The 121,394-nt window shown below is 47.5% G+C and overlaps 1 protein-coding gene across 2 annotated transcripts; it reads left to right on the top strand.

Moving 5' to 3' along the window:
• The first annotated feature begins 43,959 nt into the window (after positions 1-43,959).
• Cdhr3 (cadherin related family member 3) lies at positions 43,960-109,334 on the top strand. 2 transcript variants are annotated; one of them, XM_060366894.1, is made up of 20 exons: positions 43,960-44,096; positions 50,135-50,337; positions 53,877-54,042; positions 55,768-55,865; positions 69,234-69,328; positions 70,089-70,193; positions 73,242-73,390; positions 75,956-76,145; positions 81,098-81,269; positions 82,466-82,568; positions 83,313-83,411; positions 85,054-85,280; positions 87,703-87,874; positions 89,257-89,504; positions 91,697-91,878; positions 93,931-93,986; positions 95,324-95,355; positions 97,592-97,640; positions 99,050-99,201; positions 107,944-109,334. In XM_060366894.1, the coding sequence occupies exons 1-19, from the start codon at positions 44,015-44,017 to the stop codon at positions 99,196-99,198; spliced, it is 2,577 nt and encodes an 858-aa protein (XP_060222877.1). In that variant the 5' UTR covers positions 43,960-44,014; the 3' UTR covers positions 99,199-99,201; positions 107,944-109,334. The 2 variants fall into 2 exon arrangements, with proteins under 2 accessions (XP_060222877.1, XP_060222872.1); XM_060366889.1 differs by lacking the exon at positions 107,944-109,334 and adding an exon at positions 99,461-99,614.
• The last annotated feature ends 12,060 nt before the right edge of the window (positions 109,335-121,394 follow it).

Raw genomic sequence — 121,394 nt, 5'->3', positions numbered from 1 at the left:
CAGGGCCTTGGTGTTAGACGGATATAGGTTTTGCTGACAATTTAGGAATTTCTTTACAAGCTGACCCAGGGTGAATTGGGGTTAGGGAGACAGAAGCACTCCCTCTGGCAGCTTGAATGGCTAGAGAGCTTCCTGCCCACGTAGCAAATGAGAGGAAGTAGCTTTCAAGATCCTTAAAGAAGCCAATGTGTTTGGCAGAGCTTCTTCTGATAGGGGCTGGCTTTTAGCCTTTTTAAACTCAAGCCTCCAAAATTCTAGTGTGCGCTGCTATGCCTATGCCATGCAATTTCTCTTTTCACATCACCTGTGGGCACATCGCTAGAGCTCTTTTGCAGGACAGACTCTCCCTGTGGGGCTATCTGCACGCAGATGAGAAGTTGCACCGAGCCTCTGATTGGCAGTTTAAAATTGGCAGTTTGAAAAAGCTAAAATGCAAACAAACAACCCCCTGAGCCTCGAAGAGAGAGCGAATTCGCACAGGCTCTCCATCGCCCTTCTCTGACCTCACACCAGTGACACCGATCTTTTCGTGGCAACCCTCTTGCCGCACCTCCAGTGAACAGCTTGCATGCCGCATGCAGTGCATGGCGCACTGGCACTGGCAGTTGGCTGCATCTGGGCATTTTACAGTCTGTCCTCTGTGCTTTGTTTCCAGGGTCTTGGAAGCCGCTTTGATCTATCCAAGACTGTGGAGACACCCTGCTTCCTCGTTAAGACACTATGTGTCCGTTCCCTGGGGGTGACATGCCAGCTTGGAATAGGCTTTGGAGAAACCTTTGCTATGACTTGGCAAAACTGCCTTGGCTGTGGTTTGTTGTCTGACCCAGGGATGGAAACAGACCCTGGCATTTCTCTATGGGCAGAATAATACAGCCAGGTTATATGTTGTGGTTCTCTCTCTCTCTCTCTCTCTCTCTCTCTCTCTCTCTCTGCTTTTTGAGACAGGGTTTCTATGTGAAGCCTTGGCAGTCCTGGACTTGCTTTCTAGACCAGGCTGGGCTCAAACTTTCAGAGATCTGCCTGCCTCTGCCTCTTGAGTGCTGGGATTAAAGGTGTGTGCCTCCATGCCTGACCTCATACAGTCTCTTAATAGCATGTTAGCTAAATGTGTGGAGGCTTATACATTGTCCCATGTTCAGCTTAATTTAGCATCACATGTACAGGCAATGCATCACACATGTTAATTGGACTGCTTGTTTTACGGCATTTATTTATTTATTTATTTATGTATTGAGACAAGGCCTCCATGTAGCTCTGGCTACGTTGGAACTCATGCAGATCAGGCTGGCCTTGAACATATAGAGATTTGCCTGCCTCTATCTCCTAAGCACCGAGATTAAAGATGTGTGCCATCATACCTGGCCCACATCTGCTATTTTTGTTTGTATGTTTGTTGTCTTGTTTTGAGACAGGGTTTCTCTGGGTAGCCCTGGCTGTCCTGGACGCCTCTGTAGACCTGGCTGGTCTCAGACTCACAGAGACCTGCCTGCCTCTGCCTCCGTGAGGGTTGGGGTTACAGGTGTGCACCACCATGCCTGGCACATCTGCTGCTTTAGTAGGCTTTTTTTGGAGCAGTTTTTGATTCGCAGCAAAACTGAGCAGGAAGTACAGTTTCCATACACCCTCTGTTCCTCCAACACCTGTAACTTCCCAGGCTCTCAACATTTCCCACCAAAGCAGCACATGTGTCTGCCATTGATGTCACCATCACCCATGGATCTGCGCTGTAGTAGCTTCACCGCCCTCAGAAATCTGCGTAGCTGCCTTATCTCCACTCTCCTCTAACCCTGTAAAGCCACAGCCTTGTCTTAGCCATCCCAGTGGCTACCTTTTTTCTAGAATAGTATAGAACTGAAGTCATACAGTATGTGTTCTTTTCAGATCTGGTCTTTTTCTTAATTAATATGCACTTAAGTTTCTTACATGGCTGGGGCTAGAGAGATGGCAGAGTGGTTAGGAGCACCGGCTGTTCTTCCAAATGGACGTGAGTTCAATTCCCAGCACCCACATGGCAGCTCACAGCTGTCTGTAATTCCAGTTGCAGGAGAATTGACACCCTCAAGAACACCAATGTAATGAAATAAATAAATAAATGAAAAGATTCTTCCATGGCATTCTGTGGCTTGACTGCTTTTTTTTTTTCAGTGCTGAGTAATATTCCGTTCATCTGACGTACCGCAGTGTTTCTTTTCTTCTGTTCTGCCGAAGGACATCTTGGCTGCTTCCTCGCTTTAGCAAGTCTGAATGAAGCTGCAATAAACATCCACGCGCAGGGTTTGTGTGGACATAACTTTTCAATCTTTTGGGTAAATACCCATGGAACATGATTACCGGATCATATGGTAAGAATATATTTAGTTTTGTGAGTCTGCCAAGCTGTCTTCCTATGTGGCGGGACCATTTTGCAGTTCCACCAAGAGTATAGGGAAGTCCCTGCTCCCTCATCTTGGCAGCGTTTGGTGCTGCCGGTGCTGTTAGGTGTTAGCGACGCTAATGGTTGTATGATGGCATCTCCCTGTGGCTCTCATGTTCATTCCCAAATGCTGGATGCTTACATATCTGTATCTTCCTTGATAAGGCATCTGTTCATATATTTTTGCCCACTTTAAAACTATGTTGCTCATATTCCTATTGGGTTTTAAGAGGGCCTTGTGTAGCCTGGATAACAGTCCTTCACTGGGCGCATCTTTTGACAGTGTAGACTCCCAACCTTCTCCCTGTCCTGTCTTCCTGAACACACAACAGTGCTCTGTTATATGTGGCCAAGGTTATACATGTGTTTGAGAGAAGTTTTTCCTTTTAAGTTGGTTTTTATTCAGGAAAAGCCTACTTCCTGATGTGTGAAGCCCTTAGGGGGATCATGGGAAAGGAACCCTGCTGGGAGCTGTCTCACTCAGGAAGAGTTGCCTCGGAAGCCAAATTCTCCTGGCCTGGGCATGGAGGCTCCGCACCGGGAAGAGAGGACGCCACTCATGTTCTAAGACCACCAGTGATTGGTACTTACGTAATTTTTCAGAATCCATGTCCATTGGTGTCACCTCCATGGCTAAGTGCAGCAACAGATGACTTACCCAAATGAGGTGAACTGTGGCAAGAATCATCTTTAGTTTATGAGCCTGGCCTGAGCATTGCTAAGTCACGTGGGGTCCTAGGGCAGCATGGCCCACTCAACTGTCTATCAGAGACACAAATGAGGAAATGCACACGACACCCCACCTTCCAGTGATGTGGGCAGGGGGAAACAGCATGCTAGAACCCAGCACAAGCTCAGTCAGACACACCCCAATCCACTGAATCAGCAGGGGAGGAACCACTGCAGAACGGTCTGAGCTGAGCAGCAGAGAAGCAAACATTTCTTCAGACAGTATCAGCCTTGGCTGACAAGAGCCGGACCTGACATCCAGACTCTGTGCTCGCAACACCATGTTTGACCCACTATGTCATCAAGGTCCCCAGAGATGCTATTCCTCCGACAGCCAAGAAGTTCTGAGAGACAGGGAGAAGGAGGAGTGAGGCCTAGGGATACGGCCCTGTCTATTGTCAGGAAAAATTGCTGGATCACCTGACTGCACTCACTCTTCTTGGTGAGGTCGCCACAGATGGTCTCCAGAAATGCGTGTCCTTGTCTCGGTTTCTAACTCTGGTGATGCAGAAGTAACACTTTTGCCTTCTGCCACTCAGTACAGGGGGAGTCACAGACCACCACTGTCTGGCACATAGTAGGGACTCAGCAAATGCTCGGAAATCAAGACAGCTCACCCTTATTCGCTCTCGCCACCTCCGGGAGAACCCAGGCGTGCTCTAAAAACTGCTGCCTACACAGCTTCTGCTGGGAGTGGGGTTCCGCGTTTCATAAGCAAAACTGCCAGAGAAAGCTAACTAAAACAACAGCAACAACAGTGAATGAGTCGGTTCAAGTCACTGGAGAGTTTACAAATAGCCACCTTAGCTTGACTCAGCAGCTCCAGGGCGTCTTAAAAGACCTGGCTCCTTCTCCCCTGCTTCTGCTCCCCTCTCTGCCTTCCCCTCCTCTCCTCTCACCTACCAGGTCTTTCCCCTCCTCCTCAACCTCTTCCACCTCCTCCTTTTACTCTTTCTCCCCACCCCCTTTCCCTTTATGCTCCTCCTCCTCTTTCTCCAGCTTCTGGTTATCTTCCCCAAGCTGGTTCTAAACTCCTGCTTCAGCCTCTCTAGAGTTGAGGCCACAGACAGCCTACACCCGGCTCAGAACCTGTTCTCTTTCTTTAACTGTGCTTCTAAGGTGTGAATTTTTCCCAAGTCTGGCTCCCCTCATCAGTACAAGATGGTTGATAACAGAAGTCTGGGTCCATCTGTTCCGTTTTTTACCCTGTGATGGGAAACTCCTTGTGAAAACAGCCATCACAAGGCAGAAGTCTCTTTCTTCCTCATAAAATCAAAGCATCAAGAGAGAAATGATCTGGGGCTGATTCAGTGACATCACCATTCAGATGCCTAGCTTGATGTTCCACCTCTTGGAGCCTGGTTCTTTTTAAAGTTCACCTCAAGGTCCAGATGACTTCTGCAGTGCCAGTCACTGCATGTACATTATTGGCTGGAGGAAGGTTTAGGGGAGGGAGGGAAGCCTTGTTTCTTCATTGATAGTATCATATGATATGACTCACTGATAGTATCATAGAACATTTTTTTCCCTACATCTCATTGGCAGGTACTTGGTCACATAGGATCTTTACAAGAGAGGCTGGAGTAGAATGTGTTTTGTTGGAGGAAATGCAGAGATTGAAGCTGACAGGGCAGGAAGTCAACTCTAAGGCTCAGGGAAAGAAGCAAGAATGGAGAAGTTCTGTGTCACTCACTTACCCCTACTCAATGCTCACAGTGCCAGGCATATGGGCATCTTGTCTTAACCTTGGCACAAGAATAGGTAGCCACAATGAGCTCAAAACTAAACATTAGTGGGGTCTGGAGTCTGTGCTGGCTATCACTTAGCACCTAGAATTGACTTAATATGAAAAGTTTCTGTGTATACATTTAGGAATTCAGTTACTATTATTACCAAAACGACAAGGAGAACTTATAACTTGCTGCCATTCAGAACCACATGCTTCCATTTTCAGGACCAGGGGACAGTGGCAGTCTTTTGGGGAGCATCATAGAAAGGAAGAAATGTTGCTCAAAGACACCAGGAAAAAAAAAATATCCCCCAGCTCATTGGCTCAAACCAGGTTTTGTACTGCATCCCTGGACCAATCATTGTGTGTGTGGGGGGGGTGGTCCTGGACCAATCATCGTGGGGGGGTTCCTGGACCAATCATCATGGGGGGGGTCGGAGATGCTAATGTTAATTCAGTACTAACATTAGAGCCTGCACCTGTTTGGACAGAGAAGTTGACTCTGCTAGTTGGTTCCTAGAATAGCCAAAGAGCTGACAAGATGATAAGGAGGGACAGTGGATGTCAGCATAGTGTCGCCTTGACACCCTGGGACCCTTTTCAATAAGCAAAACAATCCAAGGTTGTTAAACTTTTCATATTAAGTCAATTCTAGGTGCTAAGTGATAGCCAGCACAGACTCCAGACCCCACTAATGTTTAGTTTTGAGCTCATTGTGGCTACCTATTCTTGTGCCAAGGTTAAGACAAGATGCCCATATGCCTGGCACTGTGAGCATTGAGTAGGGGTAAGTGAGTGACACAGAACTTCTCCATTCTTGCTTCTTTCCCTGAGCCTTAGAGTTGACTTCCTGCCCTGTCAGCTTCAATCTCTGCATTTCCCTCTCGTTTTCAGAAGTTCTGTTTAGCAAATGCCTCTGAGTCTGTTTCTGACTTGCCTCTCTCTTGTCTGCCAAGGTTATTTTCAGTGACCAAAGGCATGAAAGTTAAGAGAAAAAGATTGGGTGGGCAGGTAATGGAGGAGGAAATGCAAGGGCCAGGTGGAAGCAAGGCAAGGCATTCTCTCTCAAGGGTTCAAGCCTCCAGCCTCCCAGTGCACAAGTGAGATTCTCTGTTGCTCAAGTGAACAGACAACAGAAAAATCTACCTTGGCTCAGCCAGAACACAATAGAGCTAGTTCGTCTGTGTGAGGCTTAGGGTTGAGCTTGAACACAGTCGGCTGGGAAACTCGTGGCTGTGGCTCTCAGCCTTGAGGAGTGAGCTGCCTCCCTGGTTGCACACAGGAAGGCTGTGTTCACTGTCTGCCTCCTTTTGGCACACCCGGCATCAGCAGGGGCTGGCAGGGTCTGCGCTCAGCTTCTCCTGCGAAGAGCTACTCACGAAATCCCTTCTGGAAATCAGGGTTCCCCAGGGTGCCCACTTGTCCTGGTAATGGGGTGGGGATAATAGCTCACTTCAATTGCCAGTCACTTTAAAGTACCTTGCATGTACAATAACAATTAACAGATAGCACTCAATATGGTGATTACTCGGTTTCAGCCACAGTCAAAATTAGTTTAAACCTAGGGATTTATTTTACTCTCTTGCAGTCCACCGAGTATCAACTATCATCAACAGCTACCATTGATCGCTCTGATTCTGCAGAAGAAAGGCTGAGCTAGAGCTATTTAAATAACTCACAGCCGGCAGTGCCAGCCCGGTTTCAAGTCAGCCGTGTGCTCTCTTGTTTGAAAATGTGTGTGTGTGTGTGTGTGTTATGTATGCGTCAGATGTGTGTGGACGTTCCTGTGTGACTTAGCTTTGTGTTGTTGTAAGTAAAAGAAATGATGAGTGTTGGGCTATATATTATTTATTATTAGCCCTAAGATTATCACAGTGGTATTATCTAACCTGCTATCACAAATAACGAGACACAGATACCTATTAGACTTATAATTACCTTATTTACCTTGGGCTGGGCAGATGCTTCAGATGCTTACTCTGTCTCAATAACCTCTCCAACCATCTCCCAGCCCCTATCCAATGCCACCCACCCCATGGTACTTTCTTCTATTCTTCTATGCCTTTTCATGCATTATTGGAGTCCTTCCTCTGCCCACATGGTGTTTTCTCCAGGATAACCCATCCTCCTCCTTCCTCTCTTCTCATCCCTCTGTCCCATGATTCCTTCTCCAAAGCGTAAGAGCAGCCATGCCTACCCCATTCTGCCCTGTCCAGGTATAGGCCGTTTAATTAGCCAATCAAGTATAATGACATAGGCAGGTTTACGCAGAGGCCAGAAATTAGCATAAGACAGTTTTGTTTCCTGTTGCTTTGATAAAATTCTCTGATAAGGGGGCTTAGGAGAGGAAGGGTTTATTTTATCTCATGGTTCTAGATTTCAGTCTGTCTTAGTGGGGAGTCACATGAGCGGTCAGAGGGAACAAACAGCGGCCTCTGTTCCTTCCAGCCAGTGCAGGTCCTACCCCCCCCCACATGGTGCCACCCACATTCAGTGTGGACCTTCCCACCTCAAATAACCCATTAAGAAAAAAAAAAAATCTCTTACAGGTGTAGCACAGGTCAACCCAATCTAGACAAGTTTTCTTTGAGGCTCCCCTCCTAGGCGATTCCATGTTGTAGAGGATGGGCAGCTGTAGCTAACCATCACAGTAGGGGAGCGGAAGCACACACGCATTCCTTTGAAGGTCAGAGGACAACCTTGGGTCTGTCCTTTCCTTTCACCTTGTTTGGGACAAGTTCACTTGTTTTTTTTTTTTTTTAATTTTATTTTTTAAAGTTTAATTTATTATTATTTACAATGTATTCACTTTGTATCCCAGTTGTAGCCCCCTTCCTCATCTCCTCCGTCCCACCCTTCCTCCCTCTTCCTCCCTTACCCCTCTCCCCTGATAGGGGATTCACAGGTTGGCTGGCTAACAAGCTTCCCGGATTCTCCTGTCTCTGTCTCCCATCTCTTCAAGGCCTGCTGGATTATAGCTGTTGGCCAGCACATGTGGCTTTACATGGGTTGTGGGGTCCAAACACCAGTCCTCAAGCTTATGTGGTAAGGGCTTTATCTTCTGAGCCATCTCCTTTTGTGTTCTTCCCTAGCATCTGATGCTCTAGACCGGCGCTTCTCAGCCAGTGGGTTGTGACCCCTTTGGGAATCAAGTGACCCTTTCACAGGGGTTGCATAATCAGCTATTGCATAATCAACTATTCTGCATATCAGACATTTAACATTCCGATTCGTAACAGTAGCAAAATTACAGTTATGAAGTAGCAACAGACGTATTTTTGGGGTAGGGGGTTGCCATAACGTGAGGAACTGTATTAAAGGGTCACGGTGTCAGGAAGGTTGCTCTAGACTAAGGTTTAGTGCTGGCAGCATACTGCTTTACAGAGAAGGAGACAGGCCTGGAAAGGAGAGGGGTAATATCCTGAATTCAGGCGCCAACAAGAAACCCCAGATCTCTATGTCTCGTTAAGTCATGCTATGTAATCCTGCACTTCACCTAGGGACCACGTGGGTGACATAACTAGTCTGCAGGAGCTCACGGCTTGGCTCAAGGGGCTTCACCACCTCCTCAATCTTGGAGTTGCTTCTGGGACCTGGAGGGGAAAGGGAGGCTGGCACTCGGGAGGAGAGAGGGAGGCATCTGGTTCCTGCACCAGCAGCAGAAGTCTCTTGGGCTTCACTGTCCCCTGATTTCTTCTTGATTTTACCATAAGGTCATTGATCAAAGTCAACCAGCGCCCTTTAGGATTGCTTGATGGAGTGTACATGCTGGTGTGTGTGTGTGTGTGTGTGTATGTGTGCACAGACCCATGTCTTCAATTAGGGCCTTCAAGACTAGGTCTGGGTCCGAATCACCTAGAACTTGTTCAAATACAGGGTGCTGGACCCTCCCCCAAATATCTGATTCAGTACGTCTTGGGAGAGGCCCGAGAGGGTAACTAACAAATTCCCAGTTGTGTGGACCGGGATTTTCCATATCACACATAGAAGACAGCCTCTGTACCCCAGGGTCCCATTGTTAACTCAAAAACATCTCCTCCTTAAGTTTTTCTTTCTGAAAAGAATCTTCAGATTTGAGGGGAGAGTGAACAGAGATAAAAAACAAAACAACAAAAGCCCCATGCCAGCAACCAATGAATAATAGGCAAATTGTGATGCACCTGTGGAATGGAGAAGAAAGGAAGTATGAACACACACGCAGTGCGGATGAGCCGTGAAAACTGCAAGAGAAGGCAGTCACAAAAGGCACATGTTATATGAATCTAATTCCATGTCACAAACAGGCCAATTCACAGAGGCAGGAAGCAGATGAATGGCTGCTCAGGCCTGGGAGCAAGGAGGAGTGGGGAGCGACTGCTTACTGGGCTTCCCTTTGGGATGATAAAAATGGCCTAGAACTAGATATTTGTGGTGGTCGCACACCATTGTAAACGTATTTCATACTGCTGAATCAAATGCCTTCAAGTGGCTAGAAAGGTCAGTTTTACAATATGATTATGTTACCACAATAAAATATTAAAAGTCTGAATGAAGCGTTACTCTAACTCAATTTAGGTAGCCAGTTGAAAGGAAATGTTTACAGAATAACAGCTGAGAGTGCAAAAGACTTACAGGGCTGTGTGTGTGTGTACGTGTGTGTGTGTGTGTGTGTATGTGTGTGTGTTGAGACAGGGTTTCTCTGTGTAGCCTTGGCTGTCATGGACTCACTTTGCAGACAAGGCTGGCCTCGAACTCACAGAGATCTGCCTGCCTCTGCCTCCTGAGTGCTGGGATCAGGTGTGTGCCACCTGGCTTACAATACTTACTTAAAAGAATCACAGGGGTGAGGGTAGAGGCTGGGGGGAGGGGAGGGGGTGCACCACATCTCTGTCTTAGGCACACTCTGAACCATGTTCTCTGCAGGTGAAGCATCCACAGCTCCTCTAAAGATGCCCATGTGAAGCCAGGACAGGGGGCATTGGCCATAGGGGCTCATGGCCACTGGGTACCAGCCCTTGTCACAGACTTGTCATCTTCTCTCAGACTTGCTTGGGAACAGGGTGAGGAGTTGAAGGAGGAGGCTCTTGGCATCAGCTCAGTTCCGGCCTTGGAGATCAGCTTTGCTTCCTTAGACAGATTTTGAACATGCAAAGAAGAGCATTTCCTAGAGTTTTTGTAAGATACACAGGGCAGTGTCCAACTTGTGCCATTGCCCACATCTTCCAGACTGAAAGGAAAGCAAGCGCTTTGTGTATGTGGAAGTCCTACACCGCAGCATCTTCGCCTTCAGTCCAACCTGCTCCCTCCCACAGGGACAAAGTGTGTTGAGGTTGAGTTAGTAGCAAGAAGTTAAGGCCCATAGAAACTCATTCTGCCCCGACTCAAATTTTCTTTTGTCTGTCAAAACCAAAATAAAGACCAAAGGCCACTCATAATTTCTAACAAACATATCGTCTGAGTTTCCCCATGAGTTAGTTCAGTCCTTATTCACAGGTGATATTGGGAATATTTATGTATCCAATCACACTATGGCATAAGCACAGTTTCATACGCTGCATTTTTTTCTCTTGGCACTGTGCCTTCTGCACTTGTCAGGTTTAAGTAGTTCATTACTGACATTTTGTTCTTGTTCCTATTTTTGAGACAGGGCCTTGCAATTTAGCTCACTATTTAGTTCCTGGAACTCACTGTGTAGACCAGGTTAGCCTTGAACTCACCGAGACCCAACTGCCTCTGCCTCCTGAGTGCTGGGATTAAAGGTGTGTGCCACCATGCCTGTCCAGACAGACAGACACACACGCATGCATGCATATATGCACACTTTTAATTAAAAAAAATACTAGTGAAGCAAGGGTTATAGGACTTCCCTATTCTCCTTCACTGGCTAAGCATCTGCCAGTCATAAGATATTGTCTTATTTTAACACTGATATCATATTTCACGATGGCTCTACTACAGTCACTGTTGATAATCTGTTTTTGAGCCTCCGTCTCTTCCAAGTTTTCAGTACTAGAAACGGTACCCAGTAGAAACATTTCAACATGACTTTTAATTTTCTTTGACTTGTTTCCTTAAGACATATTTCCCCAAAGCTCCTGGATCAAGGATGTGAACTTTTCAGTCTCTTGACTGCCCTGTCCACAGGTTCACTTACACTTTCATGTATGTGTTGGGTTGCAGCCGCCCGACGGGCGTGGGCATCGTTTGCAACAACTTGCTGATGCTGAATTCCAGAGTTTGAGAAAGGCTCACAAACTGTACAAATTCTACTTTGACATAGACCAGTCAGTGACTCTGTCCAACTTTGGGAGGCAAGCACTACCCCTTCCTCATTCCTCTTCCAGTGCCAGCCCCTGATATTTTGTAAGCTGCTTGAGGGCACGTTACAGAAACCAGTAATTACTTTTTTGAAGCAATGAATAATCCAAGCAATCCAACTTCACAATAATTTTTCTGTTTTTCTAATAGCAGAATTTTTTTTGATTGGTTGTTTGAAGAATAAACTAAAGAATACTTTAGCTCACATGTGCTGGCTCCTTTGGGGACAAGGGAGATATACAAAAATTTTTACTGCTAAATCATCACTCTTCTCCTCCAGTGTCTCTCTGCCCGCCCCCATCTTATTTCCTGTCTATGCCAAGATCTCAGGAAAAGCTATTTGTAGAGAGCATGGGGAGAAAATAAATGCTAATAGTCCCTGCCTAAATGAATGTCGATTTGTGCTTACTCTTCCCAGCAGGGGAAGGTTGCATGTAGCCATGTGATAGACACGCACATTGGTACCATTGACTGGGCCAGTGTGTGACAGTCAAAAAGGTGCTGTGAATCGAGCAATGCTTTAAAACAGCTCTGCATCCCGTTAGCTTCAATAGTAGCCAGATAAGTTTCAAAAACATTAGTAAAAACTAAGCATGGATGAATGCATCTGGCCACCCCTACTTGGTGGATGCTTGCACTCTCAGACTTCCTGTATGGTTTTCTGCAAAGCTATGGAAATGCTTCTCTCAGAACAAGCCAATATCTTATGACTGGCAGGTGCTTAGACGATGAAGGAGACTAGGGAAGTCCTATAACCCCTGCTTCACTAGTATTCTTTTTTTTAATTAAAGGTGTGCAAATATGAGTGCATATGTGTCTATCTGTCTGTCTGTGTGCGTGGAAGTGTCTGTCTGTGGAGGCCGGAAGACTCCCCGAAGTCACAGGAGATTGTGGCCCATCCAGTGTGGGAACTGAACTTTGGTCCTCTGGAAGAACTGTGTTGTTAACTGCTGAGCCATCTCTCCAGCCCTCCTACAGTGTTTTGTTTTTAATTGATTTCTTATTTATTTCTTATCTCTTATGATTTCTTATTTCTTATTATGTGCATTGGTGCTTTGCCTGCATGTATATCTGTGTGAGGGTGTTGGATCCCCTGGAACTGAGGCAACAGACAATTGTGAGCTGTCTTGTGAGTGCTGGGAATTGAACCTGGGTCCTCTGGAAGAAGAGCCAGCGCTCTTAACCTCTGAGCCATCTCTCCAGCCCCTGGTATTTTTTTATTATTATTATTACAAAAATTTCAGTATTGGGGTGCAGGAAAGTGGCATAAAGTCCCATCCTTAGCTTCGGAACTGCTGGCCTTTGATAGCTGCTAGGTCTGTACATGTGTTTAGGGATACAATGAAGTCCTGCATGAATGCATACAGCTGATATGGGGTTGGCCATGGCAAGGACCCCGGTGCCTCAGCCCGATGACAGTGGCAAAGCCTTCTCCAGGCGATGCCCAGTGGAATGGCCAAGCTTTCCTGTGTCGGAATGGAAACGATGACAGTATATGCAGAAAATAGCCACCAAGGCTTTCTTCCCCAGGATATCACCACCTGCAGATCCCCTGCAGAGATGGCTCCTACTGAGATTAGGAAGCCCTGTCTTCCTAATCCCGCTGTGTACCATAAACCCTGCCTCCTTGTTTATCTACGTGCAAGAACCCTGCCTTCCTGCTCAATTGTACAGAATAAATACTCTGTGCTACTGGGTTGCCTCACTGTCTCCTTCAGAGAGCCCAGATCTCCCATCCCAGCTTTACTCTGCCCACGTGTCTGTCATTTCTCCATTCCCTCATTGTCCCCAACCAAAGTTTTGGATCCCCAGCCATGCAAGGACAAAGCAGTTATGACCTCTGGTAGATTGGCAGGCAGGGCTCACCCCCAAGAGTATTTGGACCACACAAATTGGGCTCAAAGTATTTTTTAAAATAGTGAGCGTATACAAAATTGGGTGTGTAAGAGAGGATGCATGGGGGGGGTTGGCTGAGGGTAAAGGGGTAAATATAATCATATGAAGTGTTCAAAGAATTAATAAAATGTTAAACTTTTAAATTATGTTTATTTATTTATATATGTATGTGTGTGTGTGGATGGCACAAGCCTGCCACAGTACATGTAGGGGGCACACTATAACTTGGTGTTGGTTCTCTGCTTCCAGCCAGGGGATGGAATTCAGGTCGTCAGGTTAGTGGCCACGGCCTTTTTCCACTAAGCCACCTCATAGAGCCACTTCACCAGAACCAGACACTGTAACCTGACCCTATTCCGGGCTCTTGGGACTCATCCTTAATTTTCAACATTGGCTGGCTTCAGGCAGGCTTCCTGCCTGTTCGCCTCTTATCTCTGACAGCAACAAACAATTAATGGCGTTCCTTAAATGTCTCACTGCCCGAAATAACATCTTCTCCCAATTAAAAAGTAACAAAAGCTGCGTCTCTCCTCTGTTCCCTTCACTGGCTGCAACATCCTGACATCTGCCTCTGTCTCTAGCTTTGCCTAAGACGGAGCTTATCTCAAATGCAGTAGGTTGTGCGTTTCTATTAGGCACATGCTGTTTGAGTCTTCAGGTTTCAAGGACACTTTAGACTGGTGCTTTGCAGACACTGACATTCTCAAAGGTTCCATTCTTCAAGGTCCTCATAGTCCATTGTTCATGTGTACATTGTTTAGGATGGGAGCGTCCATTTATGCACACTCTTACGACATTCCTAGTTCCTACCAAAATCACTCTAGCTCTATTACCCCATCTTTGCTTTTTGTTCTGTTTGTTTGTTTTTCTTTTTTAAAACTTGTATTAATTACACTTTATTCATTTTGTGTCCCCCCATAAGCCCCTTCCTCCTCCCCTCCTGATCCCACCTTCCTTTCCCCTTCTTCACGAATGCCCCTCCCCAAGTCCACTGATAGGGAAGGTCTTCTTCTCCTTCCTTCTGATCTTAGTCTATCAGATCTCATCAGGAGTGGCTGCATTGTCATCTTCTGTGGCCTGGTAAGGCTGCTCCCCGCTCAGGGGAAGGGGATCAAAGAGCAGGCCAATCAGATTATGTCAGAGGCAGTCCCTGTTCCCATTACTATGTAACCCACTTGGACACTAAACTGCCATGGGCTACATCTGTGTAGTTATCTCCATGCCTGGTACTTGGTTGGAGTATGAGTCTCTGGGAAGACCCCTGTGTTCAAATTTTCTGGTTCTGTTGCTCTCCTTGTGGAGTTCCTGTCCTCTCCAGATCTTACTATTTCCCACTTCTTACATAAGATTCCATGCACTCTGCACAACAGTTGGCCATCAGGCTCAGTGTCTGCTTTGATAGTCTGCAGGGCAGAGCCTTTCAGAGGCCCTCTGTGGCAGGTTCCCAGCCTGTTTCCTGTTTTCTTCTTCTTCTGATGTCCATCCTCTTTGCCTTTCAGGATGGGGATTGAGCATTTTAGTCAGGGTCCTCCCTCTTGATTAGTTTCTTTAGATGTACAGATTTTAGTAGGTTTATCCTATATTTTATGTCTATTTGAGTGAGTATATACTGTGTGTGTCTTTCTGCTTCTGGGACAGCTCACTCAAGATGATCCTTTCCAGGTCCCACCATTTACCTGCAAATTTCATGATTTCCTTATCTTTCATTTCTGAGTAATATTCCATTGTGTAAATGTACCACAATTTCTGTATCCATTCTTCAGTTGAGGGGCATCTGGGCTGTTCCCAGCTTCTGGCTATTACAAATAAAGCTGCTACAAACATGGTTGAGCAAATGTCTTTATTGTGTACTTGAGCCTCTTTTGGATATATGCCTAGGAGTGGTATGGCTGGATCTTGAGGAAGCGCTATTCCTAGTTGTCTGAGAAAGCGCCAGATTGATTTCCAGAGTGGTTGTACAAGTTTACATTCCCACCAGCAGTGGAGGAGGGTTCCCCTTTCTCCACAACATCTCCAGCATGTGTTGTCACTTGAATTTTCATCTTGGCCATTGTAATGGGTGTAAGGTGAAATCTCAGGGTCGTTTTGATTTGCATTTCCCTAATGGCTAATGAGGTTGAGCATTTCTTTAAGTGTTTCTCTGCCATTCCATATTCCTCTACAGAGAATTCTCTGTTTAGCTCTGCTCCCCATTTTTTAATTGGATTACTTGGTTTGCTGCTTAGCCCTGGCTGTCCTGAACTCACTCTGTAAACCAGGCTGGCCTTGAACTCAGAGATCTGCCTGCCTCTGCTGGGATTAAAGGTGTGCACCACCACCTAGCCCATCTTTGCTTTTTAAACTCAAATTAGCATATGCATATAGATGCTTAATTAGGGAGAAGAGAGGTCACGGGGGGGGGGGGGGGGGGGGGCGGGGCAGAGCTTCTGCTGGAAGCTTGGCCTTCCAGCAGAACTTTTTGGAGAATTTTATAAAGCAGATATTTTTGTTAAGGTTCATTAGGACTGTATGTGACCATGAAATCTGCAGTGTGTGTGTATGTGTTCACGTGCACATGTGTGTGGGTTTACATTCACGTTTGAAAAAAAACAAACAATAGCAACAAAAACCAACCAAGGCCTTTTAAATAGCCCAACACAGCCTCAAAACTGTTATCCAGCTGCCTCTGCCTCCAGAGAGCTGGATGACAGGTGTGAGCCACTGGACATGAAGCTTGCACGTCACACCGCTCTTTGGAGTTTTCTGTCATCAGCACAGTTTCTGAAGCACTAAGCAAGCCAGCCTCCTGGCATCCCTGTCGGGCGCCTGTGAGACCTCCCTCCTGTGGCCTTGACCACAGCCGTGTCCACGCACTGCTCTCAGCTACGTGTTTTACAGCAGAATTGTACTTTTCCCCAGGATTTCTGCAGCACTCAGAGACACTTATTGTTCCTTCCCCGGATTTCTCTTCAGTTTCGAGATCCCTTATCAGATCGTCTTTCTCCGAACATGTGTAGATTGGATTTTCATTTTGATAATGTCTTTTGATGTGCAAAAACTTTTAAACGATCATAAATGTTATTATTCACACTTTGCCTTTCCCAAAATGCCAGGTGCTGGGTTCGTAATCCCAGCAATCAACGGCAGAGATAGGGGAACTGTTGTTGAGGACCAGCTGGGCTATATACCTGGGCCCTGTCCAGGGGCTTGGGCTGTTCATACTTAGTACATGTAAGTATGAGTTCAATGCCCAGAATCATGCACACGCTCACTCGCACGCACACACACACGTGCTACAATAGCCAAGGCTATTTCAACACATTGTCACCCAGAGCCAAGTTCATGTTGGGATTCCGTCTTGATTTCTAAGTGCCATGGGCTTTGACAACATGCAGTGACTCATGCCCATTGTTTTGGTACCAGACATAAGGCTTCACTGCTATAGACATCTGTGTTCTGCCTACTCACCTCTTTCACCTTTTGGGTAACCACTGAGCTTTCATTGTTCCCCTTTGCCTCTTTCAGGACATCTACAGGAAGGCCACTGGCTGGAGCCTTCTAGTGTGGCTGCTTTCTGGTAGCAGCGCGCAAGCTTTCTCCATGGAAGCTCTCTCCTTGTTAGCCTCGAATAATACTCCGTTGTCAGGACGTATCACATGTACTCACCCATTTACAAGCTCTTATGAGACTTGGGTTTTGGATCTCTGAGCTGAGCATGTGCCCTTTGAATCCAATGGGCACAGGACAATCTTTCAGGCAGGACAATCTTGTCCACTGAGTCTGCCAGCCAAGCTGCCTTCAGCAGGTAGGACAGAGCCGTGCTTGCCAGGTGGCTGCCCAGGCTGGGCCCTGGGCCAGGTGCTGCCCACTGCCCTGACTTGACAATATCTGACATTCCTGCTCTGAGCTTGGACCGTCTTGTCCTCTCAGCTTTCTAGGACTACTCCCTTGCTCTGTAGTTTTCAGAGAGTCACGTGGTCCTCCAGTTGCCTCTGCGAGGTCCTCCTGGTTCCCTGGGCTGTGATTCAAACTCACGTACAGCTGCGCGGGGCTCCTTAGGTCCTGCTGCATCTGCCTCAGTTTCTTAGCGTCGGCTCCGCTTTGTCAGTGTTGGAGGCTTCTCTCCCAGATGGCCAGGGGCAGGGGGAAGTGTCAGCCAGGCAGCACCATTATCCACAGTAGACCATAGGCCACTGCCTTTATATGGTCATTGTTTCTTGTTCCAAGCAGGGCTCTCCAGATCTGTGTTGTGTTATGTGAGTTCCACTGAAGCTGGTCCTCACATGCCCTTCTCTTTGCCTATGAGTAAAAGTGTTCTCTGTGGACACAAGTATGTCTTAAGTAATTTTTTGTGTATTCATCAAGATTGTGCCTTTCTGTATTTTTTGGATATTCATATTCCTGAGCCCTCTAGTTTTGGGAGTCTACTTTCCCGAAACCCTTGTGTGTGGGTTTTCAAGCTTGGCTATACATTAGGGTGATTAAGGTTGCTGCCTATGTGGGGAAGGGTTTCATAGATAGACATAAAAGAAGAAAGTAGCAAGTGAGCATCATAAAAAGCAAAGACTTTTCCACCCCCTTCCTCTCTTCCTTTCCTCTCCCTCCTCCTCACTGCTCCCCTCTCTTCCTCCCCCTCCTCCTGCCTTTGCCCTTCTCCTCCTTCTTAGTGGGTGGATCAGACCTAGGTCATGTGCAGGCTTAAGTCTGCTCTATAGTTGAGCCACCTGCAGCTAAAGCTACAAATTTCTTTCCATCGAAAGCCGCTTACAGAAGTTTGTTTGCTTCATCTATATCTGTCAGAGGCCTCTCAGCCAGTGTATCTTAGAAATTCATAGGACTCAGTCATAAAATGACAATTGGCTTAACTAATAAATTGGCCATACAGCTTGGCTAAGCACTACACAAAGTAAATAAGGGCCAATAAATACATGAAAAGGTTTTGTTGTTGTTTTAAATAATGATACTCAAAAAAGAAAGTGAAGTTGAAACCAAAGTGAAGTACCTGAGAAAGTGGCCCAAATTAGGATGGACATCACTAACACTGGCAGGGCCTCAGCTTGCAGACAGGAGCAGGAAATGGCACTGACCTCTTTAGAAGCTGGCCTGAGAGGGTCTCATGGAGTAAACATATACCTACCAATGGCTGAAATATCAGTTTCTGTCTCTTGGGTTTTTAACCCAAGAGAAATGAAGATAGACACCAGCTAGAAGACTTAACAGTTTTAATAATAATCCAAACTTGAAGCAATTCAAATGTTCCTTATTTAGAAAACTGATACTCTGGCTGGAGAGATGACTCAGTGGTTAAGAGCACTTCCAGAGGCCCCGAGTTCAATTTCCCACAACCACATGATGGCTCAGAACCATCTATATTGGATCTGATGTTCTTTTCTATCATGCAGACATACAGGAAGACAAAATACTCATATACATAAATAAATCTTAAAAAAAAAAAAGAAAATAGGTACTCAAATCACACGATAGCCATACCATAAACACTATTTCACAACAGAAAAAGGAGCTGTTTCATATGACAACTTGAATGACCCTTGAAAATATGATGCCGTGTTAAAGAGACTGTGCACAGAAAGCACCTACTGTGTGCTTCATTCATCTAAAGTTATAGACAGGCAAAGTAAAAGGAGGGGAGGAGCATCAGACAAGTGCTTCTGAGGTAGCAACGGTGAGTAATTGGAGAGCTCAGGAGAGAACTTCCCAGAACAATGGCTCTGTCATCTCTTCATTGTGATGTGGATTATAAAGCATGCATGCTCACCATTGATCGTTTTTAAAGGGAGACAGTAGAGGCTGTACATTTAACCTCCATGCAGTCAACGTATATAAATTAGAAGGCAAAAAAAGGAAGACTGAGTTTGGAAAAGTTCTGCAGCTGATGTTGCTGAACAGGAAGGGCCACCTTTTCCTTGAACTTTGAAACACCGTCACCCTAACCCCTGCCGCCATGCAGGCCCTGTCTGTCAGCATTCTGCCATCTGATCACTTGTTATCAGAACTCCTATTACCTGAGATGAGATGTCTCTCATTCCCGACTCAGCCACTAAACCTCTGTGCTGCAAGACAAAGCTGAAAAACACCGGGTCTCCTTTCCCAGCCAGAAGAGCCACCTGCTGTTCTGGAGGGAGAGGGAGGCCAGCCCTAGTGGCAGCACTGCGTGGAGGGCCTGGGCCTTGTCTGCTTTTCATATGTCGGGCTGATGGTTTTGCAGCAAACATTTGCCACGCACTTCAGCATCTGCCTCTGGACTTGCCGGTTTTGACTTAGCTGGATGTGTTCTTTTTAAAAATGAAGTTCTGTGTTTCTTTTCATTAGACACACTTTAAAAAAAAAGACATGGTTTTTAAAAGTTACTGTTTAGGTGGGCATGTTGTTTGTGCCTGTGATCCCAGACTTTGGGAGGCTGAGGCAGGAGGATCACTGAGAGAGAGTTCAAGGGCAATCTGGGCTACACACTGAGTTCCAGCACAGTGTGGGCCACGAAGACAAAAACAAAACAAAACCCCAAAGAAGCAAATGGATAAATAAGAGAATAAGTAAGCAAATAAATGAATAAATAAACTCCTATTTCCATGCTAAGTTCTCTCTTGCTAAGACTCAGAGTTGTCTAGTAGAATGTTTAACCACGAGGTGTATGCATTTTCAGGCTTATTCCCCACCTCCTCTGCTTCGCTTTATTTTTACAGTCTATGGGAGATGCTAAGGTCCAATTTTGCTTCTGTTCTAAGGAGCCCAAGTCAAACACCCATGAGCAACACAGAGGTAATACATCCCTTACTCTGCAGCCTCGCCTGGTTAGACCCAGCTAATGACTAGAAAGTACGCCACAAGGGCACTCAGAAAACACACAACAAGATCAATCCCTGCCCCCTCACCCTGCCCTTTCCTGCCCTCCCTGCCCCACCAGGCAAGCCCCTCAACTCTCATTCATATCCAATACGCCCTCACAGCCTGGTTAGGAGCACCAAGACAGAATACAGATCTCAAGCGGGCCTTACACGGTTGGAAGACATGTTGAGGGCTATTAAAAGGTGTGCATGCAGTAGAGAAAAGAGGTTTCCCTCCACCTTAACATTGTTCTGTCAAACTGACAAAGAGATGGAAGAATCCAGGGGCCACCCACCTCCTAGGTATGCACGTCAATCATTCTCATCTCTCAGAGGGGTGTTCACTTTGGAGGCCAGCATCAAACTTTTGTTGCTGGCAATGCCTTCAAACTGTGTGTCCCTGTTCCCATGAAAGTGACGGGCTTAGAAGAGTTCCTCCCAAATGTGCAGAAAGAAAAGTTTGGCAGTCCAAGTAAGTGAGCTGCAGAGCTCAAACCCTGACTGTGAGGTGTTCTTGAGGACAGCAGTGGGGGGATGAGGAAGCACTTCCCAGGTGACAGTCATGGGAACTGGAGCCGACCCTCTCTGCTGTGCTGTAACTGCCCCCTCCGCCCTTTCCGTGAGTAGGGGTCTGCTTACATTATAATTGCAGGTATTGGTGTGTGTGTGGCTGCTCATCCCCTCTGAGCTCTGTTTACTCAGAACACCCCCCACACACACACACACACTGCTCAGGTCTTTCTCAAAGATTCTGCCCATGGCCACCCAACCCCCACCTTCTCCCTGTCTCTCTGATTCTATCTCTGCTTATTTCTTCATGGGCCCTTTGCTCTATAGAACGGTTTGCAAGATGGACTCTCAATCCCATGAATCTAAAAAACAATTTTTTTTGAAGGAATGCAAACAGGAACGTACATATAAAATGGCAGTGACATGTGGAATTTGTCTTGAAATAATCCAGCAGGGCTGGGGAAAGAAAGACAAAAGCAGAAGGTTGCCGACAATCTCAGGACTTGGGCAGTGGAAGTCACAGGAACTGTGGTGTTTATGTTTTCTCTGGGTATGCCAGAGTGCCTGCTAAACAAACTATGAAGAAAAACTGACGTCGGCTACTTTAAGGTTTCTTATTCTTATATTCACGGGATACTGGCGGCTGTACACTTACTTTGCTATTGCTTAATATCTCTTAAATTAGTATCCTCAAATACTTCACCAAGAAATAAAATATCTGGGATTATTTTTTCAGGTTACCCTGTAACCCTGGCTGTCCTAGAACTCTCTGTATAGAAAAGGCTGGTCTCCAGCTCCCAGAGGTGTGCCTGCCCTTTGCCTCCAGAGTACTGGGATTAAATGTGTATGCCACCACATTTAGCTTCCATGAATTGATCGGATGATTAATTAATTGATGGATGGATGGATGGATTGCTTTTGCAAAAGAATCTCACATACTATTTGCCTCCTGCTGCCCAGAAGGGTATGCTATGGTTTGGATTCATCAGAATGGGTTAGAAATTTCAACATTAAGGCTTCAAGGGCCACCCCATGGAATCAGGACAGAAATCAAGACAAAGAGGCCCTTTACCTGTAAAGAATCCAGGCCCCAGGCTCCAGGTCCTGTCTACAGTTCAGCTTTCCAGTCAGGATGTCAGAGAAGAGAGGGATAGAGTCTGGGCGCATAGGAACTCTGGACAACGCAGGCCTGCTGCTATAGGAACTTGGCTCTTTGATGAGAACCTACATCCCTTTGCTTCCATTGGCTCAACTCATCTCCGGTTACCTCCTCCCTCCCTCCCTGCTTCTCTTCTTCCTTCTCTTCTTTAACTTCTACTATTATATGATGAAAACCTATAATAAGATGAGACAAGAACCAGAGAATTACAATTAAGAGCCAAGGGTGGGAGAAATAAGAAATTAGAATACGTTTCAACATAATTAAAACAAAGTTTTATTGTGGAAAATTTTATACATGAGTTTATCTGACCAGCATAAAGGACGGCTAAGCAGGTCGTCACATGTGGCCAGCTCCTCTCTGTCCTTTCCCATTTCCACGGTAAAACAAGACAAGCAGTTGCATTCTTTCCTTTATAAACAACCCAGTAGCCTCTCTCTCTCTCTCTCTCTCTCTCTGTCTCTCCCTCTTTCCCTCCCTCCTTTCATCCCTCCCTATTTCCTTTTAAAATTATGACTTAAAAAAAAAAGTCAAACCTGTTCCTGAGTGACTGGTCCAGCTCAACTTAGTAACACCTTCAGGAGAGAAGATTGTTTGCCTGTTCCTTCCTTCCTTCCTTCCTTCCTTCCTTCCTTCCTTCCTTCCTTCCTTCCTTTCTCCCCCTCCCTTCCTTCTTTCTTTTAGAATAATTTCTAGCTAGTTCTGGTGGCAAACACATTGTAATCTCAGCATTTGACAGGTTGAAGCAAGAGGATCATGAATTCGAGTCCAATCGTGGCTACATATCAAGTTCAAGGATAAGCCTGGGCCATTAAAGATCTTATTTCAAAAAAAGAAAACAAACAACAAAAACCTGAAGAAGAAAAAAAAAAAGAAAAGAAAAGGAAGGAAGGAAGGAAGGAAGGAAGGAAGGAAGGAAGGAAGGAAAGAAGGAAAGGTAGGCGGTGGGAGAACCAACAAAATTACTCCCTCTCTTTCCTTCCTGCTTTCTCTAGTTTGTCTTCTGTGGTGAGGCAATACGTGGGACTCAGTCTCCACGTGTCACTCAGCATGGAGCTACAGCACTAGACCAAGGTCTGTCTTTGTCTTTTTAGACATGACCCATACATGATGTATTTCCATCACATATACACACACAATAATTTGTTTATAATATATAACTTTTCAGTCTGTGCTCAGATTTCCTAATTATCTCACAAGTTCTCTGTTTTATTGGTTTCTTCACACCAAGATCCAAGAAACATAGGTGCACTGTGGTTATTGGAAATGACTCTTGCTTGCTCTCTGTCATCTCTAGGCTTCCTTGCTTTTATTTTTTTTTGCCATTTATTTGCTGAAGAAACTGGGCTGTTTGTATCACAAACCTGTAAATACTGGAGTGCGCCCCTTTCCTGCCTGTGGTTCTGCTCAGCTGATGGCTTCTGCGTAGACTCAGCCTCACGAAGATGCTTCTTTCCTGACTTCTGATCACACTCAGGAAGACCCAGCCCTAAACGCTTCTGCAGCAACAGTAACAGGTTAGTGTCCAGTCCACACTGTTCGCATGAAACAACCCAAGCAGAAAACTACCTGCCACCCTCAGCCTCACAGTGACCATGCCACCCTCATCCTAACAGGGACCCCTTTGTGTTTCTGAACAAGTGAGCTAATGGGAAAGAACATGACTTAGGATCCAGATGTCTTCTGATTTGGATTCCAGTCTTGATTCTATTAAGTATACATGTTTTCTCAGAATCTGTGTCGGATTTCTTTTCATTTGGTTTGTCTGTTTTCTCTGTGTAGCCTTGGCTGTCCTAGACTCGCTTTTTAGACCAGGCTAGTCTTGAGCTCGCAGAGATCCATCTGCCTCTGTCTCCCCAAGTGCTGGGATTACAGGTGTGAGCACCGCACCTGGCTGTATATATCCTCTTTTATAGAAGAGAATAATGTCTTTTTCACCAGCCTGCTGAGATGCACCTGCCATGTAGCATGAGTTCAGTAATTGTTCCTTTCTTTTCTGACTTAGGTTGAAAATGGGAATTGTAAAAAAATCAAAACAAAACAAAAAAAACTTCTAAATCCACAGCTTGTTTAGATCCAAACACAAATATGGCATTCATCAGCTTCAAAAACAATGACAAGGGTTTTCAAACATGCTCAAGAAAGCATGCTGGGAAAGGGGAAGGAATCTGGGAGCAGAAGCTACCATGCTCTTTCCCGCCTTGCAGTTAGACAGTTAAAAAACTTCTCCCCAATCATCTATTCCAGCCTGAAAACAGGCTGTGCTCTGGACTCTGTGCTGACTTGAGAACGCACTTCTCCTAGCAGAGCATGGGTTCACTGTAAATGACTCGGAAACATATGGATGAAATTTCCCTGAAGCCACTCCAGGGACTAGGAATTAGGAATGGAGTGCTTGGCAAAATGCATTTGGGGTTTTGCCAGGCCAAAAGCAAGTGAGAAATAGTTAGGACACAGGACAGCTCTCCAGTGCTGCCAAGTCAACTCATCTCTGCAGCACGAGGATTTATAATTAGGGCTCCTTTGAAAGGCGCTGCCTCGCAAGTGGCAGAAGACAAAAAAGCCTTTGCTCTCGACATCTCAACAAGGTTGCTAGCCCCCAGATTGACCGTTACACCCTCTCAGCCGTCAGCGTCCTCAAAGCCATGACATTGCCCATCTTTAGCAAGCGCCTGGTGGCCTCTGCAGCCTCTTGTTTCTGTGGAGGAGTCGCTCTGAATTCCCAGGAGAGGGGAACAAATCTTGATGGGTGTTCTTGAATTACGGCGGAGAACAGCTGTGGGTGACGTGATTTGGCAACGTCCCTCTCCCATGTAAACTTCCTCTTCCCTATTCATCTTTGTCATCTCCACAGCACTCTGCCTTCTCTGTGTTTCTTTCTCTGTTAAAATCAGCCCAGGGGAAGGTGGTATGTGTGAGAGCATGGTGAGAGAGCTGCGCTTTCAAATGTTGGAGGCTGCCAACACACGATTTCAGGGGAACCGGGGCCTTCAGGGTTTGAGGCTGGAAAAAGGAGTCTTCCAGCACCTGAGATGGCTGCCAGCCTTCTGTCTTCTTGCCCACTCACTAAACAAGCTTCCCAAGAGCTGTGTACCAGTTTTCCTCTGACAATCACCAGAGGGTGCCTGCTGCCAGGCCCTCTGCTCATCTCCTAGCATAAAGCAGTGGACAGATTAGCTGTAGTGCTTCTGTGCCCTCATGAGCAGGGAAGGCGGGCATGAAACACATGGATATGTAAATCTAAACTGTGACCCAAACGCCATGAAAGGCGGGATTAGGCTCAAGGCTGGCCAGGTTGGCATGGAGACACTGCAGCAGTTTCTGGCCCAGACTGTCTCCCCTCCAGCCTGGCTATCCCCAGGGCCCTCTAAGGAACTAAGTTGCCAGAGGCCTCCCTCCTTTACCTGACTGGAACATCAGCTACCTGATGCATTTATCTTGCAGTTTCCTCAGAACTCATAGGATGGCTGGAGAGATGGGCTCTACTGAGCGTGCAATGTGGGGAGCGTCACAGCTTGGAGAGCTGAGGAGTAATGCCAGGACAACCTCCTCACACGACGTGAAGGGTCCCAGAAGAGCCAGTGAAGGCCAGTTGCTTTTAATTCCTTTTCCCTATCTTGCCCAGCTTAATACGCAATAGCATATTAAATGCTATTAAACAGCATGGTAAATGTTAACTCATCCTAAGCCTACTGGGCCTTTCTCTCTCTGTCTGCTTCATAGAGAGAAAAGGAATGAAGACTAAAACAACACATGGGGATGTTTCCATGGTCTCTGTGTGGAAGGGATGCTGGCCTAGATAGAGTGTGTGAGGCTCCTGACCTGGGAGAGAGGGAGGCAGTGGGAGGCGGCTGCCTGTCTACATAGGGAGTTAAGACTCCTGTGGGGCACTAGATGGCAACCTTTCCCTAAATCTAAACACAGCCTAGGCAAAGCCCTGTAGGCAGATCTACCCCACAGAGCTCCCAGTCCCAGGGTACATATGTGATGCTCAAGGCTATGGAGGGAAGATTGACGCTAGAGCCAATGGAAAGCAGAGCCAATAGCTCATCACTGGAGTCCTGCTGGTTGTCAGCTGTCAACACCGTCACACCACCACCGTTACACTAATACCATCATTACCAACAACGTCACCACTGCCACCATCACCATCACTATCACTGTTATCACTATCGCCATGACCGCCGTCACCATTACCACCATTGCCACTAGCACATTACTGCCATGGCTGACCCCTCCACCGCCACCACCATCACCATTATAATTACATCAGCTTCCCTCTATAGTCACAGTCAGCACCAGCATCCTTACTCCCCTCCTTCTGACAGCTATCATGATAATCGGCATCACCCTTGCCAGCATCACTACGGAGACTGTACCTGCCATAACTACCATCATCACCATCTTTATCTCACCATCATGTCACTACTATCACTTCTAGTAAGCCTCTCCAGCTCTACTGTTTGTTTTGCTCATTTGTTTTGCTTTTTGGACTTAAAGTGGAGACGCTCAGAACATACTGTTCTGGCAGAGAACCCCAAAGTCAATTCCCAGCACCTACATCAGGCAGCTCACAACTGCCTGTAACTTCAGCAGCAATGATCTGATACCATTTTGACCTTATCCTTCTCCTCCACAAATACACATGCGAGCACACACACACACACACACAGATAAGTAACGAAACAAAAAAGGAATTTTTTTTTAAACAAAGGCCAATTTAAACTATAATTACATTGAGAAGCTGCTGTCTGAGGAAGAAACTTTGGGGAACTGCTTTAATGAAAAGAAAAGAATGGTTTCTATTTGCACTTTTTGTTAGATACTTAGTTGCTAGGTAAGCAATTGTCCTTGTTAGGGTTACTTTTACTATGATAAAACACCACCAACAAAAGCAAGTAAAGGAGGAAAGAGCTTATTTGGCTTATACTTCTACATTGTAGTTCATCATGGAAGGAAGTCAGAACAGGAGCTCAGATAGGACAGGGACCTAGAGGCAGAAGATGATACAGAGCGCTTGCTCCCCATGGCTTGCTTGCTCAGCCTGTTTTCTTATAGAGCCCAGTACCACCAGCCCAGGGATGGCTCTACCCGTGATGGGCTAGTCCCTCCTCATCAATCACTAATTGATAAAATGCTCTACAGGACTGCCTATAGCCAGCTCTCATGGAGGCATTTTCTCAATCTGTGTTCCCCCGTCTCAGATAATGACTATGGTTTGTGATAAGTTGACATAAAACTAGCCAGCACAACAATATTTGAAAACAACATTCTGTGTGGACTGAAAGCCCCTTTTGCAATTGTGTTTGCAATCAATGTATTTAGCATGCTCTCTGCCTAGCAACCACCCCACTTCTCAGTACCTGTCCCCTCAATTAGTCATAGGTCACTGTACATTCCTGAAGAGATAGCTGAGCATTGAAGAGGAGAGTTGAAGGGTGGCACTTGACACAGAGAAATATTTCCTAAGCTTCCCATTTAATTGGGTTGGTCAAGCGAAGTGTTTCTTGTGGAATAGAAGTTGAACTAAAGTGAAAGAATAGCAATCAAGGTGTTGGTGTTGGTGGCAATGGCAGAGAGGAGGCAGAGGGAATCCTAGGCAGAAGTTGACTGCTGGCTGCCTGGCATAGACTGCCTTTTTGTACTTTAAAGCTGTATGAGCCACAGCTGCCACTTGACAGAAGTAGGTTTTCCAACCATGCTTCTATTCATGTATCCAACCAACAAGCTGATTTCTAACATTTCTCAGCACAGTCTCAGTCTCTAGGGAAGCAGCAGTAAGCGTCTGTCATAACGATGCTCACGCGCTGGTGAAGAAGAGAAGTGGATGGAGGATTATCAAGTATAATTCAGGCCGGATGAGGGCCAGCCGCAAAGTGAAGCAGCGACACAGGAAGCAGCAACGCTCAGTGTGTGTTTGGTGTGTATATGTTTGTATGCGTGTGTGTGCATGTGTGTACGTGTGTGTGTGTGTGTGTGTGTTTGTGTGTAGGTCTCTGTGTGCTTCCTTTCAGGTTCATCAATGGAGGACTCTTGAAAGAGAGTTGAACACAGAGAGCTAACTAAAAAAAAAAAAAAAAGAGCCGCTGAGTCACGTGACTGTCCCCAAGCGAAAACTAAGCCACAGTATCATCATCATCACCATCATCGTAGACTGACCAACCTGATGGGCAGAGCCCAGCCTGCCTGCTAAGCAGCCACCTCACGACGGAGCTACATGCCCCACTCTGCTTGATTTCTTTTTAGTTGGCCAGGGTTACACATGAAGAAGAGTGAGATGAAAAGGTGCTGTGGTGCGTGCGAATGGATGCTCCTCTCCAAAACTCATGTGTTGAAAACGAACCTCCGGGTGGCACTCTGATGTGGGACCTCCTCGGCAGTGCTTAGGGTAAAAGGCCTCTACTGTCATTTTCAGAATTAATGCCCTGGTAAAGGGGGCTCCTGAAAACTGTTTGTGCCTCCTCCTTTCTGTCCATTCTGTGAGACTATAGAGAGGCCTCACCCTCAAAATCAGAGCAACCCTCACTAGATTCTGAATCTGCCAGGGCCTGGGTCTTGGAGTATCCAGCCAGTTCAGTTCTCTGAAAGCAGGTGCTGAGGCAGAATTTCCAGGTTTTTTTTTTTTAAGTTTATCAAACCCTGTGATTGGAAGAGGAAAGAAACATTATCAGAAACACATGCAAATGGCATGAAAGCAGTTAATATGCATGGCCAGCTGGTTCTGCTCAAAACTAGCTAAAAATAATTGCTCCCCCATAGAGATGATCAGCAGGCCTTTCTTATGCTCACTAGGTGTGCTTTATCTTCCTATTGTTACCCAGAGTGCTATGCAGCTAGTAACTTACTTTCTTATTAACAGAGCTTTAAGCTCTATAAATCAAAGGTTATTGTTAATGGTAAATAATTGCTATATTTGAATCTGCTTTTGCTAGAAGAATTTAAGTTCAATGAAGTTGAAGCAAACTTAAAAGAAAGGGAAGGCACTGGGAGTGGGCTGCGGAAAGAGTGAATAATACCACACATTGGACAAAAGTCTCCATCAGGGCAATGCAGAATGAGCTCTGCCCTGCAGTTGGTCTTCACAGGGGAAATGTGGTTGGTTCTTTATCCTTCACCTAGTTCAGTCCCTGGATAAAGGCAGAAGGCAGTGGCTCCCTGCAGAACATGCCATGGGTGAAGGGCTGCCTGTGCTCAGGGTCCACTGGGCTAGGTGAGCACGAAGCATCTCTGGCCAGGGATGGGTTAATGAGGCTGTGGGAGGCTCAGTCCCTCAGAAGCTGCAGATGGGGAAGCTTTGAACAGAATCACTCCCTGGCCTACTTACTGACAATACAGCATCTTCTAGGAGATTCTCCTGAATTTGTGCCGGTGTTTGCGTATGTGCATGTACATACATGTGCACATAGGCACATAGATGTATGCCTCCTGTGAGTGAATAAGCCAACCCAAGAGCTATCATAAAGATGCAATGCGATATCCAAATGATAATACAACATTCCTTCCTTGAATTGGCTCATAAAGAAATGTCTTCTTGGGCTGGGGTCTGTTTGCCTTGTAAACCTGAGGACCTGAATTCAGTCTCCAGAGCCTATACAAAAGAAGCCAGGGGTGGCAGCGTGGGCTTGTAATCCCAGGGCTGGGTAGCTGGAGACAGTTTGATCCCTAGGTCTTACTGGCCAATCAGCCTAGTCAGCTTAGTGAGCTTCAGGCTCAAGAGAGAGACTGCCAAAAGAAAGAAGAAATAAATAAAGAGAGAGAGAGAGAGAGAGGAAGGAAGGAAGGAAGGAAGGAAGGAAGGAAGGAAGGAAGGAAGGAAGGAAGGAAGGAAAGAAAAAGAAAACCCGCCAACTTTACTAATCTAGACATGACCTAGCAGCTAGGAGGCCCAGTATCTCCCTCACTATGGAAGGAATGCAGTTAGTTCATGACTAAACATACAGTGCAATGACCCTTCCAACACAGCTCTCTGCCCCAGCTAACAACTAGACTGTAGTATGAAGCCGTCAGGATCAGAGCCATGACACCAAGGCTGTCCTCCAGCTCAAGGACACAGAGGTCTCAATCTGTTCCCACTGTTTCCTTTCACACTTATTTGCATCACTTGGGATTTCCAGGGACATGGGTTTGTCAACAGATCTCTCCACAGCACATTCTTAAGCAGGCATGACAACGAATTCAACAGTCCTGCTAGAGCTGTCAACTACTGTCCAGGGAAGACACCAGGCAGCTTTGCCCAGGCCTGGTGAGGGGCTCTGAGTTTCCATAGTCTTTTTCTTTGCCTGCCTTTCACAGGATAGAGCCTTTATTCCCCAGTCTGAAAAAAAAAATGCAGTGCAAACCCACCACTGGCAGAGGTCGTGGCTAGACGGACAACCTCAGAAATGCATACAGAAAAGGACCACTGCTCTTCCTCAAGACACCAAGTAAGGGGTTTGAAGGGTAGGAAGATCAGAGTCAAAAGCTAGGCTTATCTGCTTCCCCATCCTCCTCCCCTGTCAAGTTCATGTGCTTGAAGAACTCAGGGACATCAGCTAATAATGACAAGCTGTGAGCTTGAATACCCCCCTGAGAGCCTGCCAGGGAAGTGCCCAGAGCTAAAGCATGGAATACAAATGTCCTTGTTTCAGTTTGCCTCCCTTTAACCACCCGGCAAGCATTCTTCAGGCCAGCAGTCCCTCCCTGGCCATCCGCTGGCCTGAACCACGTCTGGACACCAGCACTGCTTTCAACCCCCACCTTGCTATGCTCTCACTCTCAGTTACCTCAATATCCAGCTGCCTGGGTGCCCAGCTGGTCATCTGTCATTATCGGCTACCTTCCAAAGCTACTAGGTTCTTAGGCCTGGCCCCTCCTTTCCATCCCACACTATCCCTTTTGCCCTGCCGGGCTCCTCCTACATCTCACTCCACAGAGGGCTTCACCAGCAGATCCTCACCCCCACCCACCCTAGACATAGATCAGGAAATACAGACTTCCCTGTGGGAATCCTGAAGCAGAGGAAAACAAGCTGGAATGGGAACCCATTACCTTGGCCCAGAGATGAAGAGGGGTTGATGCCGCAAGTGGTGTGTAGCTTGAGCTGCTGGACCCAAGCTCTTCTGGGTCAGGTGGGTTAGGAAAATGGCCCCATGGCTGTGCTTGGTTTTTTGCAGGAGGCTGGCCTGGAGGGGACCTTGATGTCTTCTGCACTCCACACTCTTAATAGGGACATGGGTAGCCGTGCTCAGCTGGGGAGTACACACAGCAAGGGGATGCATAGCTCCTTGCTTTGGCCTTCTGCTGATCGAAGGCAAGGGAGGCAGGAAATGGTCAGTGTACCAAGAGTTACGATCTTAGTGATATTTAGGATCATAATGTCACCTAGAACTGCTTTGAGCCAATCTCTGCAAGGCTGATGGGGCATTCACCCTCCAGCCTCTCTTCATTCAAGAATCCTGGGATGCCACCGAGCAGAGAAAGAGGGAAGGAGTCTGCTGAGGCTCACAGAGTGGAAGTCCAGGGGCCCACAGTTCCTGCTACCCCAGGTGTCTTCCTGCAGAGTAATTCCCAGCACCAGCCTCACCAGTGCAAGGCTCCCCGGCTCTCACCAGCTGTCTCCCTCTGAAGTCATCTCAGGAAGGCTGTGCCAGCGCCCAACTTTGCCACCCTCTGGGCCAGCACCCACCTTTGCGACACTCTCCTCTCCTGAGAGCTCACCAGACACCGAGGCTCTTTTCTCTCCCTAAACCAACCGTTTGTTCTTTCTGCCCCCTTTCGTGTCCTGTTGGGTGGCTCACCCGGCAAATGCTGAGCGGACTGCCGTGAGGAAGGTCCTTGAACACAATCAAGCCCAGGCTCCTCATTCTGAGATCCCGGAGTATCTGGATTCCAGAAACAGCCCGTCCTGAAGACAGATTCCCTCCTTCCACCTGAGCCGTGACTGACACCACAACAAAGCAAAACATCAACAAAACCAGCACAGGTCTGGCCCTTTAGGCTCTAATTCTTTCACTTCACCTTGCACCACCAGGAACTGAGCAGGGTTTGCAGCCCCCGAGAGCACAGAGCCTCCAAGATGACAGACTGAGACGCTGGACTGCTGTCATCTAGGTCCCTGGCACTGCCAGTTCCCAGACTAATCATCTTGGGCAAGTTATTCCGCAACTTTGTGTCTCAGTTTCCCCATCTCTAAGATAAAGACTAGTAGATAAAATTGCTGCAGTTGTCTCATAATGCTACTGTGGAGATTAAGCAGTCAGCCCCCGTTAGGTGCCTGGCACCTGGGAAGCATGGAGTAGCTGCCTGTTTTTATTTGACATAGCTGAGGCACCATTGCTGTCAGTGTATACTTGGTTTTCATACCATGGGAGACTATGTAAGGCACTAGTCTGATTTATAGTTTATGTATAATGAATCCTCAGCTACTTCCAAAGAAGATTTAGAGTGAATGAATAAAGACAGGAACTGGGGAAGCCATCAGTTAGCCTTGTTTGCAGTTCTTTTGAAACGATAATGATTTTTAAATGCAAAGGGGAAACTGCCTTTTTTCCATGTTTGTTCCCACTTACAGCCACTGGAGAGGCCTATGCTTTAAACTGAGAGACCCTGACTGTTCTGGGCTGGGCGACTCTATGTCGAATGCATCGCTGTTGGAAACATCTGTCATACTTTCACAAAGGATCGCCTTCGGTCCCCCTGACGAGTTCTTCAACAGAGAGACACTGTTTTCCCCATTTTGTTCAGATGTGGAACAGTTAAGCAATCCACCCAGAGTCACAGAGCAAGTGCTCAGAGGAGCAGGGTCATGGGCAGCGCCAACACGAAAGCACATGCCTCCTGCTCTGCCTGCGTCTTCCTCAGGACGACCTTCTGCTCTTCTGAACCTCGGCTTCTGCAGAGAACAATGAGAGCAACTGTAAACTTCTGGCTCTTTGCATCTGAACAGGAAGGCTGGCTCTCTCTGCTGGGCTACTTAGACTTCAACCCACTTACCAAGCCATTTAAGCATGTGGGCTTTGAATCAATTTTTAACAAGCGGTAGAGACTGTAAACAATGGGCCCAAGCTTAACTCAAAACCTAAGTGATGATGTTTGACAGAGGAATGTAAATACCGAGCTGATTCATGGCTTGTGATTGGTGGCTCGTTTGTTAATGTCTTCGCTGCCTTGGACTCCATCTGGGCCCAGCTGGGTGGCTGCACAGCATTCCCCAACTGGCTCTTTCACTCACTTAACAAGTTGACACTGCAGACACTTATACAGGGCTCCACACACAAACAAGACCTATGTGAACCCTGCCGTCATGGTCTTCAGTCAGGGGACTGAAAACAGAGTGCTCCACAGAGGGGGAGAATGTGTGCTGAGAACCAGGAGCAGAGAGAAGAAGGATGCTTTATGAGAGTGGACAGGAGTGGACAGTCAAGTGAGGCCTGTCTAAAGAAGGGCAAGATGAAAAGAAGTCACAGGGAAATGTGCCTTTTGGGGTGGGGTGAGGGGTGAAGGAGACGGCCCAGATAAAGGAACAGTAAGTCCAAGGCCCTGGACTAGGAAGAGCTTAGAATTCTTGAAGAGCTACAGCTCAGAGGGGCAAGTTTGGGGGGGGGGGTGTAAAATGCAGAGGGGGGATTCTGTTTTTTTTTTTATAATATACTTTATTAAGTTAGAGCTTTGACAATTTTGTACGTGTATATAACACGTTCTGTTTGCTCTCTACTTCCACCCTTTCTTATTTCCCTCCCACCCTTGTCAATCCCCTTTCTTTCCTCCCTGGCCCTTTCAAAGATTCATGACTCTTGGTTTTATTTTGTGACTCTTTTAGTTTAATGAGTGTGACTGGTGGATTGAGACTCATTTATTGGAAGCTGGTGGGGTCACCAATAGCTATGGTATAGAACTGAAGGTAACGACCCTTTTACTTTCTCTGACTCTGTCCATAGAAAATAATCCAGCAGTGAGGGACAGAGCTCCTGTGTCCCTTCTCCTTTCTTTTCTACATGCTGACAGACCCATTCTTGGCAGGTGTCTGTAGATACTGATACTATGTAAGGTCTGTGTATTGTCAGGATGATGGCATTTCTCAGCCCTTCCCCCTGGATTCTTGCTCTTATATTCTTTCTGCCTCCTCTTCTGCAACATTTCCTGAGCATTACAGGGTTCAGGAAACACTTATTTTCATTACCTTGCACACTTGTAAATCTGTAAGCCTGCCTCCATCAAAGCTTACTGAAAAGAAAGACTTTTTTGATTAAGGAGGAGACTTGAAATTTTCTATGGGTATAGTCTTAGTCAATTTTCTATTGCTTGAAAGACATCATGACCGTGGCAACTCTTACAAAGGAAATCATTTAATTGGGGTTGGCTTACAGTTCAGAACAAGGACACACCTCCTAATAGTGCCACTCTCCGGTAAATAAGCATTCAAATCTATGAGCCTATGGAGAAGCATTCTTATTTCAATCACCACAGGTATAAACATATTTTTTAGGAGGTGATTCAATGCTATCTCAATTTAGCTAAGCTTCAGAATTAAGTTTCCCTCTACTTAGTATGATCTCCCTTGCCACAGGCTTTTGAGTTGGTTTAGAGTACTATGTATAGATTCTCTACTGGAGACCAGACCTCAAATTCAATTATAGAGATTAGGCTATGCCTATAACAGCTATGCCACTATTGCACAAGTAAATGCATCTTGCCTGATAGGTTGGTATTGTGGTTCATACAGTTCCCAGCTAGGTACTACTGTGACTAGATTTTCTCCCCCAGCACCTTCCACAGCACCTTCCAGTACTATGAAAGCTAGCCAGCAGAGCGCAGGCTTCTAGCTCACTTCCAGCTTGATTGCACTGTATCACATTAATAAGATGTGTTGTATCTTCAGCAATAGGGTTTTAGCATACAGTTTCTATGGGTAGCCAGGAGGAATGGCAAGAGCTTGTATTGCTTCAGGGCCTCTATAGTTTCCCTTCCTAACAACCCTTAAGAAATTATATCACACCTGGTACTGGGGGTTTGTTTAATAACCCATAGCTTCAAAGAGAAGCTTTCCCAGTCATTCGGGGTGTCTTCTATACAACTTTTCTCTTTTTTCTTTTTTCCCTTTTTAGTTTGGTTACAGAATCCCAAGTTTTCATATAGATTTTTCATATTCCCTTTATTTTGGTTGAACATCCTCTCAACCCCTTTCCCTCCTCCTAGTTTTTGTTTGGTTGTTTTGTTTTTGTTTTTTGAGACAGGGTTTTTCTGTGCAGCCCTGGTAACCTGGAATTCCTTTTGTAAAGAAGACTGGCCTTGAATTCAGAGATCCACCTGCCTCTACTTTCTGAGTGCTGGAATTACAGGCATGGGCCACCATGCCTGGCATCCTAGTTTTGTTTTTACAGGAGGAAATATTAAGTCTTCAGAGTCCACACCTGGAAGCTTAGTAACCACCAAAAAGAAACAAAGATTTTTCAGAACAAAATCAAATGTCAGACTAACAGAAAACTTTCAAGAATAAGAATAGATACCAAGACAAGAAGAAAAGTAGTTTCAAGGAGAACAATCAACGTAAACTTTTATTCCCAGCTAAACTATTACAAGTTACAGTCGAGAATGAAATAAAGCTATTTCCAAATACTGATGAGAAGTATGTATTGCTCACATACTCTGAATCAACTGAAGCAACAATCAAATAGTGCAAATGAGGGACCTGCCTGACTCTATTTTGAAGGCCGGGGTCATTTTGTTGTGTTGTTTAAAAATAAGTTTCATAGCTCTGGAAAAAAAAAAAAAGACAAAATAAGGGGTTGGGGATTTAGCTCAGTGGTAGAGCGCCTGCCTAGCAAGCACAAGGCCTTGGGTTTGGTCCTCAGCTCTGGGGGAAAAAAAAGACAAAATAACAAAAAGACCAAAAATAAGTTTCATTTACTGAGAGAGCTAAGTTTCTGTTTTAAGTTTCTGTTTCATGGAACCTGCCCTGGCCCAGCCCATGACCTTGACTTGTTTTTGAGAACACCCTGACCTCCCCTAATCAGTGACTATATGATGATAACTGTTGTTTTTTGGGGGAATTTTCTGTACTTCCTAACTGCCCCATTGTCTTGCTTCTGTAAACCTGACTTACAACTACTCATAATTTTACTCCTTAGAAGGGCATTGAAAAGTAGACTCAGCAATGTTCTCTCTAACCTGGCTTGGGAGGCAGTCACTGGCAACCACTCAAATAAACTAAAGCTTGCTTCAAATTTGGCACAAAAATTGTGGTAGTGACCAATTCAGCTACCACCCAGGCCCAGATCCAGAGCTTTAAGTTGGCCCACCCCAACATCTATCCCATCTGTCTGAGCTTGTAGAACTCATGAAGGAGCCTATCCTGCGGAACCACAGCCACAGGACCTCCATGACTCTGGGCAACAGCAGGATATTCAGGAAGATTCTCAGCGAGGGTCCAGGCAGGAAAGACGGACAAACAGAGAGGTACATGTGTGCTGGAAAATCTGGAAACACAACAGCCGTGCAGTGTGTGAGAGAAGGCTGAGGCAAATAGAGGAGCAGCTTGCTACCCAGTAGTGTGGGCAGGATGACGCACGGTAGCTTGAAGTTTGCCTGGACTCAGCTCCCAAACAAGCTGTCCAGCCACACAGTCACCCTGGCTCTGAATAGCAACAAGATGTTCAAGATGAAGAATGGTCCATGCACTGGACTGGACCTCCTCAAAGACCTCCATGGTCTGTGCTTCTCCCGCAGGCCATACTGACCATGAAGGGCAAGGAAGCTACCCTTTCAGTGCAATACCAATACTGCAGATGCACAGCTGTGAAAGAGGAACATAAAAGGCTTCTGTGACAGCACCTACCTCCACTCAAATCCCCTTTCCCCCCATCAAAGATACCTAAAAAAAAAAAATTGTGATGAGATGCTGAGGGGTAGCTCTCCAGAGTTGATGGCTTCTGGAAGGGGTACAGGTGGAGAAGGACTCAGCTTCCCTTGCAGGTTTGGCCACTGGGAGTTTGACCGTGCTCCATTGAGTATATAAACAACACAAAAACAGAAAATGGACTTGTTTTTTCTTTCTTTTCTTCTTTTATTTTTTTGGGGGTGGGGGTGGGGGGGCGGTTGAACATGGGAGAACTGGGAAGTGAACACGATTGGGGTGCATGATGTGAGTTCCTAAATAGTCAACAAATATCAGTCATGTCAAGACTGATAGATAGAGAGATAGATAGATCAGTCTTGATTAATGCAATAGTCTTGATCTATCTATTTATCTACCTATAGTCTATTAAGTTTAGATTTATCAATAATCCTTGAGTGTAAAATTATTGCTGTTAGGGCCTGGGAAGATAGTTAAGAGCACTTATTTCTCTTGCAGAGAACTCAGAAGTTCTCAGAACCCACATGGCCATTTACAACTGTCTGTAACTCCATGTCGAGGGAATCTAACACTCTCTTCTGACTTTTGCTGGCACCACAGTGTGGTATACATATCAACACAGGCAAAACAAATGAACAAACAAACAGAAACAACAACAAAAAACCCTCATGCACATAAACATAAAACAAATCTAGAAAAAAGTTTTTAAACTATTACTGTCATTTTTGTTTGGTGGCATTTTCTTTCTTCCTCTCATTTTTCTTAACTATTGTGTTAATATTTGTAATTTATCTTTAACTGATACACAGGAATATAAAATTTATGTTAGTAAAGTACCTTGCAATTTTTGACAGGTGTATGTATTGCATAATATATTGTAAATCACAGTTGAATGAAAAGGAGAACATGACTGCTCGCTCCTAGGCATGGTTGAGGAGAGAGTTTTATTGAGGATATGAGGAAGAGTTCAGCCAGAGGGATCTGGAAGGATCCAGACTGGACCAGGCCATGAGAGGAGAGAAGAAGGAGGAGAATGAGTGAGGAAGAGAAGAGAGAGAGTAAGCAGACCAAGTGGGGAGCCAGGCGGAGCCAGAAGCCAAATGCCTGAGTTGTGTAGGAAGGGGAAGTGGGGGGAAGGGGAGCCCAGCTCCTGAGCTGTGGAGGTTTAGGGTACTGAGTGAGCCTGGTCTGGTTTTCTTTGGGACCTGACAACATAAAGGACGTGTGTCCTCGAATATTTATTATTTCTTTCTGCCGAAAACATGCCAAGTCTTCTCTGCGGGCTTTGTTTCTTTCGAGTTCTGTGAAGAACTGGGGCTTTGACGGTGATGGCCTTGAATCTGTAAAACACTCGCAGCACTGTACCCATTGCTATTATATTAGCTCTGCCAATATTAGTTCCAGGCTGCTTGTGGTTGGGGGAAGGGCAACATGGGCGGTTCCCTCCTCCTGCTTTCTTCCATGGGACTTTTCAACTTTTTAATTCCTGAGACACAGACGTTGCGCCTCTCACCTGATTTCTTAGTCTTTTGAAAGTCATTTGACTAGTGACAAGTTGCCAATCAACTCATCTCCAGGGACTGTAATTTTTAAGAAATAAATTATTTTTTACTAGCTGTATGTACACAGTATAAAATTCCAAGAATTCAGGGGAATAAACAATGAGAAGAAAGTCTTCTAGCCTTCACCTGCCCCTCTGGACAGCCCAAGCATAAACCCATGATCATAACATAGTCACTAGTTTTGTAGCCATGGAAGATTAGAATTTGATACAAGCTTGAGCCATCTGGGAAGAGGGAACCTCAGTTGAGAAAGTGCCCCCATCAGATTGCCTCTGATGCAGTTTGAGTGGGTGCTTTCTTTATTATCAGTTGATAAGTCTCTTGGCTGAGAATCACAAGATGACCGCACTGTCAGGGCTCTCTGCTGTCTTTTCTCTACCATCAGTGCCTTCACCTTGCTTTTCTCCTGCTCGCTGCCACATCTGGAGGCTCCCTCTGACAGTCTCACTTTCCATCTGAATCTGATCCTCCTGCTGCCACTCAGCCACGCTCTCAGAGCCACAGGCATCTTGAATATGGCACTTGGCCCACTTCACTGTGATTGTGGGCTTTGGATGGGTTTGTCTCTGGACTGGGTTTGAGGACCTTGGTGAGACACTTGTGTTAGATCTAAAGGTCCTCACAGGCTTGTGTTGTGAGCTCTCAGTCTCCAGCTAACTGTGCTATTTTGCAGGCTGTGGAGTCTTTAGGAAGTGAGGTCTGGCAGGAGGAACTTGGTTCCAGAGGCCTGGCTTTGAAAGCCATCCCTGCTGCTGGTTTTCCCCACTTTTCTTGTTTTTCTGGTCTGAGACATTGAACAAGTTTCCCCTGCAGGCTTCCACAGACAGGAGCTGAGGTCCTTCACCATGTCTTTCCTGTTAGAAAAGACTGAAATCACTCTGATGAGGGGCTCAAACAAACATCCTTTTATTTTTTTTAATGTTTTTTCCAGTTCTTTTGGTCACAGTGATTTGAAAGTAACTAATGATAGCACTGGTGTGCAGCTCAGTTGCTCATACACAGTGTGCTATATAGGGGTGAGGGCAGGTTGACTGGATGCATGCATGGATGCATGGATAGATGCATGCATGGATGATGCATGGATGGACTGGATGGGAAGAGTTGTTCATTGGGCTGGTCAAGGGATTTTTTTTGTCTATTTTTTTCTGCTTTAACCTGATGCATAGAGGGTAGCTAGTAGGTAACCAACATTTGGTAAATGAACAAATGAACAGTACAAAGAAGATGAAGAGAGAATAATTAACTGGTATAGAGATATTTGAAAGCAATGACAGGTTGCACATGTAGAGAGCCACAGCTTAGAACAAGGACACCAGCAAAAGATACTGCAGAGGGAGCTGGCTCCAAAGCAAGTTAGATATTTGCACACAAGAATAATCCTTTAGCTGCCATATGACCTGACATTTATGCTCATGCTATTTCCCCAAAAGAAATGAACACACATTTCCCTGTAAAAATCTGTGTGTGAAATGTTTACGGCTGCTTTCAAGAAGTAGAAATAAGCCAATGCCTGTCTGTGGATGAGTGAACAAACTCAGAATGGCTGAACAGACTAAATGTGGCTGATCCACATAGCAGAATAATATTCTTTCACATAAAAAAAAAAAGAATAAAGTACTGGGCAGGCTACAAGCTGAATGGCCCCTGAGGATATTATGCTAAGTAAAAGAAGCCAGTCACAGAACCTTATATGCTGTATGATTCCATATGAAATGTCCAAAATCAAGAAATCGATAGAAAACAGAATAGATTGGTGGTTGCAGGGTTTTGCAGGGGAAGGAAGGAGCTAGAAGAAAATGATCAGCTCCTAATGAAGGGTTCGTTTTTAGGGCAATGGAAATGATTTAAGATTGATTGTGACTGATAATGGCTGCACAGCTTTGTGGAAATGATAAAAACCAGAGGGATTTATACTTCTTTTTACCCAGAGGGTTTTAACTGGGTGAATTTTATTGTCTGTGAAATTTATCTTCATCCAAGTGTTCTAAATAAACAAACCCTCCCTGGAGGTGTGACCTGAGAGGCACAGAGTTCTAGCAGCAGTTAGCATCCCTGTGGCCAGGCAGCACAGAGCCTTAGGAAGGACAGTCTCCTCACTCTCTGCCTTGGGACCCTGCCAGGGGCTGCTGGACGTTAGCTTCATAGAAGGCCCTCCCTCAGTCCTCAGGGCTGGTATGGAAGGGAGCTGCTCTTGGGTTTTAGAAGGGATAAACATTACAGAATTTCTTTACTTCTGACTCCACAAAACCTCTCTCGGAATGCCAATGGGCATATGTTTAGGTTGGGCAGAAAGAGAAAGGTCCAACGCAGGAGACTACAAAGTGAATTAACAACTCTACAGTTGTCTGAGCAGTAACTGTGCACCTTTACCATGTTAAGCGGGAAGAATTTGGGGTGTAAAGAAATGCCCAGTTTAATGTGGGTGCTGAGAACTGAACAAGGGTCCTCAGGAAGAGCAGCCAGTGATCTTTCATCATCATCTTATTTATTTATTTATTTATTTATTTATTTATTTATTGTCACTTTACATCCTGGTTGTAGCCACATCCCTCGCCTCCCAGTCCCAGCCTCTCTCCTGGAACTTTGGGGAGACAACTGGAGGCTGGTGTGTGAGTGCTGCTAACATGTGGATGGCAGAACACTGGGCCATCTCCACTCCTGCCTGAAGCTGTGTGTCACTGTGCACACAGTGTGCATGCTGGCCCCATTGTGAGGGTGGCCCTGGGGCACAGGGGATTCAACGTGCTGGGACGGCAAATCCCACATGTCCTGTCCCCGGATCTGCATTACCGGAAGCCAGGGTTCCAAGCTGGACAGATAGGCATGTGGAGGTTTACGGCCAGCCCCAAAACTGTCCTTGAAATACTCCAAGGCCTGACCCCTGCTGGCTCAGCCTGGACTTTGCCGAAGGCTCCCCAGCCCCAAAAGTTCTGGCCCAGGACTGTGAGGGTCCTCACTTATCTCCCTGTGGAGAAAGATCCTGGTACATGGAACAGCTCAGCCACCTGGAACCCAGACAAGAGAGCAACGCCCTCAGGTCCTTGTAGCCTCTGTGACTTGTGGGCTCCTCCATCTGAACCTTGTGCTTTCAGAAGCCACAGGGGCTGGCTGTGGTCTCAGCTCTGGGGCTGGAAACAGATGCTGTTTACAAGAGAAAACAAGCGAACACACGAACACCCAGCACCTTCCAAATTCGGCCCCCATGCTCCAGGGGAGCTGGGCGGAGGAGGAAGTGGGCTTCGAGGAACCCTGTGGAAACAGGGCAACATCGAAACACTGTGTAGTCAGGCTGAAAATTAAACTCATGTGAGTTTCTTTAATTCAAAGCCTTAATTATTCTGACGTTTTCCATAACTTAATCCGAGCCATCACTTCAGCTTTAATTATGCATAATGAAGTGGATTACTTACAGTAACTGATATGACAGGAAAAACTGAGGAGTGAGAATTGGTAACTTGGCAACTGTTGTGTATTCCTCCTTTTCGCCAGCCAGGGAGTAGTGCACACCTACTGTGTTCCCCTTGTCCGCCTTGCAGATGTCTCTCTGGGGTGAAGAGTCCTGTCAGAAGATGTGTTCGAGCCATTTCCTTCCTTCTGTGTCTCATTCACGGCTGCAGGAGTGCTGGCAGGTCTTACATGGGTAGGATTGAGATCTGAAAGGTTTAGGTAATTGACCCAGGGTCACACAGCAAAGCCTATGTTTCTGACCATTTAGCTGCTTCAGGCAGAAGCCTCTAGACTAGCATTCCAAATCTTCCCTCTTAACTCCGGAAAAGTCAAGTAAAGGTCAAAGCAGTTCGTCATCTCCACTGCAAAGGGAAGGATCAGAACCATGATTTTGTGAAATGAGCCTGAAAGTTTCCTGTAGGATTCCCTGGTGGTGGTGGTTGGGGTCGAAGAGACACACTGTGTCAGAAGTAAAGCCAGGGTAGTGACACAGGCAGCTTATGACAGGAGCCAGCCTGGCTGTCCTGGTTTTCTGAGAATACTGACTGCCAGTGAATGAGGTCACCTGTCTCTGAGCTTGGGTTTCTCCCAGTCCAGGAGGGACTGGGAGCTGCTCATATCTCAGGAAACTTGAAATGCTTTCAGTTTCCTTTCTGTTACATTGTCCTTCTTTCCCTCCCCATCCTCCTCTCTCATCTGGCTTTGGAATAGCATCTTCCTCATGCTAGTCCCAAACTCACTATATAGCCCAGGAAGGGCAGTGCTTCTGCCTCAGCCTCCTGATTGCAAATGTGAGGCTTGAATCTCCCTATTTTTCCTTCAGCAACTTGCTTTCTGGTCACCTGCAGTTATTCATAGCCAGCACCATCCAGGCTCCTACAAATATGAATCTGACTAAATTTTATCTCCTTCCAGAAACTCTTCCACTTGCAGACTGCTGCGGTAGCTGGTGCCTCTGACCATGAGAGAGAGAAGGGGGGGGGAGGAAAGAAGGGAGGAAGGAGGAAGATGTTTGCTCTTGTGACTGTGATATCACTGCTTGTTCATGTGATGCATGACTTTACTCCCGTATCTCTTAACTCACAGAGTATAAGTGGCTCTCACCCTTCCTAATGCTGTGACCTTTTAATACAGTTCCTCATGTTATGGTGACCCACCAACCATAAAATTATTTTCATTGCTACTCTATAACTATAATTTTGCTACAGTTATGAATGTAAATATTTTTGGAAATAGAGGTTTGACAAAGGAGTTGCAACCCATAGGTTGAGGACCACTGATGTAAATTATATCTGAGAGGGAGAGAAAGGGAGGGAGGGAGGGAAAGAGAGTGGAACAGGGGCACAGTCCCAGGTACCAGGCTATCAATCTAATCGCCTGGTCACAGGCTGTCACCTACTGTGACTCCCCCAGGCCCACACAGTCTAAATGCAGGTTTGCCTGTGGGGTGCAATTGCCCTTCTTCAGAGCAACGGGGATTCTCCCCACCATTTCCATCCTGACAAAGGGTTTGGCCCTCCCCCTCCACATCTGAGGATGCTGAGATATGCATCCCCTACAGCAGGCGGGTACCCATTCCGGAAGAGTGGTGGTGGTGGTGGTGTGGGGGGGGTGGTGCTTCTGCTAACCCAACTACTCTTCTCACTGCTCCTCAGGCATCTTCCCTAAGGTTGCCACTACCCACGCTGTGATACTTCCCTCACCTCTCCGTGTACCTGGCACAGAGCTGCCACTGTCATGGAAATGTTGTTAAGGGCCACACCACTCCTTAGTGGGCAGAAATCCGACTCCAATATTCTTCCGCCAACCTCTGGGCTCTGGAGGGGCCATGGTGGGGGGTGGCACCTGAGATGGTGACTCTGCTCTGGGCATGTTTGTGAGGTGGTTTCTAAATTGCTAAACTGACAATCTAGTTAGCAATCTAGCCTAAATATGGGTAGCATCATTACCCAGGCAGGGGTCACAGATGAAATAAAAAGGACACGGCAGCTGAGAACCGGTATTCACCCCTCTGCTGCCTGACTGCAGACACAGGCTGACGGCTGCCCGCTCTTGCTGCCACGATGACTTTCCTTCCTTGGATTGCGTCTATCAGGTGTGTTATTACAGCAACAGGCAAAGTAACTGACACAGCGTCAAAGGGAAGCCTCTACCAGGTGTCGGAGACATTTGGTTCCAGCTCTCAGCTATTGTCTTGAGAATGAGTTTCAAGTCTGAGTTCTGCTCCTCAGTCCAGGTCAGTAGAGACCCTCATCACTTGCAGGCCTCACTTGGGCAAATGACACCAGGCCTGGGTACAGTGGAGGCCATTGTGTTCAGGACATGTGAGTATGGCTTTGACCAGTGTATTACTTTTTGATTTTCTGACTTCTTATGAGTTCTCTATGGAGACACGTGACTGAGGACTTCGGGGACAGACCTTGGGTTAGCTAGGATGGGCCAGTGAGCCTGTTGGGTAGCAGGTTATCACACAAGTAGGTCATCAAGGAGCCAACAGACCACACATTGTTTAGAGTCTCCCTTAGCTACCATCTGTTTGGTTTCACGCCTGGCAACAGAGTCAGGAGGGGAAGGAGGATTGTGGTATCTAGAATAAATGTGGGCTAGAACACTGGGCGAAAATGCTGGAAAGCCGTATGCACAGGCAGCCATCTGGTATGCAGGGGCCAGTCATTGTCCTCGCTCTCCTAGGGATCACCTCAGGTAAGAGCTCGGTGCACTGCAAAGCCGTGCTTGGCCTGCTTGCTTTGTAGGATACCACATCATAAGAATGCCCCTCACCCCAGAAAAAAACATGGCCACTGTGAGGCTGCAGCCCTGTGAGGGCTTTTCTGCAGTGTGGGGCAGCCACCCTGGGGAGGCTGCACTCTGGGGTTGGGGGTCCTGGAGCAGATGTGAATCGAGGGCCACAGGAGGGCCTAGGCTTGCGCAGACCTCCCTCTGCTGTGAATGACCTGTGTTCTGAAGGAGAACTAAGGCTGGGAAAGTGCTTCTTAGAGCCTAGCTGTGTGTGGAGATCAAGTCAGTCTTTGCCACAACTTGTTCTTCTCTGAGGCACTGAACTTGACAAGTCATCCTTCAAGGAAACAGATATGGAGGGCAATTGCCTCCCTAAGCAGCAAAGGCCAGTCCTTCTGATAAAAGGCCCAAGACCCATCTGACACTTCCCATTCTTTCTCTCCTCCGTTCAAGAGCTTCAAGTATCTTCTACGATTTTTAAAGAATACCTTTAGTTTGGATTATTGAAATCAAGCTTTTTAAAATGAAGTTTTATATTTTGACTAGGTAACGTATGCATACCATATTCACTGCAAAATAACCTGTTAATTTGCAGGTTAATTTAGGGGTAACTTCCCTCTTTGATGAGTTATGTGGTGAAGTACTTAGAGAAGGGCTTGGGGACATTGTAAAAGCTTGATAAAAGCCAGTGGTGCCGGCATACGCCACTAAGTCCCCTAATCATAGTTCTAGATATTTGCTCAAATCTTTCTTTCTTTCCCTCAAGGGAAAGTGTCCTTCCTGAGTGCTTTTAACTAATGATAAAAGTGTATATTCCTGTTTCTGTGCTCCAGGGCATGATGCTAGCTTGTGGTGTAAAAGTAGAAATATTTTCTACATCCAGGCCTTACCTGGATGATTAGTTCTAAACCAAAATGGATTTTTAAATCAAAATGCTTTTTCAAGATCCATAAAAAAATGAACATTTGATTTTCTTCTTTGATCTACAAATAAAAAAAATAACAACTAGGCTTCCTCGTTTTGAGCACTCCTTCACCTGAGGCTTTAGCCTGTGGAAAGCAGAAACTCTACAGAATTTGGGGGGGGGGGCATGAATGGTCCAGGCTCTTACCTGAAGCAAACATTTGAAGGTTCCCCCAAAATATGAACTTTTGAGTTAAGGGGTGACGTTTACTGTCACTAGGGGAAGAGTGAGATTAGACGGATGCACTCAGTGTCTTTCCTGCAAACATTACCCCTGGGAGTGTTGTCATAGGTGTGTGGAGGGAACAAACTGCGCAAGGTATCAAGTGCTGGGGTCCTTGGGATTTCCTATAGAAAAGTGCATCGCACTCCCTCCTGGCCTAACGGACTACACACTCAATCACACATTTCCCTCCATGGTCAAAAGTCCTCGCCTTTTGATTGGCTTCTGTGACTTCTCTTGATTACTGATGATCTCTCTAGAGCTGCTGAGGTCTGGGGGATTCTGGGTGGGAGGGCAGACATCACACACCTGCCTTCAGCAAGAATGGCCAACAGCCTCAACGTAAGCAAAACAGCCTCCTCTTTCCTTTCCTTAGGACTTAAGTTTCTTCAAGGCCCATATCAGGTGCACCATCCCTCAGATCCTTCCCACTTGTTCTGGCTCATCATGAACCGTCTTCCTACTGCACCTTGGAATGGTCTTTGCCTATATGGGTTTTCTGTGCCAACAGCTCAGAACAATGCCCAAATGCTCAACCAGCTAGCATGAGCCTTGTAACTCACTTCTAATGTATCTATCCTGTCTCTTCAATTACAATGTCAAGCCAACAATGTCAGGATTATACATCTCTTAGTGCTCTGTGGGTCCTCACTATCATCATGGCATCCAGTATAAATTTGGTTGTGTTGATTGCCATCTTTTCTAGGGTCTGGTGCACGTCTGTCTAGGTCCTTCACATTTACTCATGAACATTCACCAAATGTAGAGCTTCAAACAGTGTACCTACTTCATATCTGCATTTGACTCAGCTTCTGTCCTCCCCATCTCCTACCAAGATGAGAAAAAAGATGAAAGTTTCTGTGTGGGGAAGCGATCATGTGTCACCTGGACAATGACTTACAAAGGAAATCCCCAGAGAACACTAATGAGGCAAACTCTTGAGTGTATCCATGGGAAAGAGTTGAGACCAAAGTTTTTGCCCGCCATAAGCACCAAAGGGCCACATGCCCTTCACGAGCCAGAAAGGGAAGGCCTGGGCAGAGGATCCCTGAGTATTTAAACCTGGGGTGTATGGAATAGAAAGCCTCCAGGGAGCTAGATTTTGTGCTGCCCCATGGAGATAAAGCATGTCGCAAGCCACAGGGGACCACTTGGTGGAATCCTTCTCTCCTTCCTCCTTCATGTGGTCCTCGAACCCAGGTCATCAGGCTTGCCCAGCAAGTACCACCTGCTGGGCCATCTCTCCAACCCGTGAGAATGCTTCTTAACTCTCACCTTCATGGTTTGAAAATTCAGGAGGAGAGCCAATTTCCAGAAAGCCTTTCTGTAGTACACATGACATCCACAGAGATTGCAAAAGGCCTCAGCAGAGCTCTCCTCTCCACTTGCATCTGTCCCCTCCCCCTTCCCTCTCCTTTATGGAATTAGGAAAATTCCATAAAGAATTTATGGAATAAATAAAATAAAAGAAACCAGCTCTTCTCAGGGCAACAGCAGAGTGAGGCTCCCAGACAAACTCATCCTTTCTCACTACCTACCAGCTAATGTGATGGTCAGAATCAATGCTGAGGTCTACTTCTTTTCTTCTGTGTCCTGTTGGAGAATTTCCATGAATTTCAGGTGAGTTCCAGGACAGCCTGCACTGCAAAGTGAGATCCCATCTCAAACAAACAGCAAATTAGGCCTTTTCTCATTCTTGAGGTCATATTTTGGAGCACCCAGAAGGCCCTCACCACATCCAAACAACCCTCAATTAGCATCTCCCAGCATGCGCAATATAAGCCAAAGAAAATCATACTGTCTATAAATTGCCCAGTTGGTGGTATTCTATTATTGCACCACAAAATGGTCCAAGACAGTATTTGTGCATGCATCAGTGGTTCTTAATCCAAGAGAGTGCATTATGCCAGAGCCCTTGGAGAAAAAGTGACAACAGGAACCGACCTGGCCCTGGCCCTCTGGACCTCTTGTTAAGAGGTAGCCTTCAGCTGTGATGAGTTTCCTTAATGTTTTTACTTTACAGTATTTTTTCCCCTCCTGGAACAAACAGTAGATTTGCAGATCTTGTCATTAGGGTCCTATGGGTGTTCCTTAGCAACAGAACCCTGATTAGCAGCCATCTGGGCGGCTGCAGTGCCACAGGAGAGTTGACCCTGGAGTCCACAGATCGGGGTTCAGCCCAGTCACATGATCAGGCAGAGCGATGCTGAAGGGTTCCTATTTCAAATCTCTGCCTCAAAGTGGCAGCTTCCCCCACACTCCTTGATAAAGGAGAAAGTGAAGGAGCACTCTGTATATGACGGGAGGCATGCACATGGACTTCAGAGAACTAACTCCACAAGGCTGTCCTCTGACTGCCACATGTTCTCTCCTCCCGCCTCTATATGTGGTCCAGGGATGGAGCTCAGGCTCACCGGGCCTGCATGGCAAGCATCTTCTCCCACTGATCTATCTCACTGGCTCCTGGAGGAATTTTTACTGAGACAGTCTCAGGTAAGGGTTGTTCTGTGTCTCAACAGCAGGGCTGTCATAGAGAGAAGCAGGCAGGGCGTTACGACTTAGTGTTGGGGCCCGGGTGGTCAGCTTTCTGCCAGTTACTGAATCTAGGGAGGCCTCAACTGTCCCAACACCAGCTCTCAGGATGAGGCTCCAGAGGCCCATTCCTAGGAAGGCTGTGATTCAGGGGAAACAAGTGTTTCATGTATCAAGACGGCGCAGCCGGCTCCGTGATTTCTAATCTATCTGCATGTGCCTTTTCTTTTTTCCACGTGTCAGGTGCCAGAAATTCTAATTTGAGTCTTAATTAAGATACTCGTGTAAGTCAAATTCCATGAAAGCCTCCTGACTGCTCGTCAGACTCCAAAAAGAACCTCCTAGAAGACCAGCCTTAAGATGGAAATGAAGTGTCTTAGGAAGGAGAGTTGGCTTTGAGCCTCTGACCTTCTCTCTGCTACAATTTGTCTGGTCACCTTTGGGTCCATCACTTTCAGCTGGGTGCCTTGGGAAACCTCTCAATCTTACCTGTGAAAGAAAGGGTTAATGTTCTGAGTATTGCCTCTCACCACATAGCACGCAGACCCTAGCCACTTGCTTATTGCAATTGCTGTCACTGTCCCTGCCTCTTTGTTGGCGCGGCATCTGGAGAAAGGCGCACAGAGATTCTGCAGTGACTACTTGAGGTCACTGGGTCTATTTACCTCCTCCCAAACATCTCCCCTGCTGTCACTTGAAGGATGCCCTTTAACAAGGAGTGAGGGTGTTGATCTTGGAGTCAGCTGCCTCGGTAGGAGCACTATTTCTCCCATGCAATTTACCTCACGCTCAGGTCTTCTCAAAGATAGGATCGGTGCAGCAAAATCAGCGTCCACCCAGGCAAAACCAGGGGCAGTATTTGGGGACCACATCTTCTCTAGCCTCTGCAGTGCTCAAAGGCTATGTGCTAAGGTTGGAGGCCCCAGCAATCCCCCAGTGAGGGGCGAGGCTGTGGAAACCCCAGGGAAGCTCATCACGAGTCCCCTACGCACGCTCTTGCCAGGCTACTATTGTAGCAGAATTCTCTGTGTGTTCGGAAGAGTGCGATACTGGGGTCTGAGCCCAGGGCCACGTGTGTGGTAGGAGAGCACTCAGCTACCGAGATACATCCTCAGCCTTCTTTTTATTTTTGAAACAGGATCTCATCAAATTGCCCAGGTTGGCTTGAATACACTCTGTACATACATGTATCTTGGGCTTCTCATCCTCCTGCCTCAGCCTCCTCAGATTATAGGCCTATGTCACTACATCCAGCTTCCGGTCCAACTCGGTGCTTATATTTTTGCTGCTGTGGATGGCCACTTATTGATGGACCAGGATGATATCTTTCCAATCTCTTCCTCTTCTATTCCTTACTCTACTTTGTTTTATCTGTCTTGAATGCTTATAGGGACACAGGTCGCTGGACTAGTGGCCAACCTAGTTCACTATACACACCTATAAAGGCGCTGTTATATAGGGTATAATCGGGACTCCTGTGGGACATGAATCTTTGGAGGACCCTATTCAGCCCGAGCCCACTGTAGTTTAGCAAGTTTATAAAAACACGAGAGAATATGGCCTCTGCAATGACCAAATCTGGCACAGTGCCATAGGGACTTTGGAATGGCCCCCAGTATTCCCTGGAGAGGCACATGCTCCCTTAAACAATTACAATTCCCTATCTCCAGGGAAGCCCAAAGAAATCCATGTGCCCTCCTGACTCTCTCATTTTCTCCTTTGTGAAATGAGGACAAACCACAGAAGAAATACTTCCTGATCCTCTACAGGATGCCCCTAAAACAGCCTCCAACGACAGCCCATTCACTGTCCTTGGCATTGCTAATGGCTGAGGGGAAATCCACCATGATTCTGGAATTCTCTAGTTGTGCACACTCAATTCTCAGATGACCTCACTGAGACGAATCCAACACTGCCTCAGGGAGGAAAATAAACTTCCAGAATCTTCTGGGCCCCCTGCAAGGGAGAGGATGTCTTTAGCATGCTAAGGTCTTTGAGCGGTTCTTTCTCTGGCTCTTAACAAGGCTGGGAGGGAGGAGGGCAGCAGGGAGCCAGAGAGAACCAGGGTCTTTGTTCCCCAGCAGCAGCAGATTTCATGGCTGGTTGTTTCTTTGGCTCCCAGAGGACCCCACGTTTCACTTCCAAGGGCTTAGTGAAAGCATTCTGTCTTGGTGAATGACCAGTCCCCTTTGTTGCCATGAAATGAAGTCACAGACCAAGCAGCGAAGTCTGTTTCCAGCCAAGGGCTTTGTGTTCCTGTCACCTGGCCTGTTTAAATCTACAGGAGGAGAGGCACTGCACCTGGTCCACCTGCCAGCCACTAGCAAGGTGGCAGAGAACTCTCCACCTACCACTTTGGTGCATGAGTTTTCCGTGAATTTATCAGTGTCATTGTCACCTGTGATCCCTGGATTTCCCATGGTAATCAACCCAAGACCCTTCACGGAAGCCTTCAGGGTAAACCGACTGTCAGCGACCAGCTTTGAGGTAAGCGGCCTCTCCCTTATGCCCCCATGTCTGCAAAGGAGATGTGCATGGGATTACAGGAATCCATCCCTCTGTCACTGCTTTAAATTCCACTCTGCCAAGGAATCCCAGGACCCTCTTCCCCTGTGCTAAATGCCCCTGCCGCCTTCCCCCCCTCTATCTCCACCATCCCCTTGAACATTCAACACCCAGGATTCTGGGTGTGTGTTTGCACTGGCTGACCCTGTTTTTTGGAAGGGAAAGGATGAATCTGACAACCCAGGTCCTGGTGATCTTGAATCTAGGGAGTCTACTCTGCTGTGGCTCTGTGATTGTGGGGGGGGGGGCAGTCTGAAAGATCAACCATATTTAATATGAAAGATGCACCCACATCTCCAAGCAAAAGTCTCAGCATCTAGACCCTCGACCTGCACACCCCCTCTCAGATGCAGACCCGAAAATTCACATCCACATGTCATGTCACAGTTGCTCAACTGTCTACTTTGTCATTTGAGTCTTTGCCAAAGCAGTCACTTCCCCAGAGGGAGAGTCAACCTGAAGACATCTTTAGGAGCCAGGGTCTGGACTTGCCGGCCTTCAGTATTCTCCTCTTCAATTCCCTTACTTAACATGTCTGCAGCCTCCTGAAAGTAGAACCAGCTCTGCCATGAGTCCCTGGGGTCCTTGTGGGACACAGTGGGCTCAGCCTGGTCTAGACTTGGTTGTTTTTGTGAGGTCCACACTGGTATTCTTTTGTTTTGTTTTGTTTTCTGAGTCAGGGTTTCTCTGTGTAGTAGCCTTGGCTATCCTGGACTCACTTTGTAGACCAGGCTGGCCTTGAACTCACAGAGATACGCCCTCCTCTGCACCCCAGAGTGCTGGGATGACAGGCATGTGCCACTGGCCCCGGCTTATACTTGTATTCTTAAATCTAGTGGACTCTCTACATCACCAGGGAAGATTCAAAAAAGTAGGAAGATCAGGGCCCTCCAGCTGCCTTGGAAAAGCCATGCCCTGAGGCTAGAGGCCAGAGGCCATAGTTCTCTCCACTCAAGGAGGGGTTCAGCCAGTCTTCACCTCATCAACCCATGGACATTCCCAGGACCCACATGCTGGTTCCAGCTGCCTGGCCTATCTCTTCTTGACATCTGGCCTACTTTTAGCAGCTGCTGCCAGTCTGTTCCCCCTAGGCCATGCCAACTGCTCACACTTAGAGTGCATTCTATGTGCTGGACACCACTGAAAAGGATTCTCACACTCCTGCTCTTGAAATCCTCCAGGTACAATGGTTGTCATTTCGACATTGCCTTCTAGCCACAGATGAGGAAAATGAAGCACAGCACAGAGAGACTGCAGAGTTTTTTCCCTATCTTGCCTGGCTAACATGCAGCTGAGCTGTGACTGGAACCAAGGCAGCTAACTCTAGAGTTCTCGTTATTTTATTTTAAACATCTTTATCGAGCTATTAGTTCACAAGTAGATCCCACTTCCTCCAGAGGCCCTCCTCAACCCTATAAGGCTAGTCATGGCCAGAGGTTTTCTGCTGGACTAGTGTCTCTAAGGAAAAAGCCTAATTACCCAGGCAGGGGAAGGACAGCAAGTGCCCCCCCCCCAACAGCTGAGGAACTGTCCAAGGTCCTATGAAGGTCAGTGCCATCCTCTCTTTCATCCTCCCATGGCTTAGTCTGACTCCTCTTTTCCCGTTAACTGTCCTGAGCACTGTGGGCCTCAACATTTGCTCAGCTTTGTTCAGTCAACATACATAAAACCCAACTTACTGTTTACCCCAGCATTCTACAGCCAGATTGCCTGCAGCCAATTGGAAGCTCCTCACTCTTATCTGGTACCTCAGGAGAGCTCTTTCCCTTCCCTTCCCCTCTCTTTCCTGACTTAGGCTTCCTATATAACATGGAGAAAGACACACCAACCTACAGTTGTTGTGACAAATAAAATAATAAAAAAGACTTGGCAGGAGGCAGACCCAGAAACACTGGATAAACGCTGGTGAGAACAGGCAGTTTTTCCTTCGTGCTGGTAGCAGCACAATTCCTTTGGTTTTAAGATGGGAAATGTGGACACTTGTGAGAATTCTACTTGCTTCCTGTAGAGTGTCCCTGCTGGTTCCCAAGGGTGATGTGGAAGGGTCCATGTAACCGGGGATGAGGGGAGCACTAGAGCCTGAGCAGGAAGCTGGTGTATAAGTGAGGAGGCCCTGGACTGTCGCTACAGGAGCCTGCTCAAGTGGATGTGTGCTCCCCACGCAGTTTCTGCTCCCTGGTTGAAATCCACCCTTGCAGAGAGTGCTTAATGCCTGAGCAACACCCTGAGTCAGCTCATTCATTTTTATCTTCGTGTTACAGATGGGGAAACTGAGGCACCGGATAGCTCCCTAATGGGAAACTGATCTTTGAAGTCAGTCAGTCTGGCTCAGGGCCTCCGCTTATGATATGCTATGATGCCTCAGCTTCCACAGACAGAATAAAGAGCCCAGCTCTGGGTAAGTGGCCAGACAAAGGCTTAGACAAAGACAGGCTCTCTGCAGACACCAGACCACCTTGTTCCCCTGTCCACCCTCATCCATCCTGTCTCCCTCCACTGCACACATTCACCTGTGGCTATCATCTCTCCTTGTGACCGGCCTACATTTCAAACAGTCAAACCTGATACTCACCACCTCCTCCATGCAGCCCTCTCTAAACAGACAGCTTACAGCAATCTGTTCTCCCTCCTGACCCTCACCTCTGCTGTAAAGTATCAGCTGATCATGGAGACCAGGGATGGCTTCCTGAGCTATAATCACGTGGGAACAAAAGGAGAAGGGACAGGAACTCCCCTGAGGTCACACAGAAGTTCAGCAGAGTAAGAGGACCAGAGCCAAGGGCTTTTACCACATGATGCTGAGTGTCCCGTTCCCTGGTGTAGAAGCAGCCGAGGCTCTAGGACTCCAGCCCTTTTGCTAGGGTTATAGTGCAATGGTAAAGCACTTTAACCAATATGTGTGAGGCTCTGGGTGCAAGCCCCACTAATGAAGAAAAAATAGAGGGAGACATGAAGAGCAGAGAGAAAGAACAAAGAGAGGACTTCTATACTATAGCAACATGCCAGAACTGGGTAATTAATGAAGAAAAAAAAAGTGATTCTTCCTGTTTCTGGGAAGTCCAATGTCAAGGTGCTGGAATCTGGCCAGGGCCTTCTAGCTGCAGAAGGGCAATGGCCAAAACAGCAGCATGGTGAGGGGGCAAGGAAAAGATGGGCAACAAGGAAGGCCTGGGAAGGTGGCCTGGGTTTCTCACAGCCTACTCTTGAGATAAAGCATTGATTCACTCAGGAGAATGGCACACTCACCATCCACCAACCTCGCTTACTGGTCAGCTCACACCAGCCAGTACTGTTACACTGGTCATTCCATTTCAACGCAAACATTTTCAGGGATAACTAAACCAGAGCAAAGTCCCTGAGCCTGTAGGAATTGTGCTCAGGGCTCCTAAGGGCCCTGTGAAATGCTTGCCTGCAAAGCAAGCCTTTTATGTGGATGCTGAGAATCTTGCATTTTGTTTCAGGTTGTCACCACTGGGAAGGAACAACTGGATTTTGAAACAGGACCAAAATCATTTGATTTGCAGATTTATGTTAAGGATGATGTTGGCGTCACAGACTTGCAGGTCCTGACTGTTCAGGTGACAGATGTGAACGAACCGCCGCAGTTTCAAGGCAACTTAGCGCAAGGTGAGACAAACCCAGGCAGTGGCATCAGGGAGGACCCTGGGGGACAGAGCCACACACCAAGTAAACGAGCAAGCAGCTGCTTCCTCGGAAAAGGCAGCTGCTTAACGAGCAGGGAAAAATGAAGCGTCTTTCTCTCTGCATGCCCAGTCCTGCCACCCAGCAGCCTTTAGAGCCTCGCATCTGTGCTTCTCTCTGTCCCTCTCGGGCTTGAGAAGCATGCTGAATGCAGGCACCTCGAAATGGAGCATTTCAGAGGAACCTGGGCTCAGCCCACTGTAGGATTATCACCATATTCTGTATCCGCAGACCAGCTGTCCTGTTCTCCCTCATGTATTCTGTGGGAATTACGTGCCCTGGACCTGCCTGGGAGACAGCAGGGACAATATGAGGAAATGGAAAACTAGGGGTATAGCTTGGTGGTGGAATGGTTGTATCACATGCACAAGGCCATGGGTCCAATCCCCCTACATCCCCCCAAAATGTAAATAAGGGTGAGGAATGGCTCAGTAGGGAAGACCTCTCACTATGTGAGCCTGGCAACCCAAGTTCCGTACCTGGCACCTACACAAAAGCGGAAGGAGACAGCTGTTCTCTGATCTTCACGAGCATGCTATGGCATGCACACACCCACACACCATGCACACATGTGGGGATATGTATACACACACACACACAGAGAGAGAGAGAGAGAAAGAGAGAGAGAGAGAGAGAGAGAGAGAGAGAGAGAGAGAGAGAGAGAAACACTTAAAACAATACAGAGAACAAAGATGGAACCTGGGGACACTTCTCATCAGATTTTGCCAAGCGCCTGGCTGTGCTCACTCTCTGTACAATGGCAATCTCAAGTCCATTGTTCCTCCAGGGCTCTCCCTGAACTCACCACTCAGCCATCCATTTTATCCAATGTCTCCTGGACATCTAAAAGGCCTCCCAAACTTAGCAACCCTCTCAAACCAAACTCCTACCCCCACCCCAACCATCTCTAGTGTCCTATTTTAGCGGCTAGCACATCCAAGTTCAAGGTTAGCTCTGCACCCTCAGGCTGGATCTGAATTCCGACCCTATCACTTAACAGATGAGAGAACTCTATAGCCTTTCTGACAGAGTTCCTCCTCCATTGTAAAATCCTAATTACACTATCAAAATAATTAAAACATGGTCTTTTTTTACGGGGCTGTTATGAAGACAAAGAAAGGAATGGGTGGCCTGTTCAGCATGGCACCCACAAGAAATGTTCCTTTCAAGACCTTGGCCTCTTTTCAGATAGTAAGGGTCCTTTCTTGCTGCTCTTATCACCAGGAACACTGTAGCAGACTGGAATTGGGTTTTAGTCCCTTCCTTGAGCTTCTGGGAGCTCCTCAGATTCCTTCAACTCTTCCCTGCCCCTCTGTGTGGCCACTGATTACAGACACGCCCTTCTGCTGGGACCCCGTGTGTTTCACAGGGTCACGTTAGCATAAGAAGATGTATCTGAATGTGAAAGGCTTGTGCTGGTGGCACTCGGGGGCTTCCCAACTGAAGACATGCAGCCAGTACTGTGTACTGTAGAGATCTCCACAAACAATGTGGTTCAAGCGGTCTTTCCCTGGCTCTCATCATTGCAACTCTCTCTGTCAATGATGACAGCATGCCTCGTTGGTTCCCTTCAGCTGTAGCATCTGGATGGCCTGCTGTTACAGCCCCCTATCTGACAAGACATTTTTATTCCCCTTTGGCTTGGAACAGGTTTAAACCTCTATGTAGTAGAAAGAAAAAACCCTGGATTCATTTACCAGGTGGAGGCCTTTGACCAGGAAGACACAAGCCGGAACACACCCCTCAGGGTAAGCATCCTAGGCGGCAGTTCTGGTCCGGGCTCTGGGGACATAGTGCCCTGTGATCTTGGATAAACTCTAACATTGTTGAGCTCTTGTGCCTGAGTGACAGTGAAAGCAGGAGAGTGCCTGACACAGGCAGGGCTTGCTCGAGTGAGAGGCGGCCCGTGAAGCCACCTGGCCCAGGCCAGATCAGGCTGGCAGCATTTGCTTTCAAGCTGATACAAAGCCACCTATGCTATTAGAAACATAAACACTAAAGCGCACCCGAAACCAGGTACTAACCTTCTAAGAGATGGAGTCAAACTTGTAGCCAAGACATTTTTCTTTTTAAGCCTCAGGAGTTTTGGTGCAGAGCAGGAGTTTTGGTGCAGACTGGCTGATCCAGTCTGACACAGCTGAGATTTCCTCTTTCTCCTATTTGAAATCAGATTCCTTCTTGGAGCTGAGTTTTTAGATCCAGCAATCCCAGGCAAAGCCTCTTAGCTATTCCTGGGAAAGGTGCCTCTCCTTGCCTTTCTGAGGCTGAGCTTACGCTGCAGTTGCCAAGGATCACCCTGGAGGAAAACATGATGGTAATTTCACTCATTTACCAAGGGAACAGGGTACCCAGATGCCAACCCTACTGTCTAGAGACTAAATTTGGACAGTCAGGCTACTGGTAACACCAGAGGCCTGATTCTCCTGTTTGCTGTGGATTGGCAGCTTCAACAGGACCAATTGTTTTTCTAACAGGAAAAAGTGATCCAGGGGAATAATCTCCAGGATGACTATAGGTAGCCACAGGGGCTGAAACAGCTGCTGGAATGATAGGGCAGGCATCTCCATTACAACAGAAAGCTATTTTTCTTAGACAGTGTCCTTGTGTTCAAGAACATCCATTCCTTCATTTGTTCAAGAGTCAGCTTTTGCATAAAGAAGTGAACTCGGAATGGGTGGGTGTCCACTCTGGTGAAAGCGACAATGCTGTGTAACAACTTTTCCTGGGAAGACCCTACATACCCATTTCCTCACCCCACAGCAGACCAAAGCACAGCTACCACCAAAGTCCAACTGGGTGAAGCAGTAAATACCACTGGGGATACAGGAGCATGAGTGAGGGGTTACTTTCATCGGTAGGAATGGCTCAAGGACATCTGCATCACCACAGCCCACCCCAGCATGGGTGACAACTCACAATCAGGGAACCTGAGACACACTGCATAGACCGAGCTCAGCTCAACAAGTTAGAAAGTGCCCTTTCCAGGAGCCTCAGTTGGACTAACCCTCCTCCAGGCCACTGGTTCAAGTCTTCTTTTCAGCTCTATTGTTTACTCTGGCAGGGAATCTGGTCTGTTTCAGAAACTTCCTGAAGCTGTTTTGAGTTGTCTACCTTCCTGTCTAAGGAGATTCCCTGCACGGTAGAATATTTCAATCTCTGAGCAAACTGTTACAGAACAAACAATAAGGGTTTTAAATGAGCATTTACTCAGAGCATGCTTGCTATGGAGGGCAAATATAACAGAAAATATAACCACATCAGAGGATAGGAGATAAATTAGTGTGTATATGTGCATGTGTGCATGCGTTTGTGTGTGTGTGCTCAAGGAGGCCAATGCTCAAAAAAGGCAGAGGAAGACCCTTTACTTTGACTTTATTCTTTTCAGTCAGATTCTTACTGAATCATGCTGGGCAGAGGCCAGCAAGCCCAGGGATGCTGCTGTGTCCCATCCCCCACAGTGTAATGATCACAGACACCCTTAAGCTCATCTGGTTCTTTAGTGAGTGCCAGAATCTGAACCCAAGTCCTCATGTTTGTATACCGAGTATTCCACCCACTGAGCCATCTCTCCAGCCCTAGATTGTGTGGGTTTTTGTGTTGTCGTTGTCTTGTTTTGTTTTGGAGACAGGGTGTCTCTGTGTAGCCTTGGCTGTACTGGACTCTGCCAGGCTTGCCTGGAACTCACAGGGAGGCCTCTGCCCTCGTGAGTGCTGGCCTCACTTGGTAAATGAGTGAGTGAGTGTTTTTATACTCAGGTTCCATGAAAAAAATAGACACTGTATAAAATTATAATTTGACAAAACCAACAACAAAGCAGGTGTACCTTAGTGAGGTCTATCTCTTCAGATTCCTCGAGGCCTCCGTGTATAAAGCGCGAGGCCCCGAGGGTCTTGTGATGAACTGCTATAGGGAGGGAGGTGGAGACAAGGTGAGCGGGACCTTCCTGTTTCTTCGTTTCTCGGTTGCCAAAGTGCTATGTTTGTGTCACTGTGTTCTGAGTGATGTGCATGCATCAGACGACGACCACTCAGCCGGATACTGACTGCAAAGTGTGGATAAGTTACGCTGGGGTCTCTATTAGTTACTTTTCTGTTACTGTGAGAAAATACTAACAGCTTCACTGTAGTGGCACACGCCTTTAGTCCCAGCCCTGGGAAGGCAGAGGCGGGCAGATCTCTGAGTCTGAGGCCAGCCTGCTACAGAGTGAGTCAGTTCCAAGACAGTCAAGGCTACACAGAGAAACTGTCTCTCTCCCTACCAAAAAAAAAAAAAAAAAAAAAAAATGACCAAAGACACTTAAGTAAGAGTTTATTTTGGCCTACGGTTCCAGAAGAATAACAAGAGCCATCGTGGCTGGGAGGCGTGGGCCTGCTGCAACCCTGGTGGCACACACCTTAAATCCCAAGCACAAAGTAGACAGCAAACCGGAAGCAGGCGAGGCTTTTCGCCCTCGAAGCCCACCCCCGGTGATGTGCACCCTCTGACCCTCCCCAAACATCACCGCTAAGTGTTCAGATTCCTAAGGCTGGGGGGACACTTCTCCTTCTCATTCAAACTACCACAGGGTCCAGGTGAAGAGCAGCATTTTGAAAGCAGCACTTCATTTCTTATGTGTACACACAGACACATACACCGCCCCCCCCCCCACATACAGGTTTTTTGAGACAGGGTTTCTTTACATAGCCCTTGCTGTCCTGGGAGTCACCATGTGACTCACCTCAAACTCACAAAAATCCACCCAGCAATACCTTCCCGGTGATGGGATTAAAGGCGTGTGCCGCCCACACCTGCCTCTTTCTCTATTTTTGGTGTTTTCATGTTTTCAGACAGGGTAGCCTAGCCCAGGCTGGCCTCAAACTTGCAATCCCCCTACGCCAGGCTCCCAAGTGCTGGGATTATGGGTACGCTTTACTGTACCTAGCCAGATGTCTATTTTAAGTCTCTATTTTAGTACATCTTCAAGTTATACAGCTGGCATGAGGTTCCACTCCTTCCGGAACCCACCTCAGGTGCAGTTGTCCCCTGGAAGGGACCAGTGTGCCGGGACACCTCCCTCTAAACCGTGCAGCTCTGTCAACGTGGTTTGGAGGAAACTGTAAGCCTAGAGCAGGTACAGACTGTGGGACTGTTTACGGAAAGATGCTCCTGGCTTGTCAGAGAAAGCTCTAATGTGTTTAACTCATGTGTGGGACCAAATAGCTCTATGAACAGCTAACTGTCTAGAATGATCAAAGTCTAGAGAAAAGAGAAACGTGGTTTGGACAGTACCACGTTCTCCCTGGCCTTCATACTTAGGTGCTTGTTTCTGGGCACCAGGGGTACCAAGAGACATAGTTGGCTGTTCAAAGCAGAAAGGATACAGTTAATGCTCCACTGACCAGGTCCATGCTCCTCACCTTTGGCTTGAAATTGCAACCTCCAGGGAACTTTAAACACTCACGGGTGTCCCGACTGCTCAAGTTCCTGAGAGTTTAGGGTTGTAGGGATGTAGATGTAGAGGGAAGTCTGCCCAGTGGACAGCTGTTTGAGCAGAAAGGCTGAGACACTGGTTTCCGAAGGCGTCTCATGTTTGGCATGTGCTGAGAACAGATGAGGCTGCCTCAAGAATGCAGATTCCTGCGCTCAGCAGGCAAATGCTGAATCAGCAGGCAGACTTCAGATTGCTTTGTGGGACTACGCTCAGACCCGCTGAGCTGAGCGAGAACAGACTCATGGGCACACATACTGAAGCCACCTGGGCTTGGTCTGTGCCTGTTCCCTCAGCTGATGGGCTCCATAAGGTATACCCTCCTCCCCAAATGAAGGGTAAGTTCCAGAAAGATCTAGCACACACGATGAACCCTGACCCTGTCGATGAAAAAGCATCCCACCGGCTCTTACGCAGTTTAAGGAAGTGGCATCATATCACAGACCATGTAAAATAGGCTTCCAGAAGCCACAGCCTTTGCCCCTTTATCGGATTTTGTTTTGAAGAAACCTAGTGAGCATGCAGTTGCATGTTGTCGCCACCGCCCTTGCCCATTGCTGTACCCAGGCAACCAGAGACGAATGTTTGCAGATGTCCTTTTGAATGTTTTAATGGCCGCATTAAGAGTACAAGAAACCAGGCAGCATTAATTGTTGTCAGCTCACAGATGCTCTAGCTTCTTCTCTGCCCATCCCAGAAATCAGGTCACACAGCCATGCAGTCTTTCCCTTAGGAGAAAAAGCTGACAGGCGCCTGCAGTGACTCAGCCCAGCCCCTCCCACCCCTCTGCTGAGCAGCCTGAACTAGTACCCGCCTCCTGGGATGCAGGCTAAGCTACAAGCTGTGGAACTTCCCACCACTCCCTAAAAACCTATGGAATCAGAAAGCCCCCTTTGTTCTGAAGATCTGAAGGGTCTTCAGGGTCCCTGTCATGCTAAGCATGGCACTTGTCTCTCCTAAGGAAGCTATTCTTTGGAATTTGAAGGGAAGGCTTCTTCTCCTTCAAGGCCTCACCATATTGCCTATGGTGTGATGCTACACACACACACACATACACACACACACACACACACACACACACATACACACACACACACACACACACACACACACACACACATACACACACACACACACACACACACACACACACACACACACACACTGGTTAAAATCTTTCCTAAAAACTCTTTTGAAGGATGGTCTCATGTCAGTTCCTTTCTGCAGACCTGTCCCTCGTTAAACCAGCCACATTTCAGGTGCTCAGCGGTGGCATGCACATGGGCTGAGAGGTGCTGTGGGTGCTCAGGCTTGCATCTTGACATGGTTACATCCCCTGGGGTTCCTTCTTTGTCCTGATGAGGGTGCAGGTGGAGCTGGGATCCGGAGGCTGCCCACAAATGGAAAGATACACTCCTTGAGAATGCTCAGGCTCTGGCTTTCTTCTGGAACCCACTCAGTAATTTTCCACCTGCTGAAGGCGGCTTGCACGCCCACCCTGCCTCCATCCCTCTCATTGCCAATGGCCCCTTGGCTACGCAGAGCCTCCTTGGAGACTCTGGGGATACTAATAGGTTTTGCAGCTGGAGGCAAAGTGATGTATTGCACAGCCCCTCGATTAAAGGGCTTCCTCAGACCTTTCCATTAAGGAAGACCTTTTGCATGAAATGAAGTGTGCTTTGTCTTCGCCAGGGCAGACAAAGGATTAAATTAAAAGAGCAATGGCCTCACTGCTGGTAGAGCAACAGGACATTCTCCCTTATATCTGTGGCTCTGAGGGGAGCCCAGTCGGCAGTTCTTCCCCGAAGTCCTCTATGCTGAATAGACCAATAAAGGCCATGGATAGATGGCATAGTTATTCATTTAACTATTGGAGTGTGGGGAATATGTAAGCGGAGGTCAAAGAACAGCTCTGAGGAACTGGTTCTTTCCTTCAACCCTTGGGATGGAACCCAGATCACAAGGCGTCTTTGCCGTGTGGCAAGTACCATCACCTGCTGTGTGCTAAGCCATCACACTGGTGCTCAAAGATTCCTCCCTTTCCCCTTTGGCCTCCTCCGCCCCTGCAAGTGTTCTATCACTGAGGTACAGCCACAGCCTTTTTTAGACAGGGTCTTGATGTGTAGCCTAGGCTGGTCTCCTAAATCTTATTTCTCCTGCCTCAACCTTTTGGATGCTGGGATTATAAACTTTGGTGTAATAGTTTCCTCAGAAATTGAAACATTTTATCGTGCAGCAAGCTCCTTAAGCAGGAAGGTAAATGACCCAAAATAGCTCCAGGAAATCCCTGAAACTGAGCAGATTCTGTAGGTCCCTCTTTGCCAGGGTAAGCAATAAAAGCTGAGAGTTAGTGTCAGGTAAGCTGCAAAGAGGACTTAGACCAGACCAGCTCCCTGGAAGAAGCAGAAACCAGCCAGGCTGCCTGGAAGAGGATTAGAGCAACTGAGGCACCTGGAAAGGATGCTCTCCAACATGTTGAGCTGCCTGTAGGCTGTGCAGTGTGCTCCAGGGTCCCAGCTTTGCGAGCTGTCACCCGTGCTGGGTGGGCTTTGGTGATACGGCTGTCTGTTCACCCATATTGCTGTAAGTAACCCCAACAGAGCTCATCGGTTCACCAAGCTGAACTTCAGCAGTACCCTGCTTTGGTGTGTCAGGGGATCCCTACCTGGGGTGAGCAAAAGTGTGTTGCTTCTGCCCAGGGAAAGTTTTGTCACACATCTCAGGCCTGCACCACTATCTAGCTTCTGGAGAGAGCTTTCCCAGCTGTTTCCTTCCGAGTACCTAAGGCTCTTTGGTAACTGCAACGGGTACCCAGGTCTTTCTACCTGATTCTGGCAGTTCTGTTCTGAGGGGAAAGGCTTCCACAGTGGAGGTCTTGCAGCTCTGAGGGGAAAGGTGTCCCCAGTCCTCATGTTATAGCTCTGAAAGGAAAGGTATCCTGGCAGTCAGGAGCCAAGGACTGCCACTGAGTCACACGGCACAAGAAACCTCACACAAGAGTTTTATCGCAAGAGACAACAAGAGGATGGCTGCCTCTGCTCAGGCGAGATGCATAAGAAAACTGAGCAGAAGACAAGCTTACAAAGGGCTTCTTGGAGGAGGAGTTTTCTAAGATGGAGATTTTCAGGGTGGGGGTTGGGAGGATTTTAAGCCAAGCTCAGGGATTGGTGGGAATTTGTGCTCAGACATTGGATGGTTTAGGTAAGTTTTCAAAGTCGGAACTGGGCTCAGCCCTTTTACCCTACACAGCCACAATTCCCCATTCTTTCCTTCCTGATAGCTTTCCCACCACGTGCCCCTGTTATACCCAGTTTGCAAACCCCCAAAAGATCTACAGGAATCGACTCCGTTGCAAAACACATGAGGGTCTTTTTATTGTAAATTACAAGCTGCAGGTTGGGCCCACAACACCCACCGCCGAAGCGGTGGGAGCTGAGCGCGCTGCGCCCAGGTTAGTTGGGTGATATATAGATTCCGGTCCCTCCCAGCATGCCCAAGGCAGGGGCAATTCCTGCCTGGCAAGCATCTATTGGTCAAAATGCTACATTTTGAATTGATTGGCTGTAGGAAGGTTCCCAGACCATTAATGACCAGGTGTCCCTCTCTAGGAGGATGGTCCAGTTTCCTAGCAACTGTATCTCTAGTGGGTGGGGAAAGAATGCAGTGAGGTGGCTCTTCCCCTCAGGGCATTACTAAACTTCTTTACGGTACCTACTTTAGGTCTTAATAGGTGCTAATTTATCTTTTGGTCTCTCACCCCCTGTAATATGTCCTGCTGTGAACTCTGAAGTCAGCCCTTGAAGTCATAGCAAAAGGCATGCTACCTGAGGTCTTCATGTGAGGCTCAGGAGGGAAAGCCCTCAGGCCTGGGTGATTTCACCCCTAGACCCACAGCTGCTGATGGCTGCCCATGCCTTCTGGGGAATGCTCAGGTCAATGGAGATTGCTGCCCTTCAGACTGGCAGAGCATGGATCACAGAGACAGGACTCCAGACTCCTTGTGGCATTCCTCCAAGAGAAGGGGCAGGGATATTAGTACATCGGTTGTTACAGTAAATCAGATATTAGGCACTCAGTTGTTAGAGTGCCCCCTTAATGGGCGCAGAAGTCTGGGTTCAATCCTTAGGATGCCATAAAACTCGTTATATAGCGAAGGGAGGCCAGCCTGGAATAAGTGAAATGCTGTCTCAAAAAACAAATAAGCAGCAGCTACACAACTCCCAATACACAAATTTGTCAACGTCTCTAAAGAACATTTAAGTGCCTGCCATAGCCACTTAGCTCTTCCACACAGACAGAAGCCAGTGTGGGCTGCCATGGGTTAGCTTTATATTAGTGGGTTTCTTTTTCAGTCAAGGCTTTCTTCCTTCTTTCCCCAACCTGCCATCCTGGAGCTGGTATGGGGGTAGCATATAAGAAAAGAGAAGGAGGAATTTGATGGGTGTTTGTTTGTTTCAAAGTATTCAGCTGAAACTGAGAAATCTAACTGACACATGGCATTGTATTTCTAACCCGACAAGCCGATTGGAAGATCCTGTCCGGTGTGTTGTTCTTCTGGGGGTGTAAGGGTGTAATACTGTCCCTTGTTCTAAGGGACAGTATTGGCTTGAGACCTCCAAGAGCAAGTTCTGAGCGCAAAGGAGACTTATTTGCCCAAGAGGGACAGAGGGCATGGAATAAGAGCTAAAGACAGCAGGGATGAAGGGGAAGGGAAAGGGAATAAGGGAGAAGAGGAAGGGGTATTTGTCTCAGAGCGGAATGGGGCAAAGGAGAGAGAGGAGAGAGACGTGGCCCTTAGGCAAATTGTAGTTTATAAAGAGAAAAGGGAAACCTCATGTTGGGATGAGGTGTTTAATTTTAATTGGCCATGTTAATTAGGTAAGGAACCAAATAGGGGCTTTTGATTGCTAGACTTGAATACGTTAATAACTGGACCTTGGTAGTCAGCCTCAGGAGGAGCCAAACGAGGGAGTGGACCTTGGTGGCTGACTTTAGGAATGCACTCTAATGGTTTTTAGCAAGGCGGAGGGAATGAGGGAGAATGGCAAGGCCTGCCAGAGCCACCTGCTCCAGTGGCCTAGTGTCCCTTCAGGGGGGTCCTGAATTCAGCATCTTGAAGTGTCATTCTTCCTCCATGGACTTGAGAGAACGAGGATTCATGCTTCCCTCTGGAAACTGGCTCAGTGTGGCGTGGTTGCTCTGTTCCTAGGAGACAAGGCTGAATCCATGTTGATTTTTGTGCTGAAGGTCTAACAGCCAGGATGGCTGAGAAAGGCACCCAGTGATCTCGCCAGCTGCTGCCACGCTGTAGCAAGGAGCCCAGGGGGTTGCTGGCTGCCAGGGAGCTGACATTTTTGGAAACTGGGCCACCTCACCTTCCCTCTGGTTACACCAGAAGCATACCGCAGCATGACTAGCGCAGAAAGGATAGGCGTTGTGTCTTCCAAAAGGAAGCTTTTATGATGAAGGGCAACCAGGAGCCTACAAACAGAACCATGGGAGGCTGGAAGGGATAGTCCCAGAGGAAAGCAGAGAGCTTGCCTAGCAAGCATTTGTTAGCTGAATTGATCTGATTACTCAGGACTTTTCTCAGCCAGGACTGGGGCAGAGAGGGGCTGCAGTTGCTTTTCATTCTATTTAATTTCTGTTTTCCAAGAATGAATATCAAGGGAGAGCTTTGATTAAACAAGCCTTTAAAAAGGAGGCGAGAATGCCAGGTTTTGCAGAAAGCCTTATTGAGTCGCTGGCAAGGGGCCACATGACACAATATTTCTAGTCTACAGATATTATCTGCTTTCTGAACACAAAGCTGCATGCCCATGAACAAAGCATGGGGACTGAAGGAAAAGAGAATTAGCCTAGCACTAATCATACATACATACATACATACATACATACATATGGACATACATACGTGTAAAGATTATCAAGGTTTTAGGAAATCAGCATAGCAGAAATTAAGAAGAAAATGCTCTCATGACCCCAGTTTTTGTTCACCAAGGCCAATTCTATCAGCTGCTGGTTCCTTGACTCTTTGTCTTTTCCGCAGCAGTTGTTGGGACTGTAGGCTACACTCACGAATTCACAGCCACATGCAGCATTACTACACTTCAACGAAATGGTTAGCATGGTATTTTTGTTGTTGTTTTAAGATTTTTTTTTAAATTCTGCTGTGGTTGGCTTTGGAGACAGGCTCTCACTTTGAAATGCAGGCTGACCTGGACTCTGATGCTCCCAGCTCTGCCTTGTGAGTGCTGGGGTGACGGACACACAGTGCCATACTCTTGCTTGTTTTATGATTCTTCAGTGGTGGGAATGTTGTACTCTCATCAGTGAGAAATTAGAAGGAAGGAAACCCTACCACTGAATATTTAACAAAGACCTAAATGAGCTCCTGTGTGGAGCAGCTTCTGTTAAACACGGCGATCATGGAAACAAAAAGCATGCCTTTCCCTTCAGGACCTTATTCTAGTTTTGAAGATGCTGTAGGGACAGGGATTGAACTCAGAGCCTTGTATATGTGAGGCAAAAGCTTTACCTCTGAGCTACATCCTCATGACAGGACCCTGCATTTTAGCTGAACGGTAGAAGCTACCACCCAGCCTGTTCCAAGCACTGCCAAGCACTGTGGTGGTTTGAGTAAGAAACGGCTCCCACAGGCTCTTATACTTGAATGCTGAGTCACCAGGGAGTAGAAATGTTTAAAAGGATTAAAAGGATTAGGAGGTGTGGTCCTATTGGAGGAAGTGTGCTACTGGGAATGGGCTTTAAGATTTCAAAAGCTCATACTAGGCCCTTTACCCTCTCTAAGATATAGCTCTCAACAACTCCAAAGCCATGCCTGCCTTCTGTTGCTGTGTTCTTTGCCACAATGATAATGGACTAAGCCTCAGGAACTGTGAGCTACCTCCCAGTGAATGCTTTCTTTTATATGAGTTGCTGTGGCCCTGGTGTCTCTTCACAGCAATAGAACAGTGACTAAGGCAAGCATGTTGTAGGTTCCTCCATAGGTAGGCTCTGTTGTCATTATCCTACACAAACGCACAGAGCTAGAAATGGTGGGACCAGGCGTCAAATCTAAGGTTTGTCTCCAGAATCACATACATAATTTACTATCCCAATTTGTGACTTTTATATCCAAAATATGTCTAAGAGGTCTTGGTTCCTGTCGTTGTTTCTGTTGATCCCTCTTGTCGTCCCTCACTTGGATCACTCTGTTCCCTCAGTTCAGCATACACCTTCAGAGGGGGAGCTTATTCACCATCTCTGCATGCCAAAATCCCCACTGCTTAGAACTGAATACATAGATTTGTGTCCCTGGCTTTTACAAAACACAGAAAGATTCTGATTCTGATGCATGGTAGTAAGTGTCCTCGCGGGTCTCTAAAGCCTAGTTCTGCCATCACACCCATCAAGAGCTTCTGCTTACTGTTATGTGAGGTAGCCTTACAGGGAAGACTCAACCCAGAGACACGTGCTCTGCATGTGGGCAGCTTACAGCCAACCTGTTGCTGCTCAGGCAAAAACAAAACAAAAAACCAGAGAGATGGTGGGGGTCTGCAGAGATGCATCTATGATGGAGAGGGTTTATGGTCCTGAGGGAAGGGCACAGAAGATTGCTTCCTGGCATTTCCCAACTGTCTCCTTTTAAATGAACACCGAGAAGATGTTGTTGAATAAGCCTCGTGTTTAAAATGCTGTGCTGTCATTAGCTAACTAGGCTGGACAGTCAGAATTACGGACTGAGCCTCTGGGCTCATCCTAAACACACTATCTCTTCTGCTCTTAGAAGCCAAGCAGGGAGGGCTCTGAGGAGACACAGGGCTATAAGGAAATGTTCAAGATAGAAATGAAAAGAATACAATATTTCCATTCGATTAGTACATCATCTTGAGATCTTGGACTGTGTGTATTTGCATAGAAATAACAGGAAGTAATCCATCAAAATGATGAGATTTCACACATGGGTTTCAGCTAGTGACTTTTTAATATTTTCCTGCCTTCTCCAATTTTTGTGTAAAAGTATGTTCATTACAACAAGAAAGATATCATTATATAATAAAAAGAAAGTAAATACTTCTCAAATATGGTTTAAAGACTATATTGTACCCAGAGGAGGCCTTTAATCTATTTTCTGGCCACTCTCTTTGATCCTAGGAACTCCCGAGTGCCCGTACACACATCACTGGTTGGAGACCTTGGCAGTGTTCCTGTGATCCTAGTCTTTGGGGCCTGTAGTTCTGGTTTCAAACCCTTCACTGATTACTGGACTCACCCATCTAAGACCTAGGGGATAGATCACCTCTCATTTTAGCCATAAGTAATGAAACCTTCTGACCTCAGAGCCCTTTGCATAAAGGGATATAAACTGTGTTCTTGCCGCCCTTCATACTTAACAGCCAATCTTCTCATTCAGTTTTCCCAAAAGAAAGGAGTGGAGCCATTGGTATTCTCTGTAAGGAACAGGCAAGGGAAGATTCTGAACACGTACCCCCAGCCCTTCTGACGCAAGCCCTTGCCCTGAATTCAGACGCTGCTTCTCCACTCAGCCATGACCAGTGGACGTCCTGGGGGACTGGAGGGAGGCCCTGTGAGCACAATGAGAACAGACCCTCGGGAGACAGGGTTCAGTGAAACACCTTGTTTAATTGGGGGGAACGAAGGTTACTTAAACCTTTGGGGGATGGAGTAGGGGCTTTTGGGGTGAGTGTGCATTATTGGCTGGGGCCAGGGTGCTGGGGATGTGTCATTTGCACAAGGAAGAATTCCAGGTGCTGCTGGACATGACCTTATAATGGGAGAGGAAGTTTAACCTGGATACCAGGCTATATGACCTCCTCCAGAGGGGCAAAGGTGGAGGCCCAGGATTATGTGCACCTGGATGTAGAGACCTGTATGGGGGCAGCGGTCCTACTCCTGCTGATCTCAGGACAAGATTTCCAAGGTTTAGATATACCTTGACCCCACTCTTAACCCCGCCCCTCCCCCGTGGCTCCCTAGTCCCATTCTCCTGCTTCCTTGAGTCCATACCCTAGACAAGGAAGCCATCTTAAGCTCCTGAAGAGGAGCACGGACATGGTGGCCCTGTGGTCTGGAGCTTAGTGGGTTCTATGCATGGGCCTCTGTATTTCTATCAGATTTCATGGGTGTGACAGGCAACTGTCAAGAGAGTGGCACTGGGCACTGCTGTCAAGGACAACAAAAACCCACAGCTACCCAAAGTTGTGGGAAGACTACTACTATAAAAGATCTCATTTATGCCAGTGTGGTCCTAATATCTAATACGATTTAGGTGTGTTTAGGCAGTGTTAGTTAAAGTCGCCTCACAGTGTTAGAGCCAGGGTAAACAGCAGGAAGACGACAGGGGCATGAAGAGGGAGGCTAGAGCCAGCAGCAGGCAGGAGCCCTTTCGTAAATTTTCAGTAGCTGGAACAGATCATTAGAGAGTACTCAGCAGTACCGGCCAGGCTTTCAGACCAACCACATCTAAAGACCTTTCTCCTCAGCAACCACGAAGTCTCAGAACTGCTTATCCTGACATCTTCCTAAATCATTCAAAGTGTTGTACATACCAAGAGTGCCAGACAGGACATGAGAGAACGCAGCTGAGCGTGGGCTGACCTAATCCTAACTGGCCCTTGTTTTACAGTACTTCCTCATTTCTCCCTCGATGAACTTCAGACTGTCTGCTAATGGCACCCTCTTCTCCACCACAGAACTGGACTTTGAAGCAGGACACAAGAGGTAACCTTCTCAGTGACCTTCCCTGAAGGCTGGCTATCGAAAACTCAAGAAAAGGAGGCTAACTGGATGCAAACAGGGTGTGGGGTCCCTGGGCAACCTGGGGTATGGCTAGGAGCTTGGCTTCAGCAGGCTGGAAACCCCACAGGACACACAGGTGAAGCAGCAGAGCATGGTGTAGTGGTGGAGGGCAGGTCCAGAGTTGGGGTTCGGGAGCAGAGAGGGTAGCACCGCCCCAAGGGCATCCAAAGGCAGCAAGGGTGACAAGAAAGACTCGGAAGAGAGATCAGGCTTTGAGGTGGAAGCCATAGGCCTTGGAAAAGCCACATGCTGCTCCTGGCTCTATACCAATCAAGAGAGTCATAGTGGTTATTGAGGACGGCGTGTAGGTCAGTGCTTACTTTGCATACGGGAGGCTTCCTCAGCCAGCACTACGAATGAATGAATGAATGAAATGGGAGCCTCATTTCCTGTAGGGTGGAACAGGCCCATTGCAAGGACATTGTAAAGGCAGAGACCACGACTTGGCTGGCAAAAGTGGCTGTCTGTCCAGGGAGGTAGTAACCATGAAGAAAAACCCCAGACTGAGAAACGAGGGAGTGAGCCTCGTGGCCAGAGAGGGAAGGCGGCCACGCCTGACCTTTGAAGAAGCAGGTGGCTGGACAGGGGCAGCTCGCCTCACTGCTGCCACTGTGTTCTTCCTTCCTCTTTGTGGTGGTGTCAGCAAAGCTTGTTTCTCTCGTTTGGACTTTGTCCCGGACAGCTTCTACCTCGTTGTGGGAGTGAGAGACAGCGGGGATCTCGAAGCTTCCACGGCACTCCAGGTGACTATCGTCAACGTCAACGATGAGGTCCCACGCTTTACCAGGTAGGCCTGGGCGTGTGCAGGACACAGCTCACAGGCCTTCGTAGACAGCCTCGTGACCAAACAGACACATGTGCTTGGTGCGGGCCTAGACGAGAGATGGGGAGCAATCTCCAGTGTCCCTTATGCCTCTCAGCTCCACATTCCCCTTCGCTTCCCACACCTCCTGACACCCCCCCCCACACACACACACTCATTCACATTTACCATGGGACTGTGGAATTGGTGGAGAGAAGGGTCAGGGCTGAGCACGGGGTCATTGTGAAGCACACACAGAAGATAAATGCAGGGCAGGCACCTGTTCAAGGAAATACCCCATGTTAACAGAATGTTCAAGCCTGTCCTGGTGTCTCCATAATGGTGTCATAAGGCCGCTGGTATACCAAAATTTCTTCTTGGCTTGGTGGATCCAGAAAGACACATGGCTGTGTCTGCTGCGTCTACATACAGCAGAGGTGAGGGAGAGAGGGTGGACCTGGCTGCATCCCAGGCCCAAAGGAAGACCCTGGCCTGCTGCACACCGGGATTCGGGAAGATAAGGTGGAATTTAGAGCCAGCAGATGACCGGCTAAGCAGCCCGAGTGTGTTGCAGTGACTGGGCAGAGGCCCCAGTCATGGAAACAGCACCATCTTGTGCCATGGGTCAGCAGTGTTAGTGGCTGTGAACAAACACAGCGCAAGCTACTCTATCAAACCCAAAGGCAAGATACAGTTATTTTTTTGTGAATTAAAAGTAAAACTAGACCTGGGAAGCTGGCACAGCAGCTAAGAGTGCTTGTTGCTCTTATGAAGCACTGGAGTTCAGGTTTTCAATGCCCAGCACCTACATGGGGCAGCTCACAGCAGCTTACAACTTCAGCCCGGGGGATCCAACATTCTTTTTTAGCCTTCTCAGGCCCCTGTATCCACATGTTCACACAGAGACATATAAATAAAATGAAAATACTTGAAAAGCCACAAGCACAAGAGCAAGGTATGAAATGCTTGCAAAGGAGCTTCAAGATGGCCGGCAAGCAGGCTCAGTAGGTAAAGTGCTTGCTGCTCTGCATCCCCAGAGCTCATGTGAAAAAGCTGTGTATGCTTGCATACTCACAAATCCCAGTGCTGGGAAGACAGAGACAGACAAACCTGGAGCTCACGGGCCAAGTAGCCAAGTCTACTTGGTGAAAATCACTGCCTCAAAAAAGAACGGGTGGGCAACCCTGAGCAATGGCACCCAAGGATGTTCTCTGGCCTCCATTGACGTGAGTGCCTGCACACATAAGAACATGCAAGCACATACAAAAGCAAACATGCTTTAAGACTGGGAGGTATTAAGCCCCGTCTTATCCCCAGGCTAGCATCATGGTGCTTTGCAAACAAGCTGCAGCTGAAAAGTTTCTGGTCATGTACACGAGTTCCAGAGCAGCTGTGGCACAGCAACTACAGAAGCAAGTAATCTTCCCCCAGGATATTTCCATCAGAGCCTGGTGCTGGGCTGGGTTCCAGAGAGCCTGGGGCATCTCTACAAATGTGATGGCCTAGAAATACGCACCGGTAGGTTGAGAAATGGTTGTGATATATCAGTTCAGACCCAGGCTGAGGCACTGGCCCGCACATCTCTGCGGATTCTTCCGAAAAGTGTAAGAAGGTGATAGCTGTGGAGCTGACAGTCAGACAGCCGGGAATACTCCCCACAGCCCAGGTAGAAAAGCAAAACTGATAGGATGGCAGAAAGAAAAAAAAAAATACGTTGTCCTCTGGGCACTAGTCTGCTTTGTACTAAGTCTTCTGAAATGCAGCAGTTAGCAGTTTAGCAGAGAAAGGAAGCAGCTACCCAGAGGGCAGCTTCAGATTCCTTGGTTCTCTCTAGTGATTTTGAGATGGACCTTTTAGACTCTGCATCAGCTTTGCTTCAGCGTTCGTGAATGGTGTCCCCAGGAGCCTGCACTCTAGAAAGGACAAGACACCACCTCATTTTGCTCAGGCTGTTTAGTTACAAGCCCCCACCCCCACCCCACAACAACCATGATTCAAAGGCACGCAGTTGGGGTTACACTGGATGCTGAATTGAGAGCTTGCCTGCTCCCCTGGATGTCCCAGGATTCAGGGCAGGGCCCATGGGATAGGTAGGATAAGGGCCTGGCTACAGATGGTCCCTGCTTCTCTCGAGTCCAACCTGAAGCTCTCTCTTGTGTCTGCTTTCTCTGGCCCTCTCACCACTGGGGTGGCCGTGGTGAGGCAGGGAAAGCAATGTGCTCTGAGCCCCCAACATGAAGATGCCATTTAGAGCAGAGATGAAGACCGCCTTCCTTCAGGGAGGGACTGAATGGGAAAATGGCACCTTAGGAAACAGAGTAATTAAAGATGACTGTACCCATCTGGAATGATCTCACTACTGGTCTTTTATAAAAGCATGGAGGTCCAAGAAAGGTAGGTAAGCTGGGTACTTGGAGCTCCATGCAGCGCCTCTTGGAAACATTGGTGAGTTGCTGACTGCAGGGAGCTTAGAGAGCTGACCTCATGATGATGCCTAGGTTCCATGTGCAAATGTGGTATCCTCAGGCAAAAAAAAAAGAAGAAGAAACAAAGACCAAAGATAGTAGAATAGACACTACAGAGCATCACCCATAGGTTGGGAGTCAGGCATAAGTTAAGAAACCTGATGTTCTGAACATCAGCTCCAGGCAGGCTCTTTAAAGGAATCTAGATGCCTGTAGAACAGAAACTGGGAGGAGAGATGCTGACCAGATAGATGATGTATGTCTTTAGCCAAGAGGATGTTAATGATAGGAAAGGCATCAGGCAGGCAGGCAGGCAGGCAGGCAGGCGGTGGCCATGCTATCTAAATTGCTGCAGCAACAGCGTGGCATTCTTTGCATCCACAAGGATGTGATGTTTGGAAATACAGACACCAGTCACCCCTCCTTTCAGCTGCTGTGCGCTCTCTGCATGGCAATGCAACTCAAGTAAGGCAGTGCTATATTTAGCACACACCAAAATACCTACCGCCCAGTCTGCAGCCTCCCCTGCCCCTGCAAATTAGCCACATCTGCAGTATTCTCGTTTCAGTCCAAGGAGAGTGTACTCCATCCCGGAGGAAGTGGTTCCAGGAACCATCGTGGCAAACATCACGGCGGTGGATCCTGATGATGAGGGCTTTCCCAGCCACCTCCTCTACAGCATCACTACCGTCAGCCGCTATTTTGTGATAGACCAGTGTGAGTCACCTGCGGCACCTTATCCTGCATCCTCTGCAACCACTGTTGAGCAGTGTTACGGAGCTTTCTTTCCTCATCTGGCCCTTGGCCTGCCTGCCTGCCTCTCTAGGTTCATCCTTAGTGTTCAGGGAAAGGCTGTATGTATTAAAGGCAACAGACACCAACCAAGAGTGTGGAAAGTGAGCAGGGCTGAGTGCGAGCAGCTGGGTCGCCTTTCACCTTTATGGGGAGTGGGAATGATTTTTTTTTTTTCTTAACTTCTATTAAGGTTAAAACCCCTATGAACAGAACTCCCATATCTCTATCTGTCTGGAAATGAATACTCAAAAATTTAGGAGAAATTATATTTTTGGTTTTTGTTATTTGGTTTGGGTTTTGTTCTTTTTGTTTGCTTGGTTTTTGGTTTTTGTTCTTTTAGACAAAGTTTTATTCTGTGTAGCCCTGGCTGTCCTGGAACCTGCTCTGTAGACCAGGCTGACCTTGAACTAAGAAATCTGCTCGCATTCTGGGATTAAAAGCATTTTCCATTGCTGCCTGATATCTAGATAGGTGGTTGATAGATAGACAGACAGATAGATAGATAGATTGTTTTTGAGAAAAGGTCTTGCTATGTAGCTCCAGCTGGCCTGGAACTTGCTATGTAGCAACTCATGGCAATCCTCTTGCATCAGCCTTTATGAGCACTGGAGTTACAAGCATTTACCACCACAGATGTCTGGAAAATTGCATTATTTTATACTGTTTGAAGGGAAATCATGCATGGATAACAAAGTGTCTAAAACTAGAGTAAACTGTGCAAGGCCTTCTATTTAGGCCTTCTTAGTTGATACTTACTAGGCAAATATCTCAGATGAAGGCCTGGTGGCCCCTCCAGGGGTAGACAGGTCCTCCTGCTTCTCTATTATCTCCAGTGTCAGTGTGCTGTGTTACAGAGTCTCATGCCCCAAGCCCCATCATCACTGTGAGGAAGGTGGGCCTGTGAAGACACATGCCCTGCCCACACGCTCCTGAAGAGAGCAATAGTATCAACACTGAAACAGAATGAAGGCAGATGTGGAACTTCAGTATCTTCAATAGTCTCATTTAAAAAAAAATGAAATTGAGCTGGCCAGTGGTGGCGCACACCTTTAATCCCAGCATTTGCAAAGCAGAGGCAGAAGGATCTCTGTGAGTTCGAGGCCAGCCTGTCCTACAGAGCAAGTTGCAGGACAGCTAGGGTTACAGGGTTAGAGAAACCCTGTCTCAAAATAAACAAATAGAAAAGAAAGAAAAAAGACAAAAATGAAATTACTCTTAGGATCCAAAATACTGTCATTACAACATAATTGATATTTAAAAGTAACTGAAATATTTATATTATTTTGTTTGGAAGCTTCTTGTGTATTTTATACTTACAGTGTATCTCAGTTCAGAGATATTTAGCCCATTTCAGGGGTTAGATAGCTACATGTGGTCAACAGTGATACACTGCACAAAGCCTCTCTACCTCAGCTTGCTAGTTTGTTGGCAGTTATATCCCCCTATGAGTAGCCTAGTGCAGAGAATGAGCGTCCTCTCTTCTGAACTAACAACCTTATTGGAGATGTCATACTTACCAGTCATGCAGCATGGCCACATGATTTCCACTCCAGGTACTGGAACAACCCAGTGAACTACCGTCATCCAGAGTTTACAGAGGAAAACCAAGGGCTGGGGAGATACCTAGACAAGTTCAGTGGTTGCCCAAGATCTCTCTCTCTCTCTCTCTCTCTCTCTCTCTCTCACACACACACACACACACACACACACACACACACACAAATACATTCTACACAGTAGTGCTGGGGATTGAAGCCAGGGCCCATCTGTGCTAGGCAAACACTCTGCCTGCCTGTGAACTATATTCCCACACCTTTTTTTTTTGAGTATTTATAAACTAAGACTGTCGTTCCAAGTAATAAAATGAAAGTATTAATATAAAAAATAAAAATTAAAAAAAAGAAATTAAATAGCAAAAGAAAGAAAGAAAGAAAGAAAGAAAGAAAGAAAGAAAGAAAGAAAGAAAGAAAGCCAATCTAGCTGAGTACAAGCCGGGAAAGGAAGAGAAGACAGGCGAGCAGAGGAGGGGAGGAGAAGGCAGGCCCCTCTCATCAGAAAGGGTCCGGTGATCAGGGCAGAGGAGAGGTGTGAGCCAGCACTGCTCCAAGAATCTCAGCAGCTCAAGTCCTGGGCTTTCACCTGCAGCTCCGGTTGTATCCCCACTCACTCTCTGATGCGTGTTTCTTAGCAACAGATTCTCCAATAAGAGAATCCAGTGGGCAATGTTGAAGTCAGCTCCCTACCGGTCTGTCAGCGTGGACAGTGCTGTACCCGGGGCCCAACCCTGGGGTCTAAAGTGTGGCTTTAGAGAAGGATCAGGTCAGGTGCTACAGTAAATGTCAAAGCTGGAAATGGACATGATTTAATGGGACATGTCTGCATAGGGGCTATTCCCAGGATAAGCTGGCCATCATCCTAGAACTGTCTTCTCCTGTGTCCTCCACGCTCCTTTGTTTCCCATTTGTCCTCTAACCTTTGCCTTCTTAGTGACAGGGACAATCCAAGTGGCCCAAAGGCTAGATCGAGATGCAGGCGAACTGAGACAGAACCCCATCATTTCCTTGGAAGTTCTGGTAAGGGACAGACCCTCTGGGGGTCAGGAGAACTGCATCCAAATAAGCTTCATTGTGGAAGACATCAATGACAACCCTGCAACATGTAGAAAGCTCACCTTCAGGTAGGCGTGTGCTGAAATGTATTCCCTCTTGGGTGGCTCTTGAGCCCTGAGGTCCCTGATATAGGAAAATGACTACAAGCAGATTTGAAGTATCCCCTTTTGTTTAAAGATCTTCAGGTTACTCCTTTTTCTTACCCTGTCATTTTGTTCCCTCTTCATTATTTCTCTCTCTCTCTCTCTCTCTCTCTCTCTTTCACGTTCTGCCTACATTTATAGTTTGTTGTGTTTTTTTTTTTTTTTTCAATTTCATTCCATCTGCACCTCAGGCCCTCTCTGAACTGTGTCTGTTTTTTATTTACTGCTGCCAGGGGTGAGGAGGGGTGTTAGCAGTTGTCGTAGATGCTGGAGATCAGGATTAGTAACTAGGTGTTCCCAAAGAAGCCTCAGGAAATAACAGGAACAAACCAAGTAGGTGGGTAAAATAAAACCAAACATCTGGTTCACCTAACACAACTTAGTTGCATAAAAGTGAAAGGAAAACACAGACGTATGTGGGACAATTCCAAATATCCTCACTTGTTCTTTGACTCACAATTAATTACAGTAATTGTAATGTATAGTCCTTTAATAATCATTTATGTCTATCCTATGTGTGGTAGTGTCCTGCCTGCATATATGTTTGTGTACTACATGCATGGCCGGTTCCCTGCAGAGGTCAGGAAAGGGCATCAGATCCCCTGGAACTGGAGTTACGAACAGTTAGTTGTGTGCCTCCACATAGGTGGTGGGACAGCAGCAAGTACCCTGTCAACAGCAGCAAGTGCTCTTCAACACTGAACCTTCACTCCAGCCACCTAAGGCCTTTTTGATTCTGGGTTACAATGCCTCCCCCCCCCAAAGTTTTCTTTCTGCTCTTCTGTCAAAAAGCCACACAATTGGTAATTCTTCCACAACAGCTTCAGCTCTGTGGTTTTCAGGCTAACCAGTCTCTGGAACTCTGAATGGGATCAGCTCAGGGGTGGGGTGCATCCCAGCAATGACCTTTGTGGGCAGAGTGCTCTGCATCCGAGGTGAGGCTGGAGATCAGAACAGGCCACTCTTTTGGTGACTCTACAGGCAAAGTTTCTTGGGGTATCTTTGACTGGCTTTTCAAGTTTGCTCCAGGTTACTCTGGACAGATTGAATACATTGCATGACCCTGCAAAAGACAAAGAGCCCTAGACCAAGGCTATGGGGTAAGCAAAAGCGATTGAGTTCGCACGTCGTGTTTGTGACCAGTTCCCCATTTTCACAGCTTTCATGCTCTGTTCTGTGCTAGTGGCTCGGCATGGTGGCGTGCAGTCTGTTCTGGACACATCTCAGATCCGCCATGCACCTCGACGTAAGAAGGCTGTCCACCACCTGCCTTGCATTCCATTGTCTCCTGGCCAGTGAAAAGCTAAAGGGGGGGCCAAGAGTGAAGCTGGGGGTGGTATCACCTCCCCCTTTCAGTGCTTCCCTCTCCACATTCTGAGGGGCTCAGTTACTGTAAGGCAGCTCTCTGCACACAACACTCCTGACCATGGGGTTTCAATTTCAGGGACCTCTCCTTCCACTGGTACTTCCCCGTCGCTGGGTAGCAAGGATGCTCCACTCTTATTAGACCTGAGAGAGGTACCAGCCCTTGAAACTTCTACGCACACCCAAGTACCCCTTTGTAATCACTTCTTTGCTAAGTCTCCTAGGATTCTCCTCATTTGCCATCTGCTTCCTGTTGAGACCCTGGTTGACCACTGCCCAGGCTGGACCATGTTGTAGACCGCTCTCCCGCTTGAGCACTCCAGATGCTCAGTCTCTTAGGTGGGCAGGGATGGGGCCATAGAGAGTTAGGATGGGACTCCCCCAACAGCACATGCGTAGACTAAGTCCACACTCTGCCAAAGGAAGTCTGGACTCTAGAGATGGAATGGAGCTTTGCAGAGTCATCTACTTCCCTTGAAAAGCTACATTCATGCTAGTCCCCTGCAGTGGCCCCAGTGCATCTGGAAAACTCTTCTCTTTTTACCCTATGTCCTCTGGCTCTTCTTTGCTCTTCTGCATTGAGTGGTATCAATGCCTGGAGCAGACTGTGCTGTCTCAAGCCCCTTTGCTTGTTTTCTCTTTTTCTCATATCCGTTCATTAAATATTCTGGCTTCCTGTGGTCCAGAGCCCCCTGAGGGAGTAGGACGGTTTGCAGACTGTGTTCTGTAATACTGGTTAAAACCACATTTTGAATGTCATAGATCCCCCAGGCAAGCCCAGAGAGTCCTGTTAGTGATCTCCAAATTAGCCCTGAAGTGCTTCACTCTTAGTAACTGTGCTGCTTATATTCATCACTGAAGATAATTCTAAACAATACGGTCATCACCTCGGGACTTATCCAGTGAGGGTAACTCCCATTTGGGCTGTCACAGGCTTAGAGGTGAGGTGGGTCCATGAAAGGGTTTGTTTCTTTGAGCTGGAAAGTGGACATCTTCACTTCAAGAGCTCAGCCTGTATGTTCCCCAGCTCCTGAACATACCAGAACCATGGGACTAAGAAGCCTTAGCCATATACCCATCGTCCTACCCTGAATCCCTTCTTTATTTCAGCCATTACAGTGCCAAGCACAAAAGCGAAACAAAACCATAGGACAAAGGACAGCCACGCCTCTGACATTTATACTAGAATATGTGACTTTTGAAGTTCCTGCAGACAGGCAGGGGAGTGAGTGGGCTGGGTGCCAGTATTCATTAACAGCAGCTAGGGGATAGCTGGAGGCTCAGAGGCTGTGGGTAGGTGGGGCAGGACAGCCTGGAGGAGGCAGGTCCTTACAGGCTCCCACATCTTTCCACGGAGGGCTTGTGGCTTTTCCGGGTTTATGATGAGCCCAGGGCTCCAGTGGAGGCATCAAAGGCAGTGAGATGGCCTCTGCTCAGGTTGTAAATTGTCAAATACTTAGGTGAAAGTGCTTTGCAAGCTATCCATGAATAGGAGGCAGACTCAGAAAGCTGCTGGGCAGTGGGGGCACAGTGGCTCCCCTTAGATGAAAGAGGGGGTGTGGCTCTCCAAGAAAAATGTTTGTGGGAAAAATACCAAGTGTGGAGAAAAATGAAAGAACATGTCAAAATTACTGATGTAGCTTGCCTAGTATGCAACAGGCCGAGGTGAGGGGTGAGGGGAAGACAGACAGACAGACTCTGGCACCAGGATCCTGAATTTTTCAGATGATGAACTCCCCCAGTTCTGCAGTGTTGTAATCAAAGCTTAGATCCACAAACATCCATGGCCTAGGAATAATTGATGGTGTTACAGGGAGCTCACCAGAGATAACTGCTTAGACAGAGTGTATAGCCAATTAACACACTTCATTCAGGCTTGCTGGGATCACACCCAAGTGTTTGTGGCCCTGGGTGTAGCCCCAAGTATCCAGAACACAGGGTTCTAAAAGGCAGAAACTATATCCTGCATCTCGCTCATAAGCTGCAGGGGGTCTTTTCAGAAGGAAGCAGTGTGAAGCAAGCAGTCTAATAGAAGCATTAAGATGCAGGAATTAGCCTCCAGAACAAGAGTCAAGGAGTTTTTAATCTTCCAAGACTAGGAGGTAAGGGATCTTCTCTCAACAAGTTAAAACTCCTGCAGTCAGCATTAGTACCTTGGTGGATTGAAGTCAAGAATGGCTCAGCAGAGATCACACCACGCAACAGATTTCATGTAAGAGATTTTACTTATTGGGGAGGGGGAGATACAGAGCCTGCCTCTGAGCTATGGTGAAAGGGGCAAAAGAGGGTGGAAAGAGAAGGCACTGGCTTTATAAAGGGTATAGCCCATGCGCGTGGGGTGACAGGGGAAATCTGTTCAATTTTGTCGGCCGATCACACCATGCCTGCTGTTGCTGGGATACTGAGGGTGGGATTAGGGTTAGGATTTTCCAACAGTCTGAGCATGGAATTCTCATTTCTCTCGTATTCTTCACAACTGTGCTCTCATATGCTACCGTTTGCTCATTCCACAAATATTTATTGACAGGGCAAAGAACAAAGCAGGTGATGATCCCTGTCCTCAATGAGTGTATATTCTAAGCGGAAGCAGACAATGCACAAGCTCAGTAAACTGTGTAGCATGTTGGATGATGATAAGTTCTACAAATTTCAAATAAAGAGGCAAACGATAGAGGAAACAGTGGGAAGGGAACATTAATATTTTTTTTGTAAAAGTGACATTAGGTTAGGAGCTCAAGAAAATGAAAGGAGTGTGTTAGTCCCTTTCCCATCTCAGTAACAAATACACGAGAAAGATTATTACAGCTCGTAGCTTTGGAGATTTAGGACTGTCACTGGTCAGCCCCATTGCATTAGGCCTGTAGCAAGACAGCAAATTATGGGGGGAGCCAACAGTGGGGTAAAACCACTCCCCCCATGGCTGGGAAGGGAAAGAAATCAAGAAAGGGCCTGGAGCCCCACACTCCACTTTGACGGCATGCCCCCGGAACCTGGCTTCCTCTGGGTTGACTCCCATCTTTTAGCGAGCCCACCACTTCCAAGTGCACCTCCCTAGGCACTGAGCCTTCACTGTGTGGGACTCTGAGGAACACTCTGGAGATCTGCGGGAGAATTCCAGAGGCAGTGCAATGACCCCTGGGCTAGAGCCTTGGTGGCCTGGGTAAGGAGGCCAGGAGATTGAAGAAGGAGGAGCTGAGGTCAGAAAGAGAAAGCAGGAGCAGGTAAGGAGAGACCTGAGGCCCAAAGTTGGGGTCAGGATTGAGAGGAGGAGCTTTGCAGGCCTCAGGCGCAGACTGCCATGACCTGACACTAACAGGAGGTCTCTGGCAGCTGTTTTAAAAACAGAAAGGACTCCAGAGCAGGGATGGTGAGACCAGAAAGGCAGACACCATGATAGCCAAGAACCTGTAGAATTGAAAATGAAGTAGAGGTATCTAGCCTCTGCCTAGGTTAGAAGGCCTACTCGGTCGCCATTTGTTAGGGGGAAATATTGAATTATTCCTTTTTGCCAGCATTATGTTGACTGAAAGAGCAGCCAACGGGACGTTGCTTTTGGACCTGAGCAAGTTCTGCTTTGATGATGACAGCGAAGCTCCAAACAACAAATTCAACTTCACCACGCCATCTGGAGTCAGGAGCAGCCGCAGATTTTCACAGCATCCAGCTGGCTCTGGGAGAATTGTGGTCAGTTTATGGTCATTGCCTCATTAAAAGGACACTGGGGAAGCTGGTCCGAAATGCATGGTGCTTTTGCTACCCTGCAGAGAGAAATTTGCAAGGCAGCCTCCTCTCCGAGCCACGGTAACTGACAGACTTAATAGTGGCTGTGTGTGCCTGTCAGCTCTTTATTTCACCCAGGCTTCAGCATCGTTCATTACACAGAGCTGTGCGGGGCCTCGCAGGACTTCGTGTGGCTCGCGTTTGCGTTCGGCTTAGTGAGCCACTGCAGACATGGCAGCGGCCCTGGTACACAAGCTCTTCTGTTATTTGAGTGCTTGCTCCTCAAATGAGGTGCGAGGGAGAGAAAACAGGGCCTGAGGCATCTTGATAGGTTCCACATCACAGAGCCACCAGAGACCCTGCAGAAGGAGGGGTTATGCACAGGGGCAAAGGCAGATTGGATGGGCAGGCATGGAAGGCAGGCTGCAGCAAGCTGATGAGGCCTCTCGTCACGCAAGGTTCCCACTGCAGGGTGTGGGGGAAAGAGCAAAAGGGAAGGACTCGGCAAGCGGGTGGGTCTTGAGGGTGCTTCCAGTGGACCTTGGGGATGAGAGCAAGCTGCCCACCACCTTTCTCCTCAGTGTGCCTCTTTTCTACCTCCCATCTTAAGCCATCTTCAATCACCCAGAGATTAATGGTATCATAAAACAACTAATTTCTTTGTTGGGGAAATTCATATTTTTCTTAGGTTCTTAGTTCATAGCCACCATTTAAGATGTAGGAAGAACTGAATAGCATGACCATACAGGAGTGAACACTGTCGACATTTTGGTATATATCTTTTTCTTGTTTCTTTTTTCTGTGGTTTCATATAGAAACATACACATAATATGTGCATATATATATTTTTATATAAGCACACGTTAAATGGTGGAACTAGTTCTGTAAAAAGGTTTATAATTGGGCTTTTCTTCCACTGACCTCAGTGTGGGAACCTTGTTTGTTGGTAGTGCTAGCCCCATGGACATCTTTGGAAATCAATGTTTCTCCGCTGGTTCGTCCATCTGTCCATCATCTCAAAGCTCCTCAGGTGCCCTTGCAAGTGCTTTCTCAAAGGTTGCTGGCAATTTGCACACACACTAACTGTATGAAAACAGATGTGTCAGTTCAATAATAGGACTGTTTATCCCGTGTAATCTATTATCTCTGTTTCGGCCTAGTTGACTGGCGATCTAAATTATGAAAATCCAAGCAACCTTGCAGCTGGCAATAAGGACAGCATGATAATCCAGGTGCAAGACGCTGCCCCTCCATACTATAAAAGCAAGTATACCCTTTTAACGCACCTCATACGGCGTCTCCCTTGGGCATCAGTGACTGAACTGTACTAGGTACTTCCAGGTTTAGGACACAGGGCCTCCCTGCTAAGCCAATCCGGCCCCAACAGCTACTAAGTTCCTCTTGGCACTTGTGTGTTCTAAGGGTCTCTCAGCCTCCAGTCTTGCTCCCCTCCCACACAGCGTCACCATTTCTGTCCGTGACTTTTTAAAAATGTGAATCCCGATGTATCACCTCCTGTCAAGTTCATGTTTAGACCCGTGGGTTAGGCACGCAAGCACTTCCATGATCTGGTCACTGCCTAACTCCTCCCCTCCTCTCCAACTCCTCTCCAACCTGTACCTCCTCCCCTCCTCTCCAACTTTCCTTTTCTTCAGCGGTGCTGAGTCACTTGGGCCTGCCCTGAGGGAATCAAGGAGTTTTATACTGTAATGTGTTTGCACATGGCTAAAACCCTTCCTCCCATTCCGTACTACTGCTCCTTTCTGCACTGTCCCTATACCTCATTGTCCATCATTAGGCACTATCCCCATCACGTACTATTCCCCATTCCACACCGTCCCCATTCCACGCTGCCCCCTATCCATGTCAGGGAGCCTACGACTAAGCATCTTGAAGGCAGATTTCTACCTGTGTCCCAGAGCCCACACTCGCAAGGTGTTTTAAAAATGCTCACTGAACAAATGAGTACAGGTTGTGATTTCAGTTTGTTTCTGTTTCCATTTTTAGATAGCATCTACATTTCTATTCTAACGAGTCCAGAAAATGAATTTCCTCTTGTCTTTGATAGGCCGTCCTACATGTTTGATGTGTCAGAAACAAGACCAGGTAGGTTGGGGCCAGGTCGCAGATCATAGGCTCTTGCCAGGCTTCACCTGACTTCAAGCTCTGCAAAGGCCGCCTGGCTCCTGTCATATTGGTTTATTGCCCCTCCCCCCCAATGCTCTTGCCACTGCAGAGACCTCCAGGTGAAGCATGGATTTTGGAAACTTGATTAAATGCATTACTGTGAATGTCCCAATGCTTCCTTGTCTACCAGAGTCTGTTAACCCTACAATCCTCAGTGTTATAGACTTAAGTTTTTTTCCTTGTCTCTTCTGGCTCACTCAGAGTTGGATTTATCAACTAGGGGAAAGTTTCTTTACTTAAGGGCAAAAGAAGAGCATCTTCCCACTCTTCTTTAGTTCACTAGAAGTTGTTTTTTGTTTGTTTGTTTGTTTGTTTTCTGTTATTTGATACTCTGATTCTTACGGACTATTCTCCCATCAAGAAAATATTCTCCTGACTGGCATGGTGGCACCTATCTGTAATCTAGCATTTGGGAGATGAAGGCAAAAGAAACATGAGTTTAGGGCCATCTGCTCTTACATAGCAAGTTCGAAGTCAGTGTGGGCTACCTGAGACCCTGTCAGAACACACACAAGCACACACACACACACACCATAGAGAGAAAGAGAGAGAGAGAGGGCCCTTGTTCCCAGCTTCAGTTTTCTTCCCCTGACTTGAAGGTAATCAGTGTAAGCTTTCCATGTTGTCTAGCATATTCTGTCAAATGTCACACATTCTCCCCAGTCATGTACCCTAAGATCATGGGTATTTCTTCCATAATGAAAAGCAGAGCCAAATCAAAAGCAGAGCACCAACAAAATTATTCCTGTTCCTTTTATTCTCCTTACAGCAGTCCCTATTTTATGACATTATGTTTCAAAACAGAACACACAAAGACGGTCCAGGGGACACATTTAGTGCCTTACACTTGGCTCAGTGTGTTCTACATGTTCAATAGGACCAAGCTTTCATACACACACTGATCTCGCCACTTTGACCATTGTCTTTGGGTCACATACCTCATGTTAGCCTGTAGAATTGACTGACAGGGTCTCTGGCCCACAGCACTATAACTAACGATAAAAGAACTTCTACAGCACTAGCAGCTCAGAACCTCAGCAGCCCTACCAACACTCTTAAAAGAAGAAGTGGCAGAACTTAAACCGTCTACCCTCGGTGCTCATCAATTGCTATGTTCTTTTTCTCTTAGAGATTTCTGTGTTTGTATTTTATGTGTGTGGATGTTTTGCCTGCCTGTGTGTTAGCACACTGTGCGCCTGCAGAGGCCAGATCTCCCCAGAAGGGAGTCAGAGATTGTTGCCAGCCACCATGCAGCTGCTGAAAATCTACTCTGAGTCCTCTGAACAAGCAACAGGTGCTCTCGACCTCGGAGCCATCTCTCCAGCCCCAATAGCTCGTTACAGAAAATGTGAAAACTGTAAGAGACTTTTAGACATCGCTGCGGCAGAAAGCTGAGTTTGGGTTGGCATGCTCCTTTGCATTCTTTCAATTTAATACATAAATTTAACATCTAGAATGTACAGACTTCTGACAACCAGGAAGCTTGTCACAGTCTTGTCAGTGACAGCGAGGATGCCCCTGCCCCCAGGTCAGTACTAATCATTGTGCTCTCTCCTTGCAGCTAGAACCCGGGTTGGGCAGGTGCGAGCCACTGACGAAGACTTCCCCCAGAGTCAGGTGGTGTATTCCATCTCCGGAGGAGGGGCCAGCCTCCAGTACCCAAACATATTTTGGATTAATCCCAAGACAGGAGAACTTCAGCTAGTAACTAAGGCCGACCACGAAACCACTTCCGTCTATGTTCTCACAGTCGAGGCCACCAATGGCGAGGACTGGAGCTCAGTCACTGTGAGTGGGGATACTGGGTCTCTTCACACTCACCCAGCTGCTTGACTCGGGGTCTTCCTCACACCCCCAGCATGTGGCTACAGCGGGATGGGAGCGTAAAGAGAAGAGTAAGTAGCCCCTTAACTTGAGGCTCACATTTCCGAGTGACTGAGAGCGGTAGTGAAACTGACAGCAAGGTCCTGGAATATCCACTGAGGCCGCAAAACCGCTCTGTGGAACAAAGTTCCTTCCGGGGCCCTTTAAATCTCACTTTTCTTCTACAGGCTGGTGGTGAGTGATGAGCTGCCAGGGTGTTGTCGTTCTTAACCTCTTCCTGAAGCAGCCTTGCCTGTTTCTGTCCCACCCCCATGCACACCAGAGAGGGTAGATATCACAACCCTGCTGCCACTCAGCCTTGTGCCGTGATGATAAAAATCACCGGCTCCCAGTGAAGTACGGAGAGGTACCCTTTCACTCCTGGTTCTGAAACTTCATGCCCACCTGACTGGTCCTTTGGTGAGAGTGGCATATGGTGGGAATATGCGTTTGAGGCAATGCTCACATCTCAAGGGTCAGGAAGCAAATAGAGACCAGGCCAGGGTCTCACAATCCCTCCGAGAGTATCCCCTCAGTGACCTGCGGACCTCCCACAAGACCCTACCTCCCATAGTTATCACTCCATAGCAGTACCAGATTGGGCACAAGCCTTTGGCACATGAACCCTTGAGGGACCCATATCCAAACCCACTGCAGAGGCCTATTGCTGCATCGTTTCTCAGATGTTGAGGCCCTTGTTGAATGCAGATTCTCAATGAACAAGTGTGTGGGACCTGACTTCCCATCCCACAATAGACATGCTTCCCAAGGTTGCCCGTACTGCATACAAACATGCCACGAGGGCCTGTGGGGTGAGTGTTAGGATGCTCTGAGGGCCACACGATGGCCATAAAGATCCATCAGTAATGTGAAAAGGTTTGAGGGAAGTGACTGGGCTGGCAGCCCTGTGAGGTAGGGACAGCAACTGGCTTGCAGTGAGGAGACTGAATTCATTTCTTAGTCATGCTCCCAGTTTTCTGAGAGAGTATGGGCAAGTTTATCTCTGTGACCCTATTTCTGTGGAAAGTCACATGGTAAGCCAGTGCCGGATGGCTCAGTCCCTCTGGTGACCTGCTTTGAGTTAATGGGATGATGTCCTCAGTGATTCATGAGGTCCAGCATTCCTATCCAGGGAAAGCTGGAGATAATTGTGGTGTTCGTTGGGCTGTTCTGTTATCTTTTCTTTCTTTCTTTCTTTCTTTCTTTCTTTCTTTCTTTCTTTCTTTCTTTTCTTTTCTTTTCTTTCTTTTAAAGAGAGAAATGAATGGCCTCCACTCAGGGAACTGACTGGAATGACTATTTCAATTTATTCCCAGTCTCAGAAAGAGCTGAAATCCCTAAATTTCAAAAGTAGAATGAATACGACTCAATTCATAGCCTTTAAAAAGGGTGATGAGTTGATAGGATCACAAAAGTCCCTTCCAGGACTGAGACTGAGTCAGCAGGTGTCCCAGTCAGTCGACCAGGCCTGAGACACAGCCGTGGAAGAGCTGCCGGCCTGCGTGTGGCTGGTCATCTGGGGACTCAGTGCAGTTCTAAGAGCCCAGGCTGTGGATGAGACCCTGGCAAATCCAGGACCTTGCTCTAGCCCCTTCCTTCTTATGCCCGGCAGCATAGTAGAGTCAGCTGAAGACGATTCAGAAAGAGCTGGGGCCCCACCCTCCACAGACTCCATGTGGGCCCAAGAAAATGGATACAGGGTTGAGAACTAGTGTGATGTACACCAAAGTTAGAGGCTAGCTCCAGGTTCACAAAGACGGTGCTTAAGTAAGTATGTGCGTTTCCGTATGTCTATAGCCATTGTGGAGGGAATTTGGTTTCATCTGGGTGCATATGTGTGTATGTTTGTATATCTGCATATTCCACGTGTAGACATACACACACACAGAAGAGAAGCTAACAGCAAAGGATTTGGAGAAAGACAAAAGACAAAAGTACACTGAAATCTTTGCTCAGCCTCTCACTATTTGCGTGGTTCTAGGTCAATTACTTGCTGTCTCTCAGCTACCTTTTTCTCATCTGTAGATGGGAGCCATCACAATCTCTCTCACACATGAGGTTGTTTCAGTGGATTCATGCAGATTGCATATCCCACACAGTGAGTGCTCAGCACATTTTAGCTCTTAAGGCTTGGGCTGGTGAAATGGCTTAGAAGCAAAAGGCAATTTCTGCTAAACCTGGAAACTAGTTCAATCATTGGGATCTACGTGGGAAAAGGAAAGAACTGCCAGCCACAAGTTGTCCTCTGACTTCTGCCCACACAACACACACACACACACACACACACACACACACACACACTGAATAAAATGCAATGATGTCTTCAACCACCTTCCTACTGTTCTAGGTTACTGTGAACATCATTGGAGAAAATGATGAAAAGCCAGTATGCACCCCCAATTCCTATTTCATGGCCATCCCAGTGGATCTAAAAGTTGGTACAAACATTCAGAACTTCCAGCTGACATGTACTGACCTTGATTCGAGCCCCCGATCTCTCCGATACTCCATTGGCTCAGGTAGTGTACTTGGTATCATCAGTCTGGGCCATGCGGGGAGAAATGGGACAGAGGATCTTTGCTCGTATGCTGGTGTGGGCACAGTGTGGGGCTGGGTGGGCATCTTCTGCATGAAGAAGGGGGCTGAGGAACGTGATGCTTCCCGGCTCTCCATCAGCGTTCTGTCTCACTTGGTCCTCCCAAACCTCCCACAACCAGGATCACCACCACATGGTTCCAGGAAGGGTGAATCCTATTAATACATTACTCTCCCCAAATTCCCAGAATATAACGAGTGTAATTTAAAAAAAAAAAAATGTATTTCATCTTCTCAACTATCTCTGTTTCTGGGGGGAAAAAAAGCCGCTAGGGAAGGGACTCCCAGGCCTCTCTCAGGGTAAGAAGAGATTAAATAGATTAAATGCATTTTGAAATATGTCCTCAGCAATACTCTTCGGCTCCATTCATTTTTCTCTCTTTAAAAATATGCCATTGTGGGAAGGAGAGGGGAAAAAGGAGTACCCCTCAATGGAAATGAGACAAAAATAGCTCATCTAATGAAGTGCTGGGGCTAGAGATTTAAACCCAAACAAGCAGAACAATTCCACAGGAAAGACTGAAAATCCATCTTCACCGCCTGCCTGCTGAGCCTGGCAGAGCAGTGGGAGGCCTCCAAGCACCAGAGCCCAGAGGCAGACACCGCCTGGAGACCGGAGCGCTCAGGATGGAAATAAGCCATAGAGAGTCCTGAGCGCTTAAGAGCACTTTGCCGCTGAAGGAGTAAAAATTGCATCATCTGCTCCATTTACTGGTTTTCAGTCAGTAATGAATCTGAAGACACTGGAAGATGAGCAAGAACCACGCTTGGGCTGGCATTCTTCCCCCCCCCCCCAAGCACCTTCATGTTGTGGGCCCCAACAGAGCTGTGCGTGCGTGCGTGCAGGTGGGGTAAATTTACAAGGCCCTAGGCCTAAAGTCCTTGCAATATCAGGATGTGCCTTCGTGGGTCCTGTCACCCGCATGGCCAGACAGGCTCCACAGAGGCATATGGGGATCTTGGCCCATGGTTAGGGGTATGGCACCCTCTAGGGGCGTGTTGCCCACTCATTGGCCTCAGTAGGCATTACGTATGTTGCTATTAAATAAGTGCTGGGCGCTAAACTAGCAGGAGCTGCACCAGGCCAGTCAGCCCTTCTCCTGGTGGCCTTGGGAGAGCAGTGCCACGGTTCATTATCCAGTCCGTTCTCACTTGTAGGACATCACAGACCCAACCCTGTTACATAAAAAAATAAAGTGTGGGTATTTGAGGGAATAAAAACAAATGCAACTTCCTTCTAAATCTTCGTTTTATCCTCTTTTTATTTTTATTTTTTACCAACATCCTTGGGTCGACTCTCATTTAGGCAACATCAACAATCATTTCGCCTTCTCTCCCAATGCTGGCTCCAATGTCACACGCCTGCTTCTGGCATCTCCCTTTGACTATGGTAGCCTGGATATGGTCAGGGATTACCGGCTGCTTGTCTACATTACTGATGACAACTTGCTCTCTGGCAGAGCAAACGCCGAGGCTCTGGTTGAAACGGGGACAGTGACACTGAGTGTGAGAATCATTCCTCACCCAACCACGGTCGTCACCACAACTCCCAGGGTAAGGATCTGGGGACCTGTCATCTCCAGCCAGAAGTCCTTAGCATTGATAGCAACGGAACCCTTTGACCCAAAAGCATAAGACAGACAGAAAATTAAATTAAATAAAATAAAAAGTCGAGGCATTTGTTTAGAAGGGCCATTGCTTAGTAGATGGAAATGTGTGTAAGAGCCACTGACCTCTCACAGTAAAGAAGAATGTTCTGTGTGGGATCGTGTGGTATACCGAACACTGACCACTGTGGTAAAGATGGCATCACTGTGGGAAAAAACTGAATAGGCAACTTAAATTTGGAAATATTATTTCATCTCATAGTTTTTGAAATTTCAGAGGGAGGGAGAGCATCAGGGCAGAGAGTGTGAGGGAAGAAGCAGGGCAGAAAAGTCTCCCTGGGTGTACTTTCCTCCTCCATCCACCTCCCTTCCCCTCCCTCCCACTGCTTTTTTTCCTCCTCTTCTCCTTTTCCCTCCATCCACATCCCCGTCCTCTTATGATAGCATGCACCTTTAATCCCAGTAGGTAGAAGGCAGGTGAATCTCTTGAGTTTGAGGCTAGCCTGATCTACAGAGTAAGTTCCAGGACAGCCTTGGTTACACAGAGAAACCCTGTCCTGAAAAACAACCAACCAACCAACCAAAAGAACAAATAAATAAATGAAAAGAATAATGGACCCCAATAAATAGAGATAGAGGCATCCCTACACAGAGAGACCCTGTCCCAAACAAACAAACAAACAAACGAAGAAAGAAAGAAAGAAAGAAAAAGAAGGAAACAAAGAAAGAAAAGAAAAGAAAAATGGACCCAATTAAATAGAGACAGAGGCAGCCTTGTTGGCTTTCTTTTTGCACAGCAGTGACCAACCTGACAGAGAACTTGAAAGGAGGAAAGATTCACTTTGGCTGACAATTTTAGAAGGTTTGCAACCATGCTTGCTCTGTCATGTACCCTGGGGCAAAACATCCTAGCAGCAGGAGTGTGTGGTAGAGGAGGCCCTCACCTCATGGCTTACAAGAATCAGAGAGCTGGAAGGGGCCAGAAAGCACGCCTTTTGAGGCACACTCTCAGTGACCCAGTAGCTGTAGCCAGGCCCTGCCTCCTAAAACTTCCAGGACCCTATAAAATAGTGCTACCAGCTTTAGGAGCAAACAGCTCCCCGTGTGTAGGGGCCTCTCTTTGAATTTATTCAGTTACAGCTTTCTTTATGCTGTGTTTATGCTTATGTATACATGCCTGCATGTCTGTATGCACCCCATATGTGCAGATGCCCACAGAGGCCAGAAGAGGGCTTTGGGTTCCATGGAACTGCAGGCACAGGTGGTTGTGAGTTACCTGAGGTGGGTGCTGGGAACCAGACCCGAGTCCTCCTCAAAGCAATAAGTGCTCTTAGCTGCCTATCCATCTCCCCAGCTTCTCCTTTTGAGATTTTTATGGCTGTGTATATATGTAGGTAGGTGGGTATGTATTTGGTGTGTGACGGCGTTAGGAGTCCTGCTCTCCTTATACTTGGTGGGATCTAGGACTCAAACCCAGGTCATCAGACTTGGCAGCAAGCTCCTTTACCCACTGTGGGGGTTTCATACGCAAACCACAACAAACACTGAGGACCTTCGCTATGGATAGAGCTGGCAGGCTCTCCTTAGGAAGAAATTGCCAAGTCTCTGAGGTTTACAGCATAACCCACTGTGACATTTCCAATTCTGAAATCTCCATGACTTGTTTGTTATCTGTCTCCCACTCCGGGAAGCAGATTTCTGAACTTGAAGTTTCCCTGTGATCACAGCCCACTCATCTGGCAGTGGCAGCTGTATTGAGTGAACACTGAAAAGCCTACAAGGTGTTAAAAAAAATAAAAAGAAAACAGCTTTCGTGGCTCCTGCCTTCCCAGTGAGAGACAAGGGCTAAATTAGTCCCTGGATTATGCTGTGTTGCGCCAGAGAAATAGCTAGTGGACTTTTGAGTTTCCAAGGAAGGGAGAAAGCGTACTTAAGTGAAGAGCTGATTTTCAGTTCCCTAATATTTCTTGATTTTGATCTAATGGATAGAAGATAAATAGGCCATGGGTGGAAGACACGGGATCTGCAAGATCACAGACATCAGATTTGTACAACAGAAGCGAAGAGTAGTGCACTTGGGAATGCTAAATGTCAAAGATGCTTCCATCCCACTCCCTCTCCCCTCCTTTGTCCTTCAAGCCCAGGATTACCTACCAGATCCTCAGGAAAAACATGTACTCCCCATCAGCCTGGTATGTGCCATTCACCATCACTGTGGGCTCCATGATGCTTGTGGGTCTTCTGGGGTCCCTGCTGGTCCTGCTGGTCAAAGCCATCTACAGACATTGCCACTCCATGAGCAGGAAGGACAGGAAACCTGTGTAAGTTCTGGTGGGCTGGGACTTCCTTTGTGTGTTTTTGTACAGGGCAGGGTCCCTGGCTTCAGGAAGAGAATAGGAGATGAAGGGAAGGAAGAAATTCCAGCTGCCCTTGGGCTTGGAGTACCCACTTTGTCACTTCTGGGGGCCAGGACATTGGCCCTTTGGCTTTCTCTGGCAACTTACCCTGGGCCAAATGGGATCTAGTGGAAGTGGTCTGTCAGCCTTCTGGTGACCCTGGATAGCTCTTCAGAAAAGCCATACTGTGAGGAACAACGGAATATAATGTGCTTTTCTCTGAAAAGTATTTATGGAAAGGGATGGAGCTAAAGGGAGCAAAACAAACAACAAACAGATTAGGAGGTTAAGCTTCGGGCAGCAGTGCCACAGATGAGGCCTTGGTGTCATGAGACCACCTTTGGTCTCTTGCACATGACCGCATCCCCACAGTTATTACATGCCAGGGTTTGCTGTCCTTCTTTCCCTTGCTCACGCATGTGATCTTAAGAGAACCTGTGCATGCCACAGACTTCTCCTAGGGCCAGATTTATTCTCAGTAACTGTTGCAGGCAGAGTACAGTGGCTGTGAGCCAGGTGTTTTGGAGTTGGTCAAGTTCCAGGTTCAAATCTGAGCTCTCTTATTTTCTGGGCGCCTGACTTTGAGCACATGAGAAGCTCTCTAAGCATCCTTCTCTGTAAACCAAGCAGCTAACCAAGGGAATGCTTTCTTTGCCATGACAATGTTTTTAAAGTTGCTGCAGTTTTCATTTCATAGCCAAGACCCAGTAAGCTCAGGATTCTAGACCCCACACTTAACCATATGCCCAAATGTCCTGGGAGCTGGATGCTCTGATGTTGAGGCCCTCTCAATGGCAAAAATGAGTGAATGATAAGATTGAAATGCTTCTTAATAGCATTTGAGGATAGCTGGGAGTGGTGGTGCATGCCTGTAATCCCCACCCTTTGGGTACATGAGAACTCTGTAGCATCATTCTCTGTAAAACCAACCAGCTAACCAACAGAGGAAGAGGAAGAGGAAGGTGGATCTCTGAGTTTGAAGCCACCCTGCTCTACAAATTGAGTCCAGCCAAGGCTACACAAAAAAACCCTGTCTCAAAAAAAAAAATTTTTGTATTTGACGATTAACTGTAACTAACAAGTAATTTTGGATGAAAGATGGTATAAAAGGCATTAGCTTAAAATGTGCATTGCATTCTATTGGGGGAAGTTTGCACTATTGGCAACCTTGACTTCAGGTAAGAAATCCTTGAGCATCTGCTGAAATTTAAAAAAACACATTTTTGTTTGCATCCTGTTACAAAGTGAAAGACAGGGGAAAAAAAGGCCTACCTTGTTTCTAAGAGAGTCATATTTAATCAGGTAGGAATGATGATGACACATGTTAAATTTGGGTAGACATTCGTAAAAGACGAATGTGACCCAATAGACACCGCAGCTTCCATGCATATTGTAACTAAGTGGTAAATATGCGCCTTGAACCTGGTTGTTCCTACTCACATTCTAAATACAGTTCTCAGCATGGCCCAACCTAAAAAGAGAAAGTGGCTGGAAGTTCAGACTCAGACATGTACTCTCTGGAATTTAGTTGTACCACGTGGCAGCCAACACTTGTCAAATAGTGAGGAAAAAAACTTGAATTATTGAATCCAAGGTTGTTATGAGAAGGGCATTGGAGACCTAGTCCAGATCTTTCATGTTATAGGAAACTGAAGTCAATTGTCGGCTCTCTAGCCTCCCTACTGTGATCCAAGGCCTCTGGGGAGAAAATCAGGCAAAGAAGACTGGGCTGGTGGTCCCACTGGACTGGTTTTACCTTCATTGAAGTCACTGTATTTCCTGGAGTTGTAGGAAGCAATAGTTTCAAACTCTTAGACCCTCTATAGTTCCAGGCTATCAGTTGCCAGACTGGTTTGGAGCAGGGCTAGTAGCCAGAACTTTTGATCCCCATCTCTGGCCCATTTTCAAACTAGTCCCACATTCCTAGAAAACAGTTGCCTGGATGCCCTCTGTTATCATGTGTGCATATCTCTGTAGGATACTGTCCTGTCAATTAATGCTCACTTTTTCCCCCCATAGGACAAAGAAAGAAGGTATGTACAGTCCATGTTTTCATGATTTTGTTTTGTTTTCTTTTTCTGTTTTTTGCTTGCACTCAAATTTGGGTTCAATCAGGGAATATCCGTGTCTTAAATGGGGAAGCCAAGGGCATATAAAGGGCAGGGTGCAGGGTACCTGGTGCCTTGGGCTTTCTTGGCCCACTCACTTTGGCCTTGCCTTTTTCTACCATGCTCATCTCTGGTCAGCTCAGTTTAATCATCTAGGTCTATCTCTCACAGAACCCAGTTTGGCCATAATAGTTCAGCACATGTTACGCACAGCCAGCGGACTACTACCCACGGAGAGGGTGAGCACTCTCAGGGACAGGAAATGCTCTGTCTTGAACAAGTGCCTCCTTTGAAAGGACAGTGACACTTTCTCCTCTGATTGTAATGGATTTGATCATTTTTCACAGAGCCCATTAGGTGAGACTGATTAATTGGTAAGCTGAGCAAGATCTACAGAGAACCTCAGGCCCAAGGAGATACCTCATCCTAATCCTGCCCAAGATTGCCACCTCAGGGTGATTCCAAGATATGGGAAGAGACAGGGCATAGAATTGTAAATTCTATAATTAAAAAAAAAGTTTGCTTAAGTCATTCCACCCATGGGGTATGCTGATATGCACAGAGTACAGAAAAGCAGGGTTCAAAGTTTGATTATAATGGTTACTGATCCTGTGGAGAGAGAGTGTTTTAATAACACAAATGGCATAGACTGCCTCCAATCCTAGTTTTTTTTTAAATAGATTTATTCATTTTGTTTTGTGTAAGGGCTGGCCTGCATATGTATATGAACATATACACATGCTGATGTCCTCAGAGGTCAGAAGAGGGCATTGGAGCCCTGGAATGGAGTAGTGGATGTTTCTGAACCACCACCTGGGTGCTAGGAATTGAACCTGGGTCCTTTGCAAGAAGAGTAAAAAGTGCTCTTTACCACTAAGCCATCTCTCCAGCCCCAAACTTAGTTACTTTTAACCAAGATATAGGGAATGAATGTAAAAAAAAAAAAAAAATCCCTTGTAATGAACATACAGTCTTTCTTTCTTATCTCTAAACCAATTTGAGAGCTAATTTCCTAAGACTAGTATTAATAATCTGGAAAAAAAAGTTTTAAAAATTAAATCACATACTGTGCATAAATATGTATGTTTTCTGAGAAAACTGAAAGCTGTTGACTAACAGGTCTACAGAAAAAACAAAAACAAAAACGAACAGACACCTTTGTCATGTCTGTAAGATTGAAGTCAAAGCCTGTGGGGGTGGAACTTTAAGGTCCGTTTAGCATCTTAAGAAGCTTCAATGCTGGCCTGTTCTCTTCCCTGCAGACATGAAGAATTTGAAGAGAGAGGCTGTGGTGGTAAGTGTGGTCAGCTGCAGGAACCTTGCCCAGGGCCTGGGTAGTGGCACCCTGTCAAGTGTGCACGCGCGCACACAAACACACACACACACACACACACACACACACACACATACACACACAGAAGGCAGGGCCTGGAGGAGTATTTGTGCATTCTGGGGGGCTCAGGCATTTGGCCGCTGACACAGCTTGCTGCATGGCAAATTCCTGATAGGATTCCTCCCCTCACTGACTGTGTCTGCTGAAGTGTTTGCTCTGGGTTTCATAAATATTGAGTAGTGGTGTTTATTACCCACACCAGCTCCCCACCAGGGTACGCGGGGGAAGCCGAGCTTAACGACCAGAACTGGAACTGCAGCGTTCCACAGAATTTAATTTTTCTCGACTCAGCCTTTCGAGAAGGTGCACAGCTTGGGACGGGGCTTGGCTCTACCTGCCCCTTGGCCACGATGTGACCCTGAAAGCTCCCAAGCCTTTGGAAACTTCAGGGTCCTCACCATGAAGGGGAAGGGAGGACACCCACTGCGAGGCAAGAGCTGGGGACCTCTCTTGAAGACCCTCAGACATCTCACTCTGTGAGGCACAGGGGTGGGCTAGAGACACTGTTTTGTTGCTCTTTGGCTGTGACAAAACTGAAGGCAACTTTTAAATGATTTATTTGGGGCTCAGAGTTCCGGAGGACTTGAGTCCATGATCATTGTGGTGGGGGGGCATGACAGCGGGCAAGCAGGCATGGTACTGGAGCAGTAGCTGAGAGCTTGAGAGAGCCATGAAGGAGAGAGGGAGGGGTGTGGGGTGGGAACACCATGGGCTTTTGAAACCTGAAATCCCACCCCTCCTAGTGACACACCTCCTCCAATAAGGCCACACCTCCTAATCCTTTCCAAACAGTTCTACCAAATGAGACCAAGTAATCAAACATATGAGCCTCTGGGGGCCGTTCTCATTCAAGCCAGCGCACTCCTCATACTCTTTTGCTTTCTTTTACTGAGCCAGATCTACAACTTGGGAAGAGAGAAAACCTGGCAACTTCCCTTGTCTCTTCTCTGCTTTCCCATGATAAACTTTGTTATGATCTAAGATGTATTCTTCAGTGAGTATGTATCATGATGGGCTCAGTGCAGCTAAAGGGAGACCTTTGTTTTGCACTTAATACCTTAACTGCTTCTACTTTTAGGCCCAAGGAACAGCTTCTGGCCTCCAAGGTCTTACTAATCTAAAAGGAGCACCCTAAGGAATGTGGACGGCCTTAAAACCATGCCACATTGATCTATTAAATAAATAACCCCTCGTGACATAAAATGTGGGGCTTCTCAGATGATGTAGTAGGCAGAACATGCGATTCTCACTTCTTGTCTTCAGCATACAAGAGCTATGTGGAAGTGAATGGGTGGCACCAGTAAATAAAAAGGCCATATTGAAAAGGCTATTTGCTCTCCAAATAGCTTCTTGCTAACATGCTGAAGACCTTGATTTTGTCTTTTGGGGGGTTACCAAGTAGTGAAAGTGTGTCCATGGGTTGGGGACAGGCACATTAGGCAGAGCTCAGATCTGGGGCATGGAGGGTGGAATTTAGAGAGACTCAGGTGCAGCACCGTTGGCTTTTGTGAGGGCAGGCAGTGGGGCCAGGTAGGTAGCTGAAGGTAAGAGTGCCTGGCTGGGATGCCAAGGCCCAAGGTGAGTGCTCCTATGGGCCTGCTTCCCAGAACTCTGCCTGACAGGATGTGTCTAAAAGTCTCAGTCCAAGGCACTGGGCATGGTGGCTCTTGCCTTTACATCACTTAGGTGATATTTTCTCAGGACTCTTTCTTAACCCACGAGTCTGGATTAATTGCTTGCCACATGTGTCCCCTTGCATCACAGCTCTCCTATCATAGCCATGTGTCTTCACTGTAGCCCTTGTTTGTCAGTGGCCTGCTATGCAGACAGACATCCCTGCCTGGTGCAAGATGGTGTCTCATGGCCCAGTGCCTGTTGAGTAAATCAGCATCTCAAAGCATTGAGCATGGAAAGCCAGGCATGGTGGGAAAAGCCTGTAATTCCAGTGCCTGGGAGTTAGAAATCAGGAAAATCAGACTTGGCTACATACCAAGTTCAAGTCTTGTCTTAAAAATAATAGTAAGAAATAAATAAAAAAATAAAATAAACCTTGAATGAGGAGCCTGGGCTGTGGGGATGGGTGGCCTTGCCTGGGGAGAAACGTGGAACTGTGGCTGAAGCATTCTCCTTGCCTTAGGAATCCATCCAGGTGAACACTGTCTTTGATGGAGAAGCCATAGACCCAGGTAACCAAACAGCACTGTCACCTATGGGGATGTTCTGTGTGTTCTGGGCTAGAAGAGTCAGGAAGAGTGTCCAGTATCCTTCTTTTGACCACTGGTCAGCACCTTGGCCACTTATCCGTAGTGTGAGGCTGACCCTTTTTTGGCTATAACATGGCTCAGCCCCCAGGTGAGGGCTCAGGCACTTCACACCTGCAAGATCGTTCTGTGGAATGTGATTTCTTCCTCACTGCCTGTTTACAAAACACTTTAGAAAACCAGTAAGTTCAAGAAGCCATATATATATATATATATATATATATATATATATATATATCCCTTCTCATTGATCCTCCCCAACCTGCCCGGTCCTCCTTGCATGCTTCTGGTGCCATTTTATTAGTAGCAGAAGTGTTAAGTTTGGCTCCCCCCACCCCCCAGATCAGGGCCAGGAAGTTGGTTGACATGATGACCGTAGGTGAAGCTGGCCTCCGGAGCTCCCACTGCCCTCTGAAATCAGCTCCAGATTCAGCTCCTTTACACACATCCCTCTGCTTACAAAGGCTCAATTATAGACGTGAATAAAGGGAAGGAAACCAAATTCAGGAGGCAAGTGTGCTGGCTCCCTGCCACCCTCCTATGCAAACGGCTGCCGTCCTCAGAAGGAGGATGGCTGCTCTCCAGTGAGAAGCTGCTGCTGTTGGAATTAAATTTCCCTCTATTATTAGGTACTTGTTACCATAATGTGCCCACATTAGCATAAGTGCTGGTGGGAGCCTGAGCCGAGAGAGGCCACTTGTGTTGTATTGCAGTGGCAGGAGCCAGGCTTGCCTCAAACCCAGGCTTACAAAGAAAAAGCCAGGGAGGACTTTTGCAGTTCTGAAGTGCTAGCAAGAAGAAAAGGAGAAGAAATGAGCCAACCGGCCTAATGTGAACAAACACATCAATTAGTGTCTGCTGGCTCTGACACAATAAAAATGGCTGTCCCTCCTCAGCCCCAGATCAGTTTGTCTGTGCCTGCACTCTCTGCCAGCTGGATGCAAAGAGGAATCAGAGGCTCCCGCCCTTACGTATTAGATTCCTTTTTATGGCAGATACAAGGATCTTTTAAAACAAATCAGATCCTAATGGGTAACCCCAATAGAAATTGAGCCCAATCTATTTGATGCCCACAGGGAACTCGAAATCTTGCAAGTGAGATGGTGACAGAGCCTACAAATCCTATCCAGAGAGGCACCATATGTCTGAGCTGCACAGAAAAGGCAGGCCTGGGAAGGCTGTCTGGGCTCCTCAAACACTTCTTTCCATCTCGGGGGGTCATCTCTTATAGCCCCCCTCACCCTTCTCCAATTATCACAACAGAACAGCGAAGAAATGGGTGCCGACAGAATTGTTTAAATGTTTGTTTCATTGCTTAATTGTCTGCCCCCTAGTGACCGGGGAAATATATGAATTCAATTCAAAAACTGGAGCCAGAAAGTGGAAAGGCCCAATAACCCAGCTGCCCAATTCGCCGGAGGCTGATCCCCAGCATGGAGGCACAGCTGGAGAAGGGTCAGGCCCTAAACACACAGGAAAATAACAGGTGTGTATTTGTCAGCCCCCTCATGAGGGGCGGAGGGGGGTTATAAACCTGTGTGTGATGGAGGTGGGGAGTTACCCCCTCAAATTCCACATGGACAAGAGCAATGTTTGGTCCAACTGCACCAATGTGGGCTGCAGGGATTAAGCCAACCAGGCTCCCAAGGCAGGACCTGCCAGAACATTTAAAAGTGTTTCTGAGATGGGGTTTGATCACAGAATGGCCTTTCACTGCAATGGCACAGTAATTTTTTTCTCCTTAGGTTCACAACTACCTGTGCCCAACACGTGGGAGTGCTGGCGTTTGAATGCCAAATTGCCCCCTTGTGTTCTTTGCAGCGGTGGCTCAGCTGGGCATCACACCTCACTCCCTCTAGGACACCTGTCCTTGTGTTCACTTATAAACACAGCGCAACACTGTACACCTTTGTGAGTGACCGTGAGTTGTTTTTGAAAGACATAGATGGTACACAGTGAGCCATTCATTTGGGAAGAAGAAATATGATGTTATTTTATTTTATTTCGTTTGGATGCGTCTCGTGTTTGGAAGCATGCAGATCTGAGGTGTCCGCCCTGTTTGTATGTAGGCCTCTCCTGGAGACAGCCACTACTCTCTTTATCATTAGAGATTAGTTTTGCCTTTTAAAACCTCATTAGAACAGGAGACTGTCATGCTGAACTCAGAGCAGCGATCCAGCTCTGCTTTTAATGCCCTTGTGTAACTTTGCCCGGGTTGGAGGGGCAGAGCCATGGCTGGACACTGCCACAGTGCTCTAATGTGCTGGCTCCAGCGTACATTCCAGCATCAAAGACTGAGAGGTCCAGTTCTTTGTCTTTACTGACTCTTGGGATTGGCAGTCCTTTTCATTTTAGCCATTCCAAAGAAGGTGACCCATGAAATGAAATAACATTTTCTCAAAGCCGAGATAATGTCAGTCTGAAATAATACAACTCTTGCCTGCTTCTCTCCACTTCCTGCTACCAGTGTAAGTGTATGTGCACTGGGAATCTACCCAGAGAGAGACCTCAGACTCCCCGTTGGCCTAAACACTGAACTAACAGTGTCATAGTGGGACCAAACTTCACAGCAGAGGCCTAGAACAGCCGAGTGGGTCTCTGTTGCCCTCTGTGTCTTGTTCCCCAGCTGCTGAGGCCTTAGCACAATAACTACCAGAAACAGTCAATGAGGATCCATCCATGCACCACCCCGGTTCCCACTGGGGAGACCCCACAGCATTATCCTCACAGAAAACGAAGCCAGCAAGCACAGGGCCCAGGTTTTCTGCACGCTTCAGCCAGCGCAGCCTCTCAGGAAAGGCAGACCTAGCTGGAGACATGGTTTATTAATAACACCAGGCTGCCAGGGAACTCCCTTGAATGGGTATAAATCTTGCAAAAGGAGGCTGAGCTGTTCCCTTGTGGGGCTAAAGTGGGTGAAGCAGCTGATAACCCATTTCGGATTTTTTTTTTTCAGTCTGTGGAGCCCCGACTGTAATGCCTTCTTTAGAAGTCCTCAGTGTCCATGCACTTAAAACGAAGTTTTGTGAAGGCATGCAGGCCATGGGGGCTTCACAGCATCTTACGAGACTGTGGCTCTCCCTCGTTCCTGGGGTCATTGGCCACCAACGACAAGGGAGCAAAAGCAATGAACTGGGCATTCAAATGGCTCGTGAGAATGACCTCTGAGAGCCATGTCATTGAGATAACTCAACTTAATTCAACTGTATTCAGGGTGAACAAAAGACTATATAGTTCTTGGGGAGTGGGTAGAGGGTTCCTAGGGTGGGCCCACGCCATTGGTTGGGGCTAAGAGTATCAGGGATGCTTTCTTTGCATTTGGCAGCAGGGTCCTATCATGAATGGGAACACCTGTGTCAAAGGTCATATTCTAGCCGTGGTTAGAGGTGTCTATGCCTAAAGATACTCTCCAGATGAGGCCGGGCAGAGAGTAGGAGAACCTGCCGGGGACAGGGAGTCCTCCATCTAGTGCTGAGCTCAGAAAGGCTATCTGGACGAGGAGGACTGCAACCCCAAACAGCAGGGTCCTCCAACAGGAGACCATTGGGTGTGGGAGCTCTCCTTCCTTCTCTGTGATGGCAGGAGCGTGTGCTTTGAGAGGGCCTGGCTCTGTGTGAAAGAGAGCTGATTGTCTCCAGATGAGCCCAGAGGAGTCCAAGGAACGGGGCCAGGGAAGCTGGAGGCTTCAGAGGAGAGAGCCCAGCGCTCCCCACTTCCTTTGCACATTTGGCCTTGTAAGTTTGAGGCCCATGGCTGAGAACCCATGGAGCTGTGCTTCATCTGCCATGACAGACGGTAGGCTGCTGCTGAGCTATCTATTTCCATTTAAAAAAAAATTATTTCCCTGAGTGCCTGAGAGATGAATTGACCCAAGCATGGAATCTCCTCTATGGAGGAATAGGTAACCCAGAAGAGTGTGCATGTGTGTGTGCTTGCTGAGGAGCCTTTGTCAGAAAGTGCTGGAGACACCCAAGGGGAGGACCAGCCTCAGGCCACCACAGTGTAACTATAGCCCCACGTGGCTCTCCTGTGTATGAGGTGAATGAATCCTGTGGCCAGTGGGGTTTTTAATCTGGACCCCAAGAAAAAGCCAGAGGGAAAGGGAAGGGGGGAGACCCAGGTCACCCAGACTTCTTCCTGCATGTCACCTGTACTGGGGACAAGCTGTGGCACTTGTTCTATGGTAATAACCCAACTCAGAAGATGAGCAGCTCAACTTAGAGGAGACCAGAGAGCTTGGTGCAGTGGTGAGCACCTGTGTCACATCCCAAAGCATCCCCTGTCCCTCCCCAGCCATAGTCCTCCCTCCCTCCAAACAGCCCCTTCTGCTCTCCTTTTTTTTTTTTTTTTTTAAAGCACTTTTTGAGAAATAAATGAGGGCTGGAGTAAGTAGACATGGGCCAGAGCAGTGCGTAGAAGTAAGAGCTTGAGACTGAAGGGCTATTGATGAGAAGAAATCAAAGCTGGGGAGATGTTTGGAGCTTATATCAAAGCGCCAAGACGGCCCCTCAGAACATTTTCAGGCTGTGCTTGGGTTGTGCAACTGGAGTGGCCGCCACAGTATGTAGCAAGCGCTCAGCAGATGCTTGTAGGTCTGGGCTGTGTCAGGTCAAGTTGAGGTTCACCTTCTACCCTTATGTGGTAGCCACAGCCTTTCTATCAAGATCTTGATAAACAGAGCCAGAGTCGGCTAACGGCTACCAAGGGTCTACAAAGCAGGAGGCACTGCAGCGTTCACCGTAGCAGTGAACAAAACAGTGTCCATTGTGTTTATATTCTAGTTAGGGGTGAGAGGCTGAACACGTAGTAACGGCTGGGCCATGTATGAAAATAGATCTGGCCAGCAACTGTCACAGTAAAGGACCTTGCTTACCCACAGTTCTCAGCCCGGGAAGTGCCTGGTGAATATCAGTGGGGAGAAAAAAATATCACTGTTGCTACAACAGTCTAGGCTGCTAAGTGTAACAATGGGCCCCAAATGGACAGGCCTCAGTTCTAACTCAGGACCAATAAGAGGAAAGCAAAGACACACCAATGGCAGAAGTCTTCCTGCGTTCAGCTACCCTACCCACGGCTTCTCCAGACCAGCAGCCTCGAGCCAGAGCACGCCCAAAGAAACCTCTTCTTTTCTGTCCCATCATAGACTGGCTGACTACTTTAACAGTCTTTGCTTTTCCCTTGAGGCTAATCTTTCTTTACTTCTCCCGAGAGAAGGAAGCATTTGCTATGTAAATATGATATAAAGTTTCCACAGCGTGTAGAGGACATGTTAATGGTAGCAAACTTTTAAGAAAAATCAGCAGGTGTCCTAGTGCACCAGGAAGACTGCGCTAAAGAAAAGATCAGGGAAGGCCCACGCAGTGAGGGGAGAATCCAGCAGTGGAACTGTGGGAGGGGCCATTCAGACACCTGAGAAGAACCTTCCAGACAGAGAGCTGTTGTAGATAATTTAAAGGTATGGTCTAATAATGTTTCTTATTGACCCTGTAGTTATTGTGGTGGTATTATCTAACCTGCTGTCACAATAAAAGACACAGACACCTGATAAACTTTAGGATAGCCTTATTTCACTTAGGGCATGATAGATATTACCTACTAAGCTACCCTTATCTTCCAGGCCCCCATCCCACATCATCTGCTCTAACAATTTCTGTCTGGGCTACCTCCCATTTATAATCCCATGAATATTTGCTTACTCTTTCATCTGGGTCCCTTCCTCCATCCATGAGGGATGTGCTTCTTTTCACACTAACCCCTCCCAGCTCTCTGCTTCCTTCCTTTTGTGGTACCTGTCCCCTTCTGTCTCCCATAGTCCTTCATGCTTCTGTCCCCAAAGCCCTTGAACCTTAGCCACACCTACCTCCTTCTGCCTTGCCCAGGTATAGGCCTTTTAATCAGCCTGTCAAGGATAATTGGGGAACATTTCTTCTCATCACGTGGTTACAGGAGATAGTTCAGCATTATAACAATACCCATGACAGGGTGGTACAGATCTCAAGGCACTGAAATCAGCATTTGAATACACCAGAGCAACCCCAACCAGAAAGATGCAGGACAAGGGGAAGGTGAGGGGTACACAAGGAGGCAGGCTGTCTGTATGGGGGTGCTGGGGACATCCTATCATAGATAAGTGAAGAGGAGAGCCCTCTTCCACATTTTAGGGCCCTATGGATTGTTACTGGCTTTAGCTTTTACTCCAAATGCAGTGGGAAGCCATTTATTGCTCCCTCTGAAGGGTGGAAAGCATCAGCAGTTGCTGATGTGAAACCAGACGTAAGAAAAGCAGGGACTCATCCGGAAGAAGACCAATAAAGCAGTTATTGGCTATATCCGGACAGGAGACAGTGGTGGCTTGGGCCAGGCAGCAGGATAGAAACCTCACAGCTTTGTTTCTGAAGTATGTTCTCTGTCTCGGGTAAGAAGTAAGTCGTGGGTTTTCTCAGGCCCTGCTCCTGTGTCAGGTAGACGGGTCCATGGTACGGTTTGGTTTTTTTAGTTACTTCCACTTGAAGGCAACACCCTACGGTGCCTAGCCCATGTATTGGCAGAGTAGAGAACCCCTCAGTGTTTCTGAATTTCCTGCCAGGATTCTAAGCAATGATAACCTAGGAGCAGAGAGACAAGTTTGGGCGGGGTTTCTTGGTCAGAATTCTTCACCTGGCTGCAAGAAAGGCCCCACTCAAGCCAAGTAATCAGTGTGTGGGATCAGCTAGCTCAGTTCAGAAAATACAGCTCTGCTTGCCGGCCTGCCTCCCACCAGGGACCTGAGCTACCAAGAGATGCTCTCGCTTTCCCCCATGACTCCACACAAGTTCTTTGGAAACTAGTGCTCACTGCCTGAGGTGGTACCTCCTGTCTCCAAGGGTATAGATCAGAATGGTCACTCCCCGTTTGAATGCCCGGTTTGGAAAATCCAGAATCCTTTTCTAGAAGTCCTGGGACCATGGGAGGCAAGGCATGCCTGTAAGCCTCATCATCTTTCTGCATAGTATCTGGAGGAGAAGCAGGCCCAAGCGTGGAACAAGCACCCTCCCAGCCAAGTCCTGGACCTTAGGACCGTCAGAAACTCAGCCTGAGGTGACAGAGGCTTCCTCGGAGCTAGCGCAGCTGATGGAGTCAGCTGGTTAATCTGATTTACAGGCAAGGCTCCCAGGAGCTTCACGCCTGCACTGCCCATTCCATTTGTCCACCCAGTCAGAGGACACACAAGCTGACATGCTTAAGGGGGCTTTTAAAAAGTAACACTTTTATTGTGATGTAATCCAAGTGTCATAGTATTCAGCGTGGTTTACTGTAATCCCAAAGTTTTGTGATTAGCACAATTTAATTCCCGGACATTTTCTTATACTCATGAACAGTCACCGGCACCTGCCGATCATCTTTCTGTCTTACGGATTTAAGATATTTCACATAAGTGGAACCCCTCACTCTTTATCCATTCCTGTCCTTCTTTTTTCACTTGGCAGAACATTTCCAAGATCCAGGGGCATTTTAGGTATGTCAGTACTTCCTTCTTTTTTTCTGGCTACATAACTCAAGTTCATTATTGCGCGTGTGCGCCACGTTATTCATTCACTCCTTGGTGGGTATTCACTTGGGTTGTTTCCATCTTTTTCGTACACTGAGTATTGCTGCAGTGAACACTGTCCTACAGGCATTTGTGTGGGCACAGTTCTCATTTATTTGGGGTATATATCTAAGAAGGGAATTAACGGGGCATAAGGTAACAGCTTCTCTGAGATGCTTCCCGAATGCATCCCACAGTAGCTGCTCCATTTCACCTTCCTCTCCACAGTGCATGAGGGCTTCGCAAGGGCCTTGAACAGACAGTCAGTCCAGTTGCACAATGTGGCACGTGGGCCTTCCACAATCCCATCCACTTGGCCTGAGGGCCACGGCCTGGTCTGGAGTACTGCTCTGCCCAGCAGACAGCCCGAGCCACAGCTCGGACCATTCCAGTCTTCCTGGAAGAGACACTGGGTTGCCACGGGCTAACGAGGGAGATGTCTCTCCTCTCCCCACCTGGGATTGCTGACCCTCTCACAGCGTTCTCTGAGTAGGGTCTGAGTTTCATCTCCTTAGTCTCGTCTCACAGATGAGCAGGTGAAGACCAGAGAATGTGCTCAGGAGCCACAGAGCCATGCCAGCTGAGCTGTGTGTCCTGCCAGTATGAGGAGGACCTTTGATTTGTGTTCTGAAGGTGTCAGATGACCAGACCCTTAATGGATCTTTTGATGCAATAGCCCCCCACAGCCCAGCCCAACCCAGCACTTGGCTTTGGGTGCTGTAAAAAGGAAAAGTATCTGTAAGAGGTGGGGCCAGCGCTCCTGCCCTCCTGCCCTCCTGCCCTCCTGCCCTCCTGCCCTCCTGCCCTCAGGGCTGGCTCTCCCACACCCATACCACCAGAGCCAACTCTACTCTGCTGCTCAGGTGAGGTGCTATTGGCTCTCCCAAAGGCTGCAATCCTTAAGGGGCGAAGCCCAGCTCTCCTGAGTGCCAGAGCCAGTGAGGGGCAGTGCCAGCTCTGTGCAGGCCTTAGACATCAACATGCCAGAGCAGGGACATCCCCCTGGCCTGTGCTGTAACCACTGACATGGCCACTGATATCAACACAGACCCACGTTGCTGCAAGGCCACGGACCCAGAAATGGCTCCCAGCAGCAGCACAGGACTAGACAACAGTATGGCCTCAGCCTCAGCTACTCACATCAGGCTGTTCCTCCCAGTGTCTCCAGTTCTGCCTCTCTTCACAGTGCGCAAACCATTCTGCTCTTCTTTCTCATCTTTCCACTGCAGACTTGCACATCACAGAGATGCCCGTGGTGGGTGGACCACATGGCAGAGGGCCCCGGGGTGTCTTCTGCCTGCCCGTGCCTCGTGGCAGAGGGCAGTCCAGAAAAGTGTATTTTTTCCCCTTAGTTCTGTACTTACTCTTATATACTTGCATCTCAACAAAGGCCGTCTTTTCTTCTTGACTCAGGTGCCTCCTCCCAAGGCAGCCCTCCAGGAAACTTTCCTCTTTTCCCCAGGCTGAAGTGGAGCAGTTGCTTATGTCAGCCAGCAGGGGCGCTGTTCTCCTTTTGCTTTGCTAACACTGTCGTGATCCAGACCCGCATCTGGGAAAGTCCTTCCAGCTTGGCCACTGTCCACGTTCGCACAGGAGGTTCCAGGGCCTTTGGTCCTCAGCACCTGCACAGGGGCATCTTCAGGCACCCAGGGTCAGGATCTGGCTTGGTGCTGCCTCCTCCAAACTGCAGCACCAACATGGTTGTTGGAAACCAGGAAATGCCATCCAAACCTAGAAGGGAGACAGCAGCCAGCTCCACCAGCAAGTAGCCTTTTCTAGGAAGGCTCCAGGACAGTTATCATGACCTTTTGACAAGAAAACTATGGCTATTGACCAAGGCAGCCCCCAGCTGGTGTCTCCACAAGTTAATCAGTACTGGCATAGGTAAAGGGGGCTACTTAGCCCTGGAGATGGCATCTAGAAGGACACTCCTGGATTCTGTTCCTTTAACAGAGTCTTTCCACAGATTAGGAGCATGGAGGTTCCATTATGTGAATGTTTCTGGGGTAATTTAAGTCACTTTCCACCTATGTCTGCTGTGTGCCAGGATACCTTGGAGCCTTTGAACCGATCACCTCCCGAAGGTGCTGTCTGGTGGAGAACTGAGGCTCAGAAAGGGCTGGCAGTGGTTCCCAGGCTGTGGATCATGACCCTTTAGAGGTCATGTATCAGATATTTACATTCCAATCTGTAACAGTAGCAAAATCATAGTTATGAAGTAGCAGTGGGATAATTTTATAGTCGGGCGGGGGTCACGGCAACATGAGGAACTGATTGAAGGATCACAGTGTTAGGAAGGTTGAGACCCACCAGGCTAGAGAGATTACCAAAGGCCTCAGAGCTGGCAAGCGGTAGAGGATGTCAGGGTGCAGGGGTGAAGACAAGTCAGAAGAAAAAAGAAGGTGTCTGTGCCATCTGCTCCGGGTGTTGTGAGAGTCCTGAGAGTCCTGAGAGCTAAAGGAGGCTTCCTGGACGGGGGCTTTGACGGGGATTAGGTCATGGTGTCAGTGACTGGTGGTGGAAATAAAAGGGGAATGGCGAGGAAGGAAGGTGCGGGAGAGAGACAGGGTCTATGGCTATGGCCTACAGCCTTCTTCTGGGAAGCCCCCTGCCTGGCGTGGGGCTGCCAGGAGCAAGCACAACCTTTGTTCTCTCAAGCAGGGCCAGCGAAGGGCAGCTGATTCACAGGATTTCTCAAGAAATAAAAATTCCTAGCACACCCCTGGGACCTTGGGGAGAAAACTGACAACGTGTTGATTGAAAACAGACCTAGCTGACGCCCTGCTCCGTGGAAGGCCTGGCTCTCGAAGGTTCACAGCGACACCTAGTGGTTTCCTGGGCCACCTGCCACCGCCTGGGAACTGGTGAAGCTGGAGGGTGACAGGGAGGTAGATGTCCTGTCAGGGCCCAGGTTCTGCATGTGTCCGCCCTCCCACTTTGTGGAACATGCCACACTCCTGGGGGTCCTCACACTGCCCTTCCCGGCACTTACCTGAGAGCCATGTATGCCTGGCACAGTGAGATGTTCAGCAACGGTCCTTTTTCCTCTGGCTTTATCCTTTCCATTTATTAACTATAATTAAGTGCTGGTTGTACAGCTTTAAGTGACACCAGTGGGTTTTCCACCAGAAGATGGTGGGATACATATTCAGAAAATACAATCATTACACCCCCCACGTTAGATCAGAAACCTCCGCTTGAAAAGGAAAGCTGTACGTGTGGGCAAAATACTAGCACAACATGAGTCTGTCCGCTGCCTTACCTGGCTCACATCAGTTATGCTCTGGCTAAGCTGAAGGTTTCACAAGGGTAGACATGTTCAGTGTCCGCCCATCACCCAGAACATTGCCGTTACTCCAAAAACATCTTCACGGGGGGACTCCGGCTCTTTAGTAAAGCAGTTCGCAGACGGAAGAGCAAAGTCAAATAGGTTAGTCGGCGACAGCATCCTAAAACACACAAAAATATAACCTAGGGGGATGCTTGCCAGGGGCCCATCCATTACTCCAGTTCCCATTCATGGCTGGGGTGTTTTGCTGGTTATAGCAGCTCAGAGCAGCATTTGTGCATTGCTGTGACAGGTTGGTTGGCTACCTACCTGTAGGGGTTCCAGGGTGAATGGACGCAAGCCATTCTCCGAAGACTCCTCACCAGAGACCCATAGGGAACCTTCTTCATAATGACACTGAGCTTCTGTTAGCCAGTTCTCACTGAGAAGCACACGTCTTGCTCAAGTTCTGTTTGCCATGCTGTGTTACCTAGCCCCTCTTGGTTACAATAGACATAGGTCCACAGGCTAATTGGGAGAGCACATATGGACACAAAACGCCTTGGCTCAATTGCTCAATTTCTCCAGAGCCAGGAAGGGATAGACAGCCTGACCTTTGCGGGATAGTACAGGGGGCGTGATCTTACAGATACCGGCTCAGCATCATTCTAACAGCTTTTCCAGACCTGGGGAATGTGCCATTGTTGTGGTTGGGATAAGGCCTCCCCAAAGGTTCATGGGGTAAAGGGAAAGCCCTGCTCCAGGGTGGTACAGTTGGGAGGCAGAGGGGACCAGCAGGAGGTGTCTGGGTGGTTGGGTGTTTGTCCTTGAGGGTAATTGTGGGACAGCCTCTTCTTATTTTTTCCTCCTGGAGGAAATGATTTTCTCTGCCATGCGCTCTCTGCCACTGCCATCTGGCACCCCCACCAGAATCCCAAAGCAATAGATCTACCTGATCTTTGATTGGACCTTCAAGAACTGTAAGCCAAAGTAAGCCTTTTATCTTCACATGTCATTAATTATTCCAGGCGCTTTGTTACAGTGATGGAAAGCTGGCAAACGGCCATGTTCTGGGTAGCACCTCACTGGGCAGTTATCAGTTCTGTTAGAGACTGCTCTGTGGCTGGGCTGCAGGCATGTGGTCTAGCCTATGCTCATCAGTGAGGCCTCATGTGTCCTGGTGATGGAGGCAGGTGATTGTGGCTTGGTGATATGCAGAGGGACAGAGGTGCTCACAACAGCAACAAAAGCCTGTCACCAAACGGGTGGGGGAGATGAGTAATGCTCGTTGACTCAGAGTCCGAGTTTCTCATTTACCCTGAGCCATGTGGGGAATCTGTGAACCATTAATATGCAACTTCTTTTTAAATCAACCATAGTGAAACTTATGTGTCTGAAAGAACCCCAACTTTTAAATTCACCATGAAAGTTAAACTTCATAATGACTGAGGTCAGCAAGCCATGTTTATTACACACAAAGCTCTGTCTTTGAACCCCAGCACTGTGCACGCATGTGCACATGTGAGCTCAAGCACACACACAAACACACACAAGGCATACATACTAAATTAAAAATCATTTGGTAGTTAAGGAGGCTTAGACAGTTTGAAGATATTGAGGTAGAAGTTACAATTGCTATCTGCCCAACAACCGTGCAAAAACCATTTTCTATGTTAGGCTCTGTGTTCTGGTGGGGCTGAAATCTACAGCTAAGCACGTGACCTACACCCGGCCATGCAGGTGGCTGTTGCACCCAGGCTCTATGATTGCTCCCTCATGGACACATTTCCCGAGGCGGACCAATGAGACGACTGCCACAGATGCAGGCTGCTAATCTAGAAAGCCGCTGCTGGCTGCTTTGTGGGCAGCGGAAGGGCCCGCCAGCCAGACAATAGCCTCACGTGGAGGAGAGCCGTCAGGGAAAGGCTGCTTCCTGAGTGATGTTGAGCTCATGTCTCCAGCACTGCCCAGGCTAGTTCTGGCCTTAGATCACTTTCCTGTTATGGAAATCACCAAGTTCCTTTGTCAGGCTCTTGAGTTGGTTTCTGTTACATTAAACCGTAGGGTTCTGATGAGCATGATGGCCTGTGTTCAAATGCTAGATTTTCTTGGCAACTCTTTAAAGAAGTTGAATTACCCTGCTAACTGAAATATTTGCTGGGTTACTCTTCCGTCCTATGCTTTCAGTGGAAGATAACTCATACGGATCTGCTCCAGGTTAAATGGGGTTTTCCCCTCTGCAACTTACGTTGGAAGTTGATTGTCACTGGCACATTGGGAAGTGGGGCCTCTGGGGAGGTGTTTGGTGGTGGAGAGCAGAAACCCATGGATAGACTGATGTTTTAGATGCTGAGAGAGTTTGGCCCAAGTTCTCTGTCTCCTGCACGTACCCACATGCTTCTCTGCTTTCTGCCATGAAGTGAAGAGACTTGAGGCCCTCACCAGAAGCCAAGCAGATACCAGCCTGTACCTTGGCTTCCATGTTCTTGCCTCTAGAACTCTGGCCTCACCTCAGTGTCCTGGCAGCAAACAGAATGAGACGGGCCCCGACTGTGTTCTCGTCTGCACCGACACCCTGGGGAACGTGGCTGTGTTGGCACACACTTGTCCCTGTGAGTCTGCCTCCTTCCTGCAATGTAAATGTTTGCCGGCATTGAAAGTCTGCCTTTCCCCACGAAGCGCTGCTCTCCACCCTGTGTCTGACAAACACTGCTGTACCGATTACATTCCTCCGCTGCAGCAACAGGTCCGTGTTTCCCCTTAAGCACAGTGTGGTGGCCACCTGGCACAGGTAGACTGCCAGCCGCTGCACACTGGCAGCGGGTCCAGAGCTGTGGCTCGGTGCTGTGCGGCAGCATGCCGGGGTGTGTGCGTTTTCATCCAGCTCTTCTGCATGCATCCGTGACTCCTCTCTCCTACCAGCTGACTCGTTTTCTTTCTACTCCAAACCAGTTTCCTGAAAGGAAAAGGTCATTTGATTTATCTATCTGTGAAGTCTCTCACTGAGGCAGAATAGACTGGGCAGGGACACACTGGGCAGGGCCGGCTAGTTTCCACACAGGCCCACGCAGCGAGAGCACAGCAAACTGGAGGAAAGTTGAGGGACCCTTCCCTCCTTGGGGGCAACGAATGTTTCCCTCAGGTGGGACGTGGGAGTGGCGGTGTGGTGGCTCTCATGGTCAATGGGTCTGGAACACTCCCGATGTGTTAATAATAGAAGATTGTGATGATATGGGGACGGTGAGTGTGAAGGCCTGACTTTGCCGTCACATGGCTTCTCTTCCTGCATTCACACTTACTGGCTCTCTGAATGGCATCAGATTTTATCATCTCAGAAGCCAAAGCACAGAGTTGGTTCGTGATCCTCGGGTGAATGTTCTGTGTGACTTCTAGGGACGAGGAGGTGCCAGGTGTACACGGACCTCAATGCTCCTTTAAAACACAGAGCATGTGTTGAGGTCCTCACTGTGGGACTAACGGTCTCTAGGCAGGGCCCGGCGGCGAGGCCTGAGCAGTTTCCACTCCTTTTGAAGGTCTGCGTAAGGAAATAGTTGCCTTCTAGTCTTCCTCTGTGATTGGGACTGGACACCCACCCGCTGCGCTCAGTCTTGCTGTGAGTAAATTCTGGAGTGTCGCACTGCCAACACTTCTAGCTTCAAGCTGGAGGCGGGTTAGGTTCCCAGGAGGCTCCATTTGGAAAGCCTGTCTGGGTGCATCGCTGTGGAGCTGTGGGAAGCTCGGCTGTTAACCTAATGTGTAAGCCCTTAATGAGCTTCGGGACCTGCTAAACCCCCTTTTGTGGTGAGATAAAACCCTTAGCCACCAGGGTTGGCTAGAGGAGGGAATCTGACAGGAAGTCAGGCTTTACCAAAAGTCCCCTTTGTAGGTCTGAATGGCCCAGGTGGAACAAGTATTCAGGCAGCCGGTCTCTTCATCTCCCGGTGGAAGGTTAACCACAGAAGTTACCTCTCTTCAGAACTAGAAGGATCCTGTACAACCAGGGACGTAACCTGGTGAATCAGCGCAAACCTGAGCTGTATCTTAGTTCTCAGTTGGTTATTTCCCCTGTTAAAGGAGTGTCACAGGGCATGGAGAGATGGCTCAGCAGTCAAAGCACGTGTTGTGCCCGGAGAGGACCAGGGTTTGGATCCCAGCACCCACGCAGTGGCTGGAGACCGCCTGTAACTTCATTTCCTGAGCACCCGATGCCCTCTTCCGGCCTCCACAGGCACATGTGTGGCGCACATACGTACATGAAGGCGACACGTTCACAAACATACTTTAAAGGAGTGTACAAAAGAGGCTGTGTGTGAGTGTGTAAGTATGTGTGCAAGTGTGTGTTCATGTGGCCGTGGGGGAGTTGTGTGTGTACAGCCGTATGTGAATGCATGTCAACACCACAGGACACATTCGGGTGCTGTTCCTCAGGTACCATCACTCTTGTTTTTTTCAGTCCCTTACAAGACTAGAAATTGCTGAGTGAGCTCATTTGGCTGCCCAGCAAACCCAGGAATCCCAGTGTGCACACTACCCTACCATATCTGGCCTTTTACATGGGTGTGGGGAATTAAACTCGGGTCCCCGGTGTTTGCAAGACAGGAAGTTTACTGAGTTATCTCCCTAGCTAAAACTGAAATACGGTTTTAGTCTGGCTGAGTAACCCCAGTGTGGCCTGACTAAAGGAGTGGACTCTGTCATTGCCTGATGCACTTGATTAAAAGGCTGCCTCTGCCATTGCTAGGTAAGGTCTGTTTCCTCCTGAGGAAATCCACAGAATGTGTACATTCTGTGTGTGAGATTCTGTGCCTGAGAAGTACATGGGAATTAGCAGCCATTTTCCCCTGGCTGGGGACCTTCCCAGAGACATCTGGGGCTGTCTGCACCCTGGAACCCTTTCAGTGGAGATGGCAGAGAAATTGCATCTGGGCACCTTCGACCTCTCCTCCTGCTCCCTTCTGCTGGCAATAGATACTTCAAGCCAAGCATTGCTGCCTCCAAAGACAGCAGCCAGGGAAACAGCTGGCTGTGAGTGGACAGGCTGGATGTGGGCCATACAAAGTGGGAATACAAAGTGTGTTAAGCATGGGTTGGCATAAGTGGCAAAGCTTTTCTGCATGATGCCACTGGGCCGCTGTAAGTATGGTGACACGGAAGGGCACAGTGAGCCCCTGCCCCCACCTTGGCCTGGTTACACTGCTGTGTCACCTAGCTCTGAGAAAGTGACTCATCAAGATAGGCCATAAGAGAACGAACAAATCCATAAATCAGCCAGACTTCGGTTAACTCAGTGACCTAAGAGGCCAGTGAATGTGTTAAGCTCAGTATCTGGAAGGTGACAGCCTGACAGATCCAGGGCTTGGAGATTTCACCGTGAACATTGGCGGGAGCGTGCTTTTTAGGCTGCCCGGCTCCACAGAGCCCACCTCGTCCTATAGCTTGGGCAGAATTTAGAGGAAACTTGCCCTGGGGTGATTGTTTCATGGACAAGGAAAATCAGAGGACCCCATCGCCCCACTAATTATAAGCAGTTCCAGGGACAACCTCTTCGTTAGGGTTTTCTACTGCTGTGACGAACACCATGACCAAAAGCAGCATGGGGAGGAAAGCGTTTATTTGGTTTACACTTTGATCATCAATGGAAGTCAGGACAAGAACTCAAGCAGGAACCTGGAGCCGAGGGCTGATGCAGAGGCCATGCAGGGGGCTGCTTGCTGGCCTGTTCCTTGTGGCTTGCTCAACCTGCTTTCTCACAGAACTCCAGACCACCAGCCCGGGGATGGCACCACTTACAATGGGCTGGGCCCTCCCCCATCATCACTAACTAAGAAAATGCCCTACAGGCTTGCCCAGCGCCTGATCTTATGCAGGCATTTTCGGAACACCTCCTCTCTGATGACTCCTTGTGTCACATTGGGGGGAAAAAAACCTAGACAACTCAGGGGCCTTTGTTCTCCTGCCTAACTAACCACTTCTGAAGCAGTGAAAACTTTGAACTTGCTTGGGATGGAGTGCACTGAGAGACCAGTGGACAGGTTTTGCCTGCTGGTGGCTCCACTACCCATGCAGCTTCAGGAATAGTATTTAGCCTCGAAAGGGGACAAAGCCAGGCTGAGCGGCTTCCCTAGCTTTCCGTTGCCCCGAGGAGCCTCTTGGAATCTCTACAAGTCTAGACTCTGAGTTTCTGTGGGAACTCCTCAGCCCCGGGGACAAGTCAAGTGCTCCCTGGCTTGATCTGGGTGCCCCAGAGTGTGCCAAAGCACTGGGCCATGAACCGGATGGAACTTCAAAGCCTCTGGTTTAATGTACTAGAATGGCTGAACAGTACCAGTTCCAGCATTGGGGCATTCCTTGTACCACACACGCTGTGCAGGGCAGCTGTCTCTCCCTTGTCCTTAGCCCAGTGCCTGGCCTGTGTCCCAAAGAAAAAGAAAGGAACACTTTAGAAGAAGCAGGTCCTAAAGGGAAGCAGGGGGTCTCCCTGAAAAGGTAGCTGCTCTGTGCCCACCATCAGTATGCCAGCTGCCTGTGCCTAGGGATTCTCTTGGAGTTCCTCTAGGTGGGGGTGGGTGCTGCCAAGAGTTACTTTTGAGGAGACATTGCTCATGTATACCCGTTTCTCAGAAGTGCCAACCCCAAAGGTGTTGAATTGACTTACGTAGCATCTGTGAAGTTGAACGGGATGGGAGAGAGAAGGGGCTATCACACAAGCTAGCAAGGCATGAAAAATGTGTGGAGGTCTGTGTATCAGATGTTTGTCTTGTGTACATAAGATAAGTGCGATGAAGCGACGGGACAATGCTGAATCCAAAATTCTATCACCGAGAGTGTAATGGGGACTCTGGAATCTCTCATGTCTTTCTGGGCCTCCAGGTGGGGAGGTCACTGCCAGTTTCTGAGGAGTGGCTGAATAACCATGGAGTTCCTGTAGTCAGCTCTGACCAAGGCAATTAGTGTTTGTTTACACAACATGAATTGTTGAGGGTTGCTCTGATGCTGGCCCTCAAGAATGGGTTACACCAATCCTTGTTTTGTAAACCTACCTAGGACATACCTGATTGGTTGATTAAAGGCTTATACCTGGACAGAAAATAATGAGGTAGGCATGGCTAAGGTTCCTGGGCTTCAGAGAACAGGAGAATCACAGGAAGGTTAGCATGGAGAAGGAACCACATGGGCTGGGAGGAAGGACTCCAATAATGGCGTGAAAAGGCCTGGATGAAGAATACAAGCAAGTACCATGGATTATGGATAGAAGATAGATCAGATGAGGAGGATTAAGGTGGATGGTATTGAATGGGGTCTGGGTGATGATGGATGATGAGGCTATTGAAATAGTATAGGTGAAATATCTGCCTGGCCTAAGGTAAATAAGACAATTATAAAATCTAACAGATGTCTGTGTTTTATTTGTGATAGTGGCTTAGATAATACTGCCATGATAATCTTAGGGCTAATAATAAATAATATATAGCCAAACACTTATGTCTTTTTTAAAATTTACAACAATGGGTCTTGACTGACATGGAGCCCTCACCCCCAGAGACCTCCTGAGCAAAGAATAGGCTCTTCAGAGTCCCTGGATGCTGTCCACAGCACCTCAACAGTGAGCTTCCAGGGTTCAGGTTGCTCTGGCAGAGAAGGCTACTGACAACCTCACCTTCCTATAAGAAGGTTTTCCTCACCTGTTCACCCTCCTCCAGACGTCCTAGGACCTAGAGCTTGTGCAGGCCCTCTGCTTGCAGTCAGGTATCCCGCCTGTACCGCATGGCCTGGGAGAGGCAGCCGCCCTGTGAGCGCTGCTCATTACAATCCTGGAATGGAGGTAGAAGGGGAGGCCCACACCTTCCTCGTTTCTTGTTCTCCTGTGGTCTTGTGAATTGCCACACACTCCCATCCCACACCACCAAAATCCAGTCCTCAGCCCATGTTATAGAGTCTTATAGAATGTTTGGCATCTAGATGGAAATTTGGAACGAGCCTGCTTGAAAGACCACCCCCTCAGATCAGAAGTGGTTCTGAGGCCTTCCTGTGTGAGACAGGAAACCTGCCACTGAAGAGTCGGCCCAGAGACACATGGCCAAGGGAAGCAGAGGCCTCTATGCTTCTATGGGGCAGTCCATGGGAGAGGGCTTTTGCAAGGATGGGGGCTAGAGATCTGCTTCCGTCCTGGCTCAGGCCTCAACCTGCTTCTGTTCATGTCCCTGGCTCAGCCCTCATGTGTCCCCCTGCCCCATGTGACTTCAGCACACATGCTATCACCCCCTTTACTTAGAAGTTGATCCCTGTGCTGCCTTGCCCTAAAGCTGGCTCATGTCTCCCTGAAGCCAGGAACTGTGGTGGGTAACTGACACCTTCATGCTGCCCTGGGAACACCCCTCTGTTCATACCAAGAGGATGCTTCTGAGCATTTGCGTGTAGCTTGTATTCCTGGGAATATAATGAGCTCTCTATCACCTGGCCAAGTATTCTCCTGAATCCTTCTCCTAAACTCTTGCCAGGTCCTCACTGTATAGAGAGTATAAGATCAAGCCTCCTGATACAGGGACCAGCACTCACATGCCTCTCCAGCTCCACAACTGTGCTCTGCCCTTCAAACTGCAGGCTCTTCACACCGGCATCACTAATGCCCAGAATCCTACCGTTTACACATTCACCACATATGTTCTAAGCATCAGCTGTATACCAGAGACATCATTACAAGGTGCTGGGTAGACAATAAGACATCAATAGGGAAAACATTATTTTCAATAAAATAGATACAGTTTAAGAGTGAAAATAATATTTGAAGTCATTTGAAAGGAAAAAAAATGAACTTTTTAAAAATAACAAGACATTGCTACTGCAATCTATAAATAGCACTCATTGCTTTAATATAAACTACACCAAACTAGGGAGGTTTCCCAGTGGTTAAGAGCACCTGGTTGTGCTTCAGAGGACCAGGGTTCAATTCCCAGCATCTACACAGGTTGCTCCTAACTGTCTGTAAGCTCAGATTTCAGGGAATCTGAGCTCCCATTGTCCTCCATGTGCACTAGGCATATGTCTCAGTAAGGGTCTCATTGCTGTGAAGAGACATCATGACCAGGTCAACTCTAGTAAAGAGTTAATTGGAGCTGGCTTACCCCTTCAGAGATTTAGTCCATTATCCCTGTGGTGGGAAGCATGGCAGCATGCAGGCGGACATGGTGCTGGAGGAGCTGAGAGTGTTACATCTTGATTCTGCAGGCAGCCAGGAGGAGACTCTGTGTGGTTCATGCTGGGAGTAGCTTGAGCCTTTAAGCCGTCAAAGCCTGACCCCACAGTGGCATACTTTCTCTAAAAGGGCCTCACTTCCTCCAATAAGGCCACACCTCCTAATAGTGCCATTCCCTGTGAGCCAAGCATTCAAACACATGAGTCTGTGGGGGCCAAACCTAGTCAAACCACCACAGCATGCATGCAGGAAAAACACACACATACATGAAATTAAAAATTTGAAAAGCCTGTCCAACTAAATCCTGGAGGTAAAACCATAAGTGCAGCGCTTAATAAAAATGGACCCCGTGTGTGTTTTTCGCAAGGAACATCCCCTACTCATGTCTTTTGTTTTTATTGTAATGAAAAACATAGGCCCATGTTAAAAACCTGAACACAAGAGAAAGAAAAAAAAAAAAAACATCTCAAGTCTAGAAGATAATGGTCAAGAAATGGCCTCATTTACTTTGTCATTCAGCCAGTGTGGTCTACATTGATTTCTTCCCTCACAACTTTTGAGAGCTCTCCTTATGCCTGAATTCTCATGTCACAGCGATGCTCCTTGAAAAAACACATGTGACGTTTGTTTCTGTTGTTAAATGCTATTGTATTTAACAACATCTCAATTTTTCAGTTTTATCAATAAAGACTTGGGAGCCAGATGCTGGGGTGAAAGCCGAGAAAGCACCCAGCTGACCTTCCTATTCAGAGAAAAAAAGAAAAAAAAGAAAAAAAGCAGCTCCCCCTCCACGTTGTCTCAGGGAAAAAAAAATCCCACAAACTCAATGCCCCTCCTTTTTATTTCCTATGTGTCTCTCTATTCATCCTCCTGATTTCCTCTTATGCTCTATGTTTTTTTTCTCCTGTGTTCACTCCCTGTCAACTAGTTGCTTGCTCCACCTCCTGACCTGTGGTTGACTTTATTTAATCCTGTTTACAATACTCAAACAGAAAGCTCTTGGATTAGAAGTGTGTGCTGGGGTTGAGCCACGACACAACTAGAGGCAGGTTTTCCAGCAAACAACACAATCTCGGGTTTCATAGTGTGATCAAATGTCCTGCAACAAAGTAGTTCACTTTAGAAAGCCTATAGCTTTGGCTGCATTCGGAGGGCCCCAGTTCACACCCCCAGAGTCAACTCTTTCATAAGTCCATCTGCTCTAACTCTCCTCAAGAAGATCCACCCTCTGTTTTAGAATTGGCTTAAAGCCACAGCCCCCTTGCTGCTCTGATTCTTCTTGTTTTGTTTTATGGCCTGTGAACTAAGAATGATTTCAAATGAAAACCATCCAAAAAGGAATACTTTTTACAACAAATGAAAATGAAACAAAGTGCAGCCACAGCCACACTTCCTCATTTGCATATTGTAGCTGCTACCTCACAGTGGCTGAGTTAAGTTGTTGCATTGGAGTAGCATAGGTCATAAAGCTTAAACTATATCAAAGGAGTCTATGAATCTCCTGTGTATCTCCTGTGTTGGGATGAGATGGCCAGAAAAGAAATGGTGTGGCTGGAAAAGGTCTTACTTAAAGGTTGGCCGGATTGAGAACATCTAGTTTCCGGAGCCGTCTATCTGGCCAGTAGGAGCATTCACTGCCGCTGTTTTTCAATGAACTTTGCAATCTCAGGTAGAGCTGAGTAGAGCTGCCCAGCTCCCAAGCACCATTGGCTTGACCCAGTGGCACTAGAGGACGAGGGCTCAGAGGGTGCAGCCTTGGAAAAACTCACCAGCACCAGGAGCTGGAGAGATGGCTCACTAGTAGTTAAGAGCACTCCCTGCTCTTCCAGAAGACATGGGTTCAATTCCCAACACCCACTTAGTGGCTCAGAATTGTCTGTAACTCCAGGTCCAGGGGACCTGACTCTCTCTTCTGGCCTCCTTGGGTACCAGGCACATGCTTGCTGCATAGACATAGATAAAGGCAAAATACCCATATACATAAAAATAAGACAACAAAACAAACAAATGGATTTTGACCAACATTGGACTCTGACCACTCAGTCAGTCTTTTCCTCCTTCTCTGTCTTGCTACCAACTTTTTCCTCATCTCCCTTCTACCATCGCCATCTTTTTGTTGGTTTGTATGAGATGGATCATTATTTTGTGGCAAAGTGTAAGGACAAGTAAATGTTTGAAATATTAGTGAACACACTCTTTCAGGTCTTTTGTTTTTCATCTCTGATGTCTCCTCAAATCCCCTTCCACCCTAAGGAAGTAGCTAGACTGTTGTGGGCTTTTGTTTCATGGAGCGTGGGAGTGGGGAGCAGAGACTCCTTTTGGCTTTAACTTCAGGTACAGGGAGAGATGGCCTGAGGACTCTCAACAAAAACTGCTTCCAGGGAACAGGAGTACACAGAAAGAGGCTTCCTGGAGCTACATCTCTGTGAAGGAAGCTGGTATGGGGGTCGGGGGTAATGGAGGGGAGTGTATACATGAGAGATTCACATGAGAGGGACTCAATCCAGAGACTGGAAGTGGTTCTCAGGGAAGACATTCTGTGAGGACCTAAGAGCAGCAAGCTCAAGGCCACATTGAACAATCATCCTTCACTAATGCTAGCTCATCTCTGGTGACAGCCTCCAGCCGGTACTTGCCTGGTGAATCTCTGCAGGACAAGGTTTGCCCTAGCCTCCAGCCTTGGCTCTGTGCCCATCCTGCCTGCCCTTGCAGTCTCTGCAGATCTGAATCAGACCAGAAACTGGAGAAAGGCAAGGATGGTTAGTAACCATGGTGGGGGGTCCACATCGGCTGATTGCCTCGGGGCAGCCAGGCTGGTGGCAACTCCCAGCACATATGTTCCCGGGAGCACGTGTAAGGTTTGAGACTGTGTGATGGAACCTGGGATTTGGTAGAGGATGAAAATGAGTGGACATAGGGCTAAGCGACAGGCAGAAGTCAAAAGTTGGGGTAGGGCAGAAAAGATCCCCATCACGGAGTCTGTGTGGGGTGTCCCAGGTGCTTGGTTCCCATGCTCCTCGTGCACGTGGAAAGGGCCCTACCTGATGCTGGCTTCTTCTCTTGCTGGTTTGCTCTCATGCTGATGTGCCAGCTCTGCAGAGAGAGTTCCTGCCTTTTCTGCAATTTCCGCCAGCTTAGCTCCTTCCTAAGAAGACTGCACAAAGGAAGGAAGGGCGGGACAGAGATGAGGTGACCTTCCCTTACTCTTTCCAGATCACTGGTCACAGAACCTTCAGGAGGTAACAGGAGGCTGCAGAAACCTTCTCTCTTGCTAGGGGATAAAGGCCAGCTTCTTCCTTTTCTGAGGTAGGGCCTAAAGGCCAGACCTATCTGGCATTCATCCTTAGCTCATTTACAGTAGATTGCTTTATCTCGTTTATTTTCTCCTATATGTTTGAAGTCAGGCGGCTTTAAATTTGAAATGGAAATTCATGCAAATACTATGTAAATTAGGTCATTCCCAGATTAACTAAGGTGGGGGTTGGGGGAGATCTGGTTGTCATAGCAAGCACCATCTGTTCCCTCTTTATTTTTTCTGTATCTGAACCCCACCCTTCCCTTTTCCAATCAACTTTGAAAGTAGTTTCCCAAAGTAGTTTCCTGGGGCTAAGAGATCTTTCCAAGGAAGGAAAGGAACCACCTGTGCTTCTC

Source organism: Meriones unguiculatus, chromosome 1, assembly GCF_030254825.1.
Source record: "Meriones unguiculatus strain TT.TT164.6M chromosome 1, Bangor_MerUng_6.1, whole genome shotgun sequence".
Lineage (NCBI taxonomy): Eukaryota > Metazoa > Chordata > Mammalia > Rodentia > Muridae > Meriones > Meriones unguiculatus.
This window is presented reverse-complemented; position numbering and strand designations above follow the sequence as displayed.

Coding starts and splice junctions, on each gene's coding strand:
- Cdhr3 (XM_060366894.1), top strand. CDS start 44,015: ATGCTGGAAAGCCGTATGCACAGGCAGCCATCTGGTATGCAGGGGCCA. Junction 73,391..75,955: donor CTATTTTGTGATAGACCAGT/GTGAGTCACCTG, acceptor TTGCCTTCTTAG/TGACAGGGACAATCCAAGTG. Junction 85,281..87,702: donor AGGACTGGAGCTCAGTCACT/GTGAGTGGGGAT, acceptor CTACTGTTCTAG/GTTACTGTGAACATCATTGG.